We start from the raw sequence: 129319 nt of genomic DNA, 5'->3' as shown, positions 1-129319 counted from the left end.
TTAGAGAGGGAGCTTTGCATGGGCACCAGGTAGAGATGGAGGAGGCAAGTACACAGGGTGACATTACCCAGCCTCATCTCATCTTCTCAGCGGAAATTGGGTGTTAATGAGGAGGAGGAACAGGAGATGATTGCCTGCACTACTGAGGGTTCTACCCACACAAGCTTCATCCTATCTGTTCAGCGTGAATGGCTTGAAAAGGAGGAGGAAGAGGAGATGGAGTCATCCTCCTGGTGGGGACAGGGAAATCTTGCATGTTGGGAGACTGGCGCACATGGCTGCCTGTGCCCCTCACTTTGAAACACATTTTGGCCAACACTGATTACTGGTTTTTTACCCTACCCGACCCATGCCAGAAGGAGAACTTTCCATTTGTCGTTGAAGCAGTGGAAAGGGCTAGTAAAATGTTGGAATACCAGAAATCCCTAGATAAACATTAGTCCAAATATTCCCATCTGACAATGCTGGTGGAAGAGTTCATAGTTCCATGGGAAACCAAGGAGGAGAGGCAAGGGTGACACACACCAGGTCCAACAGAAGTAGAGGAACACTATCAAAAGTCTGGGACTGCTTCATTAGACTCTTCCAGTGCTCAGGCCTGGATGCGAAGGGTACTCTGACAAGAAGGGAAAAGTTTTGGAACATGGTGGAGTACTTAGCCGACCATATCAATGTCCTCCGTGATTCCTCTGTGCCGTACAACTACTGGGTATCCAAGCTGGACACATGGCATGAACTGTCCTTCTACGCCTTGGAGGTGCTGACCTGCTCTGACGCTAGCGTTTTGTCTGAGCAAGTTTTTAGTGCTGCACGGGATATAATAGCTGATCTGAAGATGCTGACAGGCTGTCTCGTATCAAATTGAACAAGGCCTGGATTGGTTCATACTTCTCAACCCCACCAGATGACAGCAGAGGATAATAAAGGCAATTGAAAAGTTTTTATTTTTGTTTTTATTTTTTTGGGGGGGGGGATATTCCCATGCACCCCTTCCCTTTTTTTTCGTGACTGAAATGGAAAACTGCTTCGGTTTTTAAAGAAGCAGCACATCAATTCTTTCAGCATTTTTGCTGTGTTTTTTCAACATTGAAAACTATGAGAACATGCAAAAACGCTTCGAAAATAGTCTAATCGGTGGAGGAGGCTTTTTATTATTTTTTTCATGTTGAATTATATACAAGTCATTATACGAGAAGAATGTTTGTTTACAAAAAAAATTCTATAAAATCCATTTTATCTTTTGGTTTTGTATATTTTATTGTCAGTCTGTAAAAGTGGTATAATACTCTGCCACCATCGTTCTTAGCAGTGACCTGGGAGTCAGAAATGCCTCCAGGCACCTTCCTCATGCTGTTCCCATTGCATTTGAGTGCTGTTTCCATCCATTTTAGCGATTTTAGGATTTTTCCAGCCCTTCAGGGGGGAGACTCTTATGGAAAAATGCTGAAGTTTCCCATCGACTTTCATTATACTCGTTACTCGAATCGAACCTGTCCGACCTGCTCGATTCAAGTACTGAGCAGTCAAGCATTTTAGTGCTCGCTCATCACTAATACAAACTGCTGTCTCTTCTGCTTCCCTAATTGATTCAATTCCAAAGTACTGAGGAGAAATAGGTTGGCAAGTGATTGTAAGAAGGCAACCCGTATATGAAGCGGTAATATGATGAACACATAGTGTGGAAAAGCAGTTGAATCCTAACACTATCCTAAAACTAAATCAAAAAATATATTTTTGGAGGGTAAGATTAAAGCTTTCTAAAATTTTGTTTAGGTGATGTGCAAAAGGGTTTCACTATATAGCTTTTCAGTGTTCAGTTTTTCTCAACACATCTTTCTGTTTGATGAATTAGACAAAACTATGAGCACAACACACAAATTCCAATCCACAGGCTTTTTATTCTGACATCATGATCTGGTGCCGTAGTAAGCTTAGTTTTACCCCTGTATCTATGCAGTAAGCTCAGTTCTGGTACTGTATCTGTGTAGTAACTTTGTTTTTCTTTTTGTTATCATATCTTTGTAGTAAACTTTGTTCAGCTCACTTATCTATGCATTAAGTTCCTTTCTTTTCTGGTATTTATTTAGTAATTTTGGTTCTGGCACGATATTTATGGAGCATGCTCGGTTCTGTCTCCGTATTTATGTAGTAAGCTTGATTCTGTTCTTGTATCTGTGTAGTATGCTTGGTTCATTTCCTATATCTGGGCTGTACTGTAATGTCTTTCTGTTCCTGTATTTATGCAGTAAGCGCTATTCTGTTCCCATATCTATCTACCAGCCACCATTCTGTTTTAAAGCTTGTTACCACTAAGGCCATGTGTCCACGGTAGAATGTACCTGCGGATTTTTCTGCATGAAAATCCGCGACTTTCGCGGCAAATCCGCACCTTATTTTTGCCACGGATTTACCGCGGATTTTGATGCGGATTTTTTTTTTTCTTTTCCCAATTCTATAGCCAAAATCCGCACCAAAATCCGCAACAATAATTGACATGCTGCAGATTTTTCCGGATCAAAATCCGCGGCAAATCCGCTGCGGAAAAATCCGCAGCATGGACACAGCATTTCCAAAATGCCATTGAAATGGCTGGGAAGTGCCGCTGCTGCAGATTTTCAGGAAATCCACGGTAAATCTGCGATAAATCCGCGGCAAAATCCGCGAGAAATCCGCAGCGTGGGCACATAGCCTTATGCTTTAATGCAAATGCCAGAGATAAGCAAGCTAAAAAGGGGCTGCTACAAATTGAGGGCCACTGCTTGTGATTGCCTCAAGTCAAACATTTTCCAGCCTGCCCTTTTCCTCTGGATTATTATGTTTGGTTATATTTTAGAATTCATACATGTTATTCTCCCTCATTACCTTTTTCTTCCCTTCCACACATTTTCTATATATTTCTGTGTACTGTCCCCTGGCACTGAACTCATTTGGGATGTATCTTTGAATCTTCTTTCTCTCATTTGTTGATCCCATTATATACTACCACCCAAGCCTGGCCTTGATCATGGTTACACTAGTTTCTCTTAGTAAAATTGTCCCATCAAAAATCTAATCAAATATGCTTTATTAATTTATATCTTTGCTCATGCAGGTCTTTTCAGTCAAGTGGCCAGTCCTAATCGGGTATTGACATGTAACTCTATATGCACACATACAAGGGAGGCTGTATTACACTGATTAGCACCACCCATTTGTCTTAAAAGCCCAGAATGGGCAAAGATCTTTTCCCACAAAAATATATACTGTATCAATCTGCTAAGCCCTTCCTGGTCTATAACATGCTGTTTTCAATTTGGCACGTTTCCGATAACGTTGCGTAAATAATTTCTGACGTGAAGCAAAGATTGCACTGTGGGAGTTATGAGGCCTCAAAGTTGACATTGATCCCTTGAGGAAATCCACTGGAGTTCTAAAGGTACTTTTAATTGACAAAAATATGGTATGGCATCACTAAACGACTGGAAATTACTTTCAATTTGCATCTGACTATTGCTTGCAGTGGCAGGGGATTTTGGGGTATTCTCCAGTGCATATATAGTGAAGAAACAATCCCTTTAAAAATCTATTTTTATTTAAATACCTTTTTAAAAAATTTCCCAAGTGATTCACCCGTAAAACAGATATCAAGGGTAGTATAAATATACACCAGGGATGCCACCTCCTCCGTTCCTCGGCGGCTATCCCTTACTTACCCTGATAAATCCCTACCATATAAGGACAAATGGGGATGCCTATGCAAATTACTTGAATTTATTGGTTGGCCTTATTGCACCCTCAACAATTCTCAAAGAGAGGGCAAAATCAATTAGATAATATAACACCCTGTTACTAGTATCAATTTAATATGCCCCAATTTACAGGGTTACAGATCACATGTACAGGGTTAAAGATTCATATACAGGTACCAACCAACCTAAACAAACTGTTTAACGTGCATACTGCAATCCCAATACCTGGAATAATACCAGTGTACACAATCAATTATAATGACTAAATATCATTATATTAGACAGTAAATGTTAACTTCCCTTTTTGAAGTGCATCTGCACTGCCTCGACGCGTTTCTCCGCCCTCTAATCCGGTTCATCAGGAGGCCCAGGGAGAAAAGGGAACCATTCAGTGGTGATACATGTCTTCTTATGGCCGAGGAACGGGGGCGCCCAGTTACGTTAAGGCGGTATTACCTCCGTTGATAGGAAGAAGTCAAGGTGTAGGTCTATAACAGGGTCTCTTTAATCCCTCTGTGGGACCCCAGACTCCAATCTTGTTGTTTCTTATCATTTTTTGTATACTTGTCATCTGTTTGATTAGGGGTGGCATCCCTGGTGTATATTTATACTACCCTTGATATCTGTTATACGGGTGAATCACTTGGGAAATTTTTTAAAAAGGTATTTAAATAAAAATAGATTTTTAAAGGGATTGTTTCTTCACTATATATGCACTTTTGACCATCCCGGTACAAATTTGTTTTGTTAACCTCTTGGTATTCTCCAGTCTCAAGTTTCTCTAACATGTTTATAACAGATTTTTAAGACAAATATGTATTTTCTCACTCTTAGTCACAAGGCGTAGGTTTATGGCTCCGCTTTGTTGATGGTATTTTTATTTTTTGGAAAAGATCACGATTGGATCTGGATAAATATATAGAGTATTTAACAACATCAATCCAATAATGGGGGTGTTCAGGCTTGGGGTGTAAGTCTGCAGTCACTCTACAGCAGACCTGGGCAAGGGGCGGCCCGCGAGCCAGATCCGGCCCGCCTACTGTCTGTGAGCGGCCCGCCCGTCTTGCTGAGAGTTGGAGGCGTGGCCTAATCTATGCCTCCGCCTCGTTCTCACTGCCGGGAGCTATGTATCCCACAGTGCAGTGATAAGCAGCTGCCACGCCCCCACTCTGCCGGTCATGCCCCCTCTGGATGCTGATCACACTCTCTGGATTCCTTCTATAGCATCTATGCTGCTAGCCACACCCCCTTTTGCTGTCGTCCACGCCCTCTCAATGCTGGACACACACACTCCTTGGATGCCTCCCTTGTCCCCTCCTCCTGCTCTGTCAATGCTGGCCACGCCCCCTTTGCTTGCCTCTTCTATTCTGGGATCCTCACGTGACCGGCTCATCTCCACAGCAGCCACTTAAAAAACGTTTGCTCTACAAACTGCGGTAAGTGCACCAGTAGCAGCAGGGAGAGTGCAAAGTGGCTGCAGGAGGGGAGAGCAGGGGAGCAGCACTTGTGTCTTCTTAGTTCCCCCCTGTGCCTGCAATAAAGGAAGCAGACACACAGGGGACTGAGAGAAGGCAGCCAGAGGAGCCCTCAGGCTCTGCTGCTGCAGTGCTGCCTGCCTGCCCACTGGCTACCAATGTCAGTATGCATGCTCCACTGGCCACCACTGTCAGTATGTATGCTCCACTGGCCACCACTGTCAGTATGTATGCTCCACAGGCCACCAGGGCCAGTATGTTTTCTCCACAGGCCACCAGGGCCAGTATGTATGCTCCACAGGCAACCAGGGCCATTATGTATGCTCCACAGGCTACCAGGGCCAGTATGTATGCTTCACAGGCCCCAATAATGTGTATGCCCCCTAGTGACCCCAGTAATGTGTATGTCCCCCACTTACCCCAGTAATGTGTATGCCACCCATTGATCCCAGTAATGTGTACGCCCTCCACTGATCCCAGTAATGTATATGCCCCCCCACTGACCCCAGTAATGTCTATGCCCCTCACTGACCCAAGTAATGTCTATGTCCGCCACTGATCCCAGTAATGTGTATGCCCCCCACATTTTAATTGAATTTTTTATTGTTTAACTTATTGTTTGTTTATGAAGGGATAGTATATATACTATATACAGTATTGGGTAGAACTGAGCTAATTATATTAGTCCGGTCCTCTAAAACCATGCCAATTTATCATGCGGCCCCATGGGAAAATTAATTGCCCACCCCTGCTCTACAGTATGTGACTCCAGAATTGTGAATTCTCGCAGTGGGTGCGCTATCAGGATTCTCCAGTGCCGGGACCTCCAGTATGCTGTTTGCATACTTTCAGCCACATCCAACTAGACATTTCCAGCCTCGATCAGTCCACTTTTATTGAGAGAATGGCTTACATTTAGTAGTCCTGTACCCGCCTTCTCCCAGCACTGGCCTTGGAGAATTCTGATAGCACACACACCGCAAGATGTAAGCAATTCACAATTCTGCAGTGACACAGATTGACTGCAAACTTGCACCCCAAGCTTTGACAAGCCCCTTAAGTTTTCCATAATGTTCAATGGAGATGTCAACTTTTACATGGATTCCAGTCAATTTCTGAGGGCACAGTGTATATGCAATACTAATAGTGAATACCATAGACATTAATATGGAATGATACAGAAATTTGAAGAAACAGGCTATAGAAAAGAAGACATTGTGAAAGTGGGAGAAGAATTAGGTAAGAAAACATAAACATATAGGATCTATTAAATGTAGAGAAAAAAAATGAATAGATAATTCTATTTATTTCCCTATAGCTACTTGTGGATGCTGCTTTTCTTTCTCAAAATCTGCTGGAATCTGCTTAGTTGGTAACTGATCAACCTTTCTAATAGATCATTTTTAGTAAATCTTCCCCAATGAGTTGTATATAACAGTTCTTATGTACCTATTTCTACAGGTGAAAGACCCAATGTCGGACTGGCCCAGCAGATCACCGGAAAATCCTTCTGTGGGCAGTCCCACATTGCTTCAGTATATTTGGAGCAGAGACACTTGGGCTGAAGTCTGGATCATCATTTAAGATAGCCCTGGCATATACATTGAGTTCTGCAGCACTACCTTAGGGTCCCTTTACACGTGTTTTCACTCGTACTGCAGACATGTTCACTTACATACTAATTAAAGTCAATAGAAATCCTCACACCTCCCTGTTTTCACATGGACCGTGTGTCCCTGCGAAACAACTGCGTGTCCGGGTGATTCTCATGGAGACAAGTCAGTTTTTTTCTCCAGCAGCACAGGTCAAAAACAGACATCACACCGATGGTATCCATGTGACATGTACCGGAAAAAAAACAGATGATACTAAAATGAATGGTTTCCTTGGTGTAAAAGATGTGTAAAGCTTAAAAAGTGCTAGATAAATGATAGATAGCTAGAGAGAGAGCGCGAAAATAGAATAGACAGATGGCTCGTAGCTTGTACAGCTATTTAACAGAATTAATAAATAATTTTTGAAAAAAATGACATGGGGTCCTCCCTAATTTTCATATCCAGCACAAGTACAACAGCAGCTGTGGACTGCAACCCTTAGTTGTCAGCTGTCCCTTGGCTGGTTCTGAAAAATAAAGGGGACCCCACTGTTTTTTTAAATTATTTGAAAACATAATTGAAAAAGATGGCGTAGGGTTCTCCCCATTAGTTTCAAAACCAGCCAAGGGACAGCAAGTAACTGGGATCTGATATTATCAGGCTGAGGGGAGGCCCATGGTTATTTGGCCCTTCCCAGCCTAAAAATATCAGTCCGCAGCCAGAAGTGGCGCATCTATTAGATCTGCCTGTACTCTGTTCTTCCCGTTGCCCTGGTGCGGTGGCAAAAGAGATAATATATGGGGTTGCTGCCAGCTGTGAATTGATAGCTGGCATCAAGCTCTGATATTAGTAGTGGGTGGGTGTTTATCAGAAAACTCCATTACTAATCCAGTGGTTGGAAATAGAAAGCATTTACAAGCCGTGATACTTGCCAAAGGGGGTGCTACGAGGTACTAACCATGCAGGATGCCAAACATTTACATCGGCACATTTTCCTTTTTTGTTAATTAAAAATATAAAAGATTAAAATCTTTTTGCCTGAAATGCAAAGGAAATGTGTTATTTCATTTTCAACTTGCTTAACTGTTCACAATGACAGTAATTTTCACCAGAAAATGCCACTGTATTGGATGCAGGGCAAACAGGACATAACAATCAGCGGCCACTATTGAGCTGATGAGCTTTCACTACTTTTGCTTATCTGAGGTTCATCCGAGGGGAGTGTGTAACAGTTCAATAGCGGATGCTGATTGGCTACAGGGCTCACTTAAAATAACAATGTCAAGTAAGCCTCTGGTGACCTAGTACGGAAGTGAGTATATGTTTTAATTTTACAATGGGGACTATTTTTTTAGGTAGTGGACAATCCCTTTTAAAATATTTTTAAAAGAAAGCCTTAACTACAATGTAGCTTTGTAACTGGTAAGTTCCATAAACAGCGCCACTCTAGTCTATGGGCTGTGTCTGGTATTGCAGCTGAATGGGTAAATACCTGTAATAATACGAGACATAGCCCATGGACAGATGTGGAAAAAAGCAGACCTTTTACTTTGAACAACCCTTTTAATAGCAACACTTGGTGTATGAAACAAAATAACACCTGCGCGGACACACAAAAGCATTTTGATCCAAATATATATTTATAATATATTATATATACTCTTAGTTACGGCATATAGGATATATACACTGTGTAATAAATAAGATTTATAAAAAAGATTCTGAATATAAAATTCTATGAAGCAGATGGATAGCTTTGGATGGACCGCTGGAAGTCTGACATCGTCCTGTCATTGAGAGATGCTGACACACGACTCCGGGAGCGCTGTATGGAGGTATGTTACCTATAAACGCCGCCAGCCAGTGCACAACATAGGAAGTCCTCTCCGCTACTGCTCTTCTCATCTGATGCATCTTTATGTATGTGTTTATGTAACTAATCTTAGTTTTAGGTTTATGGGATGCCAATTTGTCCCCAATATCCACATCACTTGATTGTCCCTATGAATTAGGGATAACCCACGAGACCACTTTAGCTACCAGTATAATGTGCAGAATGGAAAGAGAATGGGATGACATAAGACACCTGTCAGGCTTAAGGTGACAGTACAAATTCCTCCAGGTTGGGTTCGCTCATCAATGCAGGATTCTGGCTGAAATGTCCTATAAACCAGGTGATTCTGGTAAGGGACAGTCTTCAAAATGATTACACACATGATCAGTTCCTGTGGACAAAAGAGAATAACTTTTTATATGCAAATATTGGAACAGGTATCCTAATGTTGTTCTTAGGACCAAATTCTGTGCTGATCTAAATTTTAATATATCTTTATAGAGGTGGGAGTTCCATTTTCTGAATTAACTGTATAGACAAATATAAACAATAAAAGTCCTGGCTGCTTGGAGTCACCACTAGAGGGAGCAATACTGAATGCTGTGTTATTATTAGCATTACCATAACTGTATGCAGTGAGCTCCACCTAAAAGTGGATGCGCTGTTACTTTTAGGTAAAAACAAAATTTCAAATATTAAGAAATTAATCAGCTCAGAATTTTGGGACAAAAAAATTGTATTTGACAGTGGAAATTATTTTTTTCAATGTGCGTTAAGATACTTTTTAAAACTGGTTTTCCCATCAGAATATATAGATGACCTATCCATAGGATGGGCCATCAAATCAGATAAGTAGGTATCCTACACTCCCTCCGATCAGCTGTTAAATGCGTAACCGCCAGTTGGCTAGGCCCTGTTCACACTGCGTTTTCCTCCTGAAATGGAATTCAGACAAACCCCCAATGAGGCCAATGACTGAAAGTGTCGGGCTGTTTAGACGGGCACAGAAACGTAATAGTTATGTTTCTGTGTCCATCTGAGCAGATGTACACTTTTTCAGAAAAAAACAACACAAACTGGATTCATTGGAACTTTGTGTCATTGCTGTCAATGAACTTGAACTCCGTTTGTGCTATTCAGCTATCCTCTCTGGAGGTTACAGACATTTCCGTTTGTGCTGTGCAGCTATCCTCTCTGGAGGTTACAGACATTTCAGGGACACATATATTGAATATATGTCTTGAATTAATTCACTTTATATACTGTAGATATTATGGTTGTACACTGTTTCCTGTACTCTCCTTCCACTATTGTCCATTGTTATAATATGTTGTTCATGTATTGTAGCTGTAGTTTCCCATAATGTCTCTTTCTCTGTAACTCATGCTATCTTGTTTGCTCACATCCTGTCTTTGCGGCCAGTGCCATCTTGGCAGTACGTGCATGTGGACTGAAGAGAGGATTCTCCTGTTACCTCTATCCTCCATCTTGTATCCCTCATCCTTCCCCTTCCCTGACATCTTACCTCATCATACTAAGGTACTGTGATTAAAATACCTTAACGTTTGTCCACTGCATCGCCCTACTTAGATTTGCACGTGCAGCTTGTCCGGCATGGGAGGAGAGGATAGCAAGTAACCCCTCTACCATCACTTGTACACAGATTTGTGCTCACATCCCTCAGACACATCTCACTGACGTGCATCGGTGGCAGAATACTGTTTGTTTTATTAAAGTCAGGATTTTGTCCCGTTTTTAGGGTAGTCAGACCCCCAAACACAGCACAGTAAACGCAGTGGGAACATGGCCTTATAAACACACAGAACTGAGCTGGCTGCACTGCACAGACTACTTCAATGTGTAATGGCAATTCCTGGGCATTGCAGTACAGCTCTTCCTCAAATGAAAAGGTTTTCTAGTCAAGATTTATTGATGACCTATCCATCGGTGGATACATGTATACTCATGGAACTAAAAGCTATTCTGCAGTACCCAGGAGTGGCTACTACACATTAAATAGTGCTGTATAGTGCAACCCTGTTCCGTGTTTTTACATCGAGCCGACAACGGAGCTTGTAACAGTTGATCAGTGGGAGGGGGTGGCAAACACTACATATAGGTCATCAATATATTCAAACCAGAAAACACATTTAATAAATAAGTGTTATAACTACATACAAATCAGCACTCTTGTTATATACTTCCATTAGCTTTTGAGTGTTTGTTTGATCCTTGACCACTCAGGCCAATTTATTGTTTATGCAGTATTTTCTCGACAAATGTCAAAAACTATTGAAATTATGTCACAAGTCTATTAACTTAAATTACTATTATTAACAAATGAGGAAAACTGTTCTGTAAAGTGAATTTTAATCTAAAATTCTTAGGATCACTTCAAGCTAAGTGAAATTCTCCCCCAGAAATAATGTCTCTGCACATGAGACCTAATGGAAAATCTAATGTTCAGTTGAATCCGGTGCGGAATCAAGCATCAAAGCTTTTACGGAGGTATTTTATCATAAAAAGCTTTGAAAAGTCGTGTAATTTTAACCCAGCTTGAGGTTCTTTTAAAGTTTTGTGACTTTTGACGTTCTTACAATATTTTTGCCTAGCTCCAACAAAGTGGGTGGAGCTGAGCCAGAATGGTGGTGGTACGAGCGGTGATGTTCTTCATGCCACAATTCTTATTCCAGCAGGGACTGAAGCCGCATTTGTGGTTAGGTGCACACGGAGGTGCGGACTCAAGCCCGCCCTCTCACCAATGCTAGTGTGAACAACGCCGGTCTTGAAGAATCTGGACTAATTTATGAAAGTCATGTGGAAGTCTCATGCATTTCTACGGTATCTCTATACAAAATGAAGATATGTACAAGGCCTTAGATGAATAAACAATGCCAGCACTTTTCTTGAATTTGATGAAAGGATGTAGGCATTTAAAGTACCTCTCCTGACTACAGTATTTACTGTATATGATATTGTAACTCAGCTCCTTGAATGTGGATAATATGCAATACTAGATCATAGTATCATAGTTTTTAAGGTTGAAGGGAGACTGTAAGTCCATCTAGTTCAACCTGTAGCCTAACATGTTGATCCAGAGGAAGGCAAAAAAAAAACCCAATGTGGCAAACAAGTTCCAATGGGGAAAACATTTCCTTCCTTCGTCCACATCCGGCAATCAGACTAGTTCCCTGGATCAATACCCTGTCATAAAATCTAATATACATAACTGGTAATATTACATTTTTCAAGAAAGGCGTCCAGGCTCTGCTTAAATGTTAGTAGTGAATCACTCATTACAACATCATGTGGCAGAGAGTTCCATAGTCTCACTGCTCGTACAGTAAAGAATCCTCATCTGTGATTATGATTAAACCTTCTTTCCTCAAGACGTAGCGGATGCCCCCGTGTTCCAGTCGCAGGCCTAGGTGTAAAAAGATCTTTGGAAAGGTTTCTGTACTGTCCCCTCATATATTTATACATTGTGATTAGATCCCCCCTAAGCCTTCGTTTTTCCAAACTAAATAACCCCAAGTTTAATAACCTGTCTTGGTATTGCAGCCCCCCCCATTCCTCTAATAATCTTGGTCGCTCTTCTCTGCACCCTCTCCAGTTCAGCTATGTCCTTCTTATATATCGGTGACCAGAATTGTACACAGTATTCTACGTGCGGTCGCACTAGTGACTTGTACAGAGGTAGAACTATACAGAGGTAGATAAAGCTTTCAACTAGAGCGGCACCATACAGTTAGATTTAGGAATATTTGGTCAGTGACCGAATCTTTGTTTTGGGATCTGCATGACACAATTTATTTTTAGTAAAAATGAAACAACTGAAATCTAATTGAAGTGTAGACTTTCAAGTTGACATCTGAAGTCTGGAAGCCATGGACGTCACCAAACACTGTGTTTCTTCCTTTTTGGTTCTTTGCCGACTTTTACTGCAGCTGACTTCAGTTGTTGCTTTTTTGTGGGTCTTTCTGCCTTAAAGCACCACTCCAGTTGTTTTTTTTTATTTCAAAACTGGAGTGGTACTTTAATCCCCTACCCCCTCTCTAATCCTCACCTTCCACCATCTTTATCTTTTTTTTTTTTAGTGTCGCTCTGGTCAGTCTCTGGCGGTTTGTGACCTGCCAGCTACTCCAGTCTTTCATGAAGCGAGACTGAGGTCACAGCTCAATACAACTCTATGAGAGCCTCATTCTGGCTCTTATATAGTTACATTGAGTGCTTGTGACGTAATTTCTGATCAGCTAATCAGAAGTTATGGGCACAAGATGGTACCATGGGACCAGGGCAGCGCCGAAAATGTTAAAACTGCTGGTAGGTGAGTATAAGAATGGGGGCAGATACTTTAATTTAAAATGCTACTCCAGCACTAAAATAAAAATTGCTGGCGTGGTTTAACTTAGCATGTGAAAAGCATGCTCAATGGGGTTGAGATCTAGTAATTGACTTGGCATTACAGAATATTCCACTTAATTGCTTAAAAAACTCCTGGATTGTTTTCACAGTATGTTTTGGATCATTGTCCTTCTGAACAGAGAAGCACTGTCCAATTAACCTTGCTCTATTTGGTTGAAACTAAGCAGAAAGTATAGCCCTGTACACTTCAGAAATCATCAGGCTGATTCTGTCTTCAATCACATCATTAATAAACACCAGTGCCCCCAGCATCATTGAAGGCCCAGGATGCCCAGCCATCACACTCCTTCCACCACGTGTTACAGAGGATGTGGTAAGGTTTGGATCATGAGCTGTTCCAAGCTTTCTACACAACGTCTTCTTCCCATCTTTCTGATACAGGTTGATCTTAGATTAATCTGTCCAAAGAATTCTTTCCGAGACGTGGGCGGCTTCTTTAGATGTATCTTTGGTGAAGACTAATCTGGCATTTCCATTTTTAAGGCTGATAAATGGTTTGCACCTTATGGTGAATCCTCGGTACCCTCTATCATGAAGTCTGTTCTTGATCTAGAAAGTGAAACATCTACTTCCTGGAAAGTGTTCTTGATCATGGAAAGGATTTTTCAATGTTCTACTCCTGTTGTCTTTTGTGGACATCCATGCCTTTTTTGAGTTCTCAAGCTCAGGTTCAATGCAACATCAACCAAATGTAAATGATACTCAGCTCCAGACCTTTCACCAGCTTAACTGATGTTTAACGAATGAACAGCCCATGTAGCTCATTAAAGAGTTTTTGAGATAATTGTCCAATTACTTTTGGTCCCTCGAAAAAGAAGCAGCTACATATTAAACAGCTGTATTTCTTAAACCTGTACTCCAGTTAGGATGTGAATTTCCTCAAATTAAAGTGGAGAGTCTGCACTTTAAGCCCATATTGATTATATAACTATATATTGAATATGTTTTGGTAAACCGCTAAAATGAGAAAACTTGTATCATTGTCCAAATATTTCTGGACCTAACTGTATTTGGAAACCATGTTTTTTAATACTATAACACCTTTTAAACTTCTAACATTTTGGGTTTCTATGATTTTACAAAATAAAATGCGCGCTATTAGCAGAGCATTTTGTATAGTGTTACGACTTCCGGTACCTGTGTCACTTGCAGGTGTGGACATCATAGATCCTCACACACTCCTGGCAGCTCACATAGCAGCACCAGTGGAAAATGCAGTGGCATTTCTCCTTGCGTTTTTCTGTCCGGGTATTGTGGCCCCGTCCACAGCATAATAGGTCACAGCCGTCTATCCCATGAGAAGTCACATTGCAGGAACGTCCCCTGGTTCCGAAAGAGCCAGTCTCTGGGTTGGGATCACAGAAGTTAGGGGAGGTTTCGTAATACACCAGGTCCCTCTCAGTGGGGGGTTTAAATAATGAATATTTGGCCCTGAGGGTCTCCACCCATCCACGGGACTCTCTGTGTTTCTCAACAGACATCTCTGAAGCGCTGTCATATTTATCTTTTAGATGATCACCAATAGCTCGGAAATCTGGCTGGGACCACCAGCAAGTCTTCACCTCACAGCTCCCAGAAAGACCGTGACATTTGCATTTGAGGTGCATGTGATCCAAGATGGTCTATGAGGAGAAAAATGAAAATACTGAAAGGGGAAGTATATGTATAGCTTCAAAGCATCTAAATTATCAAATAAAACAACAAGTCTTGATGAAATCCCTCATACCATTTTGTGGCTACAGCTCCCATGCAAACCTATGTGTCCATCATTAGAGGTTTAAACAGACTCTCTGCAGTTTTATTCTGCAAGCAAATTCTCTTCTGTCTGTTGCTTTCTTCTTACTTAAAGGGCTGCTTCTCACTTGCGAGTTTCTCGCAGTAGAGCAATGCGAGAAAATCTCGCATTGGAATCGGACACATGTTAGTGAATGATTCAGCTCTCATCTGCGATTTTTTTCTCAGTCCGAATCGGACTGAGAAAAAAATCGCAGCATGCTGCTTTTTTGCGAGTTTCTACTGCGAGTTTCTCCAATGCAAGTCTATGGGAGCGTGTAAAAAATCGGATGTCACGGGACGGCACTCACACCATCCTAGTGACATCCGATTTTCTAAATACATTTCTCGCATGTTTCCTAAAACACTGGAAACGAGCGATGTCTCCCAATGTCTGTCAATCACTATTCTCTGTCAGTCGGTCTCTCCCTCTCGGTCTCTATTCTCTCTCTGTCGGTCCGTCACTATCTCTGTCCCTCTCTCACAGTCTGTCGGTCATTTTCCCCTCCTCTCTCATACTCACCGTTCCCCGATCTCCGGCGCGGCGCTGCACGGCATTCTCACTGCTGCGGCGGCTTTTACTATTTTGAAAAAGCCGGCCGCTCATTAAACAATCTCGTATTCCCTGCTTTCCCCGCCCACAGGCGCCTATGATTGGTTGCAGTGAGACACGCCCCCACGCTGAGTGACAGGTGTCTCACTGCACCCAATCACAGCAGCCGGTGGGCGGGTCTATACTGTGCAGTGAAATAAATAAATAAATAATTTTAAAAAATGGCGTGCGGTCCCCCCCAATTTTAATACCAGCCAGATAAAGCCATACGGCTGAAGGCTGGTATTCTCAGGATGGGGAGCTCCACGTTATGGGGAGCCCCCCAGCCTAACAATATCAGCCAGCAGCCGCCCAGAATTGCCGCATACATTATATGCGACAGTTCTGGGACTGTACCCGGCTCTTCCCGATTTGCCCTGGTGCGTTGGCAAATCGGGGTAATAAGGAGTTAATGGCAGCCCATAGCTGCCACTAATTCCTAGATTAATCATGTCAGGCGTCTATGAGACACCCTCCATGATTAATCTGTAAATTACAGTAAATAAACACACACACATGAAAAAATCCTTTATTAGAAATAAAAAACACAAACACATTCCCTCATTACCAATTTAATAAGCCCCCAAAAGCCCTCCATATCCGGCGTACTCCACGGACCTCCAGCGTCGCTTCCAGCATGAAGGTGACAGGAGCTGCAGAAGACACCGCCGCTCCGGTCACCTCCAAGCAGCAACTGAGGTGAGTAGCGCGATCAGCTGAGCTGTCACTGAGGTTACCCGCTGTCACTGTTGGAGGATCCAGCGGTGGCCGCGATTAACCTCAGTGACAGCTCAGCTGATCGCGCTACTCACCTCAGTTGCTGCTTGGAGGTGACCGGAGCGGCGGTGTCTTCTGCAGCTCCTGTCACCTTCATGCTGGAAGCGACGCTGGAGGTCCGTGGATTATGCCGGATATGGAGGGCTTTTTGGGGCTTATTAAATTGGTAATGAGGGAATGTGTTTGTGTTTTTTATTTCTAATAAAGGATTTTTTCGTGTGTGTGTTTATTTACTGTAATTTACAGATTAATCATGGAGGGTGTCTCATAGACGCCTGACATGATTAATCTAGGATTTAGTGGCAGCTATGGCTGCCATTAACTCCTTATTACCCCGATTTGCCAACGCACCAGGGCAAATCGGGAAGAGCCGGGTACAGTCCCAGAACTGTCGCATATAATGTATGCGGCAATTCTGGGCGGCTGCTGGCTGATATTGTTAGGCTGGGGGGCTCCCCATAACGTGGAGCTCCCCATCCTGAGAATACCAGCCTTCAGCTGTATGGCTTTATCTGGCTGGTAATAAAATTGGGGGGGACCGCACGCCATTTTTTTTAATTATTTATTTATTTATTTCACTGCACAGTATAGACCCGCCCACCGGCTGCTGTGATTGGGTGCAATGAGACACCTGTCACTCAGCGTGGGGGCGTGTCTCACTGCAACCAATCATAGGCGCCTGTGGGCGGGGAAAGCAGGGAATACGAGATTGTTTAATGGGCGGCCGGCTTTTTCAAAATAGTAAAAGCCGCCGCAGCAGTGTGAACGCCGTGCAGCGCGGCGCCGGGGATCGGTGAGTATGAGAGAGGGCTGCTAACTTCAGTCACTCAGGGGATTAGCGGTCACCGGTGAGCCCTTCACTGGTGACCGCTAATCAAGACGCGGCACAGACAGAGCCGCAGCATGACAATGAAGTCGGGTGAAGTTCACCCGAGTTCATTCTGATTGTGCGGCTCTGTCTGTGTCTGCTGTCATCTGCCATTCAGCTCTGCTACATGGCTGTCTGTGTCTGCTGTCAGCGGCCATGTAGCAGCGCTGAATGGCAGATGACATAGTAAAAAATATGCATTACACACGCATTACACACGCTAGTAAAATCATTAATTTATTCAGAAACAGCATCGCACTTGCGTTGCACTCGCACCTAACGTGAACTAAAATCAGCCGAGTTTTTTTCAGCCCAGTCGGACCGATTTTACTCGCATAGATGTGTTTCCACCCAAAGGGAATCTGTCAGCAGGTTTTTGCTACCTCATCTGAGAGCAGCATAATGTAGGCAAAGAGATACTGAGTTCAATGATATATCACTTAGATTAGTGGCTGCAGCCATTCTGACACCGTGAAAGAATTTAGATTTTGCATGTAGCAGAGCTTCCCCTGCCCACACCAGGCTTTCAGTGTACATTTGCACATACAGAAGCTGCTAATCACAGAGGGGGCAGAGTTGAACTACAACTCAAGCACTGCTGAGACCCACTAATGATAAAGAGAACAGGCCTAAGCTAACATTGAAGGTAAACAAAAAAAAAGTCTGTGAGATAACAGATGCAAGACTGGAGTCTCTGTTTTAACACTTGCAGCATGCTGTCTTCAGGTTACATTGCAGAAATCTGTTGACAGAGTGACTTTAAGTACCATGAAGTTGTGTAAAGTGATATGAAGTACGCATGCATGATCACACTATACTGGATTTATTTCTAGTTTGTAATCATGGAAATCTTTAGATGTGCATAGGAACTGTAGACATAAAGCAATATATCTATAATCAAGACAATAAGGAAAGGCACTTATATTTATATTTAATGGGGGCAACAGAAAGTTCTTGGTTGCGCAAGTGGACCCTTTCCTTAAAGGAATTATGATTAGTGATGGACGAACCCCCCGATGTTCTGGAGCCTCGTCCAAACGTTTTGTAAAGATCAAATTCAGGTTCTGAGAACTTGCGTCCTGACACCGAACTTGGACTTTACAGTTATGGGATGGGGCAGGATGGGTGGGGGCTGTAAAATAAAGAATATAGGTAATAATAAACATTGTCATTATACTTGCTACTCCTGCGATGTGTCCTTCAGATTCTGTCACCTGGACGCTTCTGCTTCCGTGTCCTATCATTGCTGTGCCCCCGGCTTACAGGACCTTCCCTGACATCAAAGCCATGTGACCAGTCTGGTGTGACTGTTGTACAGAAATTGGGTTACAGACTGGTCACATGGCTATAACGTTATGGAAGGTCCTGTAACCCACGAGGTATCAACATTCTCACCAAACTGGTCACATGGCTATGATGTCATGGAAGGTCCTGTAAGTCAGATGTAGCACAGCTGAAGATGCTCTCCAGCCTTTGGACTACGTCAGAGGTTTTCTTTGAGTAATAAAGATGGAGTCCTAAATGTCTTCTGTTTCATTTCTAATAAAATATTTTTTCTCTGCGTTGTTGTTTTATTTTACTGTTAAAATAACAGACAATAACAGACGCTGTCACAGAGTGGGCCTCTGTGATTGGATGCCGAGTAACCTGAAACCAGTCCATACATTCTAGCATCTAGAATGTATGGGGAGATTTCAGGTTACTCCAACAGCCAATCACCCATTCTGCGTGACAGCGTCTGTGATTGGCTATTGGGTCCCTCATACATATAGTAGTGTAAAAATGAAGTAAATAATAAAAAAAATACACAGCGCTCCGTGGTATTTTTGATTCTCAGCGCAGATAAAGCGGACGGCTACGGGCTGCCACCCCATCTGCCTGGCTATACCTTGGCTGGCGATCAAAATACAGGAAGCCCATTAATTTTTTTTAACTATTTAAAAAAGATAATTAAAAAAAAAAATGCTTGAGCTCTCACCGTATTTTGATCGCAACTGAGGTAAAGCCAGGCAGCTGGAGGCTAGGATTCTTAACATGGTAAGGCCTAAGCGTTCTGGGCTCCCCACGCTAAAAACTACAGCTGCCTCTGGAAATGATGCATTGTTTCTTAGCGCCATTTCCAGGCACTTTACATGGCTCATACAACGGCCCTGATGGCAGTGGCATGCTGGGTAATAAAGGGATTAATACCAGCTTTGTATTCTCAGCTGGTACTAAGCCCAAAATTCATGGTGTCAAGCCAAATTAGACATGGCCACCGTGAATTTCTAGTAAACAGTAAAAAAAAAAAAAACATACACAAAACACAACACAAATTTTTTTTTTATTAGAAATAAAACAAAAAAAATTATAAAAAATCATTAGTCCGACGTAGTCCATGTAGAGCAATGTCAGCTCTGCTTCATCGCTCTGTACAGGCAAGTGTCTCTACAGAGCGAGAAGAAGAGAGATCAATGTCAGCTCTGCTTCATCACTCTGTACAGACAAGCATCTACACAGAGCGAAAAGCAGAGAGAGCAATGTCAGCTTTACTTCATCACTCTGTACAGACAAGTGTCTTCAGAGCAAGAGGCAGGGAGAGCCATGTCAACTCTGCTTCATCACTCTGTAAAGACAAGCATCTCTACAGAGAGAAGCAGGGAGAGCCATGTCATCTCTGCTTCATCACTGTACAAACATATACAGAGCGAGAAGCAGGGAGAGCCATGTCAGCTCTGCTTCATTGCTCTGTACAGAGCGAGAAGCAGGATGACACTGAGGGTATGATTCCACTTGTGTATGACTCTTGCATTCTCACATTGCATCACCTCGCACTGCCTGACACTCTCTGGACAGGGGCGGCTCAGCTGCATGGAAATAAATGCAGCCGACCCGCTCCTGTCGGAAGAGTGTGCGCCATGCCAGGTGATGCGATGCGACACTCGCACAGTGACAGTCAAAGTGCAATCGAGTCCATGAGCCATGGACTCGGGTGAACCCTGATGTTACTGCGAACACGGCCAAAAACAGCCGAAGACTGCCTAGTTACGAGCAGTGCAATGTATATCCCCGGAAGTTAACAGAACCTTCGATGACGTCAAAGCCATGTGACCAGTCTGTAAGCCAATGTCTGTACAACATTCACATCAGACTGGTCACATGGCTATGACGTCATGGAAGGTCCTTCAGTCAGTGGTGGTTTCCCGGGGGACACAGCAATGATCGGACGTGGAAGCAGAAGCGACTGGGAGAGAGACTGCAGGACGCATCGCAGGACCTGTGAGTATAACCAGAATGTTTTTTAATAATGTGCTTTTTTCTTTTTTTTTTTTTACAACCCATGGACCCGAACTGTAACACGAGCTTCCCAGGAAAGCTCATGTTTGGGATCGTGTGCACGAACACTATGTGTTCGGTACGAACCCTGAACCTTACAGTTCAGGTTAGCCCATCACTAATTATGATCATCTAATTGGCTAAGGAACCAGCTTCATCTATTGTTCTTTATGTATCAATCATACACTGTGAAGCATATAAGGCTTGTTGTGTCTGACAATCGGCATCTTCTCTTCGTTGTCAATCAATAAGTTTGGTAATTTAGTTTTTCTTTCTTCCCCACATTCTTAATTTTTGTTTACTCACCGCTCGCCCAGCCTCGTTATTATGCCTATTCATGGCTGATCTGGCATCTGGACGATTCTCCCTGGCATCTGCAAACTCCCGAGACACCAGGACCCCGAAGTCTGCGTCTTCGCTGCAGCCTCCCCACTTCCATCCCTCTCCCGATGAGCCTTTATGGTGGGAATCACACCCACAGATGGTGGCGCTGCCTTCGGCACAGGAACGGGTCACAGCAAAGGCCACACCGGCTGAAGCGATGGCATGAACAAAGGCAGACTCCCGAGTGGCTGGAGAAGACAAAGGATAGGAATGGAACACACATATAGAATTATATAATTAAATATAGGAGAATGAGAATATTTACAGACTTTTTAGCAAGAATTGATGGAATTGAGCACGGATTGGTAAAGATATGGCGGAATTGGTCACATTGTTAGAAAGGGCCACAAAATTACTATGTAAACTTCTCAAATCCACACAGAAAGTAACCTACTTGGTTTATTCTGCTAAAATAAATGGCCAAGTACAAAAAAGAGCTTAAAGTGCACAAAACCCAAGAATGAGAGTTTAGTGTTGGTATACACACAAATACGACGAAGATGTGCATCAAGAAGAATACAGGAGAGCACAGTGTAGATCTCTGTATGATGGAGAGGAGGGATTAAACCCCTTATTAAAAACGTCTCCCTCCTCTTCCCAGTGCGGCCAGTTACCTGCTGAGACACTCAATTCCCCTTTGTGTGCTGGTGTCACAGTGTATTAGAGATATAATGATGGACGTCTCTGGGACCTGTGTGTGACCAGACTGCCATTTCCCTGCCATTTCGTAGCAACAGGCAACTGTGTGCAGACTGTGCACTGTCCCCTGCTTGTGGAGACCCCTTTCTGTCTGGGGGGAGCAGTGAAAGGGCGTGTGAATAGTTCTAGAGTCCTGCTGGGCTCAGAGCCCCTCTCAGCCTCACAGTGGGGAGGAGGCTTAAACCCCTTTCATCCTGCACTAAGCTCATTTCACTCATTCACTTAGTGTTACTGAGCTGGGAGCCTGTGTGAGAGCAGAACCTGCATAGGCTCTTGTCATCTATGGGAACTTGCTCATCTCGCTGCCTATGTGATGGGTCTCTGTATATTTTCTTATGATCCACTGAGGTGATTGACAAAAGTTAGAAAAAGGGGGAGAAAAGGCAAACCATGGAAGTGAAGGATGTGTCTACCCGCATGATCCTCCAAATGAAAGGTTGTAAAATAAATGCAATGCACACAAAATTCTAAAATATTACCTTAAACTAGTCCTAGTAGTGGACAACCCATTCTGAAGTACTATATTCCCCCTTGTAAAATTAAAATACCCTATACTCACCTTACATACCGGTGCCGTTCCAGCGATGACATTGCTGGGTCTCACATGACATTGTTATGCCACGTGAGCCCTCCACAGGCTGTGATAGTCCCTTCTGATTGGCTATGCTATACCATGTGATGTGATAGCTGGAAGGTGTTATGGAGAAGTCCGTCCATCCATGCCTGAGGATTGAGCATTTCTTGTTGACATAATCTGCAATTTGTAAAATTTTGGTGGTGTTTTAGCCAATTCACATAATGTGAATTGTAAGTTCTTTAAATACTTTGAGGGGTTCAGCAAGTTCCCAAATTCAGTTTGCATCGAATTGATCGTCTCGTCTCTAATAACTGTATGGAGATTATATATATATATATATATATATATATATGTATATATATATATATATATGTGTGTGTGTATATGTATATATATATATATATATATATATATATATATATACATATATATATACTGTATGTGTATGTATATACATATATATATATATCTACTGTGTGTATATATATATATATATATGTTTATATATGTATAGTGTGGCGTAAACTATATATTATCACCATCAAGAGCGCATTGATGATCACCATCTAGAGCGCATTGATGACATTTCTATTGATCGAGGTATAATCACTGTCATGGAGTATCTAAGTGTAGGTCACCAAACGATGTTGAGTTTATACCTTTATCGAGCACGGGTCCAAAGATGGCGAGGCTGTCATGAATGGTGGTGCAGTTCCATCTCCTGCCTCTGAATTGATGTTGGCATTCCTGGATCCCCAGCTTTACTCCTTCTGCCACGCTTGGCATGATTTCAATGTAGTTTCGACAGAAGCGCATTTGCTTAGGCACCAGACCTGGTATAGATCCACAGAGAATGGGCTGTGATCCTAGAGAGCTGTAGTGCTGACCCAGGGCTAAGGACCTGCGATTGGAAAAGTAAGAGAAAATTGACTTCGTCTGCGGAAAGGTCATGTTATAATTTATCAATCTGATCACAGCTCTTATTTTCTTATATGCTCTTGGAAATCTGATTGGTTACTCTCAGTGAAGCTGCAGGGTTTTTTTTTTATTGTGCTACATTTCATGAATTACCCCCAATTCACAGAAACATCTTAAAATCCTTCTTGGAAATACAAGACAAAAATGGGCCACTTTTCATAAATGAAATTGATGAAATTATCATACAGTTTTGGTCCATGTGTCTGCTTTACCATCATGCCTTATTATGGGATAATCCCAGTTTAGTAACAGTTTTGTTCTTACCACCTAGAGTCAATTTTATCGAAGACTTAATACAGATTTATTACAATTGGTTTAAGTAAAAAGTGGCGCTGTTGAACACTGCAGCCAATCAGCCCTCATATATCTGAGGCCCTTTAAAAAATAAATACTAATTTTGACAAGTTTCCTATCACCAGTGCACAAGCTATATTTAGGTTAGGACTATTGTACAATAAAAACATACAGAATGCATTTAATGTGCACTTCATCTAATGGTAATGAGTGATTGTGCCAACGTTTATTGCCACTAGTTGCTTATGTCCAGACTCGATGGCTATTTGGCTCCTTGGGCTTGCGCAATCACATATGTGCCATATAGGAAGACCATTTCAACGCTACTGGGTACAGGAAAAAAGGCACCAATCTTCACCTACAGTAGGAGAGAATTCCTTAATACTAAAAGTTAAAAAGAATGTGAGTGATAAGTGGAGTTCCCAACAGGACTTTCATAGAGACCAATAGGAGGAATTCAATTTCCAGTCATTTTATGGAATATTATTTTCATTCAGCTTTCAAGTTCTTTCCATAATGGAAGGCATAATGGTGGTGGATTGAAGAAGTGAATGAGATTAAGAAACTGATCTGAGTTGGGTTTCTAATCTCATTTATGCTGATACTCATGTCCAAACATAATTCTCCTTGTTCCAACTCCTTCTAGACTCTTCTCCAAGAGTCAGTTTATCATGAAGTCACAAAAGAAACCATTTCTAACCTTCTGATAACAATGTAGCTTGGAGAATTTGAGGATTTATGTTCCTCAAACCCATTCTTAGATACTAAGAGCCGGACATACTACATGCATAAGCGATCGTACTCTCCTGTTCCTCAGGGAGACCTCATTACATAGAGCTTAAGACCCCCGTATCCTCAGTGTATCCCACCAGACAGAGCCTTGCTAGACAATACTGATCACCCTACAGCCTAATCCTCTAACAAAAAGAAGGATTAGGATGCCCCGGATATTACCTATTGGTTACCCATCCTACTTCATACAGCTGGGGTAATCCTTCTTGGGTTAATAATATCCATCCATTATGGTGCTGTAACTATGTCTCATTGTCTGACGAAATATTCAAGATATTGGTGAGAAAGATACATTACAACTTTATTGTAACATGGCCTCCATGACTACATAATCCACCCGGAAAACATTCATCAGCGGCTATAGAGCGGCCACTCCACAAGTCCTAGCCACAATCTAAGAAAACTCAGAGATCAATACGACGCCATGAACAGACAATTAGCTACTTAACCAGATGTGAGGGGTAGTATTTGCTTTTGTTCTAACTTATTCACATACCTGGTAAAATAGACTCTCCTAGTTTTAACTATACAGGTGGTGTCACACACAGCGACAACGACGTCGCTGCTACGTCACCATTTTCTGTGACGTTGCAGCGACGTCGCTGTGTGTGACATCCAGCAACGACCTGGCCCCTGCTGTGAGGTCGCCGGTTGTTGCTGAATGTCCAGCTTCATTTTTTGGTCGTCGCTCTCCCGCTGTGACGCACACATCGCTGTGTGTGACAGCGAGAGAGCGACGAAATGAAGCGAGCAGGGAGCAGGAGCCGGCATCTGGCAGCTGCGGTAAGCTGTAACCAGGGTAAACATCGGGTAACCAAGGGAAGACCTTTCCCTGGTTACCCGATATTTACCTTCGTTACCAGCGTCCACCGCTCTCACGCTGCCAGTGCCGGCTCCCTGCTCTCTGCACATGTAGCTGCAGTACACATCGGGTAATTAACCCGATGTGTACTGTAGCTAGGAGTGCAGGGAGCCAGCGCTAAGCAGTGTGCGTGGCTTCTTGCTCTCTGCACATGTAGCACAGCGACACGTGTCGTTATGATCACTGCTGTGGCTGCTGTGTTTGACAGCTAAGCAGCGATCATAACAGCGACTTACAAGGTCGCTGTTGCGTCACAGAAAAGGGTGACGTAACAGCGACGTCGTTGTTGCTGTCGCTATGTGTGAACCCAGCTTTAGCCTATTACAAGGTGCAGGTAATGATGTCAGCACCAATTGTGATTATGTATCCAGAAAAGATGATGCTGGTTATCAAGATGCTGAAATCTTTATCTCTTACATATTTGTGCTGTGGGGTCACAGAGGTTCCATGAAGTCAAAGAGTAGTACTGCTAGTAGGGTATTCATTCAGGTCTGACCGAGGTGATGCAAATATAGTATAATCCCACCAAACTCAACAAATGTTATTGTAAAGGGGTAATCTGGCTCCGTTCCTTTCTGGATCATGAGGTGACGATGACAGATATCTGTCTTCTCAGGTGTGTGAGGGGCAGGTATCCTGTACCTGTCCTATTCCATGGTGGATCATACCTCATACCTAATGCTTGTGCAAAACTACAGATTGATATAGACAGTCCCTTACCCTGATCTAAAGACAGCAGCACAAATATCTCTCCTCTCCTGGGCTTTTTGAGAACTGTGACATGATTCGTATGGCCAAAGTTTGCCAGGTGTCATTGTTAAGGGTGCTTTACATGCTGCGACATCGATAAAGATATATCGTCGGGGGTCACGTCGTTAGTGACGCACATCCGGCGCCGTTAGCGACATCGCAGCGTGTGACACCAAGGAGCGACGATCAACGAGCGCAAAAACGTGAAAAATCGTTGCTCGTTGACACGTCGCTCCTTTTCCAAATATCGTTGCTGCTGCAGGTATGATGTTGTTCGTCGTTCCTGCGGCAGCACACACCGCAGGAACGAGGAACATCTCCTTACCTGTGTCCACCGGCAATGAGGAAGGAAGAAGGTGGGTGGCATGTTCCGGCCGCTCATCTCCGCTCCTCCTCTGCTATTGGACGGCTGCCCTGTGACGTCGCTGTGACGCCGCACGAACCGCCCCCTTAGAAAGGAGTCGGATCGCCGGCCAGAGTGACGTCGCAGGGAAGGTAAGTCCGTGTGACGGGTGTTAGCGATGTTGTGCGTCACGGGCAGCGATTTGTCCGTGACGCACAACCGACGAGGGCAGGTACGCTCGCTAGCGATATCGGTACCGATATCGCAGCGTGTAAAGTACCCTTTACACCACAATACAAGTGAGCAGGGTCACATTGCGACAAGCAAGTCTCAAAATTTTAACCGGGTATGATTTTTAGCGACTTGCTTGTCACGGTCGCATTAACCTCAGGGTCCCAATACCACTCCACTCACTTGTATTGTGATGCGATGTAGCAGCGACACTTAGCAATCTTTGGTGGTGCGAAATGCAATGTGGCCAAAATCGCTGTGTAGCCCCAGTCATATCCAGACAGAAATAGACTGACTAATGCTGACCCACACAGGCTTCTTTCTCTGTGAGTACAGAGATACATATGGAGCATGCCACAATTTTTATTTCTGTTGCATTCATACAGAGGTACAGTAACTGGAAACAAGGTGAAGGTCTCATACACCTCTATGACAGCCCTATTACGGCACCAGACAGAACAGTCGTAATATGACCATGTACAGATAAGCTTATGTTCAAACTACTTTTGATGTGCGCTGCTAAGATGTATAGCTCAGACTTAAGCGGGCTTTACACGCTACGATATATCTAACGAGATGTCGGCGGGGTCACGTCGTAAGTGACGCACATCCGGCATCATTAGTGATATCGTAGCGTGTGACAGCTATAAACGAGAAGAAATACTCACCTTCTTGTTCATCGTTGACACGTCGCTCATTTTCTAAAAATCGAACGTCCGGTTGTTCATTGTTCCCGAGGCAGCACATATCGCTCTGTGTGACACCCCGGGAACGATGAACTGCAGCTTACCTGCATCCCGCCGGCAATGCTGGAGGAAGGAGGTGGGCGGGATGTAAACATCCCGCTCCTCCGCTTCTATTGGCCGGCTGCTGTGTGACGTCGCTGTGACGCCGAACGTACCTCCCCCTTCAGGAAGTGGATGTTCGCCGCCTACAGCGAGGTCGTTTGGAAGGTAAGTACGTGTGACGGGAGGTTACAACATTGTGCGACATGGGCAACAAATTGCCCGTGCCGCACAAACAATGGGGGCGGGTGCGATCGCACGAGAAATCAACACATGTAAAGCAGCCTTTACAGTTGTATATCTACCATAGACTAATATTGTAAAATAATATAAACTATAAAAACTGTTTTATTTTATGTGTTTGCATTAGAAAGTGCATTCACTTATGCTTTCCAATAGACTTGGAAATAAAGTTATGCTCACACAGACCGCCCGATAGTTTCTAGAGTACACTCTTTTTGTATAAATGCACTTTCTTATGAGTTATAGGTATGGGGCTGAGTGCTGGGAATAAGGGGACCACAGACCGGTCAGCAGTGCCGCAGCATTGTCATTTTTCCCTGCACAGTGCCAATGCAGATTTGGTATCTCACACACTGCCACAGTGGTCCCCAACTTTTCTGACATTGAGAGCCACGTTAGAAAGGGTCATGATTTACATTCAGCTCTGTGAGAGGGTCGCAAGCCACATTCAGCTCTGTGAGAGGGTCGCAAGTCACATCCTGCTTCCCCCCTTCTCCCTCACATTAGTGACACCCAGAGCCCACATCACTGGTATTATGACAGCCAAAGCTTTTCCACAAAAATCACACCAAGGCAGTATACCAAAATTCAGGGATTCCCACATCAGTATTTTCGTATTAACCCTAGAACGCATACCTGGGGCCTCGCAGGCCTGCTAGGTCATTTGTTTTCTATGGTAAATTGTTATGCTTGCGCGTTCTAGGGTTAAGCACTACCACCACACTGTCACATCCAGCTTCAAACACCTCTTCTGACAGCTAGTATCATGCATTCTCCACCATACCTAAATTATCTCTCAACCCCCAAGGCCGATATATGAGCATCCAGATCTGTTTGTCTGTGCAGAGATACATAATTCACCATCTGGAGACCTGTTCTTCACAACTGCTAGACCTGGTGCCAATGCAGCAAGCTAGCAGACAGACGTGAGCTACACAACATGGGCCCGCAAGCAACATATGGCTCCTGACCCACAGGTTGGGGACTCCTGTGCTCCATCTAGTGAAAGTCAAAACAGGGCTTGGACTCATACTGAGGTGAAGACCTAGTGGTCTGAATCTTCATTAAAGGGTTCGCCGGTGAGGCGAGGTGAAGCTTATTAACCTAAATGCAAAATGACCAACTTAGCCCCAACTTTAGCGGGGCCTGCAACTTTCTGCAACCCCTGCATATTATGCCCCTGGCCTGTAGTCAAATTATTCTTAGCATAGCCAATCAAGGTTTGATAGGTTGGGGAGAAGACTCTCTATGTTTACACAGGAACAGCGCCGTGTTTGTTTGTGTGGTACTGCCTGGTACTGCAGCTAGGCTCCACTAACCTTCATTCTGCTGATTGGCTAGGGTCAATCCTCTATTGATCGGTGACAAATTTCTTAAAGCATGAATCCCTGATTTTATTCAATGAGACAAATATGTACTGAGTTTCTAAAACAATGTCTGATACGTAATATGGCACCAACAAAAAGGGAGAGGATGTCTTCTAAAAATAACTGTTAATATATCCTAAATAGGCATCATATAGGGGAGATTCCAAGGAACCGAAGTGAAGCCCCGCGAGGCAAGAGCAGCTCTCATCATGTATAACTGGGCTGGCTGTCGTGAACGTAATCTGCAGAGGCAGCGAGGAGCATTTAGGTGAAGTCCACTCTTCCCTTATTTGAATTTTTCAGAATTTTTTTTTTTAAATGAGGCATCATCATCTCTCCTATTCATTTTTCATATGTTATTTTTGGCAAAGAGTACATTTTTTTTCCGCATTTTAGCAGTAATCACTGGTTCCATCATTATCATGTGATATGTCTTTTATATACTGTATCTGGATGTGCAGAGTATATCATTGACTTATTTCCTGAGTAAATATAACGTCGAGTTTTTGCTTCCATGTTTTGATAGCATCAGCCATGCTACACACACATACGGTATATATATATATATATATATATATATATATATATATTTCAAGGGATGTAGAATTAGCAATTTGTAGTAGTGACTTGAACAAGTTTTATTAAAACGCGCACAGCTCAGTATGTCGCAGTATGTCTTACAAACCTAGAAAATTTGTGCCAAAAACATGTGCTTTGTTATAGCTTTTTTTCTTTCTAAAGGGCTCATTCACACGTGCTGTTTATTTCCAGACCTATCACAATGATTTGCCTTTTCTTGTTTACTTTTTAATGTTTTAGTGTGGACTTATCCACAAAAAAAAATAAAGTGGGGGAACCTGTCCTACTTTGTTCTGTGTTGTCATTTAAGTGAATGTGTCCATGAAAAAACGGAGAGCGCTCAGATGTCATCAACATGCCATCCGAGCCATCACTATTTCTCACTAGGTTTTTGATAGGACAAGGTTTGATTTTTTTTTTTGTTATTTTTATTTTTCATTTGTTAAAATCAGATAACACTCGGATTTTTAGAACTGACGTAGAAAGCAAAAATGGACCCAGCACAATGAAAGAAAAGGGATGTTTTTTACCTTCATGAAAACAACTGATTGGGAAATCGTCCTATATAAATCAGTTTATGCCTCATTCAGATGCCAGTGGTTTTCACGTATGCCAAAAAGCAGAGCCCGTGTCATCAGTATTTGGGATCTATGATCCTCAGAGTTTAGTCTGTTTTTATCATCAGTGATTTAAATATATAAATGACATATCTAAAATATTAATCACGGAGAGCACATGGACTGCACACTGAGGGCATCCGTGGGCTGACAGTGATTTTCACTGACCTATAGACTTGTATGGGTAATCTTTATTTGAGATGGCAATCAAAAATGGAGACGTCGCCATGATTATTTGGCAGAATAAGACCAGGCACACTTGCTGAAAACAATGCCAACTTTTCGTGACACTTTTCACATTTGCCGAGTGTCCAGTACAGGTGCAATATTTTGGGGTCATGTTAATTGCATCCTTTTGAAGGCACAGTTTACATTGTAGTCAAATATTTGCTGGCTGTGAATGAGAAAATTCATGGTTTATATAGAGGGGCTAAAACTGTCCCCTAAACAGTACAAATTTCCTGTTTGTTACTGTATCAGCCCTTTTTTTACCATTCTATCCAAATAGAACAATCCTGTGAGCAGAACCCAGTAAGTATTAGGTCTGTACAGATTTTAGCACCTGTATAAACCTAAATCCATCCAATACCAGCAAAAGGGAGGAAAATAACAAAAGGTTTTCTGCACTGTATTCACACTGTGAACGTTACATTGACGATTTGCTGACGTTCTCAGTTAAAGTCTCCTCTTTGCCGCCGTATGTTTTCAGAATGATTTTGTATAGTAAAGCGCTTTATATAAAGTAAGAAATAAAAACTATACCAACATATGCCAACTCCAAAAAGGTTCAAGGACAGTCTTCTGGCCACTGTCGGTTACTGGGAGGCCTATCGCTATGTTTGGTGTACGCTTCACAATCTGTACAGATACTCAGAAAGATACACAACATTTCAGAACACAATAATTCAATTCCTTTGATGTGAGATATAACTTTTTTTTTTTTATTATAATCTTGAGAAATAGAAACATCTGCTTACTACGCTTGTTTGATGATTCTGGTAATCCCTACAGTATACCATCTTTTCAGTTAGCCATTAAAAGGGATCAACCACTGAGAACGCTCAGTTATTTTAAACAAACTATTTTTATCTCTACTGGCTAACACGGTACAAAGATATGTTTTACCTTTACAGTATTCCACTACTTCTCGTGAGTTTCATAGTTTTTAAGGTTGAAGGTAGACTTCAGTCCATCGAGGTCAACCCATCGCCTAACATGTTAAGGAGGCAAAAACCCCATGGGACAAATTCTAATAACTCCACATTAGGGGAAAAAATCCTTCCTGTCTCCACACACAGCAATCAGACTAGTTCCCTAGATCAACCCCCAATCACAGAATCTAGTGCACATAACCAGTAATATATTTTTTCAAAAAGGCATCCAGGCCTCTCCTATATTTTAGTAATGACTCAACCATTACATTATGTGGCAGAGAGTTCCATAGCTTTACTGCTCTAACAGTAAAGAATCTGTATTTGTGATTATGATTAAACCTTCTTTGGAGCAGATCTATGACCTTTCATATTCCGCAATGAAAAAACACAACATATTACTACGTAATGACATGCAATTATAGAACAACACTTGCCAGGCTCTACAGGCAGATCAAGTAGAGGTGAAAATGTATAAATACTATGGACCATTCATTGGGGCACACGCACGGTTCTATGTTACTCCCATATGTTATGTTGGCTCCATGCTCTGTAATCTATCAGACACTATTTCTAGATAAATCTACTGTGTTTTCTCTATATATTGGGACGTGTATAATTTTGCACTGGGATATTTTAATAAAATGTCTGAATAGCGTAACGGATCAATCCTTCAATAAGAAAAAGCAAGGAAGCTGACTTACTACATGCGAAAGAAGTGCACTGATTTCTCTTTACCAGGATTCAGCAGCAGACACTCTGATGAAATTTGGAACAGGCATTTATATCCTACACTGTAGATGTAGCAGAGCTGAGTGTGTGTGTGTAGCCGCCATCATAACGCTCAGATTTAAATACAAGAGGATTTCCTACACCGATGGGTATTATTATATCATGAGATCATGCAGTGCTAAATGACAAACTCAGCTTTGCAAAATAGATCATACCAAGTGCTGTCAACATTGGATATGGATAATATATCACAAAAACAAGGTAGATAATAAACTCTTACCACCAAATAGGGTAACCTGCCAGGACGGGTGCAGCGGAGAAGAGCCAGAGGAAGTGCAGTGTATGGAGCCCGTCCATGGGGGGAATGATGGAAGTGATGGGGAAGTCAGGAGACCTTGGTGGGAAAGTGAGGAGCATCCCATGAGAAGCTGGGTTTGTCCTCTTGCTGAGTGCCTGTTTGGGGGGACAAGAGGTGCTGGGATTTTATACTCTACCCCCTGATCATGACAAGGAGAGGAAAGCTGGATGTCACCAGACAACCAATCCCAGAGCCATGAGACAAGGTAAGAGAATCCTCCCTAAATTGAGCTGCCCCCTCCCCAACAAGACTCATCTATGCAGCCTCCTACTCATCATCTTCCCTTGAGTCTGTATGATCTGGAAGTCTGTGCACTGTGTCCCATGCACTGCCATTCTGTGTGCTATTCTACTGATGGCAGAATATTTGCACTACTTTACAGTTATATGTTCTGCGCAGCACTGAGATAATACTGGTCATTTTCAGCCCTGGGATGATACTGGTTATGGCCAGCTCTGGGATGATACTGGTTATGGCCAGATCTGGGATGATACTGGTTATTGCCAGACCTGGGATGATACTGGTCATTGTCAGCCCTGGGATGATACTGGTTACTATCAGCCCTGGAATAATACTGGTTATTCCCAGCCCTGGGATGATACCGGTTATTGCCAGCCCTGGGATGATACTGGTTATTGCCAGCCCTGGAATGATACTGGTTATTGCCAGCCCTGTGATAATGGATATTGCCAGCTCTGGGATGATACTGGTTATTACCAGCCCTGGGACGACACTAGTTACTGCCAGTCCTGGGATAATACTGGTTACTGTTAACTCTGGGATGATACTGGTTATTGCCAGCCCTGGGATGATACTGGTTATTGCAAGCCCTGGAATGATACTGGTCATTGTCAGCCCTGGGATGATCCTGGTTATTGCCAGCCCTGGAATAATACTGGTGATTGCCAGCCCTAGGATGATATTGGTCACTGTCAGCCCTGGGATGATACTGGGTATTACCAGCCCTGGGATGATACTGGTTATTGCCAGCCCTGGGATGATACTGGTTATTGCCAGCCCTGGGATGATACTGGTTGTTGCCAGCCCTGGGATGATACTGATTATTGCCTTATTGCCAGCCTAGTTTGCCTTTTTACCAAGAGCCCTGATACTTGTGTCAGTCTTACTGTGGAGCCCCTGAGGCTTCTGGTCGCCACAGGGTACTATGTCTCATTTAAGGCACAATATCCATCCTGGGTATGGAAAGGTTAATGTCTAGTATGTCTCACTTAAACCACACAGTCAGAAAATGAGTCAGCAAGTTCCTTGCATAACACATACAGCAGGTGGCTTCTCACTAATTAGAGCAGGGGTGATCACCATGACAACTGGAAAATCCCTAGCTTGGTGACTCATCCAGAGGGAGGGGGGAGCACTAGCAAAATACAGGAGCAGAGACAGAATTTCTTTAGATCAGTCTGGGACACAGAACAACACTGTTGTCCGCAGGGAGTGCTTCAGAGGTCCTGCGGATAGAATTGGCCAGACTGGGGGCAAGCTGGAGACACCGAGAGGAGAGGGAGTCCGGTACTGGTAGATCTTGTGGGATAGAGGAGTTCTACAGCGGTCGCTGGGGAGAAGCAGGTGGCTGCTTCCACAGGGCCGGCGCTACTACAGGGTGCAGAGTCCTAGGGCAAGTTATACTTCATGTTGGCTGCCAGCATTTGCAGGACGGAAAGATTTCAGGTGTCCCGTCCACCACCCAAATAGCTCGAGGCACAAGTGATACTCTGGATCTGGGACTGAGTTCAGCGGCTTGTCCCAAGGCGAGGATCCACTTCACCTGCGACAGAGCTGGGACACTTAAACAACCAAGGGGGTCCCCAAGGTGCTTCATGCCACGGGGATCGACACAGCGCATCTTAGAAAAGGAGAGCCCCACAGAGACTGCCATACCGGACCTAACCTCTGACAAACCCAGGATCAACCGGAGCTTCATCGCGGCAGAGACCAGTACCCGGGGTGCGGCGTTGAACTAGTAAGTAAAGACCTGGAACCCGTACCTATTGACTCTGACTCTGATTGCCATCGCACGGCGCTCCCGGGGACTGCCGTGCCCTGCCATCCTCCCGGGGCCCGCTCCACCTGTGGGGAGCGACACCATCCCGGCTGCACCCGACATCTGCCCCAGTGAGAGACCTTGCAGCGGTGGCCCCCATCCCTGGCCGCATACCACAGGTGGCGTCACGATCCTAATAGACTTTCCTAAGCTCCGACTACTATCTCCATCCTCCCAACCACCCTCCAACCCTCCTTCCTGTATGCCTTGGGGTAACGGAACCGTGCCAGGCCACCCCGTCACAACACAGAAAGATCTGCACCCCGGCCCAGCAACGAGTAGTTTAAAAAATCTGCCCCCTGGGACGCTACACTACCAGGCTCTGTACCAGTGATCTCCCACTCAATTACAACTCCAAAAATAATTTGAGCAAAATGAGACTTGTAGTTTGTGCCGACATCTTCATTTCGCCTTTGTAAAATTAAGCATTATAAAATTATATATGAATACAATTTTAAATTATACTTTGTGTACAAAATCATTTACAGTTGTCAAGATCACTGCTTGATTTCAGAAATGTAAACCTATTTTTGTTTTTTCCCAGAGACTAAAAGTCTGTCCCCATCTTGGGATAATCGCACAGGAACATGGCTTACAGTCCAGGTATCAGAGCTGTATCTTGGAATGAGCCAAGGACCTGTATGTCCAGCATGGGACCAGGACCGATTTACAACCTGTGGAAAAAACCTTGACGATTGCGATTGAATGACAGCAAGCACAGATCTTGAAAACAGGTAGGAATGAAGACAGCTGTATTTCATATACTCTTTACCAATAAGTCATGATTGGCTGTCAGTGAATGGAGACATTTTTGTGTACAAGAGGATTTTGTAGGCCTAAATGGTCACTGTCATTTCAGCAAACTTAAATAAATAAATGCATAGTACAAGTGAATATTAGATACTTTGTAGTATACCTTATCAGAGGAATGCTTCCTTCTCCATTTAGGACCCTTTTCTTCTCTGCCTCCTAAACTCCTCATTCACTCTGAAATACTTGTGAAATCCATTTTTGGCAAAGAAAACAATTTTGCCAGCTGAGAGATCAGATTACAGCTGTCTGTTAAAATAGGGAGGGAAGGGGAAGCAGAGTGAGAGAGGACTAGGGACACTTGCTGCTTCTTTCTAGTAAGTGTTTCATCTCAACTCACTGCGCTATGGGCCAGGCTTACCCTGGAGGTGCAGGACTAAGTGTCTACTAGGTCTTCACCAGAGCCTCTGATGGTAAGCATGGGCTGGACTACCGGTAGAGATCAGATACCACTTCAGGCAGTCCCCAGGTCTGCATCAGCTGACTGGAGAGTCAGAGACGTGGGAAGGAGCTACAGAAGCTGCAGCTCATGAGGAGATGTGACACTAGGGGGATCAGAGGGGTATTTATCAGATACGCGGGTCACGGATGTGACAATGACTTACGCTCCCTCCGTTTTCTTTTTGTGCTAAACTGACAGAGAAACGCTTCATCAACAGTAAAGATGGCGTCACACGCATCAATATATTGTGCGATTGCATGAGCGATAGCACCCGCCCCCATCGTTTGTGCGTCACGGGCAATTATTTGCCCGTGGCGCACAATGTCATTAATCTCCGTCACACGTACTTACCTCTCTAACGATGTCGCTGTGGGCGGCGAACATCCTCTTCCTGAAGGGGGAGGGACGTTCGGCGTCACAGCGACGTCACACAGCGACCGCCCAATTGAAGCGGAGGGGCGGAGATGAGCGGGACTTAGCATCCCGCCCACCTCCTTCCTTCCGCATTGCCGGCGGCCGCAGGTAAGCTGCACTTTGTCGTTCCCGAGGTGTCACACGTAGCGATGTGTGCTGCCCCGGGAACGATGAACAACCTGCATCCTCTACAATCAACGATATTTTAAAAAGGAATGACGTGTCAACGATGGACGATAAGGTGAGTATTTTCCATCGTTAATGGTCATTCCTTGTTGTCACACGCAACAACATCGCTAACGATGCCGAATGTGCGTCACGGAATCCGTGACCCCGGCGATATATCGTTAGATCCGTCGTTGCGTGAAATGGGGCCTTAAGGGTGCAGACGTTTGCCGCAGGCTCCTCAAGATCAGAGATGGAGGCAGGAGGACCTCCCTCTTCTTGTTTGCCTTCGAGTTCATTTGGGGACAGCTAAGTTCTCTTAGAAACACTCCCGACATGACATGATGATTAACTTGCAGCGAAGTAAGGTTCGAAGACATGGAGGGTGGAGTCTTGACCGTGACCTTGGCGATGCAGTACAAAACAGACCCCAGTCAAGAACCTCTCCTAGTGACTAGTCAAGAACCAGTGCGTGAAGACGTAGCCAGGGAAGGCCCAGAAGAACTGAATTCACGGTTCTGAAGGGCACAAAAAGCTAGACTTTTTTGGAATGCAGGCCTCCAACCTGCAACCCACTGTCAGTGTGATAGAACGGTCTGGCTGCGCCAGAAGCAGCCTATCCATGGAGACAAGAGCCTTGGGTTGATCAAGCCATCTTATAGGGAGGTGAAGTTGAAAAACCAAATCCTGACAGATGAAGTTGGCAGTGGATCCGGAGTCTAGATGTGCTGCCACATCTCCTCTCCCAAGGACTGTGTAACCTTGGTCAACAGTTTAGACAGCAATCATTCTCACCCAGCGTTATCTCTCCAACCTTAGGGGCTGGGATTATCCAGGCCTTACAAGAAACTGACAGACATAATGCCCTTTGTATCCAAAGTACATGCACATGTTCTCATTATACCTTCGCTGTTGCTCTTATACGGAAAGTTGGGCCTGCCCGACTTGCATCGGCCCTATATCAGTAGATGCGGTCTGCGGCATCAAGGGGCCAAAAGGGTAAAAGCCTGCTTGCTTTGTTCTTGAACATGAAAACGTTCTTGAGCCTGTTTTTGGCCACAATCACAGAAATGGAGGTCAATACTAAGGGGTACTTTGCACGTTGAGACATCGCAGGTGCGATGTCGGTGGGGTCAAATCGAAAGTGACGCACATCCGGCGTCGCTGTCGACATCGCAGTATGTGAATCCTTTTACATACGATTAATGAGTGATCGGTGTAGGGTCCGACATTTCCATAATTTTGCAGCAGCAAAGGTACGATGTTGTTCCTCGTTCCAGTAGGCAGCACACATCGCTGTGTGTGAAGCCGTAGTAGCAAGGAACATCACCTTACCTGCGTTCCGGCTGCAATGAGGAAGGAAGGAGGTGGGCGGGATGATTACGTCCCGCTCATCTCCGTCCCCCTGCTTCTTTTGGCCGCCTGCCGTGTGACGTCGCTGTGACGCTGCACGACCCGCCCCCTTAGGAAGGAGGCGGGTCGCCGGCCAGAGCGACGTCGCAGGGCAGGTAAGTGCATGTGAAGCTGCCGTAGCGATAAAGTTCGCTACGGCAGCAATCACAAGACATCGCTGCTGCGACGGGGGTGGAGACTATTGCGCTCGACATCGCAGCATCGGCTTGCTATGTCGTAGTGTGCAAAGTACCCCTTAGGTATGTCATGTCATCCAGAAAAGAAGGTAGATCTCTGCCTGTCAATTCATCCTTAACATGGCTGGACAGGCCCTGCCAGAAGGTCACCTCCAGGATTTCTTCATTCCAAGCCAGCTCGGCAGCTAGGGTATTAACACATAAAGCATACTGAGCCACTGAGTCTATATCCTGTCAGAGTCAGTAGGGACAAGGCAATCAAGGCGGTGCAACCAGGAGCCTTGAACACATCAAAGAACATCTCCAGAAACCACTCGAAATCGTGGGTCTCTGGAACTCTGTGCTCCCAAATGGGATTTACCAAGGCGAAGGATCAACCGGACAGGATAGAAACGACAAACACAACCTTAGTTTAGTCTGAAGGGCAATGATGAGCTTGGAAAGTAAAATGGATCCGGCACTGGTTAAGAAAGCGTAAACTCTCATTGGGATCTCCATCATAGTTTGATGGAAGTGACAGCGGAAGCTTAGCTGTGCCACCAGGTACTGGAGCCTTCAGCGGTTTTCCAGTAGAGGTAGCCAGTCCAAAGGAAGCATGGCCAGAGACGGCAAAGGCGCGGGACAAAGTGGAAAATGAAGTGGACAAATCCTGCATCTGGGTAGCCACCACATTAATTGCCTGTGTAGCGCCCCTGACTATATTACGGTGCTACAGGAAATTGCATCCTGTACTCTAGGGTGCAGGGCCTACTCCCCCATAGTTCCAGGTTCCCATCAACAGTGTCACTGACATCCACACTACAAATCCCAACCACACCTCACACCAGGGCTGGACAGACACACCAGTGGGTTGGTCAAGTTGGAGCACGGCCACCCACCTAGTGGGTCAGGCAGACTGGAGGGAGGAAGTGGAGAGCAGAATAGCGTTAGCCCTCAAAGAGTGAGGAGCAGGGGAGATGGAGCTCCCAGGGAAGGCGACAGGTTGGGTCGCAAACGGTGGTCCGGGACCACAGGAGTCGAGGACCGGTATTAGGAACACTGGACAGGAGTGTAACAGACACAGTCTAGGAGGACTGTTCGCACCAGAAAGTCCAGCCACCTTACCGGTACCGAGCACGGTGGGGTACAGGACCCTAGATCGGGGAGTAGCTTCAAGCAACCTGATAATTAACCTGTGGAGGATAGTCTCTTTATGAACTTTCCCCAAGAGCTCAGAGATTGGAGGCATCAGCACAACTCGGGGAATAGGGTTCTCCAAAAATACACAACCCACTGAAATCCCAAGTGCCATACACACGCGTAGTGGGGCCCCGAAAGCTTTAAGCCAAGGGGCCACAACTGTAAAACAATTTGTGAACGGAGGCAGGGCTCCGGACTTACCAAGTGACACTGGTGGGAGCGGGACCTGGACGGGCTCTCCCCCCCGTAGAGACTGCGGTGCCTAGAGACTTTGGTTTACCATCTGTGTGAGTGTCTGCTTAATCCACCTGATCCAACACCACGACTACCGCAGTGAGTAATCTAACCCCTGCACCCTGCTTTTTAAGGCCAAGCAAGCTACCCATTTACCAAATCCCTCACCTGCAGAGGGACGGACATCTAGCTGCCCCACAACATCTGCCCCGGTACTCCCATTGGCAGCGGCGGTACTCCCCTTTAGCGCAACCCGCAGGTGGCGTCACGAAGATTCATTCCCTGTAAATATCCTCTTACATTTGAAGCGCCCGCAAATCCCCGGGTCCGGAGACCCTCGAGCCACAGCAACTCCGGATCCGAGCAGTTTGACTGCTGCTGGGGAGGCACACCTGCACCAGCTGGTCCAGACGCTCCTGTTGTGAGCAAATTTTGTCGTACAGGATTTACACATTAGACTTGGCATCACCCTGTCAGCAAGGTCCATGACCAAATTGTTATGTAACTCTGATGGCTGAGGACCCACTGGGCCACAGGGCGGGCTTACCCTGGAGGGGCATGCCTAAGTGTCTACTGGATCTTCAATAGTGCCTGTGATGGTGAGGATGGGCTGGTCTGCCGGTGGCCACCAGGTACTACTCCAGGACAGTCCCCAGGTGTGCAGCAGCTGCCCGGAGGGTCATAGAAGTGGAAATGAGGTCCAGGAGGGCGAGACAGAGGTGGAATCAGGTGATCCCACGTCAAGGCAGGCAGCACAGTTTCAGAATACAAAGCCGATGACAGTAGCATAGAGGTCTGACAGGGCATGTATGAATAACTGGAGAATCAGTACAGATAAAGAACGGACTGGACACTAGCAGACAAAATGACTGGCAATCATGGGAGGAAATGTCTAATAAATCTGTGACGCCCTGGCGCCGCCAGGTGGTCACAGAAAAACACACACCCCACACAACACCATCCCACACCAGGTTCCATCAGCCACAAAATCCTAGCCACCCCCCTCAGGGTAGGAAGGACACACCAGTGGGCGGGACCAGACGCATTGGTCACCTAGGGATCTTGAGGATCCAGGGGAGGGAACCAGAGAGTTCTAGTTTGAGTTCAAGTTGGAGAGGAGTCAAGTTTAAAGCCTAGTGAAGGGTAGCCAGGGAAGTGGCCCTGGTCTACTGGCTAGGTGGCAAGCAGTGGACCGTGTCCAAAGGCGATGGGAGTCCAGTCGCGGGAAATCCAGAGTGGACCGGGACAGGGTTGGAGCCCGCCGGTACCGACAGCGGAGATCCGGTCCAGAAACCGTCCACAGGCGGGGTACCTGGACCCTAGTTAGAAGACGGTTGCAAGCCCCTTCTCTAATTAACCAGGCCAAGAGCAAAGTTCCAGACGTTGTTCCAGTGTGTTAGCCCAGATTGAGCGAAACGGCAGCCCACCGCGGGGGATAGGGTATCCGCAATAACCCACTGAGATCCAAAGGGTCAGTTTTCGCGGGCACATCTCCCAACCAAAACTAAACCGGGAGTGGGCTTCCCCGTTCCATACGAGGTAATCTAAAATAGAAGGAAAATACAAAGTGCCGGAGGAAGGGACATTGGTACACCAGCCGGGTGTGGGAATCGTATACACCCTGAAGCGGCAGCCGGCCACTGACACCTTGGTTTACCAGCAGACTCGTGTGCATTTATTCAATCGTGAGTACACCAACACCCACCGGTCCGGACTGGTGCATCACCACCAACAGCCATCACCTCCCGTGTTCTGGACACTGAGCCCCGGGGCATCCACCCCTACCCATGGAGGGGTTAACATCCAGCTGCCATTCCATCGCCCCCGGGTGCTCCCCAACAGCAGCGGTGGTACTCCACTTTACCACACTCCGTGGGTGGCATCACGAACTATCTACAGCAATCCCCTGTACATATTACAACCCCTTTTTATTTGAGTGTCCGCACGGCCCCCGGGTCCGGAGACCCCTCGAGCCACTGCGGATCCGTATCCGAGCAGCCCTGCTACTGACGTGGGGGCGGCACAAATCCATTACAGAAACTGGATAGGTCAGAGCCAGAACACTCACAGGAGGCACGAGATTACACTCCGGCAGAGTCTGGCAACACCTTACTGCAGCCGGGGGAGACTCCAGCAACAGGAGGATGTAGCAGTGCTGGATGTGTTGCCAGGAGCAACTCACGAGGTGATCTGACACTAGGTGAAGCAGAGTCGCGTCTACCAGCTGCGCAAGACACGGGTGTGACAATAGGGAATAAAACATGTATATCTGTGTTTTTACTTTTACTGTACTGTACTGGTTTACCAGATAGGAGCACAGCCATGTTATGACGGAGTAGGGTTGGACTATTTGCCTGTTGTACTATCTGCAGAGCACCACCGGAACCATTGCTGAGACATTTCTCTTTTTCTCAATCTCTAAGACCCCACTCTCTTGCTGTTAGTCACTAAAGTGTCACGCTCCGCAGTTTATTGTGACCTCTGCTGCATCAGAGGTTTAGGCCACAACCAGGACATTTGCAAAATTAAAGCATTCCCTTAAGCCCAAGTAAAATAAAAACCCCTGCTGGGAGCGTCTCCAGGGAGACACCAAACTGCGGGACAACAAGCCGGGGGCTCACTACTGCCCCAAGAATTAGGGGGAGGGAGGTGTCTGATTAACCCCTACTCAGATTGATGGTTGATGGTGTGTAACACACGAGCACTTAAGTCCAGGCACTAACACTTGCCTATAAATGCATGCAATGTATATTCCCAATTGGCACTATATCTAATAGGTTCCCTATGAAGTTATGTAGTACCCATAATAAACCTTGCACGCAGTGATGTGACCTCTAGTATATGCAGGGGCGTAACGATCGCGGTCGCAGAGGTCGCCACTGCGACCGGGCCCGCAGGGTTATAGGGGCCCGGCAGCCGCTCTGCAGAGCCGGCTGCCGGGCCCCTATGTGTAGTTCCGCTGTGTAGTGGCCGACTACGCGACCGTCAGGGGGCCGGCCTGTGAGAGGGGCTCTCTGACCTGCGGCAGAGCAGAAGTGCTCCTGCACAGCACACGGAATCCATCCTTCCAGGACCTGCGATGATGTCACGCCCATGTGACTGTGTGGGAGCCGGAGACACAGGATGCCGTGGAGAAAGCAGGAGAAGATACTGATTCCTGAACGATTTTGGACATATGACTCGTAATGAAAAAAGAGAGGACATGAGGGGCTGCAGGGTGAGTGGCAGATGAGGGCTGCAGACTTTGACAGAAGGTTGTGAAGGGGTGCAGAGTGTTTGAGAGGGGTAAGTTGAGGTACAGGCAGGGTGAGATATGTGGGGCAGGGTGTGAGACATATGAGGGTGTAGTGTCTGTAATGGGGGGGTGCAGGCTGTATGGGGAGCAGGGCGTGTGACATAAGGGGGCAGGGGCGTAACTACCGCGGTCGTAGGGGTCGGAAGGAGAAGAGAGGTACTTGTTTTTTTATTTTGCTGGCTGCATGACACATGGAGGCCCTGAGGGGGGGGGCTGGCTGCATGACACATGGAGGCCCTGGGGGGGGCTGGCTGCATGACACACGGAGGCCCTGGGGGGGGCTGGCTGCATGACACATGGAGGCCCTGAGGGGGGGGGCTGGCTGCATGACACATGGAGGCCCTGAGGGGGGGCTGGCTGCATGACACATGGAGGCCCTGGGGGGGCTGGCTGCATGACACATGGAGGCCCTGGGGGGGGGCTGGCTGCATGACACATGGAGGCCCTGGGGGGGCGCTGGCTGCATGACACATGGAGGCCCTGGGGGGGGCTGGCTGCATGACACATGGAGGCCCTGGGGGGGCTGGCTGCATGACACATGGAGGCCCTGGGGGGGGCTGGCTGCATGACACATGGAGGCCCTGGGGGGGGCTGGCTGCATGACACATGGAGGCCCTGGGGGGGCGCTGGCTGCATGACACATGGAGGCCCTGGGGGGGCGCTGGCTGCATGACACATGGAGGCCCTGGGGGGGGCTGGCTGCATGACACATGGAGGCCCTGGAGGGGCTGGCTGCATGACACATGGAGGCCCTGGAGGGGCTGGCTGCATGACACATGGAGGCCCTGGAGGGGCTGGCTGCATAACACATGGAGGCCCTGGATGGGCTGGCTGCATGACACATGGAGGCCCTGGAAGGGCTGGCTGCATGACACATGGAGGCCCTGAAGGGGCTGGCTGCATGACACATGGAGGCCCTGAAGGGGCTGGCTGCATGACACATGGAGGCCCTGAAGGGGCTGGCTGCATGACACATGGAGGCCCTGAAGGGGCTGGCTGCATGACACATGGAGGCCCTGGATGGGCTGGCTGCATGACACATGGAGGCATTGGGGGGGCTGGCAGCATGACACATGGAGGCCCTGGGGGGGCTGGCTGCATGACACATGGAGGCCCGGGGGGGGGCTGGCTGCATGACACATGGAGGCCCAGGGGGGGGCTGACTGCATGACACATGGAGGCCCAGGGGGGGCTGGCTGCATGACACATGGAGGCACATGGGGGGGGCTGGCTGCATGACACATGGAGGCCCTGGGGGGGCTGGCTGCATGACACCGGGGGTTGGGGTCTGGCTGCATGACACATGGAGGCCCTGGGGGGGGGCTGGCTGTATGACACATGGAGGTCCTGGGGGTGGCTGGCTGCATGACACATGGAGGTCCTGGGGGGGCTGGCTGCATGACACATGGAGGTCCTGGGGGGGGCTGGCTGCATGACACATGGAGGCCCTGGGGGGGCTGGCTGCATGACACATGGAGGCCCTGGTGGGGCTGGCTGCATAACACATGGAGGCCCTGGTGGGGCTGGCTGCATGACACATGGAGGCCCAGGGGGGGGGCTGGCTGCATGACACATGGAGGCCCTGGTGGGGCTGGCTGCATGACACATAGAGGCCCTGGGGGCGCTGGCTGCATGACATCTGGGGGTGCTGGCTGCATGACATATGGAGGCCCTGGTGGGGCTGACTGCATGACACCTGGGAGTGCTGGCTGCATGACACATGGAGGCCCTGGGGGGGCTGGCTGCATGACACATGGAGGCCCTGGGGGGGCTGGCTGCATGACACCTGGGGGGATGGCTGCATGACACATGGAGGCCCTGGGGGGGGCTGGCTGCATGACACCTGGAGGGGCTGGCTGCATGACACATGGAGGCCCAGGGGGGGGGCTGGCTGCATGACACCTGGGGGGGAAGGCTGCATGACACATGGAGGCCCTAGGGGGGGCTGGCTGCATGACACCTGGGGGGGCTGGCTGCATGACACATTGAGGCCCTGGGGGGGGGGCTGGCTGCATGATACATGGAGGTCTATGGGACTGCATAATAAACATGAAGGACACCTTATACATGGACTTGGGGTGCATTATACATGGAGGTCTATGGAACTGCATTATACAAAATGAAGGACACCTTATACATGGAATATAGGGGTGCATTATACATGGAGGAGTATGGGGCTGCATAATACAATATGATGATTTATGGGGCCGCATTACAATACATGGAGGACTATGGAGCCTACCTTATACATGGACTATGGGGGTTATAAAACATGGAGGACTGTGGTGCAGTAAAAATATGGAGAACTATGGGGTGAATTATAATACATCGAGAACTATGGGAAATGCATTGTAATACATTGAGGATTATGGGTGTGCATTCTAATATATGAAGGGTTATGCTGGACCCTTTATACTATATTGAAGGCTATGTGGGGGCCATTATAGTATTTGGAGAACTATATACAAGGGGGGGACAAAGATACAAGCATGGGATGGTAATGTTTTGTGCTGAGGGGGAAAGGCTCTTTCCCTCAGCACCCTTTCCCATGCTCTGCTGTACATCTTCTCTCAGCACCCAGCTTTCCCATGCTCTGCTATACATCTTCTCTCAGCACCCAGCTTTCCCATGCTCTGCTGTACATCTTCTCTCAGCACCCAGCTTTCCCATGCTCTGCTATACATCTTCTCTCAGCACCCAGCTTTCCCATGCTCTGCTATACATCTTCTCTCAGCACCCAGCTTTCCCATGCTCTGCTATACATCTTGTCCTCAGCACCCAGCTTTCCCATGCTCTGCTATACATCATTTCTCAGCACCCAGCTTTCCCATGCTCTGCTATACATCATTTCTCAGCACCCAGCTTTCCCATGCTCTGCTATACATCTCTCAGCACCCAGCTTTCTCATGCTCTGTTATGGGAAATCTGGGTGCTGAGGGTAAGATGTGTAGCAGAGCATGGGGAAACTGGGTGCTGAGGACAAGATGGATATGAACATAGGATAGCTGGGTGCTGATAGAAAGAGGGATTTCAGATCATGGGATAGCTGGGTGCTGAGGGTAAAAGCCAAGTGTCAGCGTCATTATCCTGTGCACCGAGTGTCAGTGTCATTATCCCGTACCCTAAGTGTCGGGGTACGTAGAGGGGGGGCCCTGGTCCAAATTTCGCATCAGGGCCCATCAAACTCTAGTTACGCCACTGAGTATATGGTTTCCAAAAAACTAATTATTAATATTGATTGTTCTGTCCTGGTGCAGCGCTTATTGTGATGTGACTGTCCGTATATATATATCCTGTATAAAGTTCACATTCTGGATACGCTTGCAGCTTTCAGAACAATATCTCCACTTCTGCATTGCCGTAAAGGTCATTACAGGGTTTTTCCGATATAAACATTATTTAGTGCAATGGAACGTAGAGAGCAGAATCCGCTATTAGTCTAATGGCCGAATGGTTACAGAAGACTGCCATCTTGTGGCAGAAGAAGGAAATAACTGAAAAAAGTAGGAGTCAACCTATTCTTTGCATGTACATACTTAATATACAGTATATGTACGTTACATGCAAATCCCTTAACCCAAAAACTCATACCTGTGGCCTTGCAGGCCTGCTAGGTTACTTGTTTTCTATTGTAGATTTCTATGGTTGTGCGTTCTAGGGTTAAGAAAAAAAAACCAGTTAATTCGGATTTCCTTGAAGAGTCTTCTCTCATCTGAACAGTCACAAATAAGTCTCCCGACTTCACCTCCAAATGTAGCCAAGAAAAAGATACAATTGTATTCTCCATAAAACTAGAAAAATACAGAGCAGGGATCCACATAGTGTAGGTCTGTGCTGAGATAAGTTCTGTGACCCACCTACTCGGTGCTGCAGCCTTTGGAGATAAGGACATTGACTCTGCTTTGTTTTCTAACATTTATTGTTTTTAGAAGGTTTTTTATTTTTAAATCACTAAATGTTGCTCACATGTCACAAAACAGCAAATCTCCAAATACTTTGCTGCAACTTATAAGTGACTTATTGTCCACAATTTTAAAGCTGTTGGCAACGTCGGACTGGAGTACCTAGGGCCCACCAGAGAAAATCCTTCTTCGGGCCCACCAGAAAAAATCCTTCTTAGGGCCCACCATGTAGTTACATAGAAATAAATACAAGACCGCCAGTTGTGTGGTAAAATGTGCTAATATCAGGTAATAATGCAAGGTAGTACACTTAAAGCCCAACTCCGATTATTTATTTTATTTTACCGCTGGCGTGGTGCTTCTAATCTAAGGTCCCTGACCTTACCTTATCCTCACTCTCCATTGTCTTCACCCTTTATTGCCGATGCTGTCATTGGTCTACGACAGTTTGTGACCTGCCGGCAGCTCCAGTGTTTCATGGCTTTTATAGACTTGTATTAAGCGCTTGTGACGTAATTTCTGTCTTCTGGCCATTCAGAAGATTCGAGCACTAGTGTGCCGCCCTGGCAGGGGATCGAACTGCTCGGAACCGGGGGTAGTGTCCATGCGTGGCTCGAGGGTCTCCGAATCCGGGGGCTTAGGGACCACACTGAAAATGCAAAGGGGTATTTACAGGGGATTTGGTATATAGTTCGTGACGCCACCCTTGGTGTGCGGTAATTGGGGAGTACCCGTGGTGATGGAGTGGGGCAGCTAGGTGACGTTGCCATCCATGGGTAGGGACAGGCCCCGGGACTCTTAATGGTGATGCGGGGACACAGTGCAGGGGTCAGTTGGCTACTCACTCAGCAATGAAGCAGACGCTGACAACAGGGTAAACCAAGTCTCCGAACGCCGTTGCCTCTCAAGGGGAGCTCGTCTGAGTCCCGTCCCCTGCAGTGCTGCTGGTGGTCTGTAACCTGCCTCCTGGCACTATATTTTAGAGTGTCCGTTGTGGTCTGGTAGCTTGGAGCTATCCGGGCCCTGCTCCCCACTGTGGCTAAGTGCAGGAGCCTGATCTCAGGGCTCACACTTGGGATTTCAGTGGGCTGCTTACTAGGAAAGCCCTATCCCCCTCATTGCGCTAGTGCCCCGATTCTGGAGCTAGTGGGAACAGTCCATAAAGGCCCCGTTCTCCTCAGGTTAATTGCCGGGTTGCCTGAAGCTTCTCCCTGACCTAGGGTCCATGTACCCCATCGTGCCTTCGGTCCCAGACTGGTGATAGGACCAGGCTGCTGACCGTCCTTCTTGACAGGTACCAGGCACCTAGCCTCAATCCCCTGCGACCGGGGGTCCGACTCCTCTAGGCCAGACCACTGTCTGCGACCTAGTTTTCCTTTCTCCTGGGAGCTCCAACTCCCAGTTTCCTCTGAGCTCCTCACCCTTCGGGACCCACTACTCAACTGCCTGTCAGCTCTGCTCTGTGCTCCACTTCCTCCCTCGCTGACTTCCCCCCTCCCACCACTCTGTCTGACCCCTAGGTGGACTGCCCTATTCCTGCTTAAGCAGCCCACTGGTGTGCCTGACAGGTGTGGTGCGAGGTGTAACTAGGATTTGTGAATGCTGATGGAGGCAACACTGCAGGATAGAGACCCAGAACCATGAGCGGTTGAATACTGCACGGTTAGGGTAGTTCGTGCAGTACCCTGTGACGACCTGAACAGTCCAGGGGCGTCACACTAGATGGTGCCGTGAGACTGGAGTGGTGCTGAAGAAAAGTGAAAACACTGGAGGGTTAGTATAAGACCGGAGGCCAGGATACTGGGTTAAAAGCACGACTTCAGCGCTGACAAAAAAACACAACAATGTTGGAGTGATGCGTTAATGTTATAGAATGAGCTGGCACCCATATTTTGATGCAAAATCAATGATAAATGTCCCCCGATGTGTAGTGGTGATACAGGGAGAGAAAGGGCTCAGTCAGTTAGGAGTTATACTGGGAGAGGGGCTCAATCAGGGGTGATAAATGGGGAGGGGGTTATACAGGGGGCTCAGTCAGTCAGGGGTGACATAGGAAGAAGGGATTCAGCCATGGGTGATTTAAGGGGAGTAGAGGCTTAGTCAGTCAGGGGGGTGATACAGGGAGAGTGGGTGCAGTCATCCACGGGTGATGCAGGGAGAGAGGGGCTCAGTCAATCAGAGGTGATATGGGGAGAGAGGCTCAGTCAATCAGAGGTGATATGAGAAGAGGGGGTCAGTCAGTCAGGGGTGATACAGAAAGAAAGGGCACAATCAGTCGGGTGGTACAGGAAGAGGAGACGCAGTCAGTCAGGTTTGACATGGGGAGAGGGGATCAGTCAGGGGTGATACAGGTGGAAGGCGGCTCTGCCAGTCAGGGGTTATACAGAGAGATTGGCTCAGTCAGGGGTGATACGGCCAAAAGGACTCAGACAATCAGAGGTGATACGAGGAGAGGGGCTCTGTCAGTCAGTGGTGATACAGGCAGAGGGGCTCAGACAGTCAGGGGCGATACAGGGAAAGAGGGCATAGTCAGTCAGGGGTGATTTAGGGAGAGGAGCTCAGTCATTCAGAGGTGATATGGGGAGAAGGGACTCAGTCAGTCAGGAGTGATACAGGGGTAGAAGGAGCTCATTTAGGGGTGATACAGAGGGAGGGGGCTAAGTCAGGTGATATTGGGTGCAAAAGAAATGAGAAATAAGGGAATGCGGATCGCATTAATCATAGTATGTGACATCACTCAGTTCACCTAAGGTCACATCCTGGTTCCCCTCACATCCTGGCTTTCAACTGGATGTTATCTCTGGTGAACTGAGTGACGTCACTTGCACAAAGCCTGGGTTCCCCCACTGATGTCAGTGTTTCGTAGAGCTTGCGGAGAGTGGACAGGTTTTCTTTCTCCAGACTCTGGATGTAGCAGTGTCGGGATCGACGTGGGACCTCATATGGGTTACGTCAGGGTGTTTTGGGAGTTAATAAAGTGGTACAATGGGGTGTCTGTATTTTATTACAAATAAAGTATTTTATTGGTGTTTGTGTTTTATTTTTTCACGTACAGGATTAGTAATAGGGTCTCATAGATGCCTCCCATTATTAATCTAAAGGCTGCTTTACACCAGACAATCTATCGTGCGATAGATCGTCGGGGTCACGGTTTTTGTGATGCACATCCGGCATCGCTGGCGATGCCGGCCTGTGTGACACCTCCTAGCGACGCAGTATCGCTCACAAATCGTGAGTCGTATACTGGTCGCTAGGTTCCATAATATCGTTTAATTTAGTTGTTCATCGTTTACGTGGTAGCACACGCCGCTCCGTGTGACACCCCGGGAACGATGAACAGCAGCTCACCTGCGTCACGCGGCCGCCGCCGGCTATGTGAAGGAAGGAGGTGGGCGGGATGTTTACGTCCCGTTCATCTCCGCCCCTCCGCTTCCATTGGCCGGCGGCCGTGTGATGTCGCTGTGACGCCGAACGTCCCTCCCACTCCAGGAAGTGGACGTTCGCCGCCCACAGCGTGGTCGCATGAGAGGTAAGTACGTGTGACGGGAGTTACTGACTTTGTGCGACACGGGCAGCGATTTGCCCGTGACGCAAAAAGGACGGGGGCGGGTACGATCGATTGTGAAATTGCACAATCGGTCGTACCGTGTAAAGCAGCCTTAAGGCTTGATGGCAGCTGTCAAATCACAGCTATTATATTACCGCTATTGCAACAACACCAGGGCAATTGGGATGTGTCGGGAAGAACCTGGAATTGTCGCATTTAAGGAATGTACCAATTCTGGGCAGCTGTGTGCTGGTATTTTTAGGCTGGGGTGAACCAATATCCATGGCTCCTCCATCCTGATAATATGCACCCCCACCTCTCTGCTTTATCGTGGTAGACACAGTACATGACCGCACGCTGTGGCTTCATTTAGAGACTGGCTGAGCTGCATCTGTGAGCAGTGAAATCACTTAGTTTATCTGCATTCACAGCTAGAGGTTCCCACGGTACCCCACCTGTGACCGCAGGAAAACTGACCTCAGGTGACCTTATTGAACTCAAGTGACCTCACCTCAGGTGAACGGAGTTTAATCAGACCTGTATCTCCTGGCAGAAAACCATGTTTTCTTGCCAAAAGATACAATTATGGTGCTGACAGTTATACAACAAATTCCTGCACCAAATCTGCATCTTCTGGCATTTTTTTACGCATCCAAACGCGATGCGATATTGATGCATTTTTTCTGCCAGAAGAAGCAGATGTAGTGCAAGAATTTGGTGTATAATTTTCAGCACCCAAACTGTATCTCCTGGCAAAAAATTGTATCAAAACTGCATCGCAGGAATTTGGTGTATAATTTCAGTACCAAATCTGCATCTCTTGGCAGACAAAACCGCACAAAAACGTTTTTGACGCCATTTCGGTGCGCTATTCTGCCAGGAGATGCAAATTTGGTGCTGAAATGTCTGCATCACATTTGCATCTCCTGGCAGAAAACCGCTCCAAAATGGCGTCAAAACCATTTTTGTGTGGTTTTTTTTTGCCAAGAGATGCAAATTTGGTGCTGAAATTTATACACCACACGGGAGAGTCAGTAAGTATAATGGTCCACCTCTAATCACCCTAGCCCTTTCCAGCACAATTTTAAAGCTCAATGTTTGGGTCCCCATAAACTTATATGGGGATTGACGTCCGGGTAGATGCCTTGTGACCTAAATGTGCATGCTTCTGGATTATTACATCTGATTGTGATATATTAAATCAGCACTAACGTGCCAGCAGAATCACATGAGAAGCTGTAAAGTTAAGTTTGGCTTGGTGTGATATATATATATGTCCTTTGTGTGAACCAGCACTGTATTCATCTGTAAATTGTATCAATTTGTCAATTATCTACTGTAAACCCTGTTCTTGATATTCAAGATCAGGGGTGGCCAATAAGTTGGTCCTTTGAGACAAATTGATTACTGCTTTGTTCATTGTGCACAAAATGGTGTGGTGTAAAAAAATGTTTTATCTACTTTAATAAAATAAAATAAATTAATTTGGGGAATATTTTGTGGGTTCTAATAGATATATATTATTCCCTAGGCCTGAGAGCCATTAGTAATTGATTGACGTCCGGGTAGATGTTCAAGTTCAAGTCCAGCCCCGAATCGTTTTTTGTTTTTTTTTTTAAAAATCTAGTTGGACCCGCCGAACCAGAATATTTACGGATTTGCCCATTTCTAAGTGTAGGGATACGACCACCTCTTACACCCCTCCACTTAAAGGGGTTATCCGGCTTCTTTTGACTTTTTTTCATTATTACCCTATTGGGCTACATTGGGGCAGGTAAGTAGATAGAGACCACTTACCTGCCCTGCTGTAAGCCCCTCTCCCTCGGCTCAGAGTGGTCATGTGACCGCTCCTGCCGCGATTTTGCTGCTTCCGGTCATTTCATGTCTACATGGGCAGGGCCATGTTGACATGCAAATCTGGAACAGCATGTCGCCTCCCTGCTGGGCTGTACAGTGCGTGGAGTAACCGCCCCCCCCTTCCCTGCACCCTCCCACAGATTCCCCCGCACCCCGTACTCTGCCCACTACCTCCCACACACTCCGTAGTCTCCCTCCCCCGCCTCCTGTGCCGATTCAGTGTCCAGTTCAATAAGGCAAGGAACAAGAAAGTTGCCCACTTGCTGTCAGATACACTGTCAGTGCTGTGTCCCCAGCGCTTTATCATGTTTACTGCCTGACGCCCTGGGAACTGTCTAACCCCCCCCCCCCCCCGTGCGCGCTGCCTGTGTCATCATGGGTCATCTGTGTCTGTGCATCAGTCTGTGTCCCGCGCCAGCCCCGCGGATGCCCGCACTGCAGCGTTTCAGTGTTTGCCCCCCTCTGCAGTATCAGCAGCTTCTTACCCTGCAGTGCTGGCATCCGCGGGGATGACGAGCGCTGCTTGTCATCACTGCCCGTGCACTCTGTGTCCCGCTCCCTGCCAGCCCCACAGCTGCCCGCACTGCAATGTCAGTGTCTGCCCGCAGTATCAGCAGCTTCTCATGCCGCGGGGCTGGCAGGGAGCGGGACACTGCTGCTGAGGTTAGATGAGATAATTACCTGCTGTGACGATCTCCTGCCTCCTGACGTCACCGCGGTCACTGCTGTCTATGCCCGTCTCGCGGGCGGTCCGAGACTGTCACTAGCAGTGACGTCACGGGCTCTCGCGATACTGCGTAGAACGCGGCGGGCATAGAAGTCAGTGACAGCGCTGATGTCAGCAGTGCAGGAGATCGTTACTGCAGGTAATGATCTCATCTAACCTCCTGACGGCAGCGCTCGGCATCCCCAGCAGTGACCTGGGCTGACCTATTGATGTTAGCTCAGGTCACTGCACGGCTCTCCCAGCCAATGGGGAACATTTTGTTCTTCATTGACTGGGAGTCTCATTGACTATGGTATGGATCGCCGTGCGACCCCCTTATTGGATTACGCCGGACCCGGATTTGATTGTTCTTGTCAATAAATTGGTGAAAGAGAAAATGTGGGGAGTGTTTTTTCAAATAAAACTTTTTTTGTTGTCTATTTTTTATTTCTTACTGACTGGGTTGGTGATGTCGGGTATCTGATAGATGCGTGACATCACTAACCCCAGGGCTTGATGCCAGGTGACATTACTCATCTAGCATCAACCCCATATATTACCCCATTTGCCACCACACCAGGGCAATGGGATGAGTTGGGGCAAAGCGCCAGGATTGGCACATCCAATGGATGCGCCACTTCTGGGGCAGCTGTAGCCTGCTATTTTTAGGCTGGGGATTGTCCAATAACGGTGGACCTCCCTAGTCTGAGAATACCAGACTACAGCTGTCCGCTTTACCTTGGCTGGTGATGCAATTTGGGGGGGACCCCACGTTTTTTGTTTTAAATTATTTATTTAATTTTAAATAACAGCGTGGGTTGACCTCTGTTTTGGATTACCAGCCAAGATGAAGCTGCCAGCTGTGGTGTGCAGGCTGCAGCCGTCTGCTTTACCCTAGCTGGCTACAAAAGATAGGGGGGACCTCGCGTCGTTTTTTTTTAAATTATTTATTTATTGGCTAAATACAAGGCTAAGCACCCTTTAGTGCCACATGAAAGGCACTAAAGGGTGCCAGCTTAGAATATGCGGGGGGGGGGGGTAGGACATTATATTGGTCTTTCTCATCTATTATCTATCCCTCTATCTATCCCTTCATTCATTCATCCATCCCTCTATTTATCCCTCTATCTATTTGTCTCTATCTATCCCTCTATATATCTAGCTGCTTCCGTTTTTTTGCAGTATGAAAAAAAGTAGGAAGGTACGCAGATGACACACGGACCATATATGGAATGGAACGGATGCCACACAGTTGCATCCGTGAAAAAACATGACCATTTTTTGCGGACCGCAAAAACGGGGCAGTCCTGTGAATGTAGCCTAATCAAGAGGCTTATGAGGGTGATGTATTTAATTACAAATAACTGTTTTTTCTTGGTGTATGTGTTTATTTATTTGCTGTGTCACAGATGAGAGAAGCTGGATCTCTGCTCTGTCACATGCTGAGAGGTCAGGTGCTGGGCAGAATACTGACAGCCATTGAGTGTGCAGAGGGAGGGCAGGGGGCGTTTCTGGACACTGAGGCCGGGCAGGGGGCGTTTCTGGAAAGTGAGGCTGGGCTGTGCCAGCTCTGACTGAGGTTTGGCAACCAAGAATACAGGAAATTGTCATATTTGCTAGAGCTGAATGTAAACAAGGAGCTGCAGAGAATAAAGGGTGAATTCAAGAGGAACAAAAGTTAGAAAACAAAAAATAACAATGTAGGGGTGATTTATATGACAATACAGCATCGATTAGCTTACATTTTTTTTTGGAGTGTATGTCGGATAACTCCTTTAAGTATGGTAGTGCCCAATTTTATTACATATACACCATGTTCCAAATTATTATGCAAATTATATTTTTTTCTGATTTTCCTAAATGGTCGGTGCAAATGACAGTCAGTCTAATAAAAGTCATCACCGGTTAGAGTATACATCGAATTTTACAGTATGATCTTCAAAATAAAAAAAACCCTCAAAATTCACTGTTCCAAATTATTAGGCACAGTAGAGTTTCTAAACATTTTATATGTTTTAAAGAACTGAAAATGCTTATTTGTTGAATTTGCAGCATTAGGAGGTCACATTCACCGAAATAAAAAGCTATTTAAATCCAAAACATCCTAACAGGCCAAGTTACATGTTAACATAGGAATCCTTCTTTGCTTTCACCTTCACAATTTTTGCATCCATTGAACTTGTGAGTTTTTGGAGAGTTTCTGCTTGAATTTCTTTGCATGATGTCAGAAAAACCTCCCAGAGCTGCTGTTTTGATGTGAACTGCCTCCCACCCTCATAGATCTTTTGCTTTATGATACTCCAAAGGTTCTCTATAGGGTTGAAGTCAGGGGGAGATGGTGGCTACACCATGAGTTTATCTCCTTTTATGCCCATAGCAGCCAGTGACACATAGGTATTCTTTGCAGCATGAGATGGTGCATTGTCATGCATAAAGATGATGTTGATTCTGAAGGCACGTTTCTGCTTTTTGTACCATGGAAGAAAGTTGTCAGTCAGAAACTCTATATACTTTGCAGAGGTCATTTTAACATCTTCAGGAACCCTAAAGAGGCCTTCCAGATGTCTCTTCATGATTCCGGCCCAAAACACGACTCCTCCACCTTCTTGCTGACGTCGAAGCCTTATTGGGACATTGTGGCCATCCACCAACCATTCACTACTCCATCCATCTGGACCATCCAGGGTTGCTCGACACTCATCAGTAAATAAGACTGAAAATTAATCTTCATGTTTGTCTGGGCCCACTGCAACAGTTTCTGCTTGTGAGCACTGGTTAGGGGTGGCCGAATAGTAGGTTTATGCACCACAGCAAGCCTTTGAAGGATCATACACCTTGAGGTTCAAGAGACTCCAGAGGCACCAGCAGCTTCAAATATCTGTTTGCTGGTTGTAATGGCTTTTTAGCAGCTACTCTCTTAATCCGATGAACTAGCCTGGCAGAAACCTTCCTCATTCTGCCTTTATCAGCACAAACACGTATGTGCTCTGAATCAGTCACAAATCTCTTCACAGTACGATGATCACGCTTAAGTTTTCATGAAATATGTAATGTTTTCATCCCTTGTCCAAGGCATTGCACTATTTGATGCTTTTCGGCAGCAGAGAGATCCATTTTCTTTCCCATGTTACTTGAAAACTGTGGCCTGCTTAATATTGTGGAACATCCAGTTTTCCTTTTATTGGGCTCACCTGGCAAACTAATTATCACAGGTATCTGAGATTGATTTCAGTGATCCAAAGAACCCTGAGACACAATACCATCAATGAGTTTCATTGAAAGAAAAAAAAAATTAATCGCTATGACACTTCAATCCAATTTGTATAATAATTTGGAACATGGTGTATAAATCATAAAAGTGGTTACTTTAGAGTCCATATAGGTTATGGCCATATGCCAAAGTTTATTGCACTCATCCAGGTGCCGGAAAAGAGCACAGCTGGGGACAGTCTGGATCCGGCTTTTAACTATACCATGCGAATTGCGGCCGACCCAACACCCAGGTGGCCTTCATCTTGGCCACATTAACATAGACATCCGAATGGGTCCTCTGGGCATCATTCACCATTGCCGGGGTGCCCGCTGCCTCTAGGGGTTCCGGCCGGGGCTCTAGCACAGTATTGGGAAAACTCCTCAGTTTCCATGCTAGGATGGCAGTTCCTCAATGTCAGCAACACAGCGGTACTGTCTCTTTGCCGAGGTTACTCGGATTGCAGTACATCCCGAAAAGCCACCTCAGCCAGTGCATGGACAACAGCAACCTCGTACCACTCCCAGGGCCCATCCCATCGTCTTTGACAAAGTGGACCGGGTCTCCCCAGGTTAGAGAGGGACCTTCACATACCAACCCAGCATTAACATACACCTTGGCATCTGTCCCCTCCTCCTGGATGAATCCTTAGCCCCGCTCACAATACAGGCGATGGATCGCCCCATAGGTTACGTGGCCGCTGATTGCGCCACCACCTGGGACTTCCAGCTGGGTCCACGCCCAAGCCTCCCACTTCTTTCCTTCTATGACCTGGGCCACCCATTTTACTTACGCGGGATGAGGGGTCAGGGGCTTCCCAGCCACATAGTGTAGGGGGAGGGTCGGTTTAGCATGGGCTGCACTTGTGGTCGATGGCAACCAGGGCTTCAGGGGCTCCTCCTAGTCTGTCATCTCTGGGCCAAGTACTGTTTCTTTCACGATCCATGCCAATTGTAGCTGCTGGAGCTTTTAGCCACAGCTGCAGGACCTCTTGGGGGTTGACACAGCAAGCTTTGTTTCAACTAGTGGAGCTCAGTCTTCGGCGGCTGCCAGCTGATCCCAAGGGTCCCGTTCTTCTGGGGCCCTTTTCCACAGCTGCAGGCTTCCAGGCTGCCTCTCCTCAGCTTCTGCTTCCATCTAGGCAACCCAGTCTTGCCACCTACGGCAGCCGTGGCCACTACAGGCACGCAGCCCATATCAGCAGCCGTCCCTAGTGAGAAAAGGTTTTACGCTCTGGTCTCAATCTATTCCAATCTGCACAGTGTACAGAAATGGTGCTGCACTGTATTGTTGGGGCAGTCTCCATTTATCGGGTTGCATCCCCAGGGTGGGGCTTCTAATAAAAAAAATCTAGTCTACAAGTAGGACATTGTGATATACAGTGATGGATTTTAGTTCCATTTCGGTTACTTAAACAATTTCGGATTCAATGGGTTTTGCGGCCTAAGAAAAGTGTGCAGTCGCTCTACATAACTGCAGACTGCCAAATTGTGACAGTGTCTGATGCACACACGAGAGTAGGCAGTCACATGACAGCATGTACAAGTGCATCTCAATAAATTAAAATATCATCAAAAAGTTAATTTATTTCAGTAATTTAATACAAAAAGGTAAACGCATATATTATATAGAGTCATTACACACAGAGTGATCTATTTCAAGTGTTTATTTCTGTTAATGTTGATGATTATGGCTTATAGCCAATGAAATCCCAAAAGTAATTATCTCAGAAAATTAGAATATTATATAAGACCAACTGAAAAAATGATTTTAAACTCAGAAATGTTGGCCTTATGAAAAGTCTGTTCAGTAAATTGCACTCAATACTTGGTCGGGGTTCCTTTTGTTAACAGAAATTTATAGGTGGGTAGAGTACTCAGAGGGCTAACATGTGATCTCAATTGGTAACTTATGGCGTTGATTGGTAACTTATGGCATCATACCCTCCGTTGGTAGGTAGGGATACACCCCTTATCTAGGGCTGTGATAGCACCCCTCCCCTGCCTAAGTGAGAGTATCTCTATTTATATACATCTCCTTGTATGATCTTACAAGGTTAATCTGATCCATTTTTGTCAACTATATGTTTGTGTGTCTGTTTGTCGATATTTGGTATTTTAATGAATATTAATAAAAATTGGATATTTTAATCGGGGTTCCTTTTGCATGAATTACTGCATCAATGCGACATGGCGTGGAGGCGATCAGCCTGTGGCACTGCTGAGGTGTTATGGGAGCCCAGGTTGCTTTGATAGCAGCCTTCAGCTTATCTGCATTGCTGGGTCTGGTGTCTCTCATCTTCCTCTTGACAATACTCTATAGATTCTCTATGGGGTTTAGGTCAGGCGAGCTGAGTTGCTGGTCAATCAAGCACAGTGATACTTTGGTTATTAAACCAGATATTGTTACTTTTGGCAGTGTGGACAGGTGCCAATTCCTGCTGGAAAATGAAATTTCCATCTCCAAAAAGCTTGTTGTCAGAGGGAAGCATGAAGTGCTCTAAAATTTCCTGGTAGACGGCTGCGCTGACTTTGGTCTTGATAAAACACAGTGAACATACACCAGCAGATGACATGGCTCCCGAAACCATCACTTTTGTGGAAACTTCACACTAGACCTCAAGCAGCTTGGATTGTGGCCTCTCCACTCTTCCTCCAGACTCTGAGACCTTGATTTCCAAATGAAATGCATAATTTACTTTCATCTGAAAACAACATTTTGGACCACTGAAATAAAAATAAATCACTCCTAAAAACTTTAGATTTTTGTTATACCGAATTAAAACTGAGAATTAATCCCTAAAAATAACATGCACCACACACCATCGGAATAGGGCCTATCAGGGTCAGCTTATCCTGCTACTACAGGATAAGCTGACCCTGATAGGCCCTATTCCTCACCCCTACCTTGCCGCAGAGGATTAGGGTGCCGACCTCTGCGGCAAGGTAGGGGTGAGGATTAAGGCCTATCAGGGTCAGCTTTCCCTGCTACTACTATTGTTACCACAGTAAATTATGGTTGGTGTGTGGTGCATGTTATTCTTAGGGATTAATTCCCAGTTTTAATACGGTATAATAAAAATGTAAAATTTTTAGGAGTTATTTATTTTTATTTCTGCTGTTTTGTACTTCTAATTATCTAGATTGCTTGGTTTACTTGGACCACTGAGAAACAGTCCAGTTCTTTTTCTCCTTGGCCCAGGTAAGACGCTTCTGGTGTTGTCTATTGGTCATGAGAAGCTTGACACAAGGAATGCGACAGTTGTAGCCCATGTTCTGGATACGTCTATGTGTGGTGGCTCTTGAAGCACAGACTCCAGCAGCAGTCCACTCCTTGTGAATCTCCCCCAAATTTTTGAATGGCCCTTAATTAGCAATCCTATAAAGGCTGCGGTTATCTCACTTGCTTGTCCACCTTTTTCTACCACACTTTTTCCTTCCACTCTACTTTCCAATAAAATGCTTGACTTCAGCACTCTGTGAACAGCCAGCTTCTTTAGCAATGACCTTTTGTGGCTTACCCTCCTTGTGGAGTGTGTCAATGGCTGCCTTCTGGACACCTGTCAAGTCAGCAGTCTTCCCCATGATTGTGTAGCCTACGAACCAGACTAAGGGATCATTTTAAATGCTTAGGAAGCCTTTGCAGGTGTTTTGTGGTAATTATTCTAATTTTCTGAGATAATGACTTTTGGGTTTACATTGGCTGTAAGCCATAATCATCAACACTAACAGAAATAAACTCTTGAAATAGATCACTCTGTTCGTAATGACTCTGAATATATGTGTAGCGCCCCTGAGGCTCAGTCGCCACAGGGAATTGCATCTGCTTTAAGTTGTAATTCTCTCCCTGGTGAGAAAAGGTTAATCACTGGTTTCTACCACTCACATAGAACATCTAGCATGAGTCACCACATACAGGAAGCCAGACTGCAGGTGGGCACCATAGCAATGGGTAATTCCCCAGTACTGCTGAGTCATTCCTGAGATGGGGCTGCACTCAGTGAGTAAGAAACACACAGACAGTTTCACTTTAGTCGGAATAACTTTCTGAGACAGCGAAGGAGCAACAGGTGCCCTGAGGGGAGCTCCCCTCAGGGGGACCACGTGGGATGCATGTCTAGGAGCTATCTTGGGAAGGAGGAAAGAGTGCCAGAACAACATGGAACTTGTAGTACCACGGCTACTATAGAGAGTGCTTCACAAAACTTCTATAGCTATGACCGGCCAGAATGAAAGAGGGCGAGAGACAGAGGCGACCGGTGGAGATGGTGAATGCAAAGGAGACATGGCTGCTGGGGGGGGAATTAACTGCTTCCACAGTTCCAGCGCAAGTCGGGATGCAGAACCCTTGGTTGGGGAAACCTTCATGGACTCTAACAAATCTGCAGGGGTTGGGTATTTCATGTCCCATTGCCCACCACCCACTTTCCTGGAGCACAGTGATATATAGGATCCGGGGTCGGGTTTACAGCCAGGCCCCACGGCGAGGACCCGTGTCACCTGCATACAGGACAGGACACTTAACACAGATAGCAGAGTCCCCAAGTTGCTCATGGCCACGGGGAGCCACGAGTCAGCGCAAGGAGGAAGGTCTCACACATTTCCACAGACACCGGTGATTGCCTCTGATTCACCTGGGACCAGTTTGAGTCCATCCAAGGCGGTGGAAAGCGGCACCTCCGGGGAGCTTTAAGAACTCTGAGTAAATGGAACTTTGAACCCCAGCCACCTGTGTCGTCCTTGTCGTTGCCGGCGCCGCCGCCCCGGCGCCATTAGCCGTCCCCATCGTCCTCATCCTACCTGGGGCTCGTTCCACCTCTGGAGAGCTGGACAACCTGTGCTGCGTTAACATCAGCCCTGGAGGAAAGCAACATCTCGCAGCGGCAGCTAATACGTGACCGCACATCACAGGTGGCGCTGCAAAGCATCCCCCATTCTCATCCAACACCGCCCCTGAGAGAGGAAAGTTGCAGGAGGGTTCGACGGCCGAGACACCCAGTCACCACTGCAACCGGTGATGCCTTCCCAGGGACCCTTCGCCCTCCTTCCATCCCCCTCTATACCGGACACCCGCTTGTTTGTCCTTTACATGTAGCCGACGGGGCCACGGAGCCGGGTCAGCCAACCAGTCACAGCAGCCACACAAAACCACTGGCCCGGTGACGAGTAAGGGTGGCTTTACACGCTGCAACATTGCTAGCCAATGATAGCACCCGCCCCTATCGTGATGCCGATATGTGGAGATCGCTGCCGTAGCGAACATTATCGCTACGGCAGCTTCACACGTACTTACCTGCTCGGCGACGTCGCTGTGACCGGCGATCCGCCTCCTTTCTAAGGGGGTGGTTCGCTCGGCGTCACAGCGAAGTCACTAAGCGGCCGCCCAATCAAAGCGGAGGGGCGGAGATGAGCGGGACGAACATCCCGCCCACCTCCTTCCTTCCTCATTGCTGGCGTGTGGCAGGTAAGGAGAGGTTCCTCGTTCCTGCGGCGTCACACGTAGCGATGTGTGCTGCCGCAGGGACGAGGGTCAACTTTGCCCCAGCGACAGCAGCGATAATTGGGAATGGACCCCCATGTCAACGAGGAGCGATTTTGGACGTTTTTGCAACGATCCAAAATCGCTCCTAGGAGTCACAGACAACGAGATCGCTACAGCGGCCGGATGTGCGTTATGAAATCCGTGACCCCAACGAGATCGCTGTAGCGATCTCTTAGTGTGTAAAGCCCGCTTAGCCCCTGAGGCCCCGTGGGGAGCTACATATGTGTTTCACTTGTTGTATTAAGTTACTGAAATAAATTAACTTTTTGAGGATATTTTAATTTATTGAGATGCACTTGTATATGATTGGTACACTTTTGATCGCATGCCAAATAGAATCTCTATAGAAGAGAATGGAGAGAAACTGGATGAGACTAGTCAGCATGCAAGTATGCAAATATGATACATGCAGTCACATGACCCCCACTCACAAGAGGCATATAGTGGAGTCATAACAGTGTGCGCATCACAAACTGTCACAATTTGTCAGCAATCAGAGTGACTGCAACCTTTTATTTTTCCTAATACAGCCCCTTTAAACCAATGTTAGCAAAAGGTTTCTGTTCACCTTGATTTCACTTTACTAGTGCCTGATTCAAAGTGATGCTGATGAGAATTTGCTGTACCTCTGACACCATTGTTACTTAGTAGGTCCCTAGTGATGAAAACATGACATTACAGCTGCAATCACCAAATGCTAAATGGACTTTGTCTCCCTCTGCTGGTAGAACCTCTGCTCTGCACACTTTTTAGTATCTTGTATTCCATTGCTTATTATTTACGTCTTCAAGGCGGCTGCAAAGCATTGTGAGCTGAGGTCAAGTTGGAGTTAATCTGTGACAACTCCTAAGGATAGTTTGTCCCACTATGTCTGTGTATTTATTCTGTAAGCCGATGGCTGTATTTTTATATAAGGGTTGTCATGTTTGCATTATGACAGTATAGTGGCACACTCTGGACCATATATTTAGCACCGCAGTATCTGTAATACCATTATATGTATGAGGCTTAAGACTGTATACACACTGTATAATAAAAATGTTAAACAGCTGCATTTACTAATAGAAAAATATTAGACAACATTAACAGGGTATTCAGGCTGGAGAAAGTTATCACCTAGCCACAGGATAGGTAATAACTTATAGATTGGTGGAATGAGGAATGCTAGGTTCCCCATCGATCACGAGAGATGGACACCTTTATCCCCATAAGAATGGAGTGGCAACGCTCATGGCCGATCGCAGCAACATTCATTTCCACAGGGACTGCTGGACAAAGCTGAATGCAGAGCCCTGGCAGCACTTATTAGATATGATCAGATTGATAACTAAATAAGTATAACATAAAAAAGTAATAGCTATCAAAAATAGATAAGAGATATAAAGATATTTGATAGATATTATTGCAAGCTATCCAAAAGTAATTGTATAAAAAGTTGTGATTGATAAAAGAAAGATAAATATTATTAGATTGAGAAATAAATAGGTATCATGCAAAAGAGTGATAGATATGACAGAGATCTAAAGATACCAAACAGACATGACCGATAAAAAGTGATAGATATGGTAGGTAGGCAGGTAGATAGAGAGAGAAACAAGAGCGAGATAGACGGATGGACAGACAGATAGATGGACAATTAGATTAGAGAGATAGATGAGGTAGATGCATGAATGCGGTAGATAGATGGATAGGTGTGGTAGATGGATGGATAGATGCGGTAGAAGGATGGATATATGTAGTAAATAGATGGACAGATGCAGTGGATAGATAGATAGATAGATAAATGTGGTAGATAGATGGATAGATGTGGTAGATAGATGGATAGATGCAGTGGATAGATAGATAGATGTGGTAGAAAGATGGATAGATGCGGTAGATAGATGGATAGATGCGGTAGATAGATGGATAGATGCGGTAGATAGATGGATAGATGCGGTAGATAGATGGATAGATACGGTAGATAGATAGATAGATGTGGAAGATAGATGGATAGATGTGGTAGATAGATGTGGTAGATAGATGGATAGATGTGGTAGATAGATGGATATATATGGTAGATGGATGCAGTAGATAGATGTGGTAGATAGATGCGGTAGATAGATGGATAGATGCAGTAGATAGATGGATAGATGTGGTAGATAGATGGATAGATGCGGTAGATGGATAGATGTGGTAGATAGATGGATAGATGTGGTAGATAGATGGATAGATGTGGTAGATAGATGGATAGATGCGGTAGATAGATGGATAGATGCGGTAGATAGATGGATAGATGCGGTAGATAGATGGATAGATGCGGTAGATAGATGGATAGATGCGGTAGATAGATGGATAGATGCGGTAGATAGATGGATAGATGCGGTAGATAGATGGATAGATGCGGTAGATAGATGGATAGATACGGTAGATAGATAGATATGGTAGATAGATAGATGGATAGATGCGGTAGATAGATGGATAGATGCGGTAGATAGATGGATAGATGCGGTAGATAGATGGATAGATGCGGTAGATAGATGGATAGATGTGGTAGATAGATGGGTAGATGCAGTGGATAGATGGATAGATGCGGTAGATAGATAGATATGGTAGATAGATAGATGGATAGATGTGGTAGATAGATGGATAGATGGGGTAGATGAATGGATGCAGTAGATAGATGTGGTAGATAGATGGATAGATGTTGTAGATACATGTGGTAGATAGATATGGTAGATGGATGGATGCAGTAGATCGATGTGGTAGATGAGGTAGATAGATGGATAGATGCGGTAGATAGATGGATAGATGCGGTAGATAGATGGATAGATGCGGTAGATAGATGGATAGATGTGGTAGATAGATGGATAGATGCGGTAGATAGATGAATAGATTTGGTAGATAGATAGATGTGGTAGATAGATGTGGTAGATAGATGGATAGATGCAGTAGATAGATGGATAGATGCGGTAGATAAATGGATAGATGCGGTAGATAAATGGATAGATGCGGTAGATTGATGGATAGATGCGGTAGATAGATGGATAGATGCGGTAGATAGATGGATAGATGCAGTAGATAGATTGATAGATGTGGTAGATAGATGGATAGATTTGGTAGATAGATAGATGTGGTAGATAGATGTGGTAGATAGATGGATAGATGCAGTAGATAGATGGATAGATGCGGTAGATAAATGGATTGATGCGGTAGATAGATGGATAGATGCGGTAAATAGATGGATAGATGCGGTAGATAGATGGATAGATGCAGTAGATAGATGGATAGATAGATAGATGGATAGATGCGGTAGATAGATGTGGTAGATAGATGGATAGATGTGGTAGATGGATGGATATATGTGGTAGATGGATGGATGCAGTAGATAAATGTGGTAGATAGATGGATAGATGTGGTAGATAGATGTTGTAGATACATGTGGTAGATAGATATGGTAGATGGATGCAGTAGATAGATGTGGTAGATAGATGGATAGATGCGGTAGAAGGATGGATAGATGCGGTAGATAGATGGATAGATGCGGTAGATAGATGGATAGATGCAGTAGATAGATGGATAGGTACGGTAGATGGATAGATGCGGTAGATGGATAGATGCGGTAGATAGATGGATAGATGTGGTAGATAGATGGATAGATGCAGTAGATAGATACAGTTAGGTCCAGAAATATTTGGACAGTGACACAAGTTTTGTTATTTTAGCTGTTTACAAAAACATGTTCAGAAATAGAATTATATATATAATATGGGCTGAAAGTGCACACTCCCAGCTGCAATATGAGAGTTTTCACATCCAAATCGGAGAAAGGGTTTAGGAATCATAGCTCTGTAATGCATAGCCTCCTCTTTTTCAAGGGACCAAAAGTAATTGGACAAGGGACTCTAAGGGCTGCAATTAACTCTGAAGGCGTCTCCCTCGTTAACCTGTAATCAATGAAGTAGTTAAAAGGTCTGGGGTTGATTACAGGTGTGTGGTTTTGCATTTGGAAGCTGTTGCTGTGACCAGACAACATGCGGTCTAAGGAACTCTCAATTGAGGTGAAGCAGAACATCCTGAGGCTGAAAAAAAAGAAAAATCCATCAGAGAGATAGCAGACATGCTTGGAGTAGCAAAATCAACAGTCGGGTACATTCTGAGAAAAAAGGAATTGACTGGTGAGCTTGGGAACTCAAAAAGGCCTGGGCGTCCACGGATGACAACAGTGGTGGATGATCGCCGCATACTTTCTTTGGTGAAGAAGAACCCGTTCACAACATCAACTGAAGTCCAGAACACTCTCAGTGAAGTAGGTGTATCTGTCTCTAAGTCAACAGTAAAGAGAAGACTCCATGAAAGTAAATACAAAGGGTTCACATCTAGATGCAAACCATTCATCAATTCCAAAAATAGACAGGCCAGAGTTAAATTTGCTGAAAAACACCTCATGAAGCCAGCTCAGTTCTGGAAAAGTATTCTATGGACAGATGAGACAAAGATCAACCTGTACCAGAATGATGGGAAGAAAAAAGTTTGGAGAAGAAAGGGAACGGCACATGATCCAAGGCACACCACATCCTCTGTAAAACATGGTGGAGGCAACGTGATGGCATGGGCATGCATGGCTTTCAATGGCACTGGGTCACTTGTGTTTATTGATGACATAACAGCAGACAAGAGTAGCCGGATGAATTCTGAAGTGTACCGGGATATACTTTCAGCCCAGATTCAGCCAAATGCCGCAAAGTTGATCGGACGGCGCTTCATAGTACAGATGGACAATGACCCCAAGCATACAGCCAAAGCTACCCAGGAGTTCATGAGTGCAAAAAAGTGGAACCTTCTGCAATGGCCAAGTCAATCACCAGATCTTAACCGAATTGAGCATGCATTTCACTTGCTCAAATCCAGACTTAAGACGGAAAGACCCACAAACAAGCAAGACCTGAAGGCTGCGGCTGTAAAGGCCTTGCAAAGCATTAAGAAGGAGGAAACCCAGCGTTTGGTGATGTCCATGGGTTCCAGACTTAAGGCAGTGATTGCCTCCAAAGGATTCGCAACAAAATATTGAAAATAAAAATATTTTGTTTGGGTTTGGTTTATTTGTCCAATTACTTTTGACCTCCTAAAATGTGGAGTGTTTGTAAAGAAATGTGTACAATTCCTACAATTTCTATCAGATATTTTTGTTCAAACCTTCAAATTAAACGTTACAATCTGCACTTGAATTCTGTTGTAGAGGTTTCATTTCAAATCCAATGTGGTGGCATGCAGAGCCCAACTCGCGAAAATTGTGTCACTGTCCAAATATTTCTGGACCTAACTGTAGATAGATACATTGGTAGATACATTGATAGATGTGGTAGATAGATGGATAGATGTGGTAGATGGATGGATATATGTGGTAGATGGATGGATGCAGTAGATAAATGTGGTAGATAGATGGATAGATGCAGTAGATAGATGGATAGACGTTGTAGATACATGTGGTAGATAGATATGGTAGATGGATGCAGTAGATAGATGTGGTAGATAGATGGATAGATGCGGTAGAAGGATGGATAGATGCAGTAGATAGATGGATAGATGCGGTAGATAGATGGATAGATGCGGTAGATAGATGGATAGATGCAGTAGATAGATGGATAGATGCAGTAGATAGATGGATAGATACGGTAGATGGATAGATGCGGTAGATGGATAGATGCGGTAGATAGATGGATAGATGTGGTAGATAGATGGATAGATGCAGTAGATAGATAGATAGATGTGGTAGATAGATGGATAGATGTGGTAGATGGATGGATATATGTGGTAGATGGATGGATGCAGTAGATAAATGTGGTAGATAGATGGATAGATGCGGTAGATAGATGGATAGATGTTGTAGATACATGTGGTAGATAGATATGGTAGATGGATGCAGTAGATAGATGGATAGATGCGGTAGAAGGATGGATAGATGCAGTAGATAGATGGATAGATGCGGTAGATAGATGGATAGATGCGGTAGATAGATGGATAGATGCAGTAGATAGATGGATAGATGCAGTAGATAGATGGATAGATACGGTAGATGGATAGATGCGGTAGATAGATAGATGCGGTAGATAGATGGATAGATGTGGTAGATAGATGGATAGATGCAGTAGATAGATAGATAGATAGATAGATGTGGTAGATAGATGGATAGATGTGGTAGATAGATGGATATATATGGTAGATGGATGGATGCAGTAGATAGATGTGGTAGATAGCTGGATAGATGCAGTAGATATATGGATAGATGCGGTAGATAGATGGATAGATGCGGTAGATAGATGGATAGATGCAGTAGATAGATGGATAGATGTGGTAGATAGATGGATAGATGTGGTAGATGGATAGATGTGGTAGATAGATAGATGTGGTAGATAGATAGATGGATAGATGTGGTAGATAGATGGATAGATGTGGTAGATGGATGGATGCAGTAGATAAATGTGGTAGATAGATGGATAGATGCGGTAGATAGATGGATAGATGTTGTAGATACATGTGGTAGATAGATATGGTAGATGGATGGATGCAGTAGATCGATGTGGTAGATGAGGTAGATAGATGGATAGATGCGGTAGATAGATGGATAGATGCGGTAGATAGATGGATAGATGCGGTAGAAAGATGGATAGATGTGGTAGATAGATGGATAGATGCGGTACATAGATGGATAGATGCGGTAGATAGATGGATAGATGCGGTACATAAATGGATAGATGTGGTAGATAGATGTGGTAGATAGATGGATATATGCAGTAGATAGATGGATAGATGCGGTAGATAGATGAATAGATGCGGTAGATAGATGGATAGATGCAGTGGATAGATAGATAGATAGATAGATAGATGTGGTAGATAGATGGATAGATTTGGTAGATAGATAGATGTGGTAGATAGATGTGGTAGATAGATGGATAGATGCAGTAGATAGATGGATAGATGCGGTAGATAGATGGATAGATGCGGTAGATAGATGGATAGATGCGGTAGATAGATGGATAGATGCAGTAGATAGATGGATAGATGTGGTAGATAGATGGATAGATGCAGTAGATAGATGGATAGATGCAGTAGATAGATGGATAGATGTGGTAGATAGATGGATAGATGCAGTGGATAGATAGATAGATATGGTAGATAGATGGATAGATGCGGTAGATAGATAGATGTGGTAGATAGATGGATAGATGTGGTAGATGGATGGATGGATGCAGTAGATAGATGGATAGATGCGGTAGATAGATGGATAGATGCGGTAGATAGATGGATAGATGCAGTAGATAGATGGATAAATGCGGTAGATAGATGGATAGATACGGTAGATAGATGGATAGATGCAGTGGATAGATAGATAGATGTGGTAGATAGATAGATGTGGTAGATTGATGCATAGATGCGGTAGATAGATGGATAGATGCGGTAGATAGATGGATAGATGCGGTAGATAGATGGATAGATGCAGTAGATAGATGGATAGATGCGGTAGATAGATGGATAGATGCAGTAGATAGATGGATAGATGCGGTAGATAGATGGATAGATACGGTAGATAGATGGATAGATGCGGTAGATGGATAGATGCAGTAGATAGATGGATAGATGCGGTAGATAGATGGATAGATGCGGTAGATAGATGGATAGATGCAGTAGATAGATGGATAGATGCGGTAGATAGATGGATAGATACGGTAGATAGATGGATAGATGCAGTGGATAGATAGATAGATGTGGTAGATAGATAGATGTGGTAGATAGATAGATGTGGTAGATAGATGGATAGATGTGGTAGATAGATGGATAGATGCGGTAGATAGATGGATAGATGCGGTAGATAGATGGATAGATGCGGTAGATAGATGGATAGATGCGGTAGATAGATGAATAGATACAGTAGATAGATGGATAGATGCAGTGGATAGATAGATAGATGTGGTAGATAGATGGATAGATGCGGTAGATAGATAGATGCAGTAGATAGATGGATAGATGCGGTAGATAGATGGATAGATGCGGTAGATAGATGGATAGATGCGGTAGATAGATGGATAGATGCAGTAGATAGATGGATAGATGCGGTAGATAGATGGATAGATACGGTAGATAGATGGATAGATGCAGTGGATAGATAGATAGATGTGGTAGATAGATAGATGTGGTAGATAGATAGATGTGGTAGATAGATGGATAGATGTGGTAGATAGATGGATAGATGCGGTAGATAGATGGATAGATGCGGTAGATGGATAGATGCAGTAGATAGATGGATAGATGCGGTAGATAGATGGATAGATGCGGTAGATAGATGGATAGATGCAGTAGATAGATGGATAGATGCGGTAGATAGATGGATAGATACGGTAGATAGATGGATAGATGCAGTGGATAGATAGATAGATGTGGTAGATAGATAGATGTGGTAGATAGATAGATGTGGTAGATAGATGGATAGATGTGGTAGATAGATGGATAGATGCGGTAGATAGATGGATAGATGCGGTAGATAGATGGATAGATGCGGTAGATAGATGGATAGATGCGGTAGATAGATGAATAGATACAGTAGATAGATGGATAGATGCAGTGGATAGATAGATAGATGTGGTAGATAGATGGATAGATGCGGTAGATAGATGGATAGATGCGGTAGATAGATGGATAGATGCGGTAGATAGATGGATAGATGCGGTAGATAGATGGATAGATGCGGTAGATAGATGGATAGATATGGTAGATAGATGGATAGATGCAGTGGATAGATAGATAGATGTGGTAGATAGATAGATGTGGTAGATAGATGGATAGATGTGGTAGATGGATGGATGGATGCAGTAGATAGATGGATAGATGCGGTAGATAGATGGATAGATGCGGTATATAAATGGATAGATGCAGTAGATAGATGGATAGATGCGGTAGATAGATGGATAGATACGGTAGATAGATGGATAGATGCAGTGGATAGATAATGTGGTAGATTGATGGATAGATGCGGTAGATAGATGGATAGATGCGGTAGATAGATGGATAGATGCAGTAGATAGATGGATAGATGCAGTAGATAGATGGATAGATGCAGTAGATAGATGGATAGTGTTAGGGCCAGATGGACGGGTAGACCCTGGAGGTGGATCCACTGGGCCGAACTCCCGGATGAGGGAAAGGAGTCCGGTGGCCGGAGCACTTTAGGTAGCAGGACAGTCCGTGCACTGGGAGAAAATGGAGAAGTCCCTGGGACCACGAGGTCACTGATGGTGGTCCGGGTGACGGAGCTCAGGTTCGGAAGCCGTGATGGTGTCAGGCGGGGTCCGGAACCTGTTGGAGCGAGATGACGGGTCACCGCAGGGATCCGAGATGGTACGGACTGTCAGGATGGCAGATGGGCAGCGTTCGGGGTTCGAGGTACAGCAGGACCGGATGGCGAGGCAGGATCGGCTCTAGAAGACAGAGAGGTAAGTATCTCACAAAACACAAGGAGACCTGACTCCTAGCTTGGGAAAACACGAAGAACAGGCCCCGCTCCCTTGGACATTAACCCCCTATATACCCTGTACCTGTGTGCATCATTTCCTGTTAATTGACACTGGCCCTTTAAGAAAGGGTCAGTGACCGCGCGCGCGCCCTAATGCGCATGCGCGCGGCCCGGGTGCCAGAAGCCAGGGCAGGAAGCTGAGAGGAGGACGCAGGGGAGCCGGCCAGGGACTGGGAAGCCGTCGGGCGCCGGGAGCGGAGACCAGGGGGCCTGGGAAGTACGGGCACCGGAGGCTGGAGAGCGGGGAGCGTGGCAGGTGAGCCGGGGAACGGAGCAGGGGACCCGGGGAGCGGAGCAGAGGACCCGGGGAGCGTGACAGTACCCCCCCCCCACACACCCCTCCCCGCAACCGGGACAGGAAGGCACGGATCAGAGGAGTGCCCACGTTCTCCCTGGGCTCCCAGGACCTATCCTCAGGACCATACCCTTCCCAGTCCACCAGGAAGAACTGTCGACCTCGTACGGTCTTCATGGCCACGATATCCCTTACCGCATAGATGTCGTCCTCAGCAATAGGAGGGGGAGCCGGACTGGCGGCAGCGGAGAAGGAACCAAGGACAACCGGCTTGAGCAGAGACACGTGGAAGGAGTTGGGTATCCTCATCGTGGCCGGGAGCTGTAGTTTGTAGGAGACCTCATTGATCTTGCCGAGGACTTTAAACGGTCCGATGTAGCGAGGTCCCAGCTTGTAAGATGGTATCTTCAGTCGGATGTATTTGGAAGCAAGCCAGACGAGATCTCCCGGAGAGAAACACGGAGGATCCAGACGTCTCTTGTCCGCGTGTCTCTTCATCCGCAGGGATGCACGTGCAAGGGAGGCCTTAACTGAGTCCCAAATGGTTGTAAAGTCACGGGCTACAGCATCAGCAGCAGGGACATCCGAGGAAGAGGATACAGGCAATGGGACGGTAGGCTGAAGTCCGTAAACGACATGGAAGGGAGAGCTGGAGGAGGACTCACTGACGTGGTGGTTATGGGAGAATTCAGCCCAAGGAAGAAGCGTGGACCAGTCGTCATGATGGGCGTTGACGTAGTGACGTAAGAAGGAGGTCAAGATCTGATTGACCCGTTCCACTTGGCCGTTCGACTGAGGATGGTAGGCCGAAGAAAAGTCCAGAGTCACTCCCAGTTGTTTACAGAGAGCCCTCCAGAAGCGGGAGGTGAACTGAGTTCCTCTGTCGGACACTATGTGTGATGGAAAGCCATGCAAGCGGAAGATGTGATGTATATAGGCGTCCGCGAGTTCCTGGGCAGAGGGCAGTCCAGCCATAGGAACGAAATGGGCCATTTTAGAGAACCGATCCACCACGACCCATATGACTGTGTGTCCGGAGGACAATGGCAAGTCCGTAATAAAGTCCATCGCTATGTGTTGCCAGGGAACTGAGGGTATGGGCAGAGGCAGAAGACGGCCATATGGCAGGTGTTTGGGAGTCTTGTTCCTGGCACAGGAGGAGCAGGCAGAGACAAAAGAGGCGACGTCCGTGCGAAGGGATGGCCACCAGTAATGACGTACAATAGCACTCCATGTTTTCTTCTGACCTGCATGACCGGCTGTTTTCGAGGCATGGCCCCAGTGTAACACTTTTTGCCTGTCAGTCTCAGAGACATAGGTCTTCCCGGGCGGTATCTGGGCCAGGGTGACAGGAGCCACCGGAATAATCTTACTTGGACAGATGATGGGTTGAGATGTCTCTTCCTCCTGTTCCACGGGCACGAAAGACCTAGACAAGGCATCAGCGCGTACATTCTTGTTCGCGGGTCGGAAATGAAGCTGGAAGTCGAACCGGGCAAAGAACAAGGACCACCTGGCTTGCCGTGGGTTCAGTCGCTGAGCAGTCCGCAGGTATTCCAGGTTTTTGTGGTCCGTGTAAACAATGACAGGGTACACTGCTCCTTCCAGAAGATAGCGCCATTCCTCCAGAGCCAGTTTGACCGCCAATAGCTCTCGGTCACCGATGGTGTAATTGCGTTCAGGCGCGGAGAAGCTCTTGGAGAAGAAACCGCACGTCACCATCTTCCCGGAGGAGGACTTCTGCATGAGCACTGCTCCGGCTCCCGAGGAGGAGGCATCCACCTCCAAGGTGAACTGGCGGTTTAACTCTGGACGGTGGAGTACAGGAGAGGAGGCAAAGGCTCGCTTTAGAGAGCCAAACGCGGCGTCGGCCGCAGGTGACCAGTCCTTTGGATTAGCCCCCTTCTTGGTCAAGGCGGAGAGAGGAGCAGTCAGAGCCGAGAAGTGAGGAATGAACTGGCGGTAATAGTTGGCGAATCCCAGAAAGCGTTGGATTGCCTTCAGTCCAGAAGGAGGAGGCCAGTTGATAATGGAGGAGACCTTCTTTGGATCCATCTGCAGTCCGGTATCGGTGATGAGGTACCCCAGGAAGGGGAGAGCAGACTGTTTGAAGACGCACTTCTCGTACTTGGCGTACAGACGATTCTCTCTCAGTCTTTGTAGAACCAGTTGCACGTTCTCTCGGTGGGTCTGGAGGTCCGGAGAAAAGACAAGGATGTCATCCAGATATACCACCACACAGACGTAGAGAAGGTCCCGAAACACATCGTTCACTAATTCTTGGAAGACTGCTGGTGCGTTACACAGGCCGAAGGGCATCACGCAGTATTCATAGTGCCCATCGCGAGTGTTGAACGCGGTCTTCCATTCATCCCCTGAGCGGATACGGACCAGGTTGTAGGCACCCCGAAGATCCAACTTGGTGAACACACGAGCTCCTCTGAGCCGATCAAACAATTCGGGGATGAGCGGCAGGGGGTACTTGTTTTTCACGGTGATTAGGTTCAATCCCCGGTAGTCTATACATGGGCGTAGGTCACCCTCTTTCTTCTTTACGAAGAAGAAGCCTGCTCCAGCAGGAGAGGAGGATCTCCGGATGAATCCCTTAGCCAGGCTCTCTGTGATGTACGTAGACATGGCCCTTGTTTCGGCTGGAGACAGTGGATATATCCGTCCTCGAGGTGGTGTAGTTCCCGGGAGCAGGTCAATGGCACAATCGTAAGGACGATGTGGCGGAAGTACTTCGGACTCCTTCTTATCAAAGACGTCCACGAAGGACCAATAGGCTGAGGGCAGTCCCGGTAGGGACTCGGGAACCGGAGGTCGCCGGATAGGTTGTATGGTCTTCAGACACCTCTCATGGCAAGAAGACCCCCATCGAGTGATATCGCCAGTGCCCCAGCTGACTGAAGGCTCGTGTGTTCGCAACCAGGGAAGGCCCAGCAGGATTTGATGTGACATATGTGGGAGGACGTAGAGAGCGATGTTCTCGGTGTGCAGAGCACCGATACGCAGTTCAAGCGGCTTGGTGATCCAGGAGATGGTGTCTGAGAGGGGTCTCCCATCCACAGAGGCAATCACAAGAGGTTTGGCGAGTGGAGTAACAGGCACCTGGTACTTGTCCACCGTGGCCTGCTGGATGAAATTGCCTGCTGCCCCAGAATCGAGGTACGCCTCAGCCGTAAACCGCTTCTCTCCCGTTGTCACTTGCACAGTCCATGTAACTGGGTCTGAGAGAGTCCCAGCACCTAGGGTGGCCTCTCCTACCAACCCTAGGCTTTGGAGTTTCCCGGCCTCTCTGGACAGGCGCGTAGCAGGTGTGTGCCCTCTCCGCAGTAAAAGCAGAGACCCTTGGCGAGCCGCTCTGCTCGACGTTGTTCAGACTGTCGCACACGGTCGATCTGCATGGGCTCATGGACGGAGACACCAGAGGCCGTTGACTGGAGTACGGCGGGCTTCTGTGGAGGAGAGGAATGCCGTACCGGACGTCTCTCACGGGATACCTCTTTGGACCGCTCCTGAAAGCGTATGTCCACTCGAGTCGCTAGGGTAATCAGGGCGTCCAGGGTGGACGGTACGTCACGTCCAGCCAGCTCATCTTTGATTCGACCCGATAGTCCTTCCCAGAAGGCGGCGGTTAGGGCCTCGTTATTCCACCCGAGTTCTGAAGCCAAGGTGCGGAAACGGATGGCGTATTGACCCACCGTCAGTGTTCCCTGACGTAACCGGAGAAGTGATGACGCAGACGCGGAGGCGCGTCCGGGTTCATCAAAGGTGCTGCGAAAGGCCTGCAGGAACTCCTGGAGGTTCTTGGTCTTAGGTTCCTCCTTCTCCCACAAGGGGTTCATCCACGCCAGTGCCTCGCCCTCTAGGTGAGACATGATGAAGGCGACCTTGGCTTGGTCGGAGGCAAACAGATGTGGCAGCTGCGTGAAATGGAGGGAGCATTGGTTTATAAACCCCCTGCAGGTCTTGGGATCTCCGGCGTACCGGGGTGGGGAGGCCAAACGCAGTCTGGAAGCATCCGAAGAGGCAGCCACGGGAGCGGGGGTCGTGGCTTGACTAGTGGAGGCCCGGGGCGCTGCAGATGTGATCGAGGCTTGTAGCGTGTTCAAGCAGGCGTCCACGGAGGTCATAAAATTCAGCATGCGGGTCTGGACTTCACGCTGGCGTTGGAGTTCCTCATGCAAGGCCGCTAGTGCTTCGGCGGGATCCATGGCCTGTTCTTACTGTTAGGGCCAGATGGACGGGTAGACCCTGGAGGTGGATCCACTGGGCCGAACTCCCGGATGAGGGAAAGGAGTCCGGTGGCCGGAGCACTTTAGGTAGCAGGACAGTCCGTGCACTGGGAGAAAATGGAGAAGTCCCTGGGACCACGAGGTCACTGATGGTGGTCCGGGTGACGGAGCTCAGGTTCGGAAGCCGTGATGGTGTCAGGCGGGGTCCGGAACCTGTTGGAGCGAGATGACGGGTCACCGCAGGGATCCGAGATGGTACGGACTGTCAGGATGGCAGATGGGCAGCGTTCGGGGTTCGAGGTACAGCAGGACCGGATGGCGAGGCAGGATCGGCTCTAGAAGACAGAGAGGTAAGTATCTCACAAAACACAAGGAGACCTGACTCCTAGCTTGGGAAAACACGAAGAACAGGCCCCGCTCCCTTGGACATTAACCCCCTATATACCCTGTACCTGTGTGCATCATTTCCTGTTAATTGACACTGGCCCTTTAAGAAAGGGTCAGTGACCGCGCGCGCGCCCTAATGCGCATGCGCGCGGCCCGGGTGCCAGAAGCCAGGGCAGGAAGCTGAGAGGAGGACGCAGGGGAGCCGGCCAGGGACTGGGAAGCCGTCGGGCGCCGGGAGCGGAGACCAGGGGGCCTGGGAAGTACGGGCACCGGAGGCTGGAGAGCGGGGAGCGTGGCAGGTGAGCCGGGGAATGGAGCAGGGGACCCGGGGAGCGGAGCAGAGGACCCGGGGAGCGTGACAGATAGATGTGGTAGATAGATGGATAGATACGGTAGATAGATGGATAGATGCGGTAGATAGATGGATAGATGCAGTAGATAGATGGATAGATGCAGTAGATAGATGGATAGATGCGGTAGATAGATGGATAGATACGGTAGAAAGATGGATAGATGCAGTAGATAGATGGATAGATGCGGTAGATAGATGGATAGATGCGGTAGATAGATGGATAGATGCAGTAGATAGATGGATAGATGCGGTAGATAGATGGATAGATACGGTAGATAGATGGATAGATGCAGTGGATAGATAGATGTGGTAGATAGATGGATAGATGTGGTAGATAGATGGATAGATGCGGTAGATAGATGGATAGATGCGGTAGATAGATGGATAGATGCGGTAGATAGATGGATAGATGTGGTAGATAGATGGATAGATGCGGTAGATAGATGGATAGATGCGGTAGATAGATGGATAGATGCGGTAGATAGATGGATAGATGCGGTAGATAAATGGATAGATACGGTAGATAGATGGATAGATGCAGTGGATAGATAGATAGATGTGGTAGATAGATAGATGTGGTAGATAGTAGATAGATGGATAGATGTGGTAGATGGATGGATGGATGCAGTAGATAGATGTGGTAGATAGATGGATAGATGTGGTAGATAGATGGATAGATGCGGTAGATAGATGGATAGATGCGGTAGATAGATGGATAGATGTGGTAGATAGATGGATAGATGTGGTAGATAGATGGATAGATGTGGTAGATAGATGGATAGATGCGGTAGATAGATAGGTAGATGAGGTGGGTGGGTGGATGGATAGATAGATTGATTGATAGATGAGGAGGGTAGGTAGATTGAAGGACAGACAGACAGACAGACAGACAGATAGATGGATAGATAGATATGTAGACAGAAATCTAGCAGCCCTACAGCACACTTTAGGAGTGAAGATGTGTGCAAACACTGCATATATGAAATTTGAACGTCATCACTGCTATATAGAACATACTTCTAACAATCGCACATAAATTGGCCGACTCCCTCGTCCCCAGCAGCCAGGCAGGGATCCTTTGCATTGGTATGATCCGCCTGTATCTGGACACACCGCGATGAGCCCTGTCACTGCTCAGCCAGATGTGCTGTGCAAGCCCCGCCCATTCTCCACACACCTTGACAGTACATCCAACCAGTATATAGGTGTGGCAGAGGACAGCCAATCAGCTCCAAGGTGTGTCCTGTCCCTTTAAACTGAGCAGCCTCGAGCCGCGGCCAGTGATCAGAGCAGGAGGAGAGCGATGAGGAGCGGAGCCCAGTGTGCACCATGCCGGCCGGCCTCCACCTGCTCCTGGCCGCCCTGCCCCTCCTCACCCTTCTAGGGCAGCCAGTGGACGCATATTTTGGGTGAGAAACCAGTCTTTCTCTTGTTCTGCTGTAAGTGAGCGCTGCTGCGTGCAGGAGATGAGGTATTGCTCTGCAGGTCATTGTAGCTCATATTTACATGTATACATTTGCCTGGAGGTTAGTTTGACAGAAATCTGCAGTAATAAAGTGAGAGCAGAATGATCCTATAGTGTGTGCTGTTAGTGCATGGATGGAGTCACATATTCAGAGAGCTTGCAAACATTTTGGAGGACTACAAGTCCTAGAATTCCTTGTCTGATTATAATGTGAGCTTGTGAATGAAGTAAAGGTCTCAGCATTTCTATCTGATTATTAAATACACCTCGGGGGGACTACAAGTCTACGCATCCCTCATCTGGCTGTTGTGTAATCCTCTGGGAGAACTTGGAGTTCAAGTAGTTTTCAGGTCTCTACAGCTGTGGTGTATCAGCCTGTGGATCCCCAGCTATTGCAGGACTACAACTCCCAGCATGCTGGAGGTGGTAACTTTACATTAACTAGTGAGCTACAGCTTTGGATATTACTTCTTTAGAAGAACTAAAACTGCCAGTATGTCATCCATAGCCTTTAGTATTCTAAGCCCCATTATTTCCTGCTTAGGTACTGTATGCTTCCTAGCTAAGATTTTTGCAAACCACTCATGAGCAATTTCATTTCTCCTATCTGTGACTATTCAACCACATCATTATCATCATCATTTATGATATAAAACAAGACTCCCAGAGTGAAAAGATGTGAATAACTGTAAAGCTTTCATCTCCATCATTGCCATCCTGTGCAGACATGTGGAGAGAAAAAATATACAAATGTAATGTTTAATGGGGAATGTTATACATGAAGATGTACTAAAAGACAGTTATAATGAGAGAAATATATATATAAATATATATATATTTATATATACACACACACCCACATACTATGTGTGTGTGTGTGTATGTGTATATATAAATATGTATATATATATATATATATATATATATATATATATATATATATATACTGTGTATGTGCATATATATACATACACACACATATAGTGTGTGTATATATATATATATATATATATATATATATATATATATATATATATATATATATATATGCTGTGTGTATATGTATATATGCATATGCGGTGTGTGTGTGAAAATGTGTGTGTGTGTGAAAATGTGTGTGTGTGTGTGAAAATGTGTGCGTGTGTGTATATATATATATATATATATATATATAAATATATATATATACTCTGTGTGTGTATGTATATACATATATATATATATATATATATATATATACATAGTATGTATATATACTTTGTGTGTGTGTTTGTGTGTGCGTGCGTGCGTATATATATATATATAAATATATATATATATATATATATATATATATATATATATATATATGCGGTATGTGGATAGATATTATCCAAATAAAAATACTCTAAAGTATTTCATACTGCTATAAATAATAATCTTTATTTATATACTGTTAATATATTCCGTAGTGCTTTACAATTCAGAGGTTCATATATAAAGTCATAACAGTTATAGAAAGCACAATAATTAAAGAAAAAATTATGACCCTGCTAATATTGACAGTCTACAGTATATAAATACATTTGCATGTATACATATCTGAGTATATATATATATATATATATATACATACACATACATATATGATCTAGATCCTGACTTGCCTCACATTTGCCCACAAAAGTTTGTTTACATGATATAAAATAAACGTGTGTGTGTGATAAACAATAGCATCATTCACGCAATGCGTATTTCAAGTGATATAAAATATATAAATCTGGTATAAGTCTTGCCCGTATGTATACTTGTATATATTTTATACATTTTTTTATACATTTTTTTTAATTTTTTTTCTGAGAGGGTTAAGGCAACCTAAAAAAAAAAGCACATTTTTCATCTTTTTTTCTCACACTTCTATCCCAGAGATTTCCCTTTCCTGTTTTCTCAGAGTCAGTTTTTTCCCCTCCCTGTGTAGAACATCTCATTCTCGCTCTTTGGTGATTTGTGCTGAGCTTGGAGACCTTGAAATGAAGATATTTCCCCCAAATATTTACATTCATAAGATCACATAATATGGGTAATCGCAGGTGATGGGAGAGCGGGCAGATACGTCGTCCTCCAGCTGTACATGATGTGTGTGTTTGTGAATGTAGAATAATAATAAAAACACTCACTGAACTCTTGGAGAAAAACTCCTTCTCTCAGATCACAGCAGGGAAAGAAAGTTTATATATATATATATATATATATATATATATATATATATATATATATATATATATATATATATATATATATTCCTAGTGACAATAATATAAATAAAACTCCCTCACTTTTCAGATCATAGCTGGAGAAGGGGGAAATGGAAAAAAAAAATTATATATGCATATATATATATGTATATATTATTTTTTTTAAATTTTTTCCTTTTTTTATTTTCTTCTTTCTTCTCCAGGTATGATCTGAAAAATGAGGGAATTTTGTATTCTTATCACTAGGAATATATATATATATATATATATGTAATGAGAGATTAACTTTTCTGCTGAGGATTATTTGTGAATGATACAGAGTTGTAGAAAATAATTCATAAAAAGTTTTTCCTTTTCATGTAAAAAAATAAACCTATAATAATTATCTGAGATATATGGAACGTGAATATTAAACTTTATCAGATCATGTAACTTTTGAGACTAATTAAGATCTAATTTATTAATTTAATATCTAATTTTACTCTGAGGTCTGTTTCTGCATCAGCTTTGTTTTCTCATGTGAAAAAACAATGCATTTTGTTGGGTTTTTTTTTACTCTGCTGGATCTGCTTATGGTTTATGTGTCCATTTTTTTATTTACAATTCTAGTTTCATTTGTTTTTTCTTGTGTAATAAATAAATAAATAAAATCTTCCTTACTCCTACGTATTAAACAGAATGATATGAACAGCTCACGGGTGACATCCATGTGTTGTAATTTTTTTTTTTTTTAATGTTAGAAAAGGACATACAATGGGTCAATAGTTGGACATTTTTCCTTTTTATTTTTGGAGATGAGTTAAAGGTCCCATTGATTGTATTGAGTCCGTGATCTGTTCATAAAAACAATGGAAAGCAGACGTTATAAAAAAAACAAAACAAAAAACAACTAAATAGGCCTAACAGTTACAACAACAAATCTGCCGTGGACAAAGATACCTGTTTAGTCAAAGGTTTATTCCTTTATTTTAATTGCTATAATTAAGTAGATTAATATATTGGGATATAAAGAAAGGTAATTTATTAAAGAATAGAATTAAAACCCCTGGTACTGGGAAAGTTTTAAATAAAAAAATAAATAAATAAATTAAAAAATGTACAGTATTTATTTTTTTAATTACAGTATACATTTTTGGATGAATGTAACATTAACATTACATTATATGGCAATGGCTGGAAGGAAGGCTGGACTGTTACATTATAATCATATTTTGAAAAGAAATCACATCTTACTACAAGTAGTATTTTCTCGTTTTTTTAAAAAAAAAAACATTAAAAATATAATACTATTGATATTATAATAACACATATTTTTGTGATATTTTAAGACCTGTTCTGCTGTGAGTGCAGTAGGCAGGGGGATACAGGATAAAAGAAAGAGGTTACATTAGTAGTGGAAAATTCCTTTAACATTAATTACACAATAAATTACTCTATCAATTTGTGAGAAGGGTTAAAAAGCAATATAGTGTTAATATAGGGAAACCAAACGTCCCTTAAGGATAAGGTTCAGACGAGTGTATAAAAAAATCGTCTTAGTTTTCTGGATGAAATGCTGACCATTTTTTAAGGGCAGCAGCTATTAATCATGCACAGGACGATTGTCAGTTTCCTATGTTACCATATTGCAATGTATACGTAAAATACGAGTGATATACTGTGGCTCCATATGGGATCTGATTTTTTTTTTTGCGCAGTGATAGACTCGAATGGGCGAGACTCATCCAACAAATGGAAGAAACTAGTGAATGCTGTGATTTTTTTTTTTTCACACAGAGTCAATGACTTAAAACAATCACTCCTTTGCACTGCCTCATTGAATAACATTGGTCTTAGGGCGGCTTTGCACGTTGCAACATCGCATGTGCGATGTCGGTGGGGTCAAATCGAAAGTGACGCACATCCGGCGTCACTTTCGACATCGTTGTGTGTAAATTCTAGATGATACGATTAACGAGCGCAAAAGCGTCGTTATCGTATCATCGGTGCAGGCTCAGACTTTTCCATAATTATGCTGCTGCGACAGGTACGATGCTGTTCCTCGTTCCTGTGGCAGCACACATCGCTGTGTGTTACGCCGCAGGAGCGAGGAACATTACCTTACCTGCCGCCGGCGGCTCTACGGAAGGAAGGAGGTGGACGGGATGTTTACATCCTGCTCATCTCCGCCCCTCCGCCGCTATTGGCCGCCTGCCGTGTGACGTTGCTATGACGCCGCACGACCCGCCCCCTTAAGAAGGAGGTGGGTCGCCGGCCAGAGCGACGGTCGCAGGGCAGGTGAGTGCATGTGAAGCTGGCATAGCGATAATTTTCGCTACGCCAGCTAACACAAGATATCGTACCTGCAACGGGGGCGGGGACTATCGCATGCGACATCGCAGCATCGGCTTGCGATGTCGCAACGTGCAAAGCCCGCCTTAGTGCTGCCGTGTACTGTGTTTTTTATGGATATAAAAGCTAAATCACAAAAAGAGGAATTCAATTTTCCCCCTAAAATTCAAGAATAATGCACAGCAACAAAGGGCAACAGTGTTTACCTGCCCAGGCCACAGACCAAATGCACTAAGAGGATAGCACATGTGCTGAAAATACAGTCCTGTTTACGTAGACACATTAGCGTTTAAATCAGACAAGTGCAACTTGAGAAAATCTCACATTACACTCGGTCCAATGTTAATCAGTGATGCAGGTTAGTTCTGCAATTGGCAGCGCATGCGTACCCATACAAGTTTATGTGAAATATTGGACTGCACCCATAGAGGCCTGTGGATACATGTGAAACATCATCAGCACAGTCCAATATACTCAGAGACAGACAATGGAGAAGATGAAAAAATTAATCTCTCCACTTTCTCCACACCTGTACCCCGATTCTCGCATGCGAGGGAATCAGATCACAGTAAATGACACTCTGATCACGATCGCAGCAGAGATTGATCCAGGTGTCGTTAGCATATCACATCCAATTCTCTCACATCTAATACTATACGCAGTGTACACCCGACTTTTCCTCAAATTAAATTGCCTGGAAGAGACTGCAGAAGATAAGCAGATAAAAGCTGTACTCAGTTTAGGCAAATAGTGACTTATCTCAGGGTATGTCTACACATTTTCTGTGGATTTTGGAGTGGATGCCGCTCCAAAACCCAAATGAAAAACTGCTTTAAATACTCCTTGAATAGGTTTCCCATTCATTTCAATGGGAAGACACACCTAGAGTCTAAATGGTGCTAATTTTTTACATGTTTTTCCCACATGGAAATTGAAACAACTTACCACTTGTATGCGGCTTGATTCATACGTCCTTTGCAAAGTTTATTCTGCCCAATTCCAGTCCAATTTCCAGAGTAAGGTAATCTTCTCTGATGAGTCTAATTTTCAGCTTTGCCCAAAACCTGGTCATCTAATGGTTAGACGGAGACCTGGAGAGGCGTACAAGCCAAAGTGTCTTGCATACGCAGTGAAATTTGGTGGAGGATCGGTGATGATCTGGGGATGCTTCAGCAAGGGTTGAATTGGGCATATTAAACTTTGCAAAGGACGTATGAATCAAGCCGCATACAAGGTTATCCTGGAAAAACAGTTGCTTCCTTCTGCTCAGGCAATGTTCCCCAACTCTGAGGACTGTTTTTTCTAGCAAGACAATGCGCCATTCCACACAGCTAGGTCAATCAATGTGTGGATGAAGGACCACCCCCAATTTCCAGACCTGAACCCCATTGAAACCCTCTGGAATGTAACCAAGAGGAAGATGGACCAGGGAGCACCTGGTTGTGTCCGGTTTCTGGTGAAATAATGCTCTTTCCACTTCCAGTTTATAGCCCCAACAATAGTGCTCATTAGAACTTTCAGTAGTTTAGAAATTCTTCTGTAACTAATGCCATCTGTATGTTTTGCAACAATAAGGTTGTGATGGTCTTGAGACAGCTCATTTGTTTTACCCATAATGAGATGTTTCTTGGCCCCTTGGTAATGAGACACCTTTTTATAGGCTATCGGTTGAACCAACTGATATTATTTATCAATAAGTGGCAAGATTGCATTGTAATTACTGAGTTCAGCTGGTGTCATAACTTTCCATGGCTTTTTGCACCTTTCTTTCTTGTATTCAATACTTTTTTGCTGTGTCAATTATTATTACACATCACTAAATTTATGAACCTCTATGGTATGATTTCTTTGCCTGTGTGGATTGGATGGGTTATTACCGACATCTGGTGAGAACGTCATGTCAATAGCATCTTTAGAAATGTTTACTTAGAAAATTGGTGACATGTTCACCCGCTGTATATAAGTATTGTCATTAAAGTTAGACATCCCCCATGGTGGTTATATCCAGGTTGGAGTGTGTTGAGCGGGCTCAGGAGCTGAGCCTGCTCCACACAGGGGAAGAAATACTATGTTACAAAGGCAGCATATGCCTGAAGCCACAATGATTTGAGTGAGCTTTGATTGCTCCTGTTAACCCCTTAAATACAGATGGCTAGATTAAAAAAGCAGACATTTAAAGAGGTTGACCACTACTCAGACAAACCCTTTTAATTTACTGTATTCCCCCCATGTAAAATAATAGCCTGTACTTACTTCCAGTGCTGGCATTGTTCCAACAATATTGGAGCTGGGTCTCCCGTGGCTCATGTGATGTTACATCATGTGAGACCTGCAGCCATTCAGTGGCTGCTGATCGGCCACTTTACTCTCACTTCATTGGATGTACCTGACATCTTGGAGGTCAAAAAGCAGCAGCATCTCTCACTTCTTCCTGATGTCCGTTTCATCTGAAAGAAGTGAGAGTGAAGGGTCCCATCAGCGGCACTGAATGGCTGTAGGGCTCATGTGACATAACAATGTCACACAAGCTCTGGAATACCCACCGCCAACTTTGCTGGAGCCACACTGGCACTAGAGGTAACTACAGGCTGTTATGTTTTTACATGGAAGAATGCAGTAATTGAAAAGGAGTTATCATAGAAGAGGAAAATCCTTTTACAGGAACTTTCTGCTTTAAAGAAAAAAAAAATACAGATCAACTGTATTTTACTCACAGTCCCTGGGTCCAGCGCTAAGACTTAACCGCAGTTCCCGTCGGTATCTGTAATTGTCTGCAGCGCCTACTCCATGCAAACAGTGATGCTACCTGCGCCTTTAATGAGTTAAAGGCATTTTATCTAATGTAAAATGTGTAAAAGAGATATGAGACAAAGCAGGCCAGCAGCAAACAATCGGTAAAGCTGCTGGACTGGCAAAGGTAACAAGAAAATGCTATTAAAGTAAATATATAATCCAGTCACTTTACTGCTGGAGTTCACAAAAGTTCAGGAAATACTAATGGATTGTGCTTTCATTGTGTGTGCTGGGTCTGGGGCTGACTATACACAGTGAGGTATAGCATCAAACACCAGCAACCCAAATTGGCAGCTTGCATGGACTCAAAAAGTCTTTGCCTAATAACTAGGGATGATCGAATACCTCAAATATTCGGCTTCGCGCATATTTGCCGAATAGGTCGCCGCTATTCGACTATTCGATGCGCAATGTAAGTCTATGGGAAACCCAAATAACAACCATTCGGAACTATTCGGGCTTCGCATAGACTTACATTGCGCATCGAATATTCACATAGCGACGACCTATTCATCGGTTATTCACGAAGCCGAATATTTGAGGTATTCGATCATCCCTACTAATAATCAATGGAAAAATGTGTAGATTGTTTTTAGGCAAGATGGAGAGTGAAGTTAGAAGACAACCAGTATCTCATAGAGAGCCTTCAGTGATGTGCTACAGGTATGAAGAAGCTAAATACCAGCAGATAGGCTTTTCTTGGTCAAGTCATATGTAGAAAGATCTCTCTTCAAAACTGATGGTCTATAAGACCACCAGTACCCCATAGAGAGCCATCAGTGATGTGCTACAGAAGCTAGATACCAGCAGATAGGCCTTTCTTGCTCAAGTCATATGTAAAAAGATCTATCTGCTGGTATCTAGCTTCTGTAGCACATCACTGATGGCTCTCTATGGGGTACTGGTGGTCTTATAGACCAACAGTTTTGAAGAGAGATCTTTTTACATATGACTTGACCAAGAAAAGCCTGTCTTCAAAACTGATGGTCGTCTTGGGTATGGCCTTATGGTGGAAGACCAGTCTACTGGCTCCACAGTGGTCTCTATGCTTATGTCTTGTATAAGAATTTAGAAGGTTCTTTTTTTTAACAAGTGTCTTCATTTTATGATACTAAGTAAGCCAAATAATCAGGGAATCTATAGGTATCTTACATCTGCACATACTCTTAATATTGCCACATTGGGAATGTGAGATACCAAATCCAAACCTTCCAAACATGACCCTTTGTTTTTGGAACTCTCCACAGGCTAACTAGCAAGGAGTCACTGACACACTATACTTCTCCCTCATCTGTACCTGGCAGCAACCACAACCGACCCCACCTCAAGCAGTGTGACTTGCTGCCCCTCACTAGGAGGCAGAAGAGATTGTGCCGAAAGGAACCAGGCTTGGCGGAAGCACTTAAGGAAGCCGTTAGATTGGGGATTGTGGAATGCCAATACCAACTGCGCAGTGAGCGCTGGAACTGCAGTTTACAGGGCAGGGGGAGTCTCTTAAAAAGAGGTAAGTCATGTGATGTCCATGTGGTGAAGAGGCAATCCTTATCACTGTGGGTAGTGAGGGCAAAGTTTAGGACACATCTGAGGGTTGGTTTGATATATTGGCATATAGAAGGGAATATTTTCCTAAAGGGAAAACCCAATTCTCTTATATGATCATGTAGCTCTACTAAAAGGTTAAACTGCTGTGAATGGACCAAGCTGTAATCACAGTAGTAAGGCTATGTGCACATAGAGTTTTTTGAGGAGTCGTTTGGAGCAAGTCTACTAAAAAAAAAGCTTCAAAGGCTCTCCCAAGATTCCTTTCTATTGAAAAATGACTTTCTATGTATATGTTCAGGCCTATTCATTAAAGGGAATCTGTCACCAGGTTTTTGCCACCAAATCTGAGAGCAGCATTATGTAGGGGCAGAGATCCGGATTCCATTGATGTGTCACTTACTGGGCGGCTTAGTGTAGTTTTGATAAAATCACTGTTTAATCAGCAGTAGATTATCATTAGAGGACTGAGCTCTGATGAGCTCTGTATAACTGCTAGATCTGCAGCAGAGAAAACATTGATTTTATCAAAATGACAGAAAACAGCTCAGTAAGTGACACATCGCTGGAATCAAGGACTCTGTCTCTACATTATGCTGCTCTCAGATGGGGGAGCGAAACCCTGATGACAGATTCCCTTTAAGGTGTATATGCCAGAAATCTGGTGTAAACATCTTAATAAGTAGCAATATTTTTGCACAACTTTGCAGTTGTGCAAAAATATTGAACATTTTGTCGCTTACACACCAGTCTCTGCCAGCTACACCAATATGGGCTTGGAGTGGGCAGGATGGGGCTTGGACATGCCCGTCTGTCAAATTCATCATAGGTCACGCCTCCAAAGTAACTTACTAAAGTTGCGTAACTTACTCCAGAAAAGTATGCTTGCCCCCGTCTGGCGCACATTTCTGGTGGTGGGTGACACTGGGTACCAGAAGCGCCTGAGTCATTAAGTTTCCACTTAATGAAATACTGTAAGTCAGTGTACTCAAGTGAGCGCTTCATTAAGGGGTACTTTGCACACTGCACGATAGTCCCCGCCCCCGTCGCACATGCGATATCTTGTGATAGCTGCCGTAGCGAACATTATCGCTACAGCAGCTTCACACGCACTTACCTGCCCTGCGACGTTGCTCTGGCCGGCGACCCGCCTCCTCCCTAAGGGGGCGGTTCGTGCGGCGTCACAGCGACGTCACATGGCAGGCGGCCAATAGAAGCGGAGGGGCGGAGATGAGCGGGACGTAAACATCCCGCCCACCACCTTCCTTCCGCATAGCCGGTGGACGCAGGTAAGGAGATGTTCCTCTCTCCTGCGGCTTCATACACAGTGATGTGTGCTGCCGCAGGAACGAGGAACAACATCGTATCTCCTATTGGTGCGACATTATGAAAATGACCGACACTACACAGATCACCGATTTACGACGCTTTTGCGATCGTTTATCGGTGCATCTAGGCTTTACACGTTGCAATGTCGTTACCGGCGCCGGATGTGCGTCACTTTCGATTTGACCCCGACGACATCGCAGTAGCGATGTCGCAACATGCAAAGTACCCCTAAGACTGGTGGGTGCTACACGATTCATAATAAATCCCCCCCCTAAGGGTTTAAAATAAGCAACCTGACAATTTTTTAGGCATTTTCTACTATGAACCTCTGCTTACATTAAAATAGAAGTCAAAGGGAAGGCTACAAAAAGGCCACAAAGATGTCCGGGTGTTTTTTTGTGAATTAAGAAAGCATTTTTGAGGCATTAAAAAAGCAAGTGTTTTATTCATTGCCTAATGAATTTTTATAACATTTGAGAAAAGTGGACACAAAAGAGCAAAATAAAAAAATCTCGAAAACACCTTTTGGAAAATGTTAATTAAAGGGAATCTGACAGCAGGTTTTTGCTACCTTATTAGAGAGCAGCATGGTGTAGACAAAGAGATCCTGAATGCAACAATGTATCCCTTAGATTACTGTGTACAGCCATTCTAACACAAGCAGAATTTTTAGATTAAGCCATGTAGCAGAGCTGAGAGCAGTCCTACCCATACCAGGCTCTCTATAGAGATTGTACATTGAGAGTGTTGTGCCAATCAGAAGTGTGCAGGACTGCAGTGCACATGACATTGAAATCTGAGCAATGATAAGTCCTGCTTGTTAAAGAAAACCAATCACCAGGATTTTCCTATATAACCAACAGCTAGTACTATACTGCCACTATCATGCTGATTCTATATATACTGTACCTTTAGTTGTCAACTAGGATATATAGGTCTTGAAACTCAAGCAAGTAAAGATTGTTAAATGAGCAGCTTTTTGAGTGGCAGCTGCCGATCAGCTGATAGCTGTGGCGGGGTTTGATAGTGATTCCTGCCCCCCTGCTTGTCCATCCATTCTTCCTTCTGTTATTTATGCTAATTCTATTATAGAATCGTTTTACTAAGTGACTAGAAGGACCTGTGCTGATGTCATCCCCATGTGACCAGAAGGGGTGGGGCCTCAGCCAACATAGCTGATACCAGGAAGCAACATTATTTTTCTGTTGGCTAAGGCACCGCCCCTTCTGGTCACATGGGTATGACATCAGCACAAGCCTTCTAGTCACTTAGTAAAACGATTCTATAATAGAATTAGCATAAATAACAGTGGGGAGGACGGATGGACAGGCAGGGGGGTGGGAATCACTATCAAAACCCCACCCCAACTGTCAGCTGATTGGCAGCTGCTGCCACTCAAAAGCTGCTCATTTTACAAACTTTACTAGCTTGTGTTTCAAAACCTATACATCCTAGCTGGCAACTAAAGGTATGTAGAGAATCAGCATGATAGGGCCAGTATAGCACTGGCTTTAGGTTATTTAGGAAAATCCTGGTGATTGGTGAGCTTTAAACAAAGATAGCAAATATACAACAGATTGGACCATGACAAGACAGGTATCCCTGAATTTTTTTTGTTTTAACCCTTGCAGGATGCTTCATAGCATGCATAGCAAAAACTTGCTGACAGATTCCCTTTAAATGCTTTAGAAAATGACATAAACAAGAAACATTTCTTGAAGTGGTTTATGCTGGAAAAACTTGTTGCTTTTGACATCTCAAAGAATACTCTATGAGCACTTACCCTAAAGGGTGCTTTACACGCTGCGACATCGCTAGCGATTGCTAGCGATGTCACGAGCGTTAGCACGTTGGTGCGATATGTGGTGATCGCTACCGTAGCGAACATTGTCGCTACGGCAGCGTCACACGCACATACCTGTTCTGCGACGTCGCTGTGCCCGCCGAACAATCCCTCCTTCAAGGGGGAGGTGCGTTCGGCGTCACAGCGACGTCATAAAACGTCCGTCCAATAGCAGAGGAGGGGCGGAGATGAGCGGCTGGAACATGCTGCCCACCTTCTTCCTTCTTCATTGCCGGTGGACGGAGGTAAGGAGATGATCGTCGCTCCTGCGTTGTCACACATAGCGATGTGTGATGCCGCAGGAACGAGGAACAACCTCGCTACGTACGAGACAACTATTTTTGGTAAAAGAACGACCTCTCATATACCTACGATTTTTGTCTCTTTTGCGATCGTTTAAGGTCGCTCCTGCCTGTCACACGCTGAAATGTCGCTAACGGCGCCGGATGTGCGTCACAAACACCTTGACCCCGACGATATATCGTTAGCGATGTCGCGGCGTGTAAATGGCCCTTTAGACTTACTTGTGTGTTGGCTGTATAACGCAGTTGGAGTCTGTATTGTATGGAGCAGACTCAGCTCCACAGGGCCGAGTAGGCCTTCTTGCATGCAGTGGGCCTTTACACTTGCCCAGGTTCACAATATGCTGGTGCCCAACTTGATTGTTTATCTGTAGGATCTGACAAAAACTTATCACAGATGTGGGTCCCACTGCTAGGAACCAGATACATCTCATATTCAGGCCTCATCAGGCACCACTCTCATTGGAATGTCATTAGCAGCTCTCTCCATTCATTTATGTAGGCGGTTCAAAATTTGCCTAAAGTAAAATATGCACTCTTTTTCCAGGATTTAAAGAGACAGCATTCCTTTATGCAGTGTCTTCTGCTGCCTTGACTCACTCGCTAGCTAAGGCTTGCAGTGGAGGTAAGATGGAACGCTGCACATGTGATGATTCTCCTGGGCTAGAGAGCCAGAGGGCATGGCAGTGGGGCGTCTGTGGAGATAATCTACGCCATAGCACCCGCTTCCTTCAGAACTTCTTGGGACAAAGAAAAGGAGGAAGAGATATGAGAGCCAAGGTGGATCTTCATAACACCAATGCTGGAATTAAGGTGAGAAGATCCTAAAGAAGCCATGTTAGAAAACACAAAATGTAACCCACATGTGAACCTTTGGCAGGATACACAGTAATGTTTTACAAACTAGGCATGACTAGAACAAAGCTGCTGTGATCCTTCAATGTTTACACCATGCACATCTGGCCTACAAAAGCTTCAGAGACTAGATGACAGAATCTGGTGGGCTCCCAACACAGGAGACGTATACAGAGATCATCTAAATAAGCAAACGAGTACACAAATGTGCGGATTCTCTGTGTAGCCTGCTTCATTTTAGCTTTAGCTTTTCATTGACAGTGAAAATATAGACACGTGGAAGCATCGGCATCACGAAGGTGCACGAAGAATCAGTATAAGACCGCATTAACTCATCAGTTAATGTTTTTCAGTGGGCTGGATACGTGACGCATCCGCTTTTTGTTTTTTTTTTTTCATTCGAAACAAAGAATTATTACCTTCCCCTACCCATTAAATAGTAAAATATGGATAAAATTTCTGTGATATACATTTTTGGGTTTTTTTTGCGCTAATTGGGTACTTAAAAAAAAAGGAAACGTGAAAAGGCGCATTCATTTTGTTGGGTCAGTGACCTATCCAGAAAAGTAATGGCTACTACACCAATTAAAAAAAAATGAGCCTTATAGATAAATTCAGACTTTCATAGTCTATGTATGGACCAGAATGCCCAGGCTGATTTCTGGTGTTCTGAACAGTATTAATAGTCTCATATTTACCTATGAATTTGGCCTTAAAGAAACACTACAGACTGTGATCTGTTTAGTACAGGACCTAAGAGAGATGTGAAAAGAGGAATCCAGTGGTAGGGATAATTTCTCCTTATGTTTGGATCATTGTTTTATACACACTAAAATGTGCTTTAGCAGCTGCAGCTTGGCATTGAGTGTTATTGCCTGGCTTAAGGCTATGTGCGCACTAGAAATGTGAAGTTTCTCAAGAAAATTTCTTGAGAAACTTCTGCCAGTGAAAGATTTCCGGACCTGCGGAAAAAATCCGCACCAAATCCGCATGCGTTTTTGCCGCAGATTTGCCGAGAATTTGCCGCGAATTTGCCGCGGATTTACCGCGGATTTACCGCAGGTTTGTCCCTGCAATAAATAATAAAGATAATCGATAGACAGATAATGGATAGAGGGAAAGATGGATAGATGAATAGATAGATAGATAGAGGGATAGATAGATGAATAGATAGATAGATAGAGGGATAGATAGATAGATGAATAGATAGATAGAGGGATAGATGGATAGATAGATAGATAGAGGGATAGATAGATAGATAGAGAGATAGATAGATAGATAGATAGATAGATAGATAGAGGGATAGATAGATAGATAGATAGATGAGAAAAACCTATATAATGTTCCACCTCCCTGCATTTTCTAAGCTGGCACCCTTTAGTGACTTTCATGTGGCACTTAGACTACTTTCACACCTCCGGTTTTTGCTATGCGGCACAATCCGGCACTTTGCATGAAAATCGCAACCGGTTTTTTTTGCTGCCGGTTGCGATTTTCCTGCATAGACTTTAATTAGTGCCGCATTGTGCCGCATGGCCTTGCGTTCCGTCCGTTTTTTGCCGCATGCGGCAGATGTAGCCGATGCGGCGGCCGGATGGAACGTTGCCTGGCACGTTTTTTCGTGCGGCAAAAAAAAACGCATCGCGCCGCATTCGGCCGATGCGGCACATTTTTCAATACATGCCTATGGCGGCCGGATGCGGCGCGATGCGGCAATAACCGCATCCGGCCGCCGCATGCGGTTTTTGCCACTGCGCATGCTCAGTAGCATGCCACAAGCGGCAAAAACCGGACTGGCCGCAAAGGAAAAACCTATGCAAAGGATGCGGTGTTTTCACCGCATCCGTTGCATAGCTTGCACAGCCGGATTGAGCCGCAGAGCTCAAGCCGGATGTGTGAAAGTAGCCTAAAGGGTGCTTAGCCTTGTATTTAGCCATAAAATAAATAAATAATTAAAAAAAAATGACGTGAGGTCCCCCCATTTTTTGTAGCCAGCTAGGGTAAAGCAGACGGCTGCAGCCTGCAGACCACCGCTGGCAGCTTCACCTTGGCTGATAATCCAAAACAGTGGGCACCCCACGCTGTTATTTTAAATTATATAAATAATTTAAAACAAAAAACGTGGGGTCCCCCCCATATTGGATCACCAGCCAAGGTAAAGCGGACAGCTGGGGTCTGATATTCTCAGACTAGGGAGGTCCACTGTTATTGGACACTCCCCAGCCTAAAAATAGCAGGCCGCAGCCGCCCCAGAAGTGGCGCATCCATTAGACGTGCCAATCCTGGCGCTTTGCCCCAGCTCATCCCGCGCCCTGGTGCGTTGGCAAACGGGGTAATATATGGGGTTGATGCCAGATGTGTAATGTCACCTGGCATCAAGCCCTGGGGTTGGTGAGGTCAGGCGTCTATCAGATACCCGACATCACCAACCCAGTCAGTAATAATTAAAAAATAGACAACAAAAAAAGTTTTATTTGAAAAAACACTCCCCAAAACATTCCCTCTTTAACCAATTTATTGAAAAGAGCACAATCAATTCCACGTCCGGCGTAATCCAATAAGGGGGGGGCACGGCGATCCATACCATAGTCGCTGTCCCAGTCAATGAAAAACAGAATGTTCCCCATTGGCTGGGAGAGCAATGCAGTGACCTGAGCTAACATCAATAGGTCAGCTCAGGTCACTGCAGGGGATGACGAGCGCTGCCATCAGGAGCATAGATGAGATCATTACCTTCTGTGATCATCTCCTGTACTGCTGACGTCAGCGCTGTCACTGACTTATCGCGAGAGCCCGTGACGTCACCGCTAGTGACAGTCTTGGGCCGCTCGCGAGTCGGCCCTAGACAGCAGTGACAGCGCTGACGTCAGGAGGCAGGAGATCGTCACAGCAGGTAATGATCTCACCTCCTGACAGCAGCGATCGTCATCCCCGCGGCTCCCAGCACTGCAGGATGTCCGTGTCTGCCTGCGCTGCAGCGTGACAGGCTGCTGACACTGCGGGCAGACACTGACACCCTGCAGTGCAGGCAGCCGCGAGGCCGGAGCAGGACACACACTGCACAGACACCTGGAGGTCGCACGGAAGTGCTTCTGTGCGGCGTCTAGGGAGTGTGACGTGTGTTTCCTCTGCTCCTCTTCCTGGCATAATGACATCGCTTCCTGCAAAACCGCAGGCAGCGATGGGCATTACCGCAGGTAAATCGCGGCTATTCCGGTGGTATACCGCACATCATTGCTACCTGCGGAATACCCCCGGAAATTAATGGACATGCACATTTTCTCAAGAAAGTTTCTCGAGAAAATTTTCTCAAGAAATTTTCTTGAGAAAAATCCGCACAGTGCGCACAACTAGTTTTTTTTCTCATTGAATTTCATGGGAAATGTCTGCACAAAGATTGCAGACATTTCTCAAGAAATTTCCGGGGCAAATCCGCGGGTAAATCCGCGGGAAAAACGGTCTAGTGCGCACATAGCCTAATAGTAATCAGCATGGCCAACTTGATCTTCTGCTCTGTTATCTCCCGAACATTTAGGTAAAACAGTAAAGTAGCTCTCCTCTACTACATAAAGCAGAAATACCATTGAAGATACGTAAACGCTAAAAATAAATGTTTAAATAATTTAAATTTTTATACTACCAATAATTCGATAACCTTGACAATTTAATGCCTTATGCTTTTCTTATCTTTAGGCTGTAAAGAGCGGGCTAAAGACAACATGTAAGTGCCATGGAGTATCTGGTTCATGTGCAGTACGCACTTGTTGGAAACAACTCTCTCCTTTCCACGAAACAGGAGCTTTACTTAAAGCAAAGTACGACAACGCAATCAAAGTCTTGGGAGCCACCAATGAGGCAGTGGGAGGCCATGAGTCTTTAGGACACTCCTTTGCTGGCCGCTCTCCAAGATCCACTGATTTGGTCTACCTAGAGGATTCTCCCAGTTTCTGTCGTGCCAGTCGCTTTTCACCTGGCACTGCGGGAAGAGTTTGTTTTCGAGAGACCACTTGTGACAGTCTGTGTTGTGGAAGAGGGTACAACACTCAAAGTCGAATGGTCACCTTTTCTTGCCACTGTCAAGTGCACTGGTGCTGCCATGTGGAGTGTCAAAAGTGTGTACAGCAACAAGACACCTACACCTGCAAACAATGACATTGAAGTTAAGGAAGGAAGAGACATCATAGACTTCAAAGTGGTGGTTCTCCTTAGTCTCTTATCTTCCATCCAACTAGACTTTTTTTTACATATCTCCATAACCTTTGGATCCATGGACCATGTTCTGTACTAGGAGGTCTCCAGGGATAAAATGCTCTCTGCTGCATGAACTCAATTGACTTTATAGTTGGTGGGTTATAAATCAAGCCATGACATGATACTATTCATGTGGGACATATAAGGAAGTGTATCTACCATCTTATGAAAATACTGCCATTCTACTGATATTATAGTGTACTTTAAGCATGCTGAAACTACCTGCAGTACATTTCCTTATCTGTGGACTTACTACTGATGCCAAATATTTTAGCACATAGAGTTTAAGTTATCGTATTATATACATAGTTACAAGGGTTTTCCTTTAAAAAAAAATGTGTCCCTTCACTGCAGTTTGTTTTAAAATAATAAACTGTGCTCTGCTCACCCTCCCTGGGTCCAACACTGAGTCTTCACTGCTGCTCCTGGTGACTGTTGTCTGTAGTGTGCACATCACATTAGTAGAACTGCCACCAATAACTGAGCTCAGCGGCTCTGTCTGAGTTAATGGCATAAGTTGCTATAAGGCGCATGATGTCAGCACTGCAGACAATAACAGACTCCACACTGGATCCTGTGGGGGGTGTAATGCACAGTTTGTTGTGCTGAAACAAATGGTTGGTGCCTGAGGAAGAGTTTCCTGGAAATGGAAAACCAAAGCAAGTGAAAATTACAGATTTGTCATCTAAAGGGTTAAAATATTAGATACCAAGTTTGCCCAGTTGCCCATTATATACCGCACCACGCTGACCTGCAATTCCAGGGACTCCACATACCTAAGGGAAAATATGGCTTCTTGCGATGACTCCCTTATACCAACTATTTGACCAATTCATTTGCGTTCTTCAGTTGAGGAAGCTTTTAGTTTTTTACTTTTTAATCTTTTACGAACATGTTATGGGTATTTGTATTTGAAGAAGTTTTTCAAGCGAGACCACTTCTTTCTTAGGTTAATCTCCAAGTGCCTTTATTCTATCACCTCAGTCCAATTTCTCCCTCGGTATTTAGCCATTATTGCCAGGGGAAGCATTGTACAGACACTGTGCCCTTTACATAAGTGGGTGACCATGTAATACATCATTGTGTCAAGTCCATCACAGAAGACACTACTCTTTGCATTGGCTTATAGAGGAGAACAGAAAAATAACTGTTGGATTTCGAGCTTCTGATCTACCAGGGTAATGACTTTACAGCATAAATGAATCCTGTGCCCTATAAACATTCCTCTCTAAACACAGCTCTCTTACGGGACAACCAATATCTACACTTTATATAAATATATGGTAAAATAATTAGTAATGAGCCAGCACTACCATGGCTGGGTTCTCGGTACTCGTAAGGAGCATTTTGATGCTTGGACGGGCTTGACTCGTTTACCGAGTATAATGGAAGTCTATAGGGAACTCGAGCATTTTTCAGGAAGATCTTCAGGACTAATGCTCAAGTTCCACTCTGGACTTCCATTATACTCTGTAAACAAGTTGAACCCGTCCAACCAATACCGAGCACCCAAGCATGGTAGTACTCCCTCATCACTAAAAATAATATGTAAAAATTTTATTTAAACGTTTGTCTTCTTGTTTTTACTTTGCCTTTCCTTCATGTGTATCTGTAATTAGGTTTCAATAATAGCAAGCATTGGGCCTGAAGGTATAGAATTCAAAGTACAAGGCCTTTACTTTCTACCTCGTGTGTACAAATCTACAGATATTTAAGTTATTTAAAGCTGCAGTATTACCACTGCCTGAAGCCACTACATGTCTGCTATAGAGAACTGTATATAGGTATTTGGTATTTCATATTTATATTTTTGCCACTTTGTACATAGGAGACGCTGCACTTCAAATCTGTTTATATATTGCTCCAATACAAACCGATTTTTTTGTAAATGACTGTGCATTTTTTTTGTTACATAATAATATGCATGAAAATAACTTCTATCATTTCCATTATGTCAACCAAAGCGACACTAAAAAGAAAAAAGTTATTTTAAATAATGACAGTCATTTGTCATGTGTTGTTATTCGTCTGAGGTTGTATTTACCTAATGTTAAAATCTTCTAAAGATCAGATTTTATTTTCCTTATGTCCTGATACTTAAAACTGTAGAATTCAAACAGGGTGTACTTAGTTTTTCTCATGACTGTATGTTACTAGACAAAATGTTTCATATACATTTCACTGAAGCAGTCTCCTCTGACAATATCCATATGAACCACACTTTGATGATGGAAACTATCAGCAGCAGCTCATTTCCAAACTAAATTTAATATTTTCCAGAGGTTGAAAAATCAATTGTCACAATCCCTCTATGTAGGGCATCTTGCACACAGGTGATCTTTTTGGTGTGCCTTCCTGAACTACAGAGCCAGCAGTGACTTGTTTCCTCTGTGCAGAGCATGTTGCATTTGGAGATGCTCTGCTGTGTTTCCTTGAGTGCTAGCTGACAGGTTGTTTAACAGCACAGGATTCCATGCTGGTTCTGGGAGGTGCTTTTACTCACGTGTTCTACCTTCCTGGTAATTGCTCTGTTTCTTTACTGGGCATGGTCTCCCAGAACCTCGCCAGTCGTACTCACTGGTTCTGCAGTTGGCTTGTGTTTGTGATTGTGTTCTGATCTAAGTTTTTTCTGACCGCGGACCGTTGATTGACTCCTCTCTGCCCGCTCCCTCTTCTTGTCGTTACCTCCTGGCTTCTGATCTCGGACCATTACTTGACCACGTCTCTGTGTGCTCCCTGAATCTAATACGTACTCTCCTGGAATTCTGATCCTCTGCCTGTGACTTGACTGCATTTCTGCTTACTCCCTGTGTCATGTCATGTCCTCCAGTTTCCTGATCCCGGCTTGTCTGACTATCCTTCCGTCTTTACTATCTGTAAATTGTGACTAGCATCACATCAATCATCATAAACATCATAATCCATTCCCCATTCCTAATTTTTCCATGATAATCTGAAATAAAGTTCCAAAGTTTTCCTGTGCTGCAAAAGTCCAGTGGGTATTCATCTGAGAAGAAGAGTCACGCTTGTTCATGAGCAGTAGAGCTAATCACCCTGTCTTTGTCTTGTTACACAGATTGTCCCTGTTTCACATGTAAGTAAAACTCGCAGGCTCTGGCGCAGCCACAAAATCCTCATCAATATGGTGCAACACATGGCTGTATGTTATGGCTCATTTTGGGCCTCAATGCCAGACATGACCATGGGACTCCTGACGTGAACAAACAACCTCATAAATAACAATATTATGCTGTTCGTGTTTAGACCAAAAGTCCTACAGTTTGTCCCAATCGAAGACCGTAAACACATACTGTATATGAGAATGCCCTTTTAATGGCCTTATTACTTTAATCACCCATAGCACATGCACAGGATTGTGGAGAAGACAAATGAGGCCAGAATGCAGTAAGTAAGATTCTATGCCTGCACCTCCATTCTCTTGTTAGGCAGCTCATCGCATATTAAATCAAAAATTTTAGGCAACAGCACCAGAGCAGAATTCTTTAGCATGCCAGGGCTTCTAACTTCAATTGGCTACTGCGCATGCACCTGATTGCATTGTAAACAAATTTGGTTACAGATGATGCGCCCATGGTATCTTTTTTGATAGACGGCTCATCATATCCTCACTACATCTTGAATCAAAATTTCTAAACTTCAGCACAGACACAGCATCCTCCCCTTTAGGGGTCATTCAGGCATCATTACTCGCGCAAGCAAAAAAATTGGTTCTAGTTTCACCAGTGGGCTTTTTTTCAGTTTCATCAAAGTTTGGTCAGGGTTTCATCAGTTTTTCTTCTCAGATGTAAAAAAAAAAAAAGTTTCTAATGTTTTTTTTTCTATCAGTTTGTGAAAAACATAAAACACATGGATGACATCGAAGAGCTGTCTGATTTTTTTCATGCACCCCTAGACTTGTATTGGCAAGTGTGATCCGAGTCTCTGATGAAAATCAGACTTTTCTCACAAATTTTGTGCAGACAACTCAGTCCATGAAAATACATGGATATGTGAATAGCCCCATAAACTATAATAGGCATTAGTTCTAGATGTGAAAAACATGAAAAAAACTCATACATGAAAACCTGATGTCTGAGTGAATGTCATCAGAACTCAATTGCTTTGTGCGCATGCGCTGGATTACTTAATTGAAGATTAAGACAAAAGAGCAGTATCAAGGAGTATTATAGGAGTATAACTGAAGCCTGTAATCCATGGGCAGGAATGGGATTTTTTTTTCTGGAGTAGAAGGATCCTGTCACATTTATGTCATTCAAGAGATAAAAATCATGTTATATTGATGGCCTATCCTTAGGATAGGTCAGCAATGTCTGATCGGCTAGGGTCCGGTACCCCGCACCCTCGCCGGTCAGCTGTTCTTTGTGCTGGCGGTGGCAGCAGGTAGCCAAAAATGCTCAGTTCTCAGACCTCAGGACCTGTTGAAGTGGAAAGATAGGCGCGAAACGGCCGCCGTCATCCACAGCACCCCGCATTCTCCTTCCCATCAACTTTTAACAGATGAAATAAAAGACCGTTTTTACACTCAGATGGGGGCAAACCTTTTCTTCTTATGCGCATATCAATAACATGCCTATTGATCCTGTGATTTCCATAGTTCAATGCCATTTTCTTCTTAGCATTGCAATTTCAATGTTGAAGAGTCTATATTTTCCATATGATTCCAGCAATACAGTCCATTTACTCGTTGCCTAGGTATCTGATATGATTAATATTCTAGCTGACTCGACAAATCTCTTCATATTTGAGCTCTGAGGTTAAAACGGTCAGAAAGAACAGGAAAGTCCAGTCCATCAGCAGCTAGAGATACTGTATACATGCTGCTCATTAATATCTGATCCTGGTGATCTCATATATTGTGTTCCATAGCTTGCAGTGGAAAAATTCAACATCCTCCCCAAGATGATTGTAAAACTGGCTGTTTAGTTAACTTATCTATTTAATCTATTGAAGACACAAAACGAAAATGTTCATCATGAGTAGCAGTAATTAATTGGCTAATGACGAGCATATTTGTCATCTCACCCTTGTAAGCACTGTTACTGCACTTGCGGGATCGGCAGCAGGACAGCCCTGCATCAACGGTGCTTACTGACACTTCACTGCTTACATGCCAAAGTCAACACTGATCATCAACTTGTTCCACAAAAAACATAGCCTTGTATGGCTACAATGGGCAGAAATAAAACAGATCTGATCACCTGAATGCGGAGAGTCAAGATTCCTAATAATTGCCTGTCCTCAAGGAGTTACTAGGAAAAACCTTTTACTTGCAAAGTCTGTTAAAGCTAATGCCAACCATCAGGCCTCCCTTAAGGTATCTGAGTCATATGCATTTAGAACTATAGGGCAAATACAAGTGACATGCTGAATTCCATTTCTCGGAATAATGCTGGAATGGGGAGCTGGGGAGCCACCAGTAAAACAGATTCTGGGGGTCTACTCTACTGCGACATGCAGACATTACCCGACCCTTGTTTGCAAATTCAAAGCTGACACATCCTCTATACCTTTGAATGGAAAGCTGGTGAAGTTTGCGTGCAGCCACATGTCTAAGTATAGCGGGCTTTACACGCTGCGACATCGCTAGCAATTGCTAGCGATGTCGAGCGCGATAACACCTGCCCCCGTCGTACGGTCAATATGTGGCGATCGCTGCCGTAGCGGACATTATCGCTACGGCAGCATCACACGGACTTACCTGCCCTGCGACGTCGCTCCGGCCGGCGATCCGCCTCCTTTCTAAGGGGGAGGTTCGTGCGGCGTCACAGCATTGTCACATGGTAGATGTCCAATAGAAGCGGAGGGGCGGAGATGAGTGGGACGTAACATCCCACCCCTATTTTAAAATGTGCAATTTTTATTAATATTCAGTAAAATGTACCCACAAACAGACACACAAACATATAAATGAGAATGGATCACGTTATCCTTGTAAATAACCAAGGAGTTTTATATACACACTCACTTTAGGAAAGGGAAGGGAAACTAATATAGCCCTATAAGGGTAGTGTACCCCTACCTAACAACGGAGGGTATGACACCATAAGTTACCGGGCGCCCCCGTTCCACGTCTGCTCTCCCTCTCCCTGACCCTGATATAGGGATGGGATGGAAATCCCTATAGTGGTGCTTGCACAGTACAATATATATGAGTTCCCAAATGGTAATACTCCTCCCTGTATTGTTTTTCTTAGATCAAGAAGGTATCAATTTACTGATCTACAACCAGGAATTCCTATTCCTGATACTAGCACTGTACAAGACATATAGACTTCTATTCCTAATAAATTATCTTTATGCAAGGTAATGATCCATAAGAGTTATTTACAACCACATATGTTACAGGGTGGTATACCCCAAAAGTATATTACAGTCACCTAGAGTCCTATCACAAGGGGCTCAAATAATTTCCCCATTATACCCCAGGAGCTGAAAGAAAAATGGGATACAGACACCCCTGCAATTACTGCAAAATAGAAAAGGTTGCTCCAATCATATTCTATATAATATAGTATAACAGGGAGAAAAGATGAATTACTTCCCTGAGAAGCAGGAATCCAGGCCTGCCAGGCCTCAACGCATTTCTCCTCTCCCTTCAGAGGTTCATCAGGAGGCTAAGGGGAGACGGCAGCGGGTCCTGTTCAATAACAATCCATGGCTGTAAGGGACTGTAATATACTTTTGGGGTATACCACCCTGTAACATATGTGGTTGTAAATAACTCTTATGGATCACTACCTTGCATAAAGATAATTTATTAGGAATAGAAGTCTATACGTCTTGTACAGTGCTAGTATCATGAATAGGAATTCCTGGTTATAGATCAGTAAATTGATACCTTCTTGATATAAGAAAAACAATACAGGGAGGAGTATTACCATTTGGGAACTCATATATATTGTACTGTGCAAGCACCACTATAGGGCTTTCCATCCCATCCCTATATCAGGGTCAGGGAGAGGGAGAGCAGACGTGGAACGGGGGCACCCGGTAAGTTATGGTGTCATACCCTCCGTTGTTAGGTAGGGATACACTACCCTTATAGGGCTATATTAGTTTCCCTTCCCTTTCCTAAAGTGAGTGTGTATATAAAACTCCTTGGTTATTTACAAGGATAACGTGATCCATTCTCATTTATATGTTTGTGTGCCTGTTTGTGGGTACATTTTACTGAATATTAATAAAAATTGCACATTTTAAAATAGGGTTGAGATTACATGTTAGTCCCTTTTTGAGCACGATACCCATCTATTTAACTCTGTTAGTTCTTGGACGTAACATCCCGCCCACCTCCTTCCTTCCGCATTGTCGGTGGAGGCAGGTAAGGAGATGTTCGTCGCTCCTGCGATGTCACACACAGCGATGTGTGCTGCCGCAGGAAAGACGAACAACATCGTTAACATGCAGAAAACGATTTTTTGTTTCAGGACGACCTCTCTGCCGCAAATGAGTTTGCCCGTTTTTGCGATCGTTTAAGATCATTCGAACGTGTCACACACTGCGATATCGTTAATGACGCCGGATTTGCGTCACTAACGACGTGACCCGGACGATAAATCATTAACGATATCGCAGCGTGTAAAGCCCGCTTAAATGGAGACTGCAGTGAAGAGGTGGACTCTCATTCACCCAGTAGGTGAGGGTCCCAGATGTGCCATTAATGGGCATATCCTACAACTGCTATAATGTCACTGAAAACTGAGTCATTGGGCAGTCATTCTACAAAATTTAGTAATGTCAACATAGTATGGTGTGCTAAGCACTGTATGTGGGAATCTTGGAGCCCATCAGGGAATTCACCTGCTACCCTATGGGTCAGTCTGAGACTGTGTAGATATGCTCTGTACATACAGTCATGGACTGTACACAAGAAAGTGTAGGCACCCTTGAAATGGTTCCAGAAAATGAAATATTTCTCCCATAAAATTATTGCAATTACACGTTTTGTTCTACACATGTTTATTTTCTTTGTCTGTATTGGAACAACACAAAAAGGAGCTAAAAAAGGCAAAATGGACATAATTTCAAATGACAACTTCACAAATGGGTCAAAATTGTTGGCACTGTCAACTTAATACACACGTGGTCAAAATTGTTGGCACTGTCAACTTAATACACACGTGGTCAAAATTGTTGGTACCCCTCATTTAATGAAAGAAAAACCCACTATGGTCACAGAAATAACTTGAAACTGACAAAAGTAATAATAAATTAAAAATCTATGAAAATGAACAAATGAAAGTCAGACATTGCTTTTCAGCCATGCTTCCAAAGAATTTTTTTTTTTTTTAACGATAAATTTTATTGATTTTTAACAATAAAAATTGAACATACATGTAATGAGTTATTTTGTCCAGTCGGTTATCCTTAATAGTAAAGATTATCTATTCCCAGTCATTCATTGCTATCAATTGAACTGTCAACATATAATATCAAACCCCAATGATTATACTGCCACTTCAGCACCAGATGGACGTGAGCACCAGCATTCCCCTTCTCCTATTCTCACCTGGAATCGGAGTAATCTAGCCACTTCCCCCATGTTAATTCGAACTTGAACCCTCTACTATTTTTAATTGCAATCATCCGCTCCATGTTACAATTGTGTTGCATCTTGGCCCTTATTTCTTGAACAGTCGGAACCTGCGGTGTTTTCCATTTACTCGCAATGCACACTCTTACCACTGTCAGAAATTGTACGATTATTATTACATCATTGTAATCCATGTCTTCCAGGCCTATGGACAACAGAGCTTTTTCCGGGACCAGCTCCATATTATATCCCAGTATTGAAATTAAGCACTGTTGTGTTTCTGTCCAAACTGGTTGTATCATCCCACACTCCCACCAGATGTGAAGAAATGAACCCGGCTGGTTGTTACACCTCCAACATATATCTGAGCTTCGAGGATATATGTTCTTTAGCCTTACTGGCGTGTAATACCACCTATATAGGAGTTTCCTTGATATCTCTAAATGGTTGATACAATGGGAAATTTTTTTGTGTATTTGAAACGAATACTCCCATTGTTCTTCCAGGAATTGAGTTTGCAAATCTTTTTCCCATTTCTTCACATATGGTAAGGAGTGCGGGTTTTGTGTGTCATTCAGGGCTTCATACGCCCTTGATATCCTCCCCTTTGTGTCTTTGTTAACCTCAAAGAAATTTTCATATGATGATACTGTCGCAGGCGGAGGAGGGGACGCCGCGCTCTCCCACTGCTCGGGTCCGGCTGCCGCTGCGGCTGCTGCGGCCTGCTGCTGCTGCTCGGTGGCTCGAGCGATGGGCCGGATCCCGGGGACTCGAGCGGCGCTCCTCGCCCGTGAGTGAAAGGGGATTGGGTTTTGGGATAGTTTATTGTCCGTGACGCCACCCACGGTTGTGGTGATTAAGTGGACACCACCGCTGCTCTTTCTGGGGAGCCCGGGAGTGATGGTACGGAGCAGCCAGTTGTTGATTTGCCCCTCCGTGGGTAGGGTTCTTGGTGCTCCCGGGGCCCAGTGATGGGGTTGGTATGGTGGACAGGCGGGTATGGGGCCTGTGGGGGTGCAGGGGCAGCGCTGTGCCGCACGGCACGGAGGTACTCACTCAGCCAGTAAACACGACACAGTTCTCGGTAAACAAACGGCTGGTTGGACGGGTCCCTCGGACGGTTACGGTGCTGCGGTTCCCTGCAGTTAGCGGTGACGGTCTCTTCCCTGCACCTATGTAAAGTCTCTTGGTAGCGATGGGTCCCCACCGGTTACCCACTCCTCGGCTTCAATCTGGGCCGAAGGAGCCCTACTTTGCCCGCAGGCGCTGGCCCTGGGAAACAGGTGCCCTGGCAGTGGCAGTGTCTCCCCTTCACGGTCGGGCTGTTGCCTTCAATCGGGACTTGGTTGTTAGGAGACAGAGGTCCCCTTCACTGACGGATTTGGCAAATTATGGCGACTCCTAGCCTTGCCGGGATCCGAAAGGCCCCTGCCCTGGTGCTGACTGTTCTTCGTATACTGCTCCGGTACCGCCGGGTCACCACCCGTCCGCGGTCCTTCCAGCAACCTCCAAGCAGTCCCCCTGCAGACTATCACCGCCGTCTGCTGACCTTGCTGTCACAGTCCGGGGCACAGACCCGGACTAACTTCAGGCTTTCTTAACTGTTTCTTTACTGTCGCCACTCTTACTGTCCTCCTTTACCACTTCACTGTTTACTCCTTCACTTCCCTAGCTTGACTGCCTGGTTTTCCCGCCTCCAGGGCTGTGAACTCCTCGGTGGGCGGAGCCAACCGCCTGGCCCACCCCCTGGTGTGGACATCAGCCCCTGGAGGAAGGCAACAAGGATTTTGGGTTAGCTTAGTGTACCTGCAGGGAATGTGGGGTGCATGTGATGTTGTGACCTGTGACCCCTGGCTTGCCCAGGGCGTCACAATACCAACTCCTGTTGTTTTGTTTTCACATTTGACAATAAGTGTCTAATTTGGAGGTATTTGTAAAAGTCCCTCTTATTTACCCCAAATGTGCTAACAAGGTCACCAAACGGTCTAAGCTCCAAGTTACTCATAATGTCTCCTACCTTGGGTATCCCTTTTGAAATCCACTCCCCCGGATTCATATTTTGGATCATTTTACCAATAATGGTTATCGGGAGCTAATGTGTTCTTGTGGGGAGTAGTCTCTGCCCTACCTTCTGTGATAACCAAATGTTTGCTCCCGCTCATATTGTGGGGTAACCTGGTGATTGCTCTTTTTTGGCTAAACGGAGATACCACATATATGAGGCCATAGAGGAATGTCCCACCAGTTGTGCTTCCAATTTTACCCAGGCTTTTGGGGAGTTCCCATCCCACCAGTATCTCAGTTGATCTAGCATAGTAGCTCAGTAGTATGCACGTACACACGGGCATCCTAGCCCCCCTGACCTTATTGGCATGAACAGGAATTTTGCAGATACTCACGCTTTTTGTCGGTTCCATATGAAACTCATTAGAGCTGACTGGAGCTTATTGAGGGTGTGTAGTGGTATTTGAATAGGTAGGTTGCGAAAGTGATATAGGATTTGGGGTAATAACATGATTTTTACTACTGATATCCGGCCTACCCAGGATATCATTGCCTTGGGGTATGCTTGTATTTTCTTATTTATATTTTGCAATAGATTTGCATAGTTTATTTTCCCAGGTTTTTGATCTGATAAGTTAATTGAATCACTTTGTATGGGATTTTGTCTGCCTTCCAAGCCAGAGGAGACTGTTCCATAAAGGCCCTGTCACACTAAACAACATCGCTAGCAACATCGCTGGTAACGAACAACTTTTGTGATGTTGCTAGCGATGTTGCTGTGCGTGACATCCAGCAACAACCTGGCCCCTGCTGTGAGGTCGTTGGTTGTTGCTGAATGTCCTGGGCCATTTTTTAGTTGTTGCTGTCCTGCTGTGAAGCACAGATCGCTGTGTGTGACAGCGAGACAGCAACAACTAAATGTGCAGGCAGCAGGAGCCGGCTTCTGCGGAGGCTGGTAACCAATGTAAACATCGGGTAACCAAGAAGCCCTGTCCTTGGTTACCCGATATTTACCTTTGATACCAGCCTCAGCCGCTCTCATCCTGCTCTGTGCACGTGTAGCTGCAGGACACATCGGGTTAATTAACCCGATGTGTGCTGTAGCCAGGAGAGCAGGGAGCCAGCGCTAAGCATTGTGCGCTGCTCCCTGCTCTGTGCACATGTAGCTGCAGCACACATCGGGTAATTAACCCCATGTGTGCTGTACTAGGAGAGCAGGGAGCCAGCGCTCAGTGTGCGCTGCTCCCTGCTCTCTGCACGTATGGCTGGTCACTGGTTGCTGGTGAGCTCACCAGCAACTCGTGTAGTGACGCTCCAGCGATCCCTGCCAGGTCAGGTTGCTGGTGGGATCGCTGGAGCGTTGCAGTGTGACATCTCACCAGCAACCTCCTAGCAACTTACCAGCGATCCCTATCGTTGTTGGGATCGCTGGTAAGTTGCTTAGTGTGACTGGACCTTTAGTTTCTGTTTTGTGGCCTGTGGGATACCCATATCAAGGATTAAGCATTTACTCAGATTAATTTTATAGTAGCTAACTTGCCCAAATTGGGTAATTATTCTAAATATATGAGGTAGGGAGACCTCAGGGTTCGTGACACATAGTATGACGTCATCTGCAAATAGGCCTATCTTGCTCTCCAAGGCTCCCACACTGATCCCGGAGATTTCTCTCTCCTTCCTTATGGCCTGAGCAAATGGTTCCATTAATAGAACGAATATCAGGGGGGATAGAGGGCACCCCTGCCTCGTTCCATTTGTTATATTAAATCCTGAGGACAAATACCCATTTGAATATACCTGGGCCGAGGGCTTAGAGTATAGTGCCATGATGGATGATTTTTGACAAATCCAACTTGGTCCCAGTGAATTAGCTCAGGGAGGATGTGCAGGAGCCTTAGAGACAATGCTTTAGCATATAATTTGACGTCCGTATTTAATAACGAGATTGGCCGAAAATTTGCTGGAGTGTCTGGGTCCTTTCCAGGTTTGTGCTGGGTAATAATATGAGCATTCAGCATTTCTACAGGAAAGGAGCTGTTCTTGGTGGCTTCATTGAACACTCTTATCAAGTATGGTGAGATTGAGTTTTTATACTTTTTATTGTAGTCATTTGGAATCCCATCTGGTCCCGGGGCCTTGTGTAATTTCAGGGTATCTATAGCTCTATGATTTTCCAATGTTGTAAGTGCCTGGGATAGCATTTCCTTCTGTGTAATTGATAGTTTTGGTAGATTTACTGATTCTAAGAATGTCATTATTTCTGCGTCATTTGGTTGGTGGGTCCGTTTGTCTCTTTTTAAGTTGTATAGGGTTTCGTAATATTTAGCGAATTCGTTTGCAATTTGTTGAGGGTCCATTATTTTTTTCTTGTTGGGGCCGATTAAATATAGGATTCGGGATTTTGCTGCACGTATTTTCACCTGTTTAGCCAACAATTCCCCCGATTTATTTCCTTGCCAATAATACTTCATTTTGAGTTTTTTGAGGGCATGCTCGTATGTGTGTAGATTAAGCTCATGTAGCTGTTTATGTAGATCTGAGATCTCTGCTGCTCTAGTGGGTGAGTAGGATTGTTTATGCAATCTATGTAAATTCCCCAGCTTGGTTTGGATATCAGTTACTGCCATTTGTGTAGTTTTTTTTGTAATGTGAGGCCTGTTTTATAAAATGCCCTCTCATGACCGCCTTGTGTGCACACCATAGGGTTGTGTCCGATACTTCTCTATTGTTATTTTGTGCAAAATAATCTTGGATGGTTTGCTGCGTTTGTGGTGCGTAAGTAGGGTGGTTCAGGATATAAGTGTTGAGCCTCCATATTGGAGATTTATCTATTTCATGCTTCTCCTCTATTTCCAGCGTGATGGGAGCGTGGTCACTCCAAGTGATATTTCCTATTTTTGCGGCTAACACTCGTGGAATTACTGTTTATCAACTAGAAAGAAATCAATTCTTGTGTAGGTATTGTGCGGGTGTGAAAGAAACGTGTAATCTCTTGTGGATGGATTCTTTAATCTCCAAACGTCATATAATTCATGTGTGTGAAACAGTTTTGTAAGTGGCCTAGGGTTAAGTTTTTTTGATCTAGATGTGGATTCCATGTTTGGCCACAGTGCTACATTGAAATCCCCTACTAGTATTAGAGGGCCCATTTTAACTTTGTTGGCTTTTATTATTGTTTTCCTAATGTGTGTATATTGTCCTCTATTAGGGGAATATACAGTTACTAGTGTGTATGGGATATTGTTAATTAAACATTGTAATATAATATATCGTCCATGAGGATCTATAATTTGGTTTGTTTGAGAAAAAGCAACCGAATCCCTTATTGCAATTGCCACCCCTCCTTTCTTCTGATCAGCTGGTGCCAGTAGCACATGCGGGAATCTTTTATGTTTTAATCTACTCGTATCTCCACTGTTTAAGTGAGTCTCCTGTACACACAATATGTCTGCATTGTTCTTCAATGCTTCTTTCCATAATGTTGACCTCTTGTATGGGGAATTTAGACCTTTGGCGTTAATAGATATGAATTTAACCCCCATCTAAATGTTTTGTCTTGTTTGCTAAATGTCTCTGCTGTGTATATTTTGTCCCTTTTCTCTTATGTGAACTGATGGGGCACACTGTTACACTCTCAATTTCATACTCATCTACATTACTGATGCCCACGTCCATCGTATGACCACGTCGCTTCATACCACCCTCTTTCTTTCCCGCAATTCCGACTGGAAGTTTCTTCAGCTGTAAATAAAAAAACAAACACAAGTAACTGTTGCATAAGTAACCTTGCTCTCAAGAGCAAAAACATAGGGTGCCCTTATGGGCTTCCCATATCGGGTATCAGGAGCCAAACTTAGGCCTATCAAACAAAATTTGGCCTGGTCTCTGACATATTCCCCAGGAGTAGACCAGGAAAATGAAAAATGCCTGTTCAAAAGAGAAACAGAAAAATAAAACAAAGAGAATAAAAAAGGAAAACATTTAGGAAAAAATTCAGGTAAATTCTCAGTGTAGAGAAAAGAAAAAAAAGGAGAAAAAACAGAAAACAAGATCTCCAAGAAATCCAGGAAAAGGGTTCATGTCCAAGTCCCGATATCGTATGGGGTCCATGGCATAAGTGACCCCCGGCTTCTTCAGACCCGAATTTTCTTCCCAAAGAGGGGCCTTACTGCTCTCAGTCTGTTTATCCAGATGGCGAATCCTAAAGAACTCTTCTGTAAAGGATCAATTAGCAGAGTTCAATTCCAGTTTTTCAATCTCTGTTCCTGGCGGCTTAAACACTTTCTCTATATGCAGAATTCATGCTTTGGACCATTCCTCCGCGATTTGTCATGGTAGTGGGTTTCTTTCCAGGCCTTCCCTGGCTGTAGAGGGTAGATTCCACTCCTTGCAGAGTCGTAAGGCTTGTTCCGGGCTGCTTGCCACATGCTTGTGCCCATCTTTAGTTATTATGAGCTTTACTGGGAAACCCCATTTGTATGGGATGTTGTGATCCCTTAGTATCCCTGTGCATGATGAGAATGCCTTTCTGCGTGTTAAAGTGAATGCCGATAAGTCTGCATATATCTTTAAAACGATCAGGCAGAGATGGCGGGTTTCGAGCTGCCTCCATCACTTTTTCTTTGATGTGGAAGAAATGTATTCTAACTATTACATCTCTGTGTATTGAGGCTGGGAGATGCTTAGGCTTAGTAAGCCTGTGGGCTCTGTCCAGAACCAGATCCTTCTGCGTAGAGTCCGGCATCAGGCATGAGAAATAATCAGTGAGAAATTCTTTGAGAGTATCTCTTTTAACCGTCTCTGAAATACCTCTCAGTCTGACGTTGTTGCAGCGTGATCTGTCCTCCATATCCGCTATTTTGTGCTTTAGTGCATCTACCTCTTTATCTATAGACACCACTGAATCCACCACCTCATTGTGTGCCGTTGTTAGCTCCGCCATCTTATCCTCTATGTGAGACGTGCGTTCTCCTATGGCATTAATGTCCCTTTGCATAGATCTAAGCATATTTTGCATATCTTTTTTAAATGTGGACATAATTTCAGACATAAGCTGTCTCATAGTATGCTCATTGAGTGGCTCTGCAGCTGTAACATTTGTATTGCGATGCCTGTACTCTGTAGTGCTGCTGGTATCTTTCAGGCCTCTTCCAGGAGAGGAAGCCTGGGGCTGGATTACTGGGTCCTCCCCCTGGTCCCTCTCCTCCTGGCCTGTGTGCTCCCTGAGTGTATCCCAGTCCTGTTCTTCCCTGCGGTTATAGGGGCTGCTCCCTCCATGTTTACCTTCTGCTGTCCCCTGCATGATGTCTCCTACCTCTCCCAGCCTGCATGGAGTTGTGGATTTCAGCACTGCCACATTGTGCTTGTGCTTTCCACCACCATTTTGAGTGCCCTCTGCTGCAGGGTAAAACTGGGTGAGTTTGATGGGGCTTTTCCTTCCTTTGCCCCTGCCGCTCCGCTGCTCTTTCATGACTCCTCACTCCTGACTTCTTCCTCTGACAATCGGGTCTGGAGCTGCTGCTAAATAATGCTGTGTGCCGCTGTATGGAGTCAGTATGCATCGGAGACTCACTACTGTGCTTCCTTCTCCATATGCTGCTGGCCACGCCCCTCCCACAGAATTTTTAAAACCATAAAACTCATGAAAAAGTCCTGGACAGAAATGATGGTACCCCTGAAAATAATGTGACAAAAGGGACAAGTTAAATCCATTTGTGTCCACTAATTAGCGTCACAGGTGTCTACAATCTTGTAATCAGTCAATGAGCCTGTATATAGGGCTACATATACTCACTGTGCTGTTTGGTGTCATGGTGTGTACCACACTCAACATGGTCCAGAGGAAACAAAGGAAAGAGTTGTCTTAGGAGATCAGAAAGAAAATTATAGACACGCATGTTAAAGGTAAAGGTTATAAGACCATCTCCAAGCAGCTTGATGTTCCTGTGACTACAGGTGCACATATTATTCAGAAATTTAAGATCCATGGGACTGTAGCCAACCTCTTTGGACGTGGCCGCAAGAGGAAAATTGATGACAAATCAAAAAGACAGATAATACGAATGGTAACAAAAGAGCCCAGATAAACTTCTAAAGAGATTAACGGTGAATTTCAAGCTCAAAGAACATCAGTGTCAGATGGCACCAATCGTTGTTGTTTGAGCCAAAGAGGACTTCATGGGATATGACCAAGGAGGACAACGTTGTTGAAAAATATCATAAAAAAGCCAGACTGGAATTTGCCAAATTACATGTTGACAAGCCACAAAGCTTCTGGGAGAATGTCCTATGAACAGATCAGACACAAATTGAACTTTTTGGCAAGGTGCATCAGCTCTATGTTCACAGATGGAAAAATGAAGCATATCATAAAAAGAACACTGTCCCTACTGTGAAACATGGAGGAGGCTCTTATGTTCTGGGGCTGCTTTGCTGCATTTGTCTTGAATCTGTGCAGGGTACAATGGAATCTCAAGAGTATCAAGGGATTCTAGAGAGAAATGTGCTGCCCAGTGTCAGAAAGCTTGGTCTCAGTTGCAGGTCATGGGCCTTGCAACAGGATAATGACCCAAAACACAGCTAAAAACACCCAAGAATGGCTAAGAGGAAAACATTGGACTATTCTGAAGTGGCCTTCTATGAGCCCTGATCTAAATCCTATTGAGCATCTATGGAAAGAGCTGAAACATGCCGTCTGGAAAAGGCAACCTTCAAATATGAGGCAACTGGAGCAGTTTGCTTTTGAGGAGTGGGCCAAAATATCTGTCAAGAGGTGCAGAAGTCTCATTGACAATAGGAATCGTTTGACTGTATTGATTGCCTCAAAAGGTTGTGCAACAAAATATTAAGTTAAGGCGGGTGCCATCATTTCTGTCCAGGCCGATTTTATGAATTTTATGTTTTTTTAAATTCTGTGGGAGCATTTCTGACTTTAATTTGTTCATTTTCATAGTTTATTTTTATTTATTATTACTTTTGTCAGATTCAAGTTATTTATGTGACCATTGTGAGTTTTTCTTTCAATAAACGAGGGGTACCAACAATTTTGACCACGTGTATGGTTGCACACCCTTTGGAATAAATAACTGCAATTAATCGCTTTCTATAACTATCAACAAACGTCTCACACCTCTCACCTGGAATTTTGGACCACTCTCAACAGCAATTGTAACATCTTCATTACCTTGGATGTACTGGTACGTCCATGGTCGTGTCTCTTGCTTTGATGTGAGCTTACAGGCTGAGCCGCATTTTTCCCTGCACGTCAGCTGATCTGATCTGTTAACCAGTTAAATCCCCCTGTCAATCTCTGAAAGTGGTATTCAAATATGAGTAGCTCCAACAGCTGTGGCTCAGTCAGTGTGTTGCGGAGGCTGCAGTGAGTGGTCAAGTTTTCTAATGTGACCGCACACTGCGACCTCAAGATGTAGCAAAGCCGAGATCATCATGATGTGGATTATGTCGGACTTGCATGGGTGTTAGGGGGGTTAATAAATTCGAGAAAGAGAGTGGGGTTTTGTTTTTGTTTTTTATTTTAAATTGAAATGAGGGATTTTTCTCTGTGTTTTGTGTTTATTTCTTTTTACTTATACTATCAGTAATGGGATGGTTCCCCTACCCATTAATAAGCCAGGGCTTTGTGGCAGCTGTGATTTTTTTTTTTTTGGACAAATCGCAGCTGTCATTAATCCCTTATATTACCTCGATTGCCACCCGGTCATTCGGAATGAGCCATGTAAGTGCCAGGATTAGCGCATCTAATAAGAGAAGCAGTGAATATTCATAAGTTTTACTGAGTGGACCCCGAAGCACAGTGTGACAGCCACGTGGAAATTAGGTAAATATAATTGTCCTTCTTTAATCCCCATTTTTACTCCTTTTTTAAAATTTATTTTTATCCGGGTGGCTGAACCCGAACAGTAACACGGATTTCCTTGAGAAGTCAGTGTTCGGGGTCCGTGCACAGACAGTAGGTGTCTGCCATGGAGCACTTACTTTACAGTTCGGGTTCTTCTACCACTACTCATCAAAATGCTAATCCAGCATAGGCAGTATTTATTTATCCATCCATACCCTGACAGCACCTACAAATCGCTTCATCCCTTCATCCCAAAGCACCAACGTTTGTTTTTTGCAGTTTAGTTTTCCTGCTTCCCTTTTTTCCAAGAGTGAAAACATTTATAAACTTCTCTCAATATACCTAAACAAAGGGGGCGTGGCCTGCTTGCTAATGGCACCGGTCACCTAGCTGCTGAGCTCCAGCCACCTCGACTCCTAACCGGCTCACTGCGGCTCACCAGTGGCACCAATCTCTCTGCACACGGGGGGAAAGTGCTGCGGAGGTACCCAGGAACGTGGCATGCCAAGGGGAAAGTCCCAGAAGAAGCCGTCCCCGGCGAAAGTTACAGACTTCTTCTCCAGCACGGGAAGAGGGAAAATGGCAGCAGCATCCTCCTCCACAGCTTCCTCACGCTCATCCAGGAGGGGATCCACAGCAGGCCCAGACTTGGACACAGACGCTGCAGATATACCGCTTACCAAAGGTACCATGCAGAAACTGCTCAGTGCCCTCCGCTCATCACTGCAGCAGGATTGGAAAGATATGGTGGCTGAGCTGAGGGGAGATATCACTGCCATAGGCAGTCGCACAGCACACATTGAAACTAAAATGCAGGAGCTGACAAAGTCACACAATAGCCTCATTGATGCTAATGCAGCACTGGAGGAACAAGTGCAAAAGCTCCATACCAAGGTCTTGGATTTAGAGGACAGGTCCCGCAGAAACAACATAAGAATCAGAGGAATTCCAGAGGCCATACCAGACAAGGGGCTGCAGAGCTTTCTAGGCTCCTTGCTGCAGGAGCTGCTCCCAGACCTGTCTGCAACTGATTTCCTGGTGGACAGAATACACAGAGTCCCTAAGCCTAAATCCCTCAGTGCTGATGCCCCCCGGGACACTTTGGCTCGCCTGCACTTTTACAAGACCAAAGAAGCCCTGCTGCAAGCCCTGAGAAGGAGGCCGCCTCTGTCTGAGCAATTCCGGCACCTGTCCATTTTTCCGGATCTGTCTGCAGGAACCCTGGCAAAAAGGAGGGAATTTGCCCCTTATACCAAAATTCTCAGGGATGAAGCTATATCCTATAGATGGGGTTTCCCTGTAAAGATCCTGCTTTTCCGTGCAGGAAACACCCACGTCTGCCATTCCCCACAACAGTTGGCAAAGCTCCTATCCTCATGGAACATGGCAAATCTCCCGGCCAGATCTCCAAGAGCCACAGGATCATCCCAAAGGGATAAAGTGAATGAAGATTGGTCCGTCGCGTGAGTTATGTGATATGTCTGAGTCGCGGCTGAGACTTAGTTGCTACTTTTAAGGTCCGCTGGTTCTGTTCAACCAGGACCCTGAGCCCCCATGGCGGTACATTTCCACCATACCGCAGGCCCCCTTTTTGGGCTTTTTTCTATGTGGACTGATGCTCCCTACATCAGTAATGTTAGTGATGTTAATGTTGTCAGTGTTATCTCTTTCCTGCCTAACCTTCCTTTCTCCCCCCGCAGCTCTAGGCAAGAGGCTTTTTTTCATGTACAATGGTACTGAACTGTATGTCTATAAATGTTAGGGGCCTGAACTCGCCGGCCAAGAGATCCATGTTTTGGCGGGAAGTGGTTAAATCCAAATGTGACGTGATTTGTGGTCAAGAGTCTCATCTCCTCCAGGGGGACTCGCACAGGTTAAATAATGCTAAATTTCCTTTCATACTGCTGGCTTGTGGGAAAAAAAAAAAGGCTGGAGTATTCATTTGTGTAAAAAATACTGTTGCGTTCACACTACATTCCCAACATTTAGACCCTGAAGGTAGATACGCCATTATTAATTGCTCCATAAATGGCTCTAAGTATACTATTGCAACCCTTTACGCCCCCAACTCTGGTCAGATCAGCTTTCTGCGGAGGTTTCTTTCCAAGCTTTCATCCGTTACAGAGGGTAAGCAAATAATCTGCGGGGATTTTAACATGTTAATGTCCAGCACTCTGGATTGCTCCAATACTGCTGTAAAGAGGAAGGAAATGAGCACAATAATTTCAGAAAGGCATCTCCATGATATATGGAGATACCAACATGCAAATGAGAGGGACTACACATTCTTCTCACCTCGGTTCACCTCATACAGCAGATTGGACTACTTTCTGGTTGAAAGCTCACTTATTTTGGATTGCTCAGATTCAAAAATTGGACTTATAGCTTGGTCGGACCATGCCCCCATATACCTGACAGTCCAGGAGCAAAGCCGCACGCCCGTTTTTACCCGGTGGCGCATGAATGACTCCCTCCTGGCCTGTAGACAAATCTCTGAGGAGTTGCAGGCCGACCTCGCAGAGTTTTTTAAATTTAATGACAACAAGGAGGTGACAGAGGAAACGCTATGGTCTGCACACAAGGCCTTTATTAGGGGGTCATTCATCAAAATTGCCACTAGGGAGAAAAGGAGGCGTCAGGCAACTTCCAAAGCTCTACTGTCCCACATAGCGCTTTTAGAAGCCCACAATAAATCTGCCCCAAACATGTCAACATCTGACGAACTCAGGAAACTAAGAACACAGCTCCGCCAATTGCTGATGGTAGACTATGAGAAAAATTTAAGATCCCTCAAACAGCGGTACTATATGATGGGTGACAGGGCGGGTGCCTTACTAGCCAGGAGGGTTAAAAAACGAGAAATGCAAAACAAAATTGAATACCTCGTGACGGGTTCTAATGCCACAATACGCAACCCAACGGAAATAGCCAATGCATTCGCTGATTTTTATCAGTCTCTCTACAACCTTAAAAATGACCCCACTGCCCCAAAGCCTACCCAATCGGCAATTAATTCCTTCTTAAACAATATTAATCTTCCTCGGTTATCTACAGTACATCTAGAGCAACTAAATTCCCCTTTCTCCCTGGAAGAGGTTCGCCAGGCGGTGATCACAGCCAAAAGAAATTCAGCTCCAGGCCCAGACGGCCTCACTAACTCCTATTATAGGCAATTCACTGAAACCCTGTCTCCTTTCCTCCTGAGACTTTTCTCCTCTTGGCGAACCACAGCAGATATTTCACCAAATAATCTAGAGGCCATTATAACTACCCTGCCAAAGCCAGGAAAACCCCCTACATCACCAGGAAACTTCAGGCCAATATCCCTCCTAAACTGCGACTTAAAATTATACGCCAAAATAATCTCAGCTAGAATACATAAAGTCCTTCCATCACTGATTTCCCCGGATCAAGTGGGGTTTGTGGCGGGGAGGCAGGCGAAAGATGGGACGAGACGTATGCTGGACCTGATTGCGGTGGCTGAGGGGAGGAAAATCCCCAGTGTATTCCTGTCCTTGGACGCAGAGAAGGCGTTTGACAGGGTGCACTGGGGATATCTGAAATCTGTACTGGCCAAGTTTGGATTTGAAGGCCCCATACTTACCGCCATAATGGCACTATACTCTAACCCTAACGCCAAAGTTCTGGCATCCGGATTTATATCTCGGAGTTTTGAATTATCCAATGGGACACGCCAGGGGTGTCCACTCTCCCCTATCATCTATGCCCTTGCTATAGAGCCTCTGGCGCAGACTATCCGTGAATGCCCTCGGATCTCGGGGATTCGAGTGGGGAGTACAAACCATGTGATCAGTCTATATGCGGATGATGTGATTTTATCCTGCACTAATGTAGAGGTGTCCCTAAAACACGTAATGGAGATCCTGTCCTCCTTCGCTCAAGTCTCGTATTACAAGCTTAATATTACCAAGTCCTTAATTTTTCCGCTCTTCCTGCCCGCCTCAACTAGAGCCACTCTTTCTCATCTTTACCCTTTCAAATGGGAAGACGAGGGTATCCCCTACCTGGGTATTATACTGGCCCCGCTACACTCCGTGATCCGGAAAAATCTGCTGACCCTGAACACCTCACTGGATAGAGAACTTACTCGCCTTTCTCTTCTCCCGCTCTCTTGGGTGGCGAGAATGCAGACCTTTAAAATGATCTGCCTCCCAAAAATTATCTACTTACTTCGGTGCCTGCCCCTAACAATTCCGCAACGGTATCTCACCAAAATTCATTCGCTAATGAGTAAATTTATATGGGCTGGGAAAAAACCTAGAATAGCCCTGAGATGCATGCATGCCCCGTTAAGTGGTGGAGGAATGGGTATTCCTAATATTCTAACATACCACAGAGCCGCTATCCTGGAACCGGCTCGAGATTGGTGGAGGAATGATTCAGACTTAAGATGGTTACAGATTGAGTACACCTGGGCACAGGTCCACTCCCCTAAACAATTCATAGACTCCCTGCTCCTAACCCCTTCGCCCCCCGGCGATCTTCTACCCACCACAGCAGCTCTAAAGAAAGCTTGGTCCTTGTGGAGCAAGCCAGTGTCACATGCTTTAGGTCCCAGCATTCCCCTTAGATCGCTAGAAGCCTTCATTCCGAACTTGAATCTTGCCGCCTGGACACGTGGAGGTCCAATCACCCTAGCAGATCTCTATAGAGAAGGCGTCCTACTCCCGTACTCAGAAATGTGTGATAAATTTAACCTTCCCCGACACAGTCTATTCCAGTTTTTTCAAATACGTCACTTTCTTCAGTCCGCTCCTCATCTCCCGGCTCCCACGACAGCTGACCACGCCTCAATTAAAAAATTCTTTCAAAATAGCAAAATCAAAGGCCTTTCATATATCCATAATATGCTAAACTCCCCACAACCGGACAAACAATTGCCGTATATGCTCAAATGGGAAAAAGATCTAGCTTCTCCGCTTCCGCCGCAAGAATGGTTCGCGGCCTCAAAATGGATCCACAAGTTCTCTTCTTGTCTCAATCATATAGAGCAATTAAAAAAGGTTCATCTGAGGTGGTACAACTCCCCTACTAAACTGGCTTCTTTTTCCCCACATGTGTCACCACTGTGCTGGAGGGGCTGCAACCACAGGGGCACCTTATGTCATATGTGGTGGTTTTGCCCTAAGTTATCTAACTTCTGGCAGGAGGTGTTCAATCTAATCCATGAGGTTACTAGTCTCCGCCTTTCTCCAAACCCAACCTTAGCGGTGCTACACATTGGCTTAGATGGGATCCCGGATCTTTTAAAAAACATCATTTCTCACATTCTCATAGCTGGCAGGTACTGTGTGGCATACAAGTGGAGGTCGGTGAGCCCCCCTACAAAAAGAGATCTAATTGAGAGGATCAACCTACACTGGCTATACGAAACCAACTTGGCCCCCAACCTAGAGAAGAGAACGGCGAGACTTAAACAATGGCACCCGTGGGCCACTTCCCTTTATGCAACGGCCCTCCCCCAGATACCGACACCTACACCATAAATAAATTGATTATGCCTAAGAATGTCTTGTAGAGCTGCTTCCCCCACCCCCTCTCTTTCCCCCCTCCCTCCCTGCTCCAATGTTCAGGTTGTTGTTGTAAGGGGTATTTAATGTCCCAGATTGATATTCTGATAATGGCTCGAGGCTATTCCACCTCTTGCTACTCAATGCTCCTGTTCTTGATGTTGTTGTATGAGAAGTTTGTATTTTTCTGAAAACTCAATAAAAACCTTTATGATAAAAAAAAAAAAATATACCTAAACAAAGACTTGCTTACTTGAGGGATGAGGGTTTTTTTTGTTTTTTTGTTAATGACACCATTCATTTTACCATACAATACACTGAGAAATGGGGAAGAATTCAAAGAGGGATGAAATAGTGAAACATTTTTTTTTGTTTTTTTGGGGGAGGGGGGGATCTCCTTAAACCCGCATCACCTGAAAGATGTACTATTTATTCTCTCCTGTATCTGGAAGGGTTTCAAGCAAATATGTATTTGGAAATTCATGAATACACCTCAAAATCTCCCATAATGTGTATATCTAAGTAACTGGTCTAAAGTCCCCTTTTTGTTCCAGTGTTGATGACCCAGATTCATTACAGTCTTTTCACCAGTATTTTGGTATAAAACACTGAAAAGTTGCAAAACTTTCACAACTCAAAGTTTTGCAAAAATGTTTTAACCTACGGCTCTCTCATGCCTGCACCAGCCAGATTTCCACAAATGGGTGGGACTTGGTGGGACTAAGCTCTCCTGGCAAATTCTTGCAAAGTTATGCCACTCTGGTAGAGTAACTTACACCAGAAAATTAATTATATTTCTGCCTCCTAAAGGGAACCTGTCACGTGAAAAAATGCTCTTATAGAGTTAATCTGCAGGTTAATAATTTTTGGAACCTGCTAGGCGCCTGAAAATTGAATTTCGCTGCCAGGAGAAAATTAACTTTCTTCGTCCAAGAAGCATTTGGGATTCGATTCAGTCACAGGGGAGGCGCCGGAGCAGGTTCAGTCACCGCTCTGTGTATGGAGAACAGCGGCTGTAACCACGCCCCCCGCACTGACTGACAGCAGGTACAAATGTTAAGCCGCAATCAGTCAGTGCGGGGGGCGCCTTTACAGCCGCTGTTTTCCATGATGACTGAACCCACGCAGATGCCTCACCCATAACTGAAACCTGAACTCTGCCAGGAGTATTAAAGTTAATTTCCTCCCACCAGTGAGGTTCAATGTGCAGGTGCAGGGCAGGTTCCAAATGCTATTAACTTGCAGATTAGCTCCCCCATATCTGCAGGTTAATAACTTTGTTATATGACAGGTTCCCTTTAATGATTTAGGTGCATCTTACTCTTCCACACTCATCATTAAGACTGGCTTATGAAATGTCACTCTTAATGGATTGAGGCATTTGAGCTCCTACGTGAACCTATGATTCTTAAAGCTTAGAGACCAGAAAGAAACCCTATGTATTCAAATCTCAAGTTTTCAATTTTGTCTATTAAGATTTTAAAAAGATTCCAAGAGCTGTGATGTCATTGAAGTGTCATTATGACCTCAGTCCATCAGACTCAGGACTCTAAAATCCCTGGTGGATGGCCATTGTCACACTCAGGGTTGTAACTCCTGTAACACCTCCAGGAATGATTAAGGGGTAGCCTGTGATGTACACATCCATTATCCCGTAAGTTCTCTTTGCTATTTTTTGTAGAGACATCTTATCACTATATTCTGCTAATGAACTTTATCAAGAAGGTAATGAAGATGTAAAGAAGTTACCATTTGTGTAACTACAGTGTATTCATTGTACAAGGAGAAGTCACTCATTGTTGTAATAAACTCTGTGTATTAATTCCCTACTATCATCAATACAACTGCTTTTTGTTACGGAATTGCATCCAGAGGTGTAAACCAAATCTTGGTCATGGGCATGGCCAGCAATGCAGATAGTTCTGACTCACATGAGTTGTTCGCTACGAGTAGAGAGCAGGTTTTAACCCCCAAAATGAAAATTTACAGCAAGCAAAGATCATGAAAATAGTAAATGAAACAAAGTATATTTGATTGTTACATAACATTGCATAGAAGTGTTTTCAATGGGCAGTTCGCATTGCTGTTTATAGGACAGTTACATTTTCCAATGTGGGTTCTAACTTCCAAATCTATATTGCGGTAAAAAAAAAAGAGTGATGTGTTACTTATAGGAGTAGTCAGTCCTATTGAATTGCGTTAGTACATGATGACAGATCTAACTGCAAATCTGTGGTAGGAATCTGAGGGCAGCCTTGTATTTATGCAGCCAATTCCATTGCATATACAAGTGCATCTCAATAAAATTAGAATATCATCAAAAAATTAATTTATTTCAGCAATTCAATACAAAAAGGGAATCACATACAGTACATACCAAAAGTTTGGACATACCTCATTCAAAGCGTTTTCTTTATTTTCATGACTCTGAAAATTGTAGATTCACATTGAAGGCATCAAAACTATGAATTAACACGTGGAATGAAATAACAAAAAAGTGTGACTCAACTGAAAATATGTCTTATATTCTAGGTTCTTCAAAGTAGCCACCTTTTGCTTTGATTACTGCTTTGCACACTCTTGGCATTTTCTTGATGAGCTTCAAGAGGTAGTCACTGGAAATGGTTTTCACTTCACAGGTGTGCCCTGTCAGGTTTAATAAGTGGGATTTCTTGCCTTATAAATGGGGTTGGGACCATCAGTTGTGTTGTGCAGAAGTCTGGTGGATACACAGCTGATCGTCCTACTGAATAAGACTGTTAGCTGCTTTTTTCTTGCCATAATACAAATTCTAACTAAAGAAAAACGAGTGACCATCATTAATATAAGAAATGAAGGTCAGTCAGTCCGGAAAATTGGGAAAGCTTTTAAAGTGTCCTCAAGTGCAGTGACAAAAACCATCAAACACTACAAAAAAACTGGCTCACATGAGGACCACCCCAGGAAAGGAAGACCAAGAGTCACCTCTGCTACGGAGGATAAGTTTATCCGAGTCACCAGCCTCAGAAATCGCAGGTTAACAGCAGCTCAGATTAGAGACCAGGTCAATGCCACACAGAGTTCTAGCAGCAGACAAATCTCTAGAACAACTTTTAAGAGGAGACTTTGTGCAGCAGGCCTTCATGGTAAAATAGCTGCTAGGAAACCACTGCTAAAGTCAGGCAACAAGCAGAAGAGACTTGTTTGTGCTAAAGAACACAAGGAATGGACATTAGACCAGTGGAAATCTGTGCTTTGGTCTGATGAGTCCAAATTTGAGATCTTTGGATCCAACCACCGTGTCTTTGTGCAACGCAGAAAGGTTGAACGGATGGACTCTACATGCCTGGTTCCCACCGCGAAGCATGGTGGTGATGGTGATGGTGGAGGTGGTGTGATGGTGTGGGGGTGCCTTGCTGGTGACACTGTTGAGGATTTATTCACAATTGAAGGCATACTGAACCAGCATGGCTACCACAGCATCTTGCAGCGGCATGCTATTCCATCCGGTTTGCGTATAGTTGGACAATCATTTATTTTTCAACAGGACAATGACCCCAAACACACCTCCAAGCTGTGTAAGAGATATTTGACTAAGAAGGAGAGTGATGGGGTGCTACGCCAGATGACCTGGCCTTCACAGACACCAGACTTGAACCCAATCGAGATGGTTTGGGGTGAGCTGGACCGCAGAGTGAAGGCAAAAGGGCCAACAAGTGCTAAACATCTCTGGGAACTCCTTCAAAACTGTTGAAAGACCATTTCCAGTCACTACCTCTTGAAGCTCATCAAGAGAATGCCAAGAGTGTGCAAAGTAGTAATCAAAGCAAAAGGTGGCTACTTTGAAGGACCTAGAATATAAGACATATTTTCAGTTGTTTCACACTTTTTTAAGTATTTAATTCCACATGTTTTAATTCATAGTTTTAATGCCTTTAATGTGAATCTACAATTTTCAGAGTCGTGAAAATAAAGAAAACGCTTTTAATCAGAAGGTGTGTCCAAACATTTGGTCTGTACTGTATAATATTTAGAGTCTTTACAGAGTGATCTATTTCAAGTGTATATTCCTGTTAATGTTGATGATTATGGCTTACAGCCAATGAAAACTCAAAAGTCGTTTTCTCAGAAAATTAGAATAACTGCCACAAACCACCTTCAAAGGCTTCCTAAGCGTTTAAATTGGTCCCTTAGTCTGGATCAGTAGGCTACACAATGATGGGGAAGACTGCTTACTTGACAGATGTCCAAAAGGCAGTCATTGACACACTTCACAAGGATGGTAAGCCACAAAAGGTCATTGCTAAAGAAACTGGCTGTTCACAGAGTGCGGTATCCAAGCATATCAATGGAAAGTTGAGTGGAAGGAAAAAGTGTGGTAGAAAAAGGTGCACAAGCAACCGGAATATCTACAGCCTTGATAGGATTGTTAAGAAAAGGCCATTCAAAAATTTGGGGAGATTCAGAAGGAGTGGACTGCTGCTGGTGTAAGTGCTTCAAGAGCCAGCACACACAGACGTATCCAGGACATGGGCTACAACTGTCGCATCCCTTGTGTCAAGCCACTCATGACCAATAGACAATGCCAGAAGCGTCTTACGTGGGCCAAGCAGAAAGAGAACTGGACTGTTGCTCAGTGCTCCAAGGTGTTGTTTTCAGATGAATGTAAATTTTGCATTTAACCCCTTCAGCCCCCAGCCTGTTTTCACCTTAAAGACACGGCCATTTTTTGCAATTCTGACCAGTGTCACTTTGACAGGTTATAACTCTGGAACGCTTCAACGGATCCTGGCGATTCTGAGATTGTTTTTTCGTGACATATTGTACTTCATGTCAATGGTAAATTTAGGCCGATATTTTTTGCGTTTATGTGTGAAAAGTTTGGAAATTTGGCGAACATTTTGAAAATTTCGCAATTTTCAAAATTTGAAATTTTATGCCCATAAATCTGTGAGATATGTCACACAAAATAGTTACTACGTAACATTTCCCACTTGTCTACTTTACACCAGCGCAATTTTCGAAACAAAATTTTTTTCCGTTAGGAAGTTAGAAGGGGTCAAAGTTCATCAGCAATTTTTCATTTTTCCAACAAAATTTACAAAAAAAATATTTTAGGTACCACATCACATTTGGAGTGACTTTGAGAGGCCGAGGTGACAGAAAATACCCAAAAGTGACCCCATTCTAAAATCTGCACTCCTCACACTGCTCAAAACCACATCTAAGAAGTTTATTAACCCTTTAGGAGCTTTACAGCAACCAAAGCAATGTGGAAGGAAAAAATGAAAATTTTACTTTTTTACACAAAAATGTTACTTTAGCCATAAAATTTAGCATTTTCACAAGGGTATCAGGAAAAATGCACCATAAAATTAATTGTGCAATTTCTCCTGAGTACACCGATATCTCATATGTGGGGGAAATCAATTGTTTTGGCGCACGGCAAGGCTCGGAAGAGAAGGAGCATCATTTGAATTTTTGAAAGCAAAATTGTCTGGAATAATTAGCAGATGTGATGTTGCGTTTGGAGACCCCCTGAGGTTCCTAAACAATGGAGCTCCCCCACAAGTGACCCCATTTTGGAAACTAGACCCCTCATGGAATTTATCTAGATGTTTATTGAGCACTTTGAACCTCTGGGGGCTTCACAAAAGTTAATAACTTTGAGCAATGAAAATAAAAAAAAAAAAAATTACCACGAAATTGTTACTTCAACCAGGTAGCTTTTTTTTTCACAAGGGTATCAGGAAAAATTGCAACATAAAATGTATTGTGCATTTTCTCCTGAGTACACAGATACCTCATATGTGGTGGAAATCAAATGTTTGGGCGCACAGCAGGGCTCGGAAGGCAAGGTGCGACAATTGACTTTTCAAACGCAAAATTGTCTGGAATCGTTAGTGGATGCCATGTTGTGTTTGGAGACCCCCTGAGGTGCCTAAACAATGGAGCTCCCCCACAAGTGACCCCATTTTGGAAACTAGACCCCTCATTGAATTTATCTAGATGTTTACTGAACACTTTGAACCCCTGGAGGCTTCACAAAAGTTAAGAACGTTCAGCCGTGAAAATATATATATTTTTTTTTTACCATGAAATTGTTATTTCAACCAGGTAGCTTTTTTTCCACAAGGGTATCAGGAAAAAATGCACCATACAATGTATTGTGCAATTTCTCCTGAGTACACAGGTACCTCATATGTGGTGGAAAGTAATTGTCTGGGCACACAGCGTGGCTCAGAAGAGAAGGAGCGCCATTTCACAGCAAAATTGGTTGGAATTATTAGCGTACGCCATGTTGCGTTTGGAGACCCCCTGAGGTGCCTAAACAATGGAGCTCCCCCACAAGTGACCTCATTTTGGAAACTAAACCCCCATGGCATAAATCTACATGGGTAATGAGCACTTTGAACCCTCACGTGCTTCATACATTGAGGCATAAAAACAAAAAAGTACTTTTTTTTCCCACAAAATGTTATTTTAGGCTCCATTTTTTAATTTGTACAGGGGTAACAGGATAAAGTGGACTGCAAAATTTGTTGGGCAATTTGTTCTGAGTACGCTGATACCTCATATGTGGCAGAAAAACACTGTTTGGGCGCACGGCAGAACTCCAGAGGGAAGGAGCGTCATTTGACTTTTTAAATGGAAAATTAGCTGGAATCGTTAGCCGCACCATGTCGCGTTTGGAGATCCCCCTGATATGCCCAAACAGTGGAGCTCCCCCACATGTGACCCCATGTTGGAAACTAGACCCCCCCCCCCAATACAAAGAAATATTAGTTTGGCATAATAAAAAATAGAGACGTCAGTAAAAAAAAAAATATATATGCACCTGCAACTGACACTAAGGCAAGTGCCACACGTGAGAGCAATGCACGAATCTCGTAACGCATCACGCGGCACAGCCGCACACTCCTGTCTGGAAGAGAGCGACCGTGCCGGATGATGCGGTGTGAGACTCGAGCATCGCTCTCATGTGTGGCACTGGGCTGACCCTTACAATATTCAGTAAAAAATACTGTAGTTGATGATTACTACAGTATAATTTTACTGGCCCTAAACTAAGTTTATTTGTATTTCTTTCTTAGTTTACAGAAAAAAAAATTAGGACGAACGCACAGATGTACTGCAAAAAGGGGGGGACTAGGTGGGATGGAAAAAAGATGGATGGAGGATAGAAGAGGGCGCAACGGATGCAGGAGCGGCGGAGGATGGGTGAGGGGCCACGGCGGAGGATTGGTGAGGGGGCATGTCGGAGGATGGGAGGGCGTGGCGGATGGAGGAGCGGTTGAGGATGGGTGCGGGCACAATGGATGCAGGAGTGGCGGAGGAAGGGGGGGCGAGGGGAAGGGTGGAAGGGGAGTGGGAGGTGAGATTGGGGATAGCTACCTTTACAGAATGGATCTAGGCAGCAGGATTGCAGCAGATCCGGGAGGGGGGGAAGAGGGGGCAGAGGATTAAGGGGATGAGAGAGAGCAGGCAGCAGATAAGGGAGGGGGCAGAGGCTGATGGGGGAGTGAGGTGGCAGATGCAAGGGCGCAGAGGCTGATTGGGGAATGAGGTGGCAGATGCAGGGGCGCAGAGGCTGATGGGGGAGTGAGGTGGCTGATGCAGGGGCGGTGGAGCGGCAGATGCTGGGGCGGTGGAGCGGCAGATGGGGAGAGAGCAGTGACTCATGGGGAGAGGGGAGCGGCAGATGCTGGGGCGGTGGAGCGGCAGATGGGGAGAGAGCAGTGACTGATGGGGAGAGGGGAGCGGCAGATGCTGGGCGGTGGAGCAGCAGATGGGGCGAGAGCAGTGACTGATGGGGAGAGGGGAGCGGCAGATGCTGGGGCGGTGGAGCAGCAGATGGGGCGAGAGCAGTGACTGATGGGGAGAGGGGACGGCAGATGCTGGGGCGGTGGAGCAGCAGATGGGGCGAGAGCAGTGACTGATGGGGAGAGGGGAGCGGCAGATGCTGGGGCGGTGGAGCAGCAGATGGGGCGAGAGCAGTGACTGATGGGGAGAGGGGAGCGGCAGATGCTGGGGCGGTGGAGCAGCAGATGGGGCGACAGCAGTGACTGATGGGGAGAGGGGACGGCAGATGTTGGGCGGTGAGCAGCAGATGGGGCGACAGCAGTGACTGATGGGGAGAGGGGAGCGGCAGATGCTGGGCGGTGGAGCAGCAGATGGGGCGACAGCAGTGACTGATGGGGAGAGGGGACGGCAGATGCTGGGCGGTGAGCAGCAGATGGGGCGACAGCAGTGACTGATGGGGAGAGGGGACGGCAGATGCTGGGCGGTGGAGCAGCAGATGGGGCGACAGCAGTGACTGATGGGGAGAGGGGACGGCAGATGCTGGGCGGTGGAGCAGCAGATGGGGCGACAGCAGTGACTGATGGGGAGAGGGGACGGCAGATGCTGGGGCGGTGGAGCAGCAGATGGGGCGACAGCAGTGACTGATGGGGAGAGGGGACGGCAGATGCTGGGCGGTGGAGCAGCAGATGGGGCGAGAGCAGTGACTGATGGGGAGAGGGGAGCGGCAGATGCTGGGCGGTGGAGCAGCAGATGGGGCGAGAGCAGTGACTGATGGGGAGAGGGGAGCGGCAGATGCTGGGGCGGTGGAGCAGCAGATGGGGCGAGAGCAGGGACTGATGGGGAGAGGGGAGCGGCAGATGCTGGGCGGTGGAGCAGCAGATGGGGCGAGAGCAGTGACTGATGGGGAGAGGGGAGCGGCAGATGCTGGGGGGGTGGAGCAGCAGATGGGGCGACAGCAGTGACTGATGGGGAGAGGGGACGGCAGATGCTGGGCGGTGGAGCAGCAGATGGGGCGACAGCAGTGACTGATGGGGAGAGGGGACGGCAGATGCTGGGCGGTGGAGCAGCAGATGGGGGCGACAGCAGTGACTGATGGGGAGAGGGGACGGCAGATGCTGGGCGGTGGAGCAGCAGATGGGGCGACAGCAGTGACTGATGGGGAGAGGGGACGGCAGATGCTGGGCGGTGGAGCAGCAGATGGGGCGACAGCAGTGACTGATGGGGAGAGGGGACGGCAGATGCTGGGCGGTGGAGCAGCAGATGGGGCGACAGCAGTGACTGATGGGGAGAGGGGACGGCAGATGCTGCGGCGGTGGAGCAGCAGATGGGGGCGACAGCAGTGACTGATGGGGAGAGGGGACGGCAGATGCTGGGCGGTGGAGCAGCAGATGGGGCGACAGCAGTGACTGATGGGGAGAGGGGACGGCAGATGCTGGGCGGTGAGCAGCAGATGGGGCGACAGCAGTGACTGATGGGGAGAGGGGACGGCAGATGCTGGGGCGGTGGAGCGGCTGATGGGGAGACAGCAGTGACTGATGGGGAGAGGGGACGGCAGATGCTGGGCGGTGGAGCAGCAGATGGGGCGACAGCAGTGACTGATGGGGAGAGGGGACGGCAGATGCTGGGCGGTGGAGCAGCAGATGGGGCGACAGCAGTGACTGATGGGGAGAGGGGACGGCAGATGCTGGGGCGGTGGAGCAGCAGATGGGGCGACAGCAGTGACTGATGGGGAGAGGGGACGGCAGATGCTGGGCGGTGGAGCAGCAGATGGGGCGACAGCAGTGACTGATGGGGAGAGGGGACGGCAGATGCTGGGCGGTGGAGCAGCAGATGGGGCGACAGCAGTGACTGATGGGGAGAGGGGACGGCAGATGCTGGGCGGTGAGCAGCAGATGGGGCGACAGCAGTGACTGATGGGGAGAGGGGACGGCAGATGCTGGGGCGGTGGAGCGGCTGATGGGGGAGACAGCAGTGACTGATGGGGAGAGGGGACGGCAGATGCTGGGCGGTGGAGCAGCAGATGGGGCGACAGCAGTGACTGATGGGGAGAGGGGAGCGGCAGATGCTGGGGGCGGTGGAGCAGCAGATGGGGCGAGAGCAGTGACTGATGGGGAGAGGGGAGCGGCAGATGCTGGGGCGGTGGAGCAGCAGATGGGGCGACAGCAGTGACTGATGGGGAGAGGGGACGGCAGATGCTGGGCGGTGGAGCAGCAGATGGGGCGACAGCAGTGACTGATGGGGAGAGGGGACGGCAGATGCTGGGGCGGGTGGAGCAGCAGATGGGGCGACAGCAGTGACTGATGGGGAGAGGGGACGGCAGATGCTGGGCGGTGGAGCAGCAGATGGGGCGACAGCAGTGACTGATGGGGAGAGGGGACGGCAGATGCTGGGGCGGTGGAGCAGCAGATGGGGCGACAGCAGTGACTGATGGGGAGAGGGGACGGCAGATGCTGGGCGGTGGAGCAGCAGATGGGGCGACAGCAGTGACTGATGGGGAGAGGGGACGGCAGATGCTGGGCGGTGAGCAGCAGATGGGGCGACAGCAGTGACTGATGGGGAGAGGGGACGGCAGATGCTGGGGCGGTGGAGCGGCTGATGGGGAGACAGCAGTGACTGATGGGGAGAGGGGACGGCAGATGCTGGGCGGTGGAGCAGCAGATGGGGCGACAGCAGTGACTGATGGGGAGAGGGGACGGCAGATGCTGGGCGGTGGAGCAG

General features: G+C 45.5%; 2 protein-coding genes across 3 annotated transcripts; one reads left to right on the top strand and one right to left on the bottom strand.

The window, feature by feature from the left end:
- Positions 1 to 8453: 8453 nt before the first annotated feature.
- WNT3 (Wnt family member 3) lies at positions 8454 to 32288 on the bottom strand. The gene is made up of 5 exons (XM_075347736.1): positions 32047 to 32288; positions 22702 to 22943; positions 20689 to 20954; positions 14195 to 14679; positions 8454 to 9023 (listed from the first exon to the last, which is right to left on the bottom strand). Exons 1-4 carry the CDS (start codon positions 32181 to 32183, stop codon positions 14200 to 14202), a joined length of 1125 nt encoding a protein of 374 aa, XP_075203851.1. The 5' UTR covers positions 32184 to 32288; the 3' UTR covers positions 8454 to 9023; positions 14195 to 14199.
- A 1396-nt stretch (positions 32289 to 33684) lies between these two features.
- Positions 33685 to 96830, top strand: WNT9B (Wnt family member 9B). 2 transcript variants are annotated; one of them, XM_075347735.1, is made up of 5 exons: positions 33685 to 34102; positions 34728 to 34917; positions 86001 to 86257; positions 90314 to 90579; positions 94315 to 96830. In XM_075347735.1, exons 2-5 carry the CDS (start codon positions 34889 to 34891, stop codon positions 94771 to 94773), a joined length of 1011 nt encoding a protein of 336 aa, XP_075203850.1. In that variant the 5' UTR covers positions 33685 to 34102; positions 34728 to 34888; the 3' UTR covers positions 94774 to 96830. The 2 variants fall into 2 exon arrangements, with proteins under 2 accessions (XP_075203850.1, XP_075203849.1); XM_075347734.1 differs by lacking the exons at positions 33685 to 34102; positions 34728 to 34917 and adding an exon at positions 77235 to 77339.
- The last annotated feature ends 32489 nt before the right edge of the window (positions 96831 to 129319 follow it).

The sequence above is a fragment of the Anomaloglossus baeobatrachus genome, chromosome 5 (genome assembly GCF_048569485.1).
Source record: "Anomaloglossus baeobatrachus isolate aAnoBae1 chromosome 5, aAnoBae1.hap1, whole genome shotgun sequence".
Taxonomy (NCBI): Eukaryota; Metazoa; Chordata; class Amphibia; order Anura; family Aromobatidae; genus Anomaloglossus; species Anomaloglossus baeobatrachus.
Note: the sequence above shows the minus strand (reverse complement) of the source record. Positions and strands in the feature narration are given on the sequence as shown.

Coding starts and splice junctions, on each gene's coding strand:
- WNT3 (XM_075347736.1), bottom strand. CDS start 32,183: ATGCTCCTCACTTTCCCACCAAGGTCTCCTGACTTCCCCATCACTTCC. Junction 20,955..22,701: donor TGGACCCGTGCTCGATAAAG/GTATAAACTCAA, acceptor TGTCTTCTCCAG/CCACTCGGGAGTCTGCCTTT. Junction 14,680..20,688: donor ATAACGAGGCTGGGCGAGCG/GTGAGTAAACAA, acceptor TTCTCCTCATAG/ACCATCTTGGATCACATGCA.
- WNT9B (XM_075347734.1), top strand. CDS start 77,260: ATGCCGGCCGGCCTCCACCTGCTCCTGGCCGCCCTGCCCCTCCTCACC. Junction 86,258..90,313: donor GGGGAGTCTCTTAAAAAGAG/GTAAGTCATGTG, acceptor CTCTTTTTCCAG/GATTTAAAGAGACAGCATTC. Junction 90,580..94,314: donor ACACCAATGCTGGAATTAAG/GTGAGAAGATCC, acceptor TCTTATCTTTAG/GCTGTAAAGAGCGGGCTAAA.